The sequence below is a fragment of the Ischnura elegans genome (genome assembly GCF_921293095.1).
Source record: "Ischnura elegans chromosome 13 unlocalized genomic scaffold, ioIscEleg1.1 SUPER_13_unloc_1, whole genome shotgun sequence".
Lineage (NCBI taxonomy): Eukaryota > Metazoa > Arthropoda > Insecta > Odonata > Coenagrionidae > Ischnura > Ischnura elegans.
The window spans coordinates 2,870,774-3,014,952 of NW_025791657.1; the positions used below are offsets into that span (position 1 = coordinate 2,870,774).

Sequence of the window (144,179 nt, forward strand, 5' to 3'; positions counted from 1 at the left end):
AACTCATCCTCTGTCAACGTTGAATCTTTCAATGATAATCTAATGAGAACAGCCGATAATAATAATAGGTCATTTTTTATCTTTTCCTTGCTTTTTCCACTAAAGCCTGACATAGTTTCATTGAATAAGTTAGCAAACGAATCGTAAGTTCCTGGAGATAACGAGTATTTTACTCCGTTCGCTGAAATTTGTACAGACCGTGGTAATATGCGTTCATCAACTCCAACCTGATTAATCCTTACCCTCAGTCTATCAATATAGCGCATTACTTCATTTGAAATGTAAGTTTGTTTTCGTGCGCTGGAGGTAATATATGGTCTTGCAAATGCCGCCGCAATACTGTCGTAAGAGTCAATGGGAATTGTAAAGTATGAACCATCTTGAAGTTTCACATTTATAACATCTTTATCCCCTCGAACTAATCCCTCTTCAGTCCGGGTCCTATTATCCTTAGGAGGTAACTCATCTGCTCCAGGAGACGCTGGGGTAAAGTTATCGATAACAGCAGGTATGTCTTCGGGAGCTTTTTTTACCTCAATGGAAGGAATCGAAATTTCAGCAAGACCGACATACCACTCGTTATTTTCTAAATAGATTCGATGACTCAACTTTGTACGATAATGAGCGATTGTATTTCTTGGGAAAAAATCCCTCGAGCTATCGCTGGGTAGTGTAAGATAAAATTCGTTCATATTTTACGGACAGAAGAAGCGGAAATCCACGAGTTAAAAGACGGTGGGTATCCGTCCCACTTGATAAAATACTCCAAATTAGGACCACTACCCCTACGTCTCAATATTTTCTCGATCTTGTACTCCGTGTCGGGAGACACACTAACTTTGACTAACTCTTCTGCATAGAAACTACCCTTTATATCCTCCCCGTTCAAATCCTTCAGTTTATAGGTTGGTATTTGTTTCAATTGATCAATGTTTCTAACTTGAAATATTTCCTTAGTATAATTTGGTGTGTATCCTTTGGTGAATGGAATCCTCTCTTTACTAATCCTCACGTAATCACCTTCATTAAATTTCGCATCCGTCTTCTTTAAGCTTTTTCTCGGACTAGCAATGATAAATGCATTTTTAGCATTTACTTGAGAGGGAGCGATCCCAATGCTAGAATGCGTACTATGGTTATAAGATCTAATGAGTTTTGGAAGCACATCGATATATTTGTGAGTTGCGTATTTTGTAAAATATTTATACATTTTTGTCTTGAGAGTTCGATTAAAGCGTTCCACGAGGCTAGCCTTAATTTCTGGATTATTTGTAGTGTAAAACTTTACACCTTCATTCGAGAGAAAACTTTTAAACTTGCTATTAACGAATTCCCCTCCCTTATCGCTCTGAATTTTCAATGGTTTGCGCTCGCGAAATATGACCTTAAATGCTTCTATAATTTCCTCTGGTCTTTTTGACTTGAGAGGACTAGCCCACGAATAACGGGAAAATATATCTATTACGGTTAAAATGTAACAGAACCCATTGTTATGCTTTTTCAAACTTCTCAAATCGTTTAAATCACACTGCCAACACTCATCTATATAGTTTACTTCGTAACGATTTCTAACAAACTTTTTTCTCGCCGGCTTGTGACGCGTGTATGCCTCTTGAGATTCCAGCCACTCTCGTATTGTTTTTATCGGGATCCCAGTCACCTTATTTAATTTGCGTTCTGTGGAAAAACCAGCAGGATGTTCGGGATCATTGTACACGCTAGCTATTACGTCGTGTCCCACTCTGACCCGAACATTTTTGGTACCCTTTTTCGCTTGGTTCGCCTTGGAATTGCTCTCGGAGATGTCCATCGCTTCTTTGGAGATGTACTTTGCTCCCTTGGAGGTGTGCTTGGCTCTCTTGGAGTTGCTATCATCCGCTTCATTTTTCTCGGAGGAGAATCGCTTTCGATTTGTTCCTTTATTCGTGCCCATGTCGAATCTAACTCTGAATTTGTCCTCTTAATTTCGGCTAACCGCCTTCTCATTGCATCACTCTCCTCAACTAGTCGTGTTGGTGGTGAGTGTTTCACTATAGGAACGTGTACTGGAGATTTAAAGTCTGACACTGAGTCAAGATACTTATCGAGTATTCTTTTATACAAATGCCAACTGTCAATATCCTTGAGCCCTTTACTTGCTAACACAAGTTTCATTTCTTTATCCAATTTACTCAACCTAGCCTTCGCATGACTTCGATCAAAGACTTCGGGACTCACTACGAGCATTTTCTGCAAACTCATTTCCCCAGCAGGCTACCAATCACACCGCTTAAAATCGAACCAAGTAGTAATGGCAAAAAGCCACATTTTTGCACGAGAAGCGCACGTTTTCTTTTTACACTCTTCCTCCGTTCAGCCAACTTTCTCAGTGTGTTACGATGCTTGGACAATTTTCGTTTCAATCGCTCATCAATCTTATGATTTCCGTTTAGAGTATTCAGACAACAATCGCAAATTGTTTTAATCAACTCCTCGTCCGAGCTATTCAATATAGCAGTACGTAGTTTAGGCTTTGCAGATTTTAGGACGTGGAGCAAGTGTTTATTGTTCTTCAATCTATTCATCGCGTTGGGGCATGTAAATGACAGTTGCCCCGTCTTGGGGAAAAATTTTGGTTCTGAAGCGGAATCTTTCGTCCGTGTCCTGTACGAGATCCAAAACTAAATAACCAAATGGTTCTTGTGTAACCTGTTTATATACCCTCTCCAATTCCCCCGATTTTTCCGGATAGACCTGCCTGGCCAAATGACCAAATTGTAACTTATCTCTGGGGTTTTTGAACGCAACAATATACTTTGAATTCAATGATATATTTCTCGATTGCGGGCTCTGATAGAAAATATTCTGCGTGATTAAAAACACCGAAATGTTAAAATGATGGCTACCTCTGGTGAATAATCTGCAAACATCTTTGCTGTAGGCTCCCTCGCTCATTAAATCATCTATAACATACAAAGTGGGAACACCACCAAATTCTTCGAAAGGTGGTATTTCGGAGTAAAACTGAACTGGTATTCTTATGTCAGGCTCACTTCCTGGGGCACAGCACCAAACCACTTGCTCTATAGAAGTATCTACCATATACCCCACTTTTTCCAAAAACTGCGTGACAAATGTGGTTTTTCCACAACCTGACGGACCCGCGCAGATGCATGTAAAAGGATGTTTCCAGGCTAACGTCATGATTAACACTGGAATTATGATTACGAGGGAACAACTTTTTATCAATTTCAATCGTTACCGAATGCCTCATTATGTGTTCGTTTTCGAGGTATTTTATAATGCCCCCAAGCAAGGGTATTGATACCATCTTCGCAGATGTATCGCTTGTCATCGAACGCATTCAGTGTTACTTTATTCATTCTCATAGTGTATAGTTCATGATTTCTGCTTCGAATTACCGTCATTTTTCGGAACTCTGTCGAGTTCTCGCGGAGACAATGCACGTAGTTTTCAAATTTTAGGCATTTTTCTTTCACGGATTTAGTTATTCCCTTTGCTTTTTTTGTCTCTTTCCCTGTTTCCATCTTGAACGAATACAATTTACTACGTAAACCTACGAAATGTGTCATAATTTTACCATCACATTCGTCCTTAAATTTACCGATTACTTTCTTGTTTTTTTCGGAAAAGCAGGGGTGATTTTTTGGATAATTGGAAGTATCAAACACGTCCAGTTTTTTAGCATATCTTCGTAAATATCATCTGTTTTTATACAATACATAAGGCTATCCGTGTCTGTGTATGCAAGTGATAATCTTTCACCGTATTTTGGAAGCATTGTTCGGTAATGAAAATCGTACATTAATGTTTTACTTAGATCCAACACACTGAAACCTATATAAATTGGCTTCGTCATTTTAATGATGGCCTTCCGCATGTGAACAGCAACTAGAGACTCAGTATATATCGTTCTATCGAGAAAAGTGGATTTATTGATCAATTTCTGCATCCTTTTTTCAGAGGTCACAAGTTCAAGGTTAATTCGCTTCCTAACATTCTCCATTGTCTTTCCAAATACGGCGTTATTCATAAGTTTATAGAAATCCTTCTCAAACTCGTTTTTGGCAACTTTCCGACGGTTGGTGTTCAAATCGATATATGGCTTTAACCACTGAGATTGACTGAACTCGATGACTCGATGTACCTTTTGGAGTCTTAGACCTAGAGAAAGAGCTTGCTTTAAATTTACGTAATGTATTACATATTTTGTTTTATTTTCGAGTGTTGTTAGCAACTTGGCATGTTTACCGTTAGGTGGAACTTTATTTTCTGAGCAAAGTGGAAAATCTGAATGCTTATCGTGAAGGTTTCGCGGATATTCGAGGTCAACCTCAAGAATATATCCCGATTCGCTGAAATCTGAAATATTGTTTACGTCTAGGGTTTGAATTTCATCAGGTGACAGCCATTTGAAATTTGAACATGGGAGTGGTCTTGAGAGGGCCCAGCCATACAAATTATTTGCGTCCAAATATGTCAAGTAGTTAGTTTCTTTTTTAGTATCATGAACCTCCATGTATTTATTGTTAGCTTGACAATATCGCTTGCAGCATTGAGATATTCCTCCTCGAATACCTTTCTCTATCATCAGTAACATATCGTAGTCTGTTAAAAGCTCAAGCTCAATACGAGTATGTTTTAGCATTGCGTCAAAAGTCAATCCCGGAGCGGTATAGTACCACGCAGGATCGAGTTTGTACGCGCTAAAACACACGTCACGAAAGTTCTCAAAAACATCAGCGAGAAGAGTGACGTCACTTTTTAGATAAACATCGCTGTAATCGCCCAAAGTGTTGCAGTTGAAAGCTTCCCAAACATTACATGCATGCGCATAGTCAGTGTCGGAAATTCCGTCATCTGTTAGACGATTGTAAAATTCTTCCTTTCCCGGGAGCAATGTTTCATCGAGTTTATTCAACGAATCTGTGTAATCATAGGGATAAACCCCCTTTCTTGTAACTAGTCGTGTCTTATCACCAAATATTTCTGTAGTATTTTTAAATTCAGTTAGGTTCGAGACTAGTGACGCTAATGAGGTGGACATGAATCGACAAGTATCAATAAATCGTACAACAAAATTGTTTTCAACTGATTTTGCAAAAGAAATGTACTTTTCTTCCGTGTTTGCTATTACAAATATTTGTCTTTCATCGTAATCCAATTCACGAACAATGAAATGACCATCATACGCGGACAGGTTATGAATGAAAACGGGGAGAAATTTAGGCATCTTGTACTGAACATTGCAAAAGGAATGAGCTGGGCCTCGATACTGCCCCGTCAGGTGATCGTGATCTCTAACCCTATCGGTACCCAACTCATTTTCGCAAATATGGCACGTCGATGCGTTTTGGAAAGCGCTCTCTTTTTCCTCGGTGAGTGGTGTCATATGAATAGTATTTTTGTACAACTTGAAAACCTTCTGGGCCTCCTGTTTCATGCACTCAATAAAAGCCCGTGCTGCATTAGGTCCCCGATACAATACTGGTTCCTCACATCCGTCTGGTGTTTTTAGCATGTAACAAAAACTAAATGGTACGTGTTTCTGAGTAGCATTTGTAAATGATGTACTAGAAGAAGGTTCACATGTACTGATGTTTTTTAGAATACATTCAAAATCAGCATATATCACGTAAGGTACACGGAAAGTGCGATTAATGTTGGTAAATTTCAATAATTTATTGTCGTCGTCGGGCATTACGATTTTACTGGGTTCACCTGTGCCCCTACATAGTTCTTTGTGAGCCTTGAGTTTTGATTCGTCATGATAGTGAGTAAAGCAACGTTTACAAATGAATATAGGATTATTATTTCTTGTTAATTGAGTTTTAATCAGCCTATTTAAGTTCTTAATCCAACAATAGTGAGCAGTATTCTCGTTAGTTATGTAAAGTAAGTCTCTATGATCCTCGAGCTCATCATCTACAATTTTTAAAGGATAAACGTTATTTTTGTCATCCAATCCAAACACATTGATTGAAATGTTATTGGCGCGTTCGAATTTAGGGATTTCATTCAGTTGGGTGGGATAAGTGATGCAATCCCAGTCGTAGGCGTCATAAAATTCGTTCGTGTTGTACAAGCTAACACGTTGAGGGTCTTTAGCGATATTTTTTGCCCAAATTGAATACTTGAAGCAAAAATGGTCGTTGTTTCTAACGTTAATCACAGAAAGGGTATTTTTAATTTTTGCTGGGAGTGGGATGAAACTAGAACCTCTTAACGGCTTATATTTGTTAATACGTAATTCCATCCCAATCACACGATATAATGTCCAACCTGATCCTTTAGCCTGAAATTCGGATTTTTCCTTCAGTAATTTTGAAAAGGTTTCATCGACAACTTCTCCAATTTTATCTACTAAGAATAGGCACTGATTGTTAGTTTTAAAAGAAGCATCCATTTCCTCTCTCTCACCCTTTTGAAATTTACAAATAAGAACAAGATTAAATTTGATGGAATTGTTCTGAATCACAGAATCCAGTAATTTTGCAATTGTACGCGTCTTGATCTCATCTAAAAAGGACACCACATCAAAATCACCGTCCTCCTCCTCTGGAGTTATCCAAAACGTCTTTAGACGCGAACCAATTGCCGACTGAATTTCATTAAACCCTCTACCAACTTGCTCATTAATTTTCATCCGGTGGGCGTTAGTGTTCTCATGAGGCATAGCCTCATCAATATTGTAAAAGATTTCACAATAAGTACAAAATTTTCTACCCTTTGCTTTATCTAACGATTCTGTCATTCTATTATAAGTTTCCATGTCATCTACCGTTTCGTTATAAAATATAATGCGTTCATTGATCCCCTTGAGCGCTGATTCTAGCTCATGTGAGGTCACATAACGCCCGGCATTAAAATTGTTTAAGATGGTGGATATGAAGGATGACATGTTTGATGATTCAGTATCCTGTATGAAGAGGAGAGATAAACTTAATTAATTGGGGATATAAGTGTTCTCGCTAAAAGTTCGATATCAAATGAAATACCTGCATTAATTGGTTAAGTTATATATGAAACATGATTAAATATAATTTAAATGTACATGATAAAGAGTTTGGAAGGTATACCGGTAACAACTAGCTCGTTTAGATGGTGGAATCAAAATTAATTGAATCATGCAAATGTAAGTCAATGCATTTTTCGGCACGAGGATTAAAACATTTTTTTCAGTTATTGGATTGTATTTAGCTATCAATATAGCATGTTTCCTGTAATAAATATCAATAGTCTTACACTCTAATTAGAGGTACCTTAGTATCCTGACCCTGAATCATTCAGGGTTTCATAGAGTTTTGATAATTTATAAAGGTAATTAAAATTAATCTAATTTCCTGTTTGTATCGTATATTTATGATTTTAACTAGGGAAGATATAAAAGATTAAATATGCTTCACCAGGCAAGAGAAAATTCTAAGTCCAAATCTAATTTTTTAGGTTAATTTTTGAAGGGCTACCGGAGCGAATTTGAAAAAACAAATTATTAATTCATATATAACGTTTAAGGAGCAACAATATTTGTAAGAAACTTTGAAAGGTTAACTCCTATAATAAGGGTGCAAGATACCCCTGACCCTGACCTCATGAGGGTCTGAAAAATTTTGATTGCTTTATTTGAAGCATAGTTAAATCTTATCACCTATACCGTTTACAGTTTGCATTTATCACTTCAAATAAAAAAGATATTAAAAGATTTATGTTCCCAAATACGAGAGAAATTTTTTAAGTCCTCTCTTAACTTGAAACCGATTTTTGGACACTTTGGGGGGTAACTATGAAAAATCAATCGGTGCTTCGTGTATAGAGTTGAAAGATGAACAAGTTTTCTAATAACTTCTAAAACCCTAACATGGAAAATAAGGGTACTTGAGTACCCTGAATCGTAACCCTTAAGGGTCGCAGAAATTTTGATTGTTATATTTGAAGGGTAGTTAATTCTTATCACCTACACCGTTTACTGTTTGCATTTATCACTTCAAATAAGAAAGATATTAAAAGATTTATATTTTCCTCAAGACGAAGGAAATTTTCTAAGTCCTCTCTTAACTTAAAACCGATTTTTTGACACTTTGGGGGGTAATTACGAAAAAATCAATCCCTGCTTCGTGTATAGAGTTGAATGATGATCAAGTTTTCTAATAACTTCTAAAACCCTAACATGAAAATAAGGGTACTTGAGTACCCTGAATCGAAACCCTTAAGGGTCATAGAGAATTTGATTGCTGCATCTTATGTGCATTGAAAAACAAAGAATCTTCCTAATTTAAACTATACCCAAATTCCTTCAAATAACGGAGTTATTAAAGATTTTCTTACAAAGCTACCTGCTACTAACCTATATTCTCCTAATACCATCACTCATAAATTGGCCCACCAAATCTAAACTTCTTGCTTTGTCAAAATTTTTTCAACGGTATTGTTTCTATACTAACCCCCCCCGAATTTTTTAGGTGAAAATGACAGTACTTGGACCAGAATTTTCCCGTACCCTAAATACCCTTAATACCCTGAAAAGGGTTTTTACGAGAAAAATATTACGGATGAATGCTTGTTGTGTGAAAGTCACTCGTAAGGATTTTTGAGGCTCTCTGATCAGTATAGAGTGTTTGCATGGGTGAGGAATAAGCATGAAACCCTTTCCATTTAGTGCATACATGTTTGAAGTTCTCATATGTTTAATGAAAATTCCATGTGTTTTGTTATTAATTTATTATTTAAGTTTTAATAACCTTTGTTTTAGCATCGAAATTCTGGAGGGTAAAACGACCTGTAATTGGCTATTCGTTACGTGACGTCATCTCCCATATTATAGTTGCAAGCAGACGGGAGCATTGACGAATAACTTATATTTCACGTATTTTACGCGATATTTCTTCATTTTTCTGCAAGTAAATTTGCAAAATGGAACCTGGTTTCGTTAAGGCTTCTTCAAATAACCTCACAGACGTTGACTCCTTCGTGATCGGTGTATACCTAGGGCCTATCTTCGTTTTTGTAAGGTCTGTAACTTCATTGTCTCCCGAGTTGGGAGAAAATAGACTCGTGAAGCGTTTCATCCAACAATTAAGTCTCTAACTCGATTGCATATAGACGATGAAGTAAAGAGTGAAGTGAGTTGTGAATGTAACATCTTCGAGGAATTTATTTCTTCCATGCTGGTTCAACCAACCGTATGCATTTCGATCAAAGGTATCTGACTATTGCGAAGGGGATATGTTTCATATTTGGACTAGTTGTGCCTTAGGGATACATCGAACGCGTATTAATTTGCATTCGTTTGTTCGCTTCTAAGTTCTGTTTGATTTTATTACGTATTAACCTATTGCCAATTCATTTTGAGATTTAGTCAATGTTTACATTTCACGCATATTCGTTGCGCTTTTGTTCGTTATTGTTTTGGTCATATTTTGGTTACGGTAGGAGTGATAGTGAAATTCTAAGTTTTTTGATGTTACAATAACTGGTTTAGTAGGTAATTTGTTTCAGACTATTCATTTAGTTGTCTTCGCAATGTTAACGTGAAATAACGTAAACTGATTCTAAGTTGTTAGTGATGTGTGGGAAGTGAGATGTGAAGAATCCTTACGAATTTTAAGGGGTGCAAATTATTTTAGTGTGGTGTGCAGAGTGATTGGAAAACCGATAATTATGCTTTATTAGTGTTACATAATAGTGTTTTATATTTATTGTGAGCCAAGTTCTTCATTGAAGCAGTTGATTCGGCATATACTGATTATAAGTATTAAAAAGACAGCTCGTGAAATGTGTGCGTGGTAGTGCTATTTGTGATATGATGAGCAATAAATAAGTACAAGTAAGGGTAATTTTGCATAGTTTTTTATTCATTAACACCTCTAGTAAACTATTTTTCCCTATGTTTCCGCACTTTTATGCTGTCAATATTTGAAAATTTAAATGTAGGGAGGCAGGTTGTTGTGTTTCCTCAACTATAACATTTTAGGGGTAAACATATGTTACTAATTGCTCGCATGTAGGTATTTGCAATGCATCAAATTTGTACCATTTATACATTTACCGTAACGTTATTTTCTTTACGATTCTTTACTGCATTGTAAATTCTTTAAATTTTCCTTTTCCACTCCAACGTTGTTTATATCTGCTTTTCGAGTATAAATGCTTAAAATACTGACGTTACCAATTATGTTTTTCCATAGTCATCAAGCATACATAATGAAAGTAAGCATCCGAAGTGAAAAAATATGCAATGTATATCATCAATGAATACACGGCCGTTTGTATACAAGAATAACTGGATCTCAAACATACATATGCTTCAGTATTACGCATTAGTCTCTCCTTTCTGAATGGAATAATAAACTCTTTTGTGTGTAATAATGGCATCGACTTAAGATCCCTCCGGGCTGCCAATAACCATTTCCGTCGTAGTTCAGGCTTATCGGGAACATCCACAAAAATCTTGTTCGGTGTAGAAACACGGGTGCTCCCACGTATCGGAACAAAACAATATTCATTCCGGAATTTTGTCCCACAAGCCATTAATCTATCTTCGCTCATGGCTACGAACTTAAAGAATTATTGTACGAAATATACCACTAAATTATAGTAGGACAGATGGTTTATTCCGTCAGATTCACCTCAGTGTTCGTAAACAACAATAAACAAGGTTTCCATCAATCGCAGATGATCGGAGGAACTGCAGTCAGTTGAGTATGGGGATTGACGTCACAAGCCGTCTGGCATGGCGGCGGAGTGTTTTAAGCGCAACATTGATTTTGGAATGTTTATTTGTTAATAACAAATTCGCCCATGGTCGTACGACTGTAGGAGTTGGAATTTTGCTTAATTAAACCAAACTGATATTTTTAACAGGCCTCACCAAAAACGTGCAAATACTCTATTATCGGATTTAATGACCTTTCATTTCTATGGACTTATTATAAATATAACCAAAATAATATGGAATCAGAATGACACTCACCAATTCACTGTCTGAGTTGGTCCTCCCGATTTCTGTCGACTTCTTATATCGACGATAGCTATTAGGAAGGTCCTCGAAATTTTTGCTGACTTCTTTAGGTGAAGATCACTGTGCTGGATCCTTGAAGCAAGAGAATGAGTCCGCTCCGATTTGGTCAGGCTTATATATCCATGAAAATGAGGGGTGGGGGGTTGCGAAAGCCATGTCACGTTGCAGCCGCACGTGTTGGATGATGCAATTTCAGGCGGATATTGCGTCTCCAGGACACGAAAAAGAGGGGTGGGGTTGCGTCATATTCTTTGTGAAAGCCAGGTCACGTTGCAGCCGCACGTGTTGGGTGATGCAATGTCGGGGGGATATTGCGTCTCCAGGAAATGCGAAGGGTGGGGGAGACACGTGCGCGGGACACCAACAGGGTGATGCAATGCCGACTGGTTATTGCAATTCACGTTTTTGAAATGACGTAATGTCGCTCGAATGTTGGTGGTGGGGAGGGGAGGGGCTTGTGCAGCGAGACGCCTCACCTCGCAGTTGCTACGCGGAAGTGACCTTGGATTGCGCTGATTCTCTTTTTTTCTCCCTACTCCATTGTAAATGAGGAATCAGGTAGAGCCTTTATTCTTCCTTGTAAACTGCATCTCCTTAATTTTTTAGTTTTAAGTTGAGGCTTTCTGGTGGGTAATCCAGTCTTCCACTTAGTGCAAGTGATCCGGGATGAAGTCCACATCAGTGATTTGATTGAAGGACGTGGAAATAATTGCCAAGTCGTCAGCTTGAGGCCGAATGGTCATCCGAGTGAGTAGATCATTAATGAAGACGTTTTGACTACATTACCGTTGCTGTAGAATCGGGACAGGATTTATCGTTTTGGAGAAATGTAAATGAAAGGGTACACGTAAATGCTTTACGGGGTAGAATGTCGTTCGAGCCTGCTCAAGCAAAAATTTTTCCTTTGAAACAGAGCTGATTCTGGGCTGAAACTCCGCTGAATTTGTGGAAACTGTCTTGAAACGACCTTGTAACTGTACTGCACTGCATTGTCCTCAACAAGAAAAAGGGCACTTAACTGAAACTCTGATGCCATTCTCCCTTGCAAGTCCATTGCATTTGAACTGCTTCTCCCTTGCTGCATGTGTGCCCCACTGATACTGAACTGGGTAATAGCCTCAGGCCAGGCCGACTTTATGACACCACTGCATCTCTTGTCGCATGTCTTTACTGCCTTGCCACAGATCAGCTGCAACATTTGGGTATCCCCTCACCCTCATAAATTTGAACTGCTTCTCCCTTGCTACGTGTGTGCTACCCATCGTAAGTTTTTCCAACATACAGAACCCATCTACCGGACATATAAGCGACCCCGGTTTTCAGCGGCAATGTATTTTTTAAAGTTAGCTTTTGGCAACACGTACATCTTTTCCCGCGCGTAAAGCTGTCGGTTGCCGTTATTTCTCTCAAGTTGCTACGAGCGACAGACGAGTGGTGAGCGTGGGTTTTGGCATGAAATGATTGATGGCATAATTATTTTCCCGGTACTTTGACGGTTGTTAACGGCAAGAATTAATCGAAATAAAGGTGAAGGGGAGAACGAGGTCGGTGGTGGTGACTGCAGTCATAATTGAAGGTAAGCGTTTTAACTCCTCTGATGGCATGTTTATTCCTTCCATGTTTAGCCATGAGAACGTTGACATTGAATTTGTGTTTTAATCCGGGCAGGTTTAAGGATTTCGAGCTCATTTTTCGGGGTTCATGCCGCCAATAACGAATTCTTCTTTCAACGCCTTGGAGACTGCCATCCACTTTTCCTGCCTCATGGATACCCCGGACGAGGAGGATAATACACCCACGAATATTACAATAGTAATGTAGTCCCCTTGAATACACCGACCGGTCATCAATGCCGTGCCGTCCGTAAGTCATCCTGCGGAGGATCGGACGCGGTGATCTCGAGCGGGCTTTCGAAGAAATAAGGAATGCAGGTGGGTTTCGCTATAGTGCAATGTATATTTACTGCTTATTATTTACTGCTGATTGTTCTGAAATCTTGCGTAGTTTTCGTTTAGAATTCACACATAGCCTAAGTAACGAGTCATCGCTTCGTTTTTCATTGAACTATGTTGCAAAGCGCATGCTTCCCAAGTGATAATTTAAGTTTTGCTTTCTATAATTTGAATGCTTCACATTAATGCACCATATAACTAATAAGCCAAGCAAAGGAGAGTTTTTATGTGCAATTTTGCTAATTTGATTTTGAGTTAAGTCGTTTGTGATTCTCATCAGTCGTGTTTCTTCTCTATTGCAGGAGCATCTAACTTCCATGACTTCTTTCATTTGGAATGTTTTTGTATGCCCCTTTGACAGTTATTAATTTATTGATGTATTTTCATTTTCTAATAAATTCTGTGTTGAAAAATGTTGTGGTCATTGCAGTTACAACTATTGTTGATCGCAATCACCTGTTCACCATTAATCTTTTATCATGAATGCAAAATTGTGGGAGAAATCTGTTATGTGATCACCCACTGTTGGCTGAGTTGCGCAAGTTGTTAATTTGCAGTGTTTCATATGATTTGACAAGGGAGTTTTAATGGATTGGGTAGGGGAAATGTATTCAGCCAAACAAGGGAGTTTCAGCCTACCTATCCAATGGAGTTTCAGTCTAGCTGGCCAAGGGAGTTTCAGTCTAGCTGGTAGCCAAGGGAGTTTCAGTCTAGTTAGTGGCCAAGGGAGTTTCAGTGTAGCTAGCCAAGGGAGTTTCAGTTTAGTCGGCCAAGGGAGTTTCATTGGAGTAGCTGGAGTTCTTTATTGCACTGCTACTGCACTGCCATCCCTCTTCCAAACTCCACTGGTTTTTTTCAATTTCAATGCAGTTTCAGCATAGAAGCAAGGCAGTGAGTTTCAAGGTAGTTTCAGCCCAGTTTCAGTCAAGTTGCAAGAGAGAAATTTTTACCTGAGTAGCGGGTTACATCACCTTCCGTTCACTATGTGCAGGTGTTCTTCTCTCAAGGGGGGGGTTTGGGTAAACTTGCTGCTAGTCCCGTACACATAGGAAAATTCCGTTCTTGAACTAGGCGGATGAATTGTGGGAGGGGGGATGGGAAAACAGCATGTTCACTTCACATACACACGCACACATTCACACAAAATTACATAAGCCTTCCCTACCTCGTAAAAGCCAATTTAGACGCCCATGAGCCGCGCCCAGCGGCTTCGGTGACAAACAATAATACTACATATTGTGACGGTACGCGCCCGGTTGCCGTGCACCGTCGAACTGGGATCACGATCCGAGTTCTTAATTTTTCGTAGGTTCTGGGGCTCGCGGTGAAGAGGGGAACTCACGGCATTGAACGCAATGGCACAGCAAGAGGATGAATGACCTCGTACACAGCGAATGACTGTCATACAAAAATTTATTCAGAGAAAATAAAACGAACACTTTTGTCCTTAAACACTAATGAGGGATGAAAGGTGATGCTGACTTGGGTTAGACATCAATGATACACTTGCAAAAAAGAAAAACGAAGCAAATATACCAGATACAAAAAGAAAGAAATCTTGCATTTAATAAATGAGGGATGATATGACTATTGGGGTAAATGAACAAAAATGGACAAAAATAACACTGAATATCTCAATGATTGCTATGACACGGGCACTCGTTATCTTGCTCGAGTTGCGACAAAAACCACTGTACTTCAAAGGCAATTATGGGTAATGTTCATTGTTCTACTTTCAAATGTTACACGCTCCACGTTCCGTTCAATCAAAAATGAGTCTGACGTCAACCAGATGGGATGACGCGAACGGGAGAATAGTGATACAATTTAAAATGGTCTTTAGACCGAGAAAGAGTGACGTGAGTTTATGCCAGGAACCACATGGTTATTAGGATGACACACGTGCACACTGGGGACTTTCTTCGCTCAGGGCGCGTGGGCTGGCTGGAGCGGGGGAGGATCGGGATTATTTCCCCGTCCCGGGAGAGGGTTTAGAGTACTTAAGTGTCAAAGACGGCGGGTCCGAATCCTGGTCGCCGGGTCACGATGCGTCGATCGGGGGGAACTACATCCCGCGAATCCTTGGACGATGTCGTGATGTCCTGACGAAAAATCGAGGACACTTTTCTCGTGCCTCGCTGTACTCCACGCTTTCCTCTCCGGCACGCCTTCCCCTGGTCGCGTTGCCCGACCTCCAGAATGCCGTAGCCCTCTTCTGCCGCGGCCCCGTCTTATTGCCCCACCTCGGCACGGTCACAGCTGGCCTCCGTCCTCTCTAGCGGATCAACCACCGCTTTCTCCGGAATCGACCACCGAGTTCCCACAATACCGGGCCTTATATACCCATTAAAAAACAAAACATGCTAAATGATAGCAGACGACACAAGAAAAAAAAAGAAGGTCGCTCATCGCTTGTTGTTGCCGCGCGCCAACATGAATAGGGAAAAAGACGCGGACGCAGAATGAGCCGTGACGAGGCTTTTCGTCACAATATATTTATTTTAACGGGCACAAGTCCTTTTACAAATTAAAATACAGGAATTGCACAATTATCCGTACAAAAAATGTATATACTGTAAAAAGCGTACAAGGGATATTAGACATGCCTATTAACACATTCCGTGCTGACCGTTTTTTGAAGAAAATGCCCTGTGGCTGACTTTTTGGCAAAAATTTGTATTTTTTTATTATTATTTTAACGAAGTGATCTTATGATTTGTGATGCCTGCTACATGTTTTCGCACTTTTTTTAAAAAAATAACCCTTCATTTGATAAAAATTTGAAATTTAAATTTTCTAAGTATCCTGTCAAACTTTTGATACCGTCCCGCAACACACCTTTATGTTTCCCACATTTCTTTGCTCTTTGTCAGTACTGTAGCGAAAACCCGTTCAGACTTTATCACTTTCTGGAAAAAAATAATGGAAATAGTAATGCAGCAAACATTATTTTTATAATCTGAAAATGATACATTTAAATACGATTTTAAATGTTTTATTGCTCAAAAGAAAATATTGCGAGTATTACCAATATTTCCAGCAAAAGTGTTGCTCCCTATGGTGGAAAAATTATTATGAACGATATGATATCCTCTGGATAAGATTTTATAATGATATACATTGGTTTATAAATGAAAGGGGAAATTTGTATAAACGAAGAATTGTTGCAATGAAACATATTGTTTTACAAATAAAAAATTGACCAGCATTTTTAGAATAATTTTTCAGTCAGTAAATACTTTGCATAAAATAATATCTTTTTAAATAAATATTGAAATAGAAAATATAAAAGGTAAACATTAAAAAATAATTTTTTCCCGCTGGGTAAATAATTTTCCGCATCACAAATTCTTGTGATACTTCTGGAAACAGTCAAGACACAATCTAGGATCAGATAGGCAGGTGGGGCTATAATATGATGTATCCTGGTGGACATTATTCTTGAAGCACTGCCTACATCTCTTCTGTTTTCGTCTTTTCTGTCTATCGTGTTTTTCATATAATCGGGGAAATCCTATATAAGTCCTAATAAGCCCTTGTTTTTGGTTGAGGCAGACTAGGATGACTATCTCCTCAAAGGGATCGAAGGTACAGATATTGTCATAAGAGATTCTATAACTGGAATTAGAAAGTCGATGAGAGGAATTTTTGAAAACTTTTCTTTGAATAAAAATTACGTTTCAGCAACAGTGATTTCAGTAGGTGGATTCCCAATTTTTAGTACCATTAGATGAATTTTCTTTCAATGGGAAAGTCAGACATCATTTGATCCCAATGATCGATGCCACAATTTTAATTGCTATTTTCAACCACCGCCTGTGGCTTTCTTGGCGTGCACCCTCGCCTTTTCGTAGATTCGTTCATTTTTAGCGATGATCATCCGCACTTCCCTCTAATCCGTCCACCTTAGGATACCGATTTTATGCTCATGAAAGGCCTCCACCACCTCACTTTTCTTTAATTCGTAGCAGAGCACCAAAAGAGGAATAACTTTCTTGCCTCTCCTCAGTGTCCCCGTCAAGTTAGGTTTCCCATTTGGATGGAATCTAGAACTGGCTACACTGTTATAAAAGTTATCAATATGAAAGGATTAGCCTCAGTCAAAATGATCCTCCATCATTTGTTTACCATCTTCTCCGACTCCCCTTTTCCAGACACTTCTGAGTTGGAGAACCTGCAGCGCCAAACCCTTTGCTTCCGTCAACATATACAACTTCATTGCGTACCTGTAGCGCTTCCCCTCATATATTCACTATATCCCAGCCTAGCTCTCCATGGAATCATAGACTCTTCCAAACTTAGGTCACGTGAGCGGTTCACTACTTTTTCCACTGTTTCCTTGAATGCGTCTATATGGGGCTAATTTTGAATAATCAGTGGGCCAGAGGAGTGTAAGAGTCAGAGAACGTAGATAGGTTCTTGTTGATTTGAACGGCTTGGAGAATAGACATGAATTGATCAAGCGACTTCTCTCTCCTGAACCAATGCAAGTCATATAAAGATCAAGCTTTTCAATTATAGGAGATACGGGAGATTTGGATAATTCTAGCACGAAAAATAAGGCCAAAAAGTGGGGAAATTCTTCTATGGTTTCCTTCAGGACACGTATTGCCCATTTTATATCCTCGGATGTATATATCCTCGGGCCGGATCAGTTTCTCCGAGTTCGGCGGTATGTGACTGGGCTAGTGGAAATTGTTCTCTTAGGCATTTTTTTTGTTGGGGAGGATGCCAAATAGAATGCTTGTAAGTATTTCGGATATTATGGAAAAAATCAAGTAATGAGTCTCTAATTCAAATGCTAGTGAACATAAGGATGGGGAAGTCTGGCTATTGTGCAGGAAATGTAAATAGTAAAAATAAATTGCAATGTGGAACCAGGACTTTACTGAAGTTATTGTAAAATTTATGGAAATATATTATTTCATGCATAGCAGCAAATAAACAGGGATAACAACAAATTTTGCCATGATGAAATCATAGCAAATAAAATTCACTCTGAAACTTAAAAAGTATAAGAACGGAAGCATTTATTGTTATCGTAAGGATAAAAATACACATACCTGGAGTATGTCCGAAATTAGGCAACCAGCTAAGCAATCTACCACGATAGCGTTAATTGACGTTAAAAATGAAAATAGCAACAAGGGAAAAATATCTGTATTCCTCCTTGTAAAAACCAATTAAATAAACACAATCTAATCATTGCGTTAAAAGTCACAAAGAAAGATAAAATACCTTGTAATAAAGTAATTACCTATCCTCGTCAAATGTAAAAGCTTCTTTTTATTATTTCGCTTTGAATATTTGCAAAAGTTTTTTTTTAAGGTATAAGAACAATTATGAGAATATACAACTGTTTTTTGCATTATAAAATTAAAGTAATCAAAAAATACACTGTAAAAAGCCACCCCCAAAGACGTCCTTGCAGAGCAAAACCGGGTAAAATAGAAAAACACAGAAAAAATCGAAAAAAAAATTTTTCGGAGCTTTCCGCACGGCAAACAGGCGAAGAGTGGTGACTGACCCTCTCCCATACCCTAACAGCGGTGGCTGGCGCTCAGGGCGGAATATAACGCAAAAGGGAATCATGACGTAGCGTCTACGTCATCAGTCACTGGGTAGTGACTGCCATGACGTAGACGCTACGTCATGAGCACGGAACGTGTTAAGAAGTACGATACGAATATTAATCTTCATTTGCAACATTGATGGAAACACGAATAAAATAAATTGAAGAGTAAAACTAGATAAACACATTTAAAATTAAAACAAAATAGTTACAAATAGACAGGCAATAAATTATATAGTTATACATATACTGAAATTTGTTCTTAAGCATGAAACAGACTAAGAAGGTAGGTAATAAATATGGGTTTGTAAGGAATTTTAAAATGAAAATTTTAATTGATGAAAAATATCAACATCTGAGCATATATTATTAAAATCTCTTACTATCATGTAACCTAAGCCTAAGCTAACATTATCCTGTAAGCTAGGACTATGCTTGTAATGTAGCAGGTAACCCCCACAGAACTATAGATATGGTCCCAAAAAGTGTTATGGTGAGAGATGCAATTGCTTTCCCATGCTCATAATTACGGAAGTTCCCATACTGAAGTTAAAAAGATTGCTTTAACGAATAGAAACCAATCGTGAGAACAAGTCGAGTTACAGCTAAGGCTACTGACTTTTTGAGTAGAATTTAGACAGTTTACCATATACTTACTTCATAGGATGTCCGAAATTTAATACAGAACATTGGCGGTATGGAACAAGTTTTGAATTACGAGTAAATGGATAAGCGTGATTAGACAATTTGTCTTCTATGAACCAGCTAAAGGTTTTACTTTAAAAGAAGACACCCGATAGAAATGCATATACTAATGCTAGACAAACCCATTTTCATCTCACGAATAGCATATTATATATTAATGCAACTAAAATTAAAGGAACGGAACTTTCAACTCAGATTTAACGTATGTGAGAATATATCTTACTAACATATTGTTTGTGGGCAGTTGGAGGTTTGGCACAGGAATTAATATTTCAGTTGGTTGGATTGAACGTGCTATCTGCAGTGGCACCGACTCCATGGAGCTTGAGGGGGCCCGAGCCCCCTCAAAAATTCGTTATAGGTGTGAGGAAAAAATGTATCAGACCTGTCAATTTTCCCCGAATGGTCCAGATATCGAGATTCGAGTTATCAGGGTTCTAATTTTGATCATATGAATCTTCTAAAATGCTTATAAAACTTAAAACTAACTACTTATTAAATTTCCTACGGCAAAATTCCATGTTTGGGCCCCCCAATATTTTTTGTAAATCGGCGTCCCTGGCTATCTGTGAAGTGACTACAATCGCATCTCGAATGCAGGCCTCTGTTTCAGTAGAAGACCTCAAATTGTCATCAGCTGCCTCATCTCCCTAAATACTCTGTAGAGGGAGTTACAATTATAAACAACTCACCTCCTTCTTAATCAAAAAATAACAAATGCTGTCAGTCTTCGTGAAACATGATTTTTTAAATCTCGTCAATGCCGTTACATAAAAATATAGGGGTGCCTGCAAATCAATCGCTCAAAAGATAAATGGCTGTTAGAAACAAAACTGGATAAGAAGGGTCTTGATAGACTCGGTTCATATTATGGCTCCATTACAACATCAAAGAAGATTGGAGGCATTCGAGATGTGGGTATGGAAAAGAATGGAGAGGGTGAAATGGACGGAGAGGAAAAGGAACGACGAACTGCTGGACATGGTAGTAGTGGGGATTTGGCGAGTCTGGCGCATGACGTCACAACGTCCCCTTTCATTCCCAGTGCATTCCAGACACGTGCCGCACCCATAGCTTCTCCCACTCGAGTTGGATATGTTCGCATTAGCAGTTACCAAGGTCTAAACACGTGCGGTTGCAACGTGAATCGTATTTCCCCGTCTCGGCATCGGAAATAACCGAAAAAACACCTCTAACTTCTTTGTTATTGAACATTTTTGAAAATAAATGCTTTTAAGTGAAAGAGCAAGTAATTACCAGTAAAAAATATCTCTTACACTTTTTCGATACAAGTCATAGTTATGAAGATAAATAGTATCTTGTCTTATAAACAATTGTTGATTATTAAAAATCGCAATAACTTTGTTAATATTTATGCTATGATTTCCATTCAAATTCCTATCATCATCAAATTTAATCTTGAATACTTAAGCATTTCCAAAAATTTGTCACCACAGCGATAAATACTCATTTTCAGAACCCTCCTCAAAAACTGCACATATTGTCTATGGGATGAGGCAAGGCTATAAGTGAAAGGCGTTTCCAAGCGATCTAAGTGGGATGGGTAGGTTACGCCTAGGAGGCAAGGCTATAAGTGAAAGTCGTTTCCAAGCGATCCAAGTGGGATGGGTAGGTTACGCCTAGATTTGCCCCTTCCACGGTACCTTCTAAGCAGTATATAAGGCCGTGAAGTCTCTGTGAAAATCACCAGCGGTCTCAGAACTAGTCTGATTCCATCGGTCCAACTGAATCATCGCGTAGGTCTTCAAGAAGTGAATTCTGCATGAATTCTGTATGAGTTCTGCATGAATTCCAGAAGAATCATCAGAGACTCGGACGCCGAAGGAGTTTGCCGCTTTAAGGTAAATATGATCCGTAAAACTGAGTTTTTCGGATTTTTTTCTATTTTTTCTATTGCTTCTGGAACCGAGAAAATTCATGAGCATGTTATGCTCAATACCCCCCTTCGACTCCCGGTCAAAAAACAGGATGAAATTTTTTAAGTATCCTAGGATACTAAGGGTATGGTAGAAATCCTGGTCCTAGTACTCTCGTTTTCTCCTCTAAAATTCGGGGAGATTAGTTAAGGAATAATTCCGTTTGAAAAATTTTGATAGAGCAAATATTTTAGATTCGGTGGGCCAATATATGAATGATGGTATTAGGAGAATATAGGTTAGTAGCAGGTATCTTTGTAAGAAAATCTTTAATAACTCCCTTATTTGAACAAATAGGACCATAGTTTAAATTTGAATGTTGATGAGTAAGTGACAACTCATCTTTTTTGTGTAAAAGAAATCATCTCACTTCAAGGGCGTGGCCCCTATACTCTGGAGATACTTCCTGCGATTGTCTATAACTCCCTTATTTGAACAAATAGGACCATAGTTTAAATTTGAATGTTGATGAGTAGGTGACCACTCATCTTTTGTATGTAAAAGAAATGACCTCACTCCAAGGGCGTGGCCCCTATACTCTGGAGATAATTCCTGCGATGGTCTATAACTCCCTTATTTGAACAAATAGGACCATAGTTTAAATTTGAATGTTGATGAGTAAGTGACAACTCATCTTTTTTGTGTAAAAGAAATCACCTCACTGCAAGGGCGTGGCCCCTATACTCTGGAGATAATTCCTGCGATTGTCTATAACTCCCTTAATTGAACAAATAGGACCATAGTTTAAATTTGAATGTTGATGAGTAAGTGTTCACTCATCTTTTGTATGTAAAAGAAATCACCTCACTCCAAGGGCGTGGCCCCTATACTCTGGAGATAATTCCTGCGATGGTCTATAACTCCCTTATTTGAACAAATAGGACCATAGTTTAAATTTGAATGTTGATGAGTAAGTGACAACTCATCTTTTTTGTGTAAAAGAAATCACCTCACTCCAAGGGCGTGGCCCCTATACTCTGGAGATAATTCCTGCGATGGTCTATAACTCCCTTATTTGAACAAATAGGACCATACTTTAAATTTGAATGTTGATGAGTAAGTGACAACTCATCTTTTTTGTGTAAAAGAAATCACCTCACTCCAAGGGCGTGGCCCCTATACTCTGGAGATAATTCCTGCGTTGGTCTATAACTCCCTTAATTGAACGAATAGGACCATAGTTTAAATTTGAATGTTGATGAGTAAGTGACAACTCATCTTTTGTATGTAAAAGAAATCACCTCACTCCAAGGGCGTGGCCCCTATACTCTGGAGATAATTCCTGCGATGGTCTATAACTCCCTTAATTGAACGAATAGGACCATAGTTTAAATTTGAATGTTGATGAGTAAGTGACAACTCATCTTTTTTGTGTAAAAGAAATCATCTCACTCCAAGGGCGTGGCCCCTATACTCGGGAGATAATTCCTGCTATGGTCTATAACTCCCTTAATTGAACGAATAGGACCATAGTTTAAATTTGAATGTTGATGAGTAAGTGACAACTCATCTTTTTTGTGTAAAAGAAATCATCTCACTCCAAGGGCGTGGCCCCTATACTCGGGAGATAATTCCTGCTATGGTCTATAACTCCCTTAATTGAACGAATAGGACCATAGTTTAAATTTGAATGTTGATGAGTAAGTGACAACTCGTCTTTTGTGTGTAAAAGAAATCATCTCACTCCAAGGGCGTGGCCCCTATACTCTGGAGATAATTCCTACGACCGCCTATAACTCCCTTATTTGAACAAATAGGACCATAGTTTAAATTTGAATGTTGATGAGTAAGTGTCCACTGATCTTTTGTATGCAAAAGAAATCACCTCAGTCCAAGGATGTGACCCCTTTACTCTGGAGATAATTCCTGCGGTGGTCTATAACTCCCTTATTTGTGGATTTCTTACCCTATTTGGGGTGAAAGGAAATAGGGAACGACTTTGCTATCCACCCGAAGAGAATTGAGCTAGGTATTTGCCACACTGCTGGCGTCATTCAGTAGCAGCTTTGCGCATTCCTTACCTTATTTAGGTGTAAGGAAATGCATAACTTTGTCATCTATCCGTGAGGATTGACCTCGGTTTTTTTCCACTTAGTTGGAATACCTCTGCAGCTGACATCATACAGTCTTCTCAACCCATTTGGCAGCCATCCGCTGAAGAGTAGGAGGAGAAGATTTTCTATTAAAAATACCGATCGAAGACGGAAACTTTCATTGCAATCTCGTCATTTGATCCGAGAACTTCCTCTTGGTGACTACTCCTCAAAGACAACGTCATCTGCTCTTTACGAAGACAACGTCATCGTATCTACATCTTGGTAAGTCCAACTTTTTAGCCATATTCCAAGTTCCCGACTTAAAATAACAGCTTGAGGAAGTTATCATCGCAGAAAAAACTAACATTTGATTTAAATTGAGATTTTAAGTAGATGGTACGCGTTACGAGGTTAGAATCGAACGTTTTTATGATCCTACAATTGATCCAAGACGAAGAATGAGATAAACTTTTCTCTATTTTTTCAGATTTCTCACATTAATCATGACATCCATTACAGACATCATTTTTAACTTTAAAAACAATGCATACACAACTAAAGAGGATCTTGAACAGGCTTTAGCGTGCATTTACAGAAAAGTAGCTTTTGAAAACGATAGTATTGATGAAATGGAAACTTATCATGAAATGAAAGATGCATTAGATAAGGCACATGGTAGAAAATTTTGCTCTTACTGCGAAATCTTCTATAACATTGATGAGGCTATGCCACATGAGAATACCAATGCACACCGGATGAAAATTAACGAGCAAATAGGGAGAGGGTTCAATGAAATTGAATCGGCAATTAGATCCAGGCTTAAAACCTTTTGGATAACTCCCGAGGGGGATGCTCAGGACGTCGTAACTTTTCTCGATGGAATAAAAAATCTATTGATTGAGAAAATTAGAGAGCAAATAAGGACGAACAGAAGTATAAAGTTCAACCTTGTATTGATTTGCAAATTTCGAAAAGGAGAACACGAAGAGCTAGATACTTCATTTAAAACTAGTAACCACCGTGTCCTACTTGTTGATCAGTTAAATGAGATTGTGGACGAGAAATTTTCTAAACTTTTAAAAGAAAAGTCCGAGTTTCAAGCAAAGGGGTCAGGATGGACTTTGGGTGAAGTTGTAGGTTTAGAGCTCCGCATTAACAAATACACCCCCCTTCGAGGTTCAACGTATATAGATTTGCCACGAAAGATAAAAAATACCAAAGCAGTTATAAACGCGGAAAATGAAGACCAGTTTTGTTTCAAGTATGCGATATGGGCAAAAAATATCGATAAAGACCCCCAGAGAGTTTCAAAGTATAATACTAATATATTTCATGAAAGTTACCATTGGGAATGTGTCGATTACCCGGTCGATCTGAAGGATATCCCCAAATTCGAGCGCTCCAATAACATTTCAATTAATGTGTTTGGACTAGATGATAAAAACAATGTGTATCCTATAAAAATTGTAGATTATGAGCTTGAGGATCATCGCGACCTCCTCTACATTACCAACGAAACAACTGCTCACTATTGCTGGATAAAGAATTTTGAAAGACTCGTGCGCTCCCAAATAACAAAACACCAACACAAAATCTTTATTTGCAAACGGTGTCTAACTTATTATCATGACGAACAAAAATTGCAGGCTCACAAAGACTTATGCAGAGGAACGGGGACGCCAAGTAAAATAGTGCTACCAGACGAGGACAATAAATTATTGAAATTTACCCATATTAATCGCACTTTCCGTGTACCTTACGTGATATATGCCGATTTTGAATGTCTACTTAATAATGTAAACACATGCGAACCGTCCTCTAGTACTTCGTTCACTAACATCATACAGAAGCATGAACCATTCAGCTTTTGTTATATCATGATCACTCCAAACGGATGCGAAGAGCCAGTATTGTATCGAGGGCCTAATGCAGCACGTGTTTTTATTGAAAGTATAAAAGATGAAGCCCAGAAGGTTTTCAAGTTGTACAAAAATACTATTCCTATAACACCACTCACAGAGGAAAAAGAGAGCGCTTTCCAAAACGCATCGACGTGCCACATTTGTGGGAATGAGTTGAACGAGGATAGGGTTAGGGATCACGATCACCTGACGGGACAGTATCGAGGTCCAGCTCATTCGTTTTGCAATGTTCAGTATAAGATGCCTCAATTTCTTCCAATTTTTATTCATAACCTGTCCGCGTATGATGGTCATTTCATTGTACGTGAGCTAGACTATGATGAGAGGGAAATATTCATTATTCCAAATTCTGAAGAAAAATATATCACTTTTTCCAAGTCTATAGAGGATAATTTCAAAATTCGTTTTGTCGATACCTTTCGATTTATGCCCGCTTCTCTTGCTTCTCTAGTCTCGAACCTGACTGAATTTAAAAATACCTCAGAAATTTTTGGTGACAAGACGCGACTAGTTACACGAAAGGGGGTTTATCCCTATGATTATACTGATTCGTTGAATAAGCTCGATGAAACATTGCTCCCGGACAAGGATAAATTTTACAACAGGTTGAACGACGAGCATGTGTCAGATGAAGATTATGGTCACGCTTTGAACGTATGGTCTTCGTTTGGATGTGAAACACTCGGTGATTACAGTGATGTTTATTTGAAAAGTGACGTCACTCTTCTTGCCGATGTTTTTGAGAACTTTCGCGACGTGTGCTACGGAGCCTACAAGTTAGACCCGGCGTGGTATTACACGGCACCAGGTTTAACATTTGATGCAATGCTTAAGTACACTGAAATAGAATTAGAGCTTTTGACTGATTACGATATGATACTCATGATTGAGAACGGTATCCGTGGTGGAATTTCACAGTGTTGTAAAAGATACTGTGAATCGAACAATAAGTACATGTCAGGTTATGACCCAGGTAAAGATTCGATATTTTTAACCTATCTTGACGCGAATAATCTCTACGGATGGGCACTCTCCAGACCCCTTCCTTACGCTGAATTTCGGTGGTTAACTCGGTGGTGGAGGAAATTGACGGTTTTAGCGTGGAAAATGTTCCCGATGACAGTGAAACTGGATACATTCTCGAAGTGGATCTTGAGTACCCACATCGGCTGCACGATACGCATTCAGATTTCCCTCTTTGCCCGGAAAACAAGACACCACCTAACGGTAAACATGAAAAACTTTTGACCACCCTCGAAAATAAAAGTAAATATGTAATTCATTACATGAACCTGAAACAGGCATTAGAATTAGGCATCATACTCAAAAAAGTGCACAGAGTTATCGAGTTCAAACAGTCTTCGTGGTTAAAGACCTATATTGACCTAAATACAGATCGTCGAAAAGTTGCTAAAAATGAGTTTGAGAAGGACTTTTACAAGCTCATGAATAATGCCGTATTTGGCAAGACAATGGAGAATGTAAGGAAACGGATGAATATGCAATTAGTGACAAGCGAAAAAAGACTTCAAAAATTAATCAATAAATCGACATTTTTGGATAGGACAATTTTCAACGAGTCTTTAGTAGCCGTTCACATGCAGAAAGCCACCATCAAAATGGTTAAGCCAATATACATTGGTTTCTGCGTTCTCGATCTCAGCAAAACTCTAATGTACGACTTTCATTACCGTACCATGCTGCCCAAGTACCAAAATAAATTGTCACTCGCCTACACAGACACTGACAGCTTCATTTATGAGATTAAAACGGATGATGTATACGGAGATATGCTAGAATACCTAGATGCATTCGACACCTCGAATTATCCAAAAGAACATCCGTGTTATTCTGAGACGAATAAAAAAATTATTGGAAAGTTCAAAGACGAGTGCGATGGCCTCATTATGACGGCTTTCGTTGGATTAAGAAGCAAATTGTACTCATTCAAGATGGAATCGGGTAAAGAAAAAAAGAAGGCAAAGGGGATAACGAAATCTGTGAAGGAAAAATGCCTAAAATTTGGTGATTATATTAATTGTTTAAAAGAGAACTCGACGCAATTTCGAAAGATGAACGTAATCCGTAGCAAAATGCACGAGTTATACACTGTTAAAATAAATAAGGTGACACTAAATGCATCCGATGATAAAAGATATATTTGCGAGGATGGAATGAATACGCTTGCTTGGGGTCATTACAGAATTCCACGGAAACGTACACATGATCAGGCATTTGGTAATGATTGAAATTGGTAAAAACTAGTTTCATCGTAATCATGATTCCAGTGTTAATCATGACGTTGGCCTGGAAACATCCTTTCACATGCATCTGCGCGGGTCCGTCAGGTTGTGGAAAAACCACATTTGTCACGCAGTTTTTGGAAAAGTTGGAATATATGATAGATAGTCCAATAGAGCAAGTGGTTTGGTGCTGTGCCCCAGGAAGTGAGCCTAACATACGAATACCAGTTGAATTTTACTCCGAAATACCTCCTTTTGAAGAATTTGGTGGTGTTCCTACTTTGTACGTTATAGATGATTTAATGAGTGAGGGAGCCTACAGCAAAGATGTGTGTAGATTATTCACCAGAGGTAGCCATCATTTTAACATTTCGGTGTTTTTGATCACGCAGAATATTTTCTATCAAAGCCAGCAATCGAGAAACATATCATTGAATTCAAAGTATATTGTAGCGTTCAAAAATCCCAGAGATAAGTTACAATTTGGTCATTTAGCTAGGCAGGTCTATCCGGAAAAATCGGGGGAATTGGAGAGGGTATATAAACAGGTTACGCAAGAACCATTCGGTTATTTGGTTCTTGATCTTGGTCAGGACACGGACGAGAGATTCCGCTTTAGAACCAAAATTTTTCCCCAAGACGGGGCCACTGTCATTTACATGCCCCAACGCGATGAAAAGATTGAAGAACAATAAACACTTGCTCCACGTCCTAAAATCTGCAAAGCCTAAATTACGTACTGCCATATTGAATAGCTCGGACGAGGAGTTGATTAAAACAATTTGCGATTGTTGCCTCAATACTCTAAACGGAAATCACAAGATTGATAAGCGATTGAAACGAAAATTATCCAAGCATCGTAACACACTGAGAAAGTTGGCTGAACGAGGAACTAGTGTAAAAAGAAAACGAGCACTTCTCGTACAAAAAGGTGGCTTTTTGCCATTACTACTGGGTTCGATTTTAAGCGGTGTGATCGGTAGCCTGCTGGGAAAATGAGTTTGCAGAAAATGCTCGTAGTGAGTCCCGAAGTCTTTGATCGAAGTCATGCAAAGGCTAGGTTGAGTAAATTGGATAAGGAAATGAAACTTGTGTTAGCGAGTAAAGGGCTAAAGGCTATTGACAAGTGGCATTTGTATAAAAGAATACTCGATAAGTATCTCGACTCAGTGTCAGACTTCAAATCTCCCGTACACGTTCCGATAGTGAAACACTCACCACCAACACGACTAGATGACGGTAGCGATGCAATGAGAAGGCGGTTAGACGAAATTAGGAGGACAAATTCAGAGTTGGATTCGACATGGGCACGAATAAAGGAACAAGTCGAAAGCGATTCTCCACCGAGAAAAATGAAGCGAATAATAGCAACTCCAAGAGAGCCAAGTACACCTCCAAGGGAGCAAAGAACATCTCCAAAGGAGCGATGGACATCTCCGAGACCAATTCCAAGGCGAAGCAAGCGAAAAAGGGTACCAAAAATGTTCGGGGCAGAGTGGGACACGACGTAATAGCTAGCGTGTACAACAATCCCGCACATCCCGCTGGTTTTTCCACAGATAAAAAAATAAATAAAGCGACTGGAATCCCGATAAAAACAATTCGCGAGTGGTTGGAATCTCAAGAAGCGTACACGCGTCACAAGCCGGCGAGAAAAAAGTTTGTTAGAAACCGTTACGAAGTTAACTATATAGATGAGTGTTGGCAATGTGATTTAAATGATTTGAGAAGTTTGAAAAAATACAACAATGGGTTCTGTTACATTTTAACCGTAATAGACATATTTTCCCGTTATGCGTGGGCTAGTCCTCTCAAGTCAAAAAGACCAGAGGAAATTATAGAAGCATTTAAGGTCATATTTCGCGACCGCAAACCATTGAAAATTCAGAGCGATAAGGGAGGGGAATTTGTTAATAGCAAGTTTAAAAGTTTTCTCTCGAATCAAGGTGTAAAGTTTTACACTACAAATAATCCAGAAATTAAGGCTAGCCTCGTGGAACGCTTTAATCGAACTCTCAAGACAAAAATGTATAAATATTTTACAAAATACGCAACTTACAAATATATCGATGTGCTTCCAAAACTCATCAGTTCTTATAACCATAGTACGCACTCTAGCACTGGGATCGCTCCCTCTCATGTGAATGCTAAAAATGCATTTATCATTGCTAGTCGGAGAAAAAGCTTAAAGAAGACGGATGCAAAATTTAATATAGGTGATTATGTGAGGATTAGTAAAGAGAGGTTTCCATTCAGCAAAGGATACACACCAAATTATACCAAGGAAATATTTCAAGTTACAAACATTGATCGAATGAAACTAATACCAACCTATAAATTGAATGATTTGAACGGGGAGGATATAAAGGGTAGTTTCTATGCGGAAGAATTAGTCAAAGTTAACGTGTCTCCTGACACGGAGTACAGGATCGAGAAAATATTGAGACGTCGGGGGAGTGGTCCTAATTTGGAGTATTTTATCAAGTGGGACGGATACCCACCGTCTTTTAACTCGTGGATTTCAGCTTCTTCCGTGCGTAAAATATGAACGAATTTTATCTTACACTACCCAGCGATAGCTCGAGGGATTTTTTCCCAAGAAATACAATCGCTCATTATCGTACAAAGTTGAGTCATCGCATCGATTTAGAAAATAACGAGTGGTATGTCGGTCTAGCTGAGATTTCGATTCCTTCTATTGAGGTAAAAAAAGTTTCCGAAGACACACCTGCTGTTATCGAAAACTTTACTCCAGCGCCTCGCGTAGCAGACGAATTGCCTCCTAAGGATAATAGGACCCGGACTGAAGAGGGATTAGTTCGAGGGGATAAAGAAGTTATAAACGTGAAACTTTTAGATGATTCATACTTTACAATTCCCATTGGTACTTATGACAGTATTGCGGCGGCATTTGCAAAACCATATATTACCTCCAGTACACAAAAACAAACGTACATTTCAAATGAAGTAATGCGTTATATTGATAAACTGAGTGTAAGGATTAACCAGGTTGGAGTTGATGAACGCATATTACCACGGTCTGCGCAAATTTTTGCGAGCGGAGTAAAATACTCGTTGTCTCCGGGAACGTATGATTCGTTTGCTAACTTATTCAATAGAACTTTGTCAGGCTTAAGTGGAAAAGGCAAGGAAAAGATAAAAAATGACCTATCATTATTATCGGCTGTTCTTATTAGATTATCATTTAAAGATTCAACGTTGACAGATGATGAGTTAGCTGAAATCATCAATGATGCCAGGGTAGAGATTAACACTAAAGAAGACAAAGGAAAAAGAGGAAAAAGAAGCATTGCAACCTCCTCAAAAAATGTTTACGTTTACACAGATATAATAAAACCGCAGTTGGTGGGTGACACTTTGAGTCGATGCATCCGCATCTTAAATGTCAAAATTGGTAATTATCAAACTTTCAATCCGATTTATTACTACCCCGTCGAGAAAAACAATATCGAGAGTGTTGAAATTCTTTTTGCTGATAAACTCGGTGAAGCAATTTCTTTTCACAGTGGGGAGCAAAGCTCGATAGTTGTGCTACACTTTATAAAAAAGAATTGATTCACGTTAGTACATCATTTTACGACGAGATGGCGCCGGTGATGGATCGATATTATAGTTATTATTCAAAACAGGTGGGAGGAGAGATTGGATCCTTGTATAGAGCTTCTTATAGGGTGCAAAAGGGACGAGGTATCGGGAGTTTCCTCGCGGGATTGTGGCGATTTGCAAAACCTTTGCTATTTAGCGGGCTTAAGACTGTTGGTAAGGAGGCCGCGAGCGCTGGGGCAGCAGCTCTTGGAGACCTTGGAACAAAACCGGTTAAGGAGATACTGCGCAGTAGAATAAACGAGGCAGGTCAGAACTTGAAACGCAAGGCCGAGGAAAAGATAAAAGGCATGTCTGGGGGTGGGTTGAGGATCGCGAAACGTCCAAGGTTAAATAAAATAAAACATAGCTGCGTAAGAAAAAAGCGACAGTCGATGAGAAGTCGAAGAGGAAAGAAGGTTGTTGGAGGAGATATTTTTTCGCGATAATGGCAGAGCATATGCTGACTTCGTTGGATTTATTTCAGCCCAATCCGCCGGTGCAAACTAACATCTTGGCAAAAAGACTCGTGTCCTACAAACCCATATCTTCGCTAGATAATCGATCGGTTATAGAATTCCTGATCAAAGACTCTGGGGATGCGTATAAGGATTTGAATAGTATATATCTTAGACTTAAAGTGAAACTTTGCAAAAAAGACGGGACTGATTACAATGAATCCGCTACCAATCAACCGGGAGTAGTGAACAATATTCTTCACTCTCTGTTCGAGCAGTGTAACGTTTATTTCAATGGGACGTTGGTCACACCATCAGAGGATAATTACCATTACAGAAGCTACCTGGAAAATGTGTTAAATTATGGAACAGATGCGAGCAAAACACATTTACGAAATGTGAGGTGGGAGTTGGACACGGGAGACGATATTAACTTGACAGATACTTCAAATTCTGGTTATACAAGGCGTAAGGGTTGGTTTAAGAACAGTGCAGAGGTTGAGTTGTATGGTAAACTGCACGTAGATGTTTTTAATCAGATACAATTAATGATGGATCGAGTAGACATCGGTATAAGACTATTGCTCTCTAATCATGCTTTCCATCTTATGGGAGGGAATGATGATGGACTATTCAAAATTTTAGACGCAACTTTATACGTTCAACATTTCGATATTAACCCATCCATTTTAGTTGCACATAATAAAATCCTGGAAAACAACAATGCCAAATATCACTACAAGCGTACCGAGTTGAAAACCTTTACTGTTCCTTCTGGTGGACGAACTTTAAGCCTTGACAATGCGATCGTGGGTCGAATACCTAATGTAATTATTTTTACAATGGTGGATAATGAAGCATATGCGGGAAGTTTGAATAAGAATCCATTTGCTCTCTCTCACTATTCGCTCGAGAATTTTTCACTCTTTGTGAACGGTGTGCAAATTCCGTCCGAGGGATTACAATGCAATTTTTCAAGTAAAAAGTATTGGGCGCGAGCGTATGACACAATATTCTCAGGAAGTGGGATAAAGCATTACAATCGGGGTAATCAAATCACTTACGATATGTTTGGACACGGTTATTTTATGCTAGTCTTCGATCTAACACCCGATGATTCGGGTAATGAGGACTATATAAGTTTAGGAGATAGAGGTGTGGTGAGAATAGAGGCGAGATTTGAAAACGAATTATCGAGAACGGTTACGTGTTTACTTTTCTCAGAGTATGATGCAACAGTGGAAATTGATAAAAACAGAAACATTATCACAAACTTTTAGTCATGGATGGAATTCAAATTAACAGGTTACTAAGACCACTCAATATATTTCGCGGAGTTTACGCATCTGATAGGTTACCAAAATCACCACGAAATGGAGTTTACATAATAAATTTAGATCCATCTAAATTACCGGGTTCACACTGGGTTGCAGTCTATTTACATAATAATTATGCAGAGTATTTTGATTCCTACGGCTTACCTCCTTTTGTTTCAAATATAAGTAATTTTTTAAAGTCATTCTCAGTCACTCGCAATCACGTTCAAATTCAAAGCTTTCGTTCGGATATTTGCGGTGAATACTGCTGCCTCTATACCGCTAGTAAATCATTAGGTCAAACACTACACAAATTCCTCGCACACTTTCATCACACCATCCCTCATCTCAACGACTGTCGAGCCCTGAAGCTGTTTCATCAGACCTTCAAGCGGGTTCGGCGGGCCAAATGTCATCCCAGAGCTCAGCGGTGCTGTTCCCGAATAAATACGATGAGCAGGAAGAGGAGGTGATTATTTGAGAAGAAACAGCCGCAGAATGCAGATCGTGGTATCTGTGACTTATAGCCAAGGCGGGGTGACGGAGCTTGCAGCCGTCGACGTGGATTCAAATCGTTTATTTTGGGGCAGTTTCAAGAAACATGGGAAGCTCATCGCTGGAGGAAAGAAGCTACGTTTCCCAGACCCCTTACAACGAGATGAGACATCCTTCAACGAAGGATTCATTTCACACACCGAACTTTCAACTACCCTGGAAGCTATGACTGAGGGTGCAAGCGCTCTCTACGCATTCAGCGAAGCAGAGTGTGAGTTCCTGACCGATCTGACGGGACGCACTTTCATCTCTCTCGAAAAAGAGTTAAACTGTCCCCCTCCCGAAAAATGTTCCTTTCTTGCCTTTTCCTGCCTCAATCCTTGTCACAAATTGCGCAACAGCACTTGCGCATTGAGAGATGCACATTCTCTCGCCCAGTGGTTCCAGTATAACCGTCTCAAAACCGAAGTTGATCCTTGCCCGGATGACTGTTCCCCCACCCCTCCTCCTACATCAACCTCTAAATAAGGACGGTTACGTCACCATACGCCAGTCGTCATGCAGTCATCGGTGGATGCAGACCATCAGTCTCCTCCGGTGAAGAGAAAGAAACCTGCTGGAAATTTTATTCCTTCTATTGAACAATCGGACAATTTACTTCTTCAAACTGTGTATTATTTGAACAAAACAAAGACAAAGAGTGTGTGTATTGGTTACGATCCTGGTAGAGACTTTGAATCAGTTGTGCAATTTAATCAAGTTGGAAAAAAAAGTGTAATTGTTTCACAAAGCGAGTGGGCAAACATCTTGAACTGTGAAAAGGATGTGGATTTGTTCTTTTACAAAGGAGAAAAGCATTTTTTAACTTCCTGTTTGGCTTATGCGAATTACTTTGGGAAGACTCATTTGGTTATTAAAAAGACCTTTAATTTAAAGCAAGAAGAGTGGTTTGCATTGGTGAAACTCTTCAAGCTGATTGATTTATTTCTCCAGAGACTTTCAGCTAGTCGTGACAAAGTGAGACATTTTCTCGCCACAAAATTAGCAAAGAATATCACAGATTGTGATTTTGAAAGACTTGAATTAGAGATGGTACTCATAGCGTATGGTTCGGCTGATGAATAGCCTGTGTGAGTGAAAGGCTTTCTAACCTCTGGCGTGAATGAAAGTTCCGTAAGTTAGAGAGTCTTGATGTAAGTTCAACCCCTGGCATTGGGTGTAAAAACCTTGTAAGTTGGACATACATCACGATGGGTGCCATTGTCGAATTTCAAGGATTTACGGGTAGCAATGGACATTTTATTGTCAAAGAATTGGCAATTATCGCTGTCCAGAATAAATGCTGTAATACGTGGTTATTTAAATCACCACAGAGATTGCTCTTTACAAAAGAGTCTTCTTGGCTGAGAAACAACTATCACGGCTTGTGCGAATACTCTGGAGATGTGGATTATTCAGAACTGGAGAGTATACTTCACAATTATACTAAAAATTTTAAATATCTATTCACAAAGGGTGCTCAAAAAGCTGCCTTCTTAACAAGTCTTCTTCCCAAGGGAATTTGTGTGGCTAATCTGGAACTTTATGGGTGTCCTTCATTCACGAAATTGACCACGAATGAGGGTTGTTTAATTGAAATTCATATGGATGGTAATCTACAATGTGCCAGAAAAAATTGTTTTAAGCTAGCTGATTGGTGTATACGAAATAAAATATGTTAGATTTTCTAGTCAAATGTATCATTTTATTGTTTTACATCATCATGTTCACTTTGATCATTTACGATGCTATACAATTGAGACAATATGATTGTATCTGGGGATATTTAATCGAATGTGGTTATTTAAACGAGAGTGCTAGAGAACTGTCTGCGCTCAGTCGTGCTGTTCAATTGTTTCAAGAGGATTATAACATAAGTATGAGTGGGGAAATGAACTATGAAACCATGTATATGGTGAACAATGTAACAAACTCATCTGTGTGTGGTTGAAGAAAATAAACTTTTGTTGTTAAAATTTACCCTGGTCTTTCATTTCGAAATAAAAAACACATAGTATAGTATTTAATATATTTATTGTTAATAAATATACATATCAACTTCAATTTTGAGTATAAACTTTATCACTCTCAGACGGGTACCTTTAATGGCGTCTGTGGTACCATAATCCACTTTTGATTTTCTATGGTCTGTATAACAAACAGGTTTTGGTCCGTCAATACAATCACTTTGAGTCCTCGTTCCTCCTCCTTTTGCGTAGACTCGGGGCTGGTAGCACTCGTACACATCCAACCAGATGATTGGGTGCTGCTTGTCCGCGAGGCGTCGCTTTTCCGGATCGGTGATGTCATCCTGGTTCGTTATGTTAAATCTCTCCACTACACCATTCTCATTCTCGAAGCCGGAGAAAGTCACTTTATGTCCGATCACTTCAAATATCTTTCTCTGGTGTCGGAATACGCAGTAGTAAACTTCGTTAAAAAGTACCGAGAGCACAAAATCTGTGCCTCGTTGAGGGATGTACACGATGTAAGTATCCGGATCTGACTGCTTCTCCACCCGGAGATTGGTGTCCTCCAGGGAGGCTTCGGGATCTCTTCGCAGCTCAGCAACAGTTCTGGAGGTCATGTTAACGTTGAATGAGGTAATAATCACTCGGGAGTCATTTATATGCGGGAGTGGGAGGAGTCACGTTGCAACCGCACGTGTTAAGACCTTGGTAACTGCTAATGGGAACATATCCAACTCGAGTGGGAGAAGCTATGGGTGCGGCACGTGTCTGGAATGCACTGGGAATGAAAGGGGACGTTGTGACGTCATGCGCCAGACTCGCCAAATCCCCACTACTCATGGTGGGTGAGTGATAATGTAAGTTTTGCTTTCTATAATTTGAATGATTCACAATAATGCACCATATAACTAATAAGGCAAGGAAAGGAGATATTTTTATGTACAAGTTTGCTAATTTGATTACGAGTTTAGTGGTTTGAGACTCATCAGTCATATTTTTTCTCTATTGCAGGAGCATTTAACTTCCATAAATTCTTTCATTGGGAATTTTTTTGCATGTGCTTTTAACAGCTACTAATTTATTGATGTATTTTCATGTTCTAATAAATTGTGTCTTGAAAAATGTTGTGGTCATCAGTTATAACTATTGTTGATCGCAATCACCTGTCCACCCTTTATCTTTTATTATGCATGCAAAATTGTGGGAGAAATCTGTTATGTGATCATCCACTGTGGGCTGGGTTGCACAAGTTGTCAATTTACTGTGCTTCATACGATTTGACAAGGGAATTTTAATGGATTGGGTAGGGGAAATTTATTCAGCCAAACAAGGGAGTTTCAGCCTGACAAACAAGTGAGAGTCAGCCTAGCTATCCAATGGATTGTCAGTCTAGCTGGCCAAGGCAGTTTGTCTAGCTGGTAACCAAGGAAGTTTCAGTGTAGTTAGTAGCCAAGGGAGTTTCATTGGAGTAGCTGGAGGTCTTAATTGCACTGTTTCTGCACTGCCATCTCTCTTCCAAACTCCACTGGTTTTGGTTCAGTTTCAATGCAGTTTCAGCATAGAAGCAAGGCAGTGAGTTTCAAGGGAGAAATTTTTACTTGAGTGTTCTTAAAACAGAGATTGAGGGTAAGAATCTTCACTGCTAAATGAAAAAATCATAACATTTTTATTCTTTTGCTGTATTCTTCTTCAATAATAATTTTCATAGTAGTGTAAGAGACAGAAACAACAGAGTCACTTCCGTTCCCACCCTTTTCACGCCCCAACCCATCACCTACACTCTCTTTCATATTCCTTCCCAAGTTTCTGTCTTTGCGAAGGGTTGGATCGCTTTACCTCCGCGTATCCAGTGGCTGCTCCAACCTCCCGTGGGAAACTGCGGAGCTTGGTGAAAGAAACACGATGGCTGAGGAAGGAGGAGGAGGGGAGGTCAGCGAAGGCGGGCTGTTGAGAGGCGTTCGTCGGTAGTCGGACGCGTGACGGCGGAGTATGTAACCGAGGACAATAATAAAATCATCTCTCCGTAATCTATGAGTTTCCTTTCAAAAATCCCTGTCAATTGATCGGCGACACCCCTTAGAGCATCGGGGGTCTTACAGTAGTTTCATTTAAAAGGACATAATCACTAAATAATAATTTTACACAGTGGTGTCTCATTAACTGATGTGGAATGTGTTTATTTTGCTAATGGGATCTTTACATAGTGACGGAGCATGAAACGCCACATATTTTATTGGGTGGGGAGGGCATCAATAGTCCCGAGTACGGAATGATCGAACCATTGTTGATTAATTTGAGACACAAAAAATATATATTCCACTTGCAAACATACACACACATTTATCGAAATTAAATACCCTGATGAAGATGAGGTGAACGAAAAATGCACAATATGATATGATTCAATTATCCCCCCTCCAAAAAACAAAAAGAACAATTCGTGATTTATAGAATGTGGGCTGAGTTTACAATATGCCCTAATCAAGTCTTTAGTCTGCTTTCGTGATCACACTGAATCAGATTTTTGGCAATGAGTCAACAGTTTGTTGATGGATACGGCGCACAGGGATTGAGAGAGAGAACCAATATTCTGGCTACACAATTTGGGAAGTAACTCGGGTCTGGGCCAACAAGCACGAGGACGGGTCGCTAACTGCGACGTTCTTACGGTTTCGTGGGAGCCTGAGCAGTAGGAGCCGTCAATGATGCGACGCGTTGGACCCCAGTGTCCACGGGATCGAGGGCTGTCTTCCTCCCGACCTCTGGGCGTTGGTCCCGTCTGTCGCTCGTCTGCCATCTCGCTCTGCTTCTGGCTATCTCCGTAGAACAATCTCGTCCTCCAACAGCACTCTCTGGTCATCCCCATAAATGACGACCATCAGGCACGTCACCAATCCCGTTCTCTCCCCGTGGACCGGGCCAGCATTTCTCGCCTTTAGGCTCTCTCTCTTCGCGGATTTATACTCATGTGGAGGGGAATTATGCACAAGGGATAGTTTTTTTTAGGTAAGAGGGGTTTCAATTGTGCCTCTCCGTCGAGTGGGGCAACCATCGGTCCGTGCTGACCAACACAAAACACTGGTGAATCACATATACCTCATGCCCGGGGAATGACAATCTATCCACACACACACATAGTCATACGCACGCTCACCCACACATATGCGATCATCCCCTACTCGGGTTATTACTCAGCGAGGGAAATACCGGACATATGGTCGGTATGTCACAATATACCTAAATATGGAGTACGGAAGAAAATATGGGGTCCAGCATAAAGACTAATAGCTTCTAAGTAGAATAGACGCAGATCACTATAGGCTTACTCCATGTGGAGTGTGATAATTCTGTCAGAAGGTAAGCGGTTTTATAGAATTTGATTTGTTAACATGAAAATAGATAAGCATGGCTAGGCTTTTTGCCTAGCGTCGTGTCTTCGAGGATTCGCCAGCTTACAGGGGATCAATCACTAACTCCAGGGGACAACGCGGTTCTTTTTCAGCACCTTTTATTGCGACTGACTTCTCATTCAAAACAACTGACAAATATATTTCGCAAAACGAGAGAGCAACCTGTGCCGCCAACACATATTGGCTTAGGGATACCACACTTCCCCCCCCTCAGCAATATAAAAAATTAACACATTAAACAAATACATAATGAGGAACTTGCATGGGTCGTAGATTGCTCTAAAAACTATTTTGAATACGTAAAATGGATACATTAGCTCCCAAAAATACCTTAAAATTCTCCATTCAACATCAAAAGAAATAAAAAAAAAATTGCATTTAAAATCGAGAAAAATTTCTCTGAGCCGACCACTGCGCGAAGACACCCGAGCGTTGCCGAGGCCAGGCGTGACATCATAGGTGCCTAAACAACCGTAGGGAGTTAGGAAATACGCTGAGCGCATGGTGTAAAATTTGTTTTGAGGGAGTATTTAGCCGCTCATCGTCACTTTATTTTGTTCTGTTATTCTTGGGCAAGTTTTCCTATTGCTATTATGCCTAGATTATTACTTGGGATATTAATAATGAGGCATCGGGATGATGAAGTACAAGCGTTTCACTTCGTTTGTTTTAGTTATCAGAAAAATGGATGATAACGTTGCCACTCGTTCAAATAGTACACCTGAAATTCATCTACATCTACATAATACCCCGCAAGCCAGCTAAAAGGCGTGTGGCATGGGGTGTTAGGACACCAGCCTTTTTTAAGGACACCAAAAATTGATGCCGCGACCCTCATGGAATTTGTTAAGACAAATTATTGCTATACGTCGGCGGCAAATCGAGATGTAAAAGAAACTTATAATACTGGAGGATAACGATCGTAAGCTGTGCTGTTGACATTAGAGTAAGCTGTGCTGTTGAATTTGGCAACGCCGAATTAGCGGAGAAGGTAGTCCTATCTGTCCTATGGTACAAATTCACAGCAAAACAGTCTGCACACAATCCACGTATGATATCGCGAATCGGTTCCGCTGCCAACACACACACAAGCTACAACCCATTTCAATGATATAGGTAAATCCATAAACAATACACTAGCATATACCATAAAAAGATAGTGGGAAATAGGCAAATACTCTTATCAAAAACTGGAAGTCACTGTCACATTCTTATATTCATCACCTACAACTTACAATGACAGAACTCGTTATGATGAAAACAACTATTTATTCACTGATTTAAACCCTTAAATTAGCCCACACAAGTGACTTTTCTCTCTACTATTCGTTGAAATAATGGAATCACAAACTTCACTCAGTTTTTATTTGAATAGCGTGATCGTGAAATGTCATATCTACGGTGAACAACGGAGATTAGCACGCCACTGACAATTTTTAAACTACTGTTAGACATTTATCGATAGCGTAATAGCACTTTTTACAATGCAATCACGATGGAACACTGATAACTCTTGGCCGATATTTTTCAACCTAGTCAAACTTTGTGCATTACAACCACTGGCACTGTGATTATTAGCAGTAGCTTAACGGGATATGTCAAGTTGAAAATAACACTATTTTGGCACAAAAATGTTCCTAGATGTCTCCAATCAGCGAGCAAAAGTTGCGTTGACTGGAATTCACCCCATAATACAAGTACAGACAGTCCTAAACGACGAATTCTCCGGTACCTACGAATAAACGGATGAAGTTATTGTATATAAAAGGTAAGTGGACATTAGTAAATATCAAAATCGTTCTAATTACATACTTAAATGAATGATATGCCGTCGATAACATCAACTTGCAATTAACGTATCCCCCTTCCAATGGCCGTGGCTCAGACTCCTACAACGATGTTATTTAGGTATTATAAAATTTTTGGTTTAACTGCTCCAGTTTTATATTTTATGCCCTTACTCAGATATTAATATTATAAATGTTGCAAAATATGAGGGCTTCCAATCCTCTATCGTCGGACATTTATCTTTAAATATAAAATAATCAACACATCTAACAAACGAAGCTCTCACAACTGCTGGCAACTATTACAAACAATCAAAACAATAGCTTCGCGTGATGTTTAGGCACCTTTGACGTCATCGAGGCTTCGTCGGCAGTGGCTTTGGGGGTGAGGGAGTTTTTCCCGCGCTTTAAAATTCGTCATATCTATCATTGAATATCTCGCAAAGGAAAACTCAGATATACATGCGGTTTTCTTTGTTGTATTCAGAAAATAATTTTCTGTCCGCCTGTGAAATAAAAAAATTTAATGCAAGTTCCCCATTATCCTTCTTTGACACAATAAACAACAGAATAAAAACATTACAGGACAAAAGAAATAAGGCACACATAAAAACTTTGCATTACTTATTTAACAGGGAATCACCCATTCTGAGTTTGACAGGCAATCTTAACTGGGACCTATCACGCAGTTCACGCCTGGGTGGTGTGTCTGCAACTGGGCTAGAAACAGTAGGAACATCACTATTAACTGGTACAGAGATTTGTTCTGGCCTATTTAAGGGTGATACTACTCGCACAAAAGGTGCTATTACTTGTTTGGGTAACACAATGGGCACAGCATCTTGAGGGGGTTCTACCATGAGAGGAAATTGGAATTTGTCATCCTCCTGATGGTTAGAACCAACATTAGATGTAAGCTGAATTTGATTAGTGCTCACTTTCATGATTTTACAGGTGTCAAACACTTCAACATGCACCAGTGTAGGACCAACTATTTTAACAATTTTAGCAAGAAACACATCATGATTCTTTGATAGTTTGACTTTAACAATGTCATTGATTTTGAACTCTCTTTCCGATGGCAAATACTTTCTAGGCTTTGGTTTGATAGCATTCACTAAAGTATTTGGCTCAAATTCTAGCATGAATTCTGAAGGACGTTTCTTTGTAACAGTGGACGGTGTGGTCCGAAAAGCTAACAAATAATTTGATAGTTTGATTTGATAGACAGAGAACTACCATCAGCCTTAGCCAATTCCTTGCCTAACCCTGCTTTAACTGTCTCGACAAATCTTTCTGCCAATCGATTTCCTTGTGGGTGATAAGGTGCACTCTTAGAGACAGCAATGAAATTCCTCGTGCAAAAGTCAATGAATTCCAAAGAGTTGAATGGTGGACCGTTGTCACTCACCACTTCCACAGGCAACCCCCAGGTGGAAAAACTGAGACTTAATTTGTCTATTACAGCGGAGGCATTGGTCTTGTCTATAGTCCACACCTCGACCCATTTAGAAAAACTATTAACGCAGATTAAATATGTGACACCGTTCATAAAATAAAAATCTATATGAATCCGTCCCCACGGTTGAGTGGTAGGTACCCACGGGAAGGTTGTTGTTGAAGCTGCTTTGAAATTGCATTTGGAACATGGATCACAAGCTTCACAAACCCTGTCACTTGTGATGTTCGGCCACCACCGGATAGATCGAGCCCTAAGTTTCATCCTCAGAATACCAGAATGACCTTCATGTAAATTGCGTAAAACCTTTTTTCTCAAACAAAAGGGAACCACTACTCTGTCTCCCAGCAAAATGCAATCATTCTCAAGTGATAAAGCATACCTCACATCAAAGTAAGCTTTTATATCTAAACAAGGACAAACTGCCGGCCAACCATTTAAAACATATCTCTTTACAGCTGATAGTTGTGGAACATCGTCAGTTTCCTCAACTACTGCTTCAAGTGACACTGGCAAGTCTGGAAAATCTACCAAAACATTGCAAGTTTCATCACAAGCATATCTTTTACGGGCAACCTGGAAAGCATATCTGCGTCACCCATTTGACTGGACTTCCTATACTCCAATTCATAGTGGTAATTCCCTAGAATAACAGACCATCTTTGAAGTCTTTGAGCAGACACCTTGGGCGTTTTTACGTGGGAGAAAACATGGGTTTTAGTGGCATATTATCCGTTACAATGGAAAACTTTCTCCCCCACAAATATTTGTGAAACTTTTGCAAAGATACTATTATTCCTAATGCCTCTCCTTCTAATTGTGAATACGTCTGCTGCGATGCAGTCAACATTTTTGACATGAACTCTATTGGCCGCTCTTCCTTCCCATCTCTTTGATCCAACACGGCACCTATGCCCACAGGGGATGCATCACATACTAAAACTTGCTCCTTGGATGGATCATACACACCCAATGCATTACTATTAACCAACATTTGCTTACTCAAATTAAATGCTTCCTCACATAGGTCACCCCATTCCCACACTGCATCCTTCGCCAACAAGTCATACAATGGCTTGAACAACGTACTAGCTCTAGAAAGAAACTTGGAATAGAAGTTTAACATTCCAACATAGGAGCGAACCTCAGAGGAATTTCTAGGCGTAGCACAGTTGAGAATAGCATTCACCTTCCTAGGTGATGGTTTGTAAAAATTATGGCCCAGTACATAACCCAATATGTCAACCTCACTCTGGGACAGTTTTAACTTTTCAAACTTGACCCTTACCTTGTGCTTCCCCAACCTACTCAAGACTGCATTCAAGTTTAGCCTGCAGTCTTCGACATCTTTTCCCCCACTATAATGTTGTCAGTATACGCCCTTGTACATTTCAAATCTTGCAAAATTAGATCAATGACAGATTAAAAGCACGCACTTGCACTAGCTAGTCCATATGGCAATCTAGTGGGCTTGAGCAAACCAATGCAAGTATTGAGAACCAATGTACCCTGGGACTCCTCATCGAATCTCAGCTGCATAAACGCATCGGCACAATCCAACACACAATAACATGAACATCCTTTCATGGCATTAAAAATATCAACAGGTACAGGTAAAGGATAATGGTCAACAACAATGCAAGGATTAACAGTTCGCTTGTAATCATGAACTACCCGTATGCCACTAATGTTGGGTTTGGGCACTGGCCACACAGGCACTTCCTGCACTTTCTGTCTTAGCACGATAGTTACTCTCTCTCTCTCTCTCACTATAAGGCACAGAATACCCTTTAGCGGAGTTTTAGACCAACTAGTAAATATACTAAATCCGTCTATATCAACGTTAGAACTTCGTTTACAATTTCTGCACGCTCAGTAAAAAAACACAAAATTCATTTTGAATGTAAAAAATCGATGCGAACAACAAGTATTTGCATATATTTTGCATTAACATTTTAGCCAGTTGACCGCGAACTCGTGCTAGGAAGGGGCTATTAATCCTTCTAGGGTCTGGGACAGAGGCCGAGGAAAGGGATCGGCGCCCTCTGAGTTGGGTCGAAAAATGGTTAGGGAGGGAACAACTGCCTCCAGTTGACGCGAAAACGCTTCGTACAAGGGAGTAAAGAAAACTTTCTAGAGACTCGTATTGAGGATGAATTTCCCTGAACCAAAGTCCGGCACAAAAGCGTTAAACACAGACGGGTACTTTGCTTTAAGCTGTCCCAACTCAGCACCCACGTTATCATTCTCAGCGTTGAACACTGCCTTCACTTGAGACTCCTCAGAAATTTGTTTGAAACCCAGCAATGAACGCCATTCGGGCACAATGGCATCCAACCATTCCCTGCCTAGCAAAGGGAAAAATCATCTGAATTATAACAAATGATTAACCTCAACCTATGTTCCTGCCCTCACTCATGAACAACCACTGGCACTTCACCTGCCGCACATAACGAGTGCCCACTCAATGATGCTTTATTCACATTAGCGCCTCAAACAACAATACCTTTGTAACATACCTACGTAACATCATTAATATTTCCCTCATGGACTTTACATATTTGCATTTCAGTTTGAATACCCATAGACAATTTTGTAGCCTCAAACTCAGCATCAAGCTCGTCATCACACATATTTTCCCTACATCTGTCACTGTTACCGACACTGACTTCACGAATCCTCTTACACTCTACACAGTGGGACAAAACCTTCTTCGAGATACATAGGCGCCGACTCCATGGGGCTTGAGGGGGCCCTAGCCCCCTCAAAAATTCGTTAACGGTGTGAGGAAAAAATGTGTAAGGCTTGTAGATTTTCCCCGGAGTGTCCCGATATCGAGATTCGAGTTATAAGGGTTTTAATGTTGATAGTATGACTCTTCTAAAATGCTTAAAAAAACTGAAAACTCACTACTTATAAAATTTCCGGGGGCAAGATCCCTGGTTTGGGCCCCCCAATATTTTTTGTAAGTCGGCACCCCTGTCGAGATGTAAACTTTATCTTGTAAGTGGCTCAAATCCTCGACTTCATCACATTGCTGCAGCTCATCATCCACCACAGCTTTGGTCCTGGACACGGGACACGCCTTCCTAATGTGCTCCTGGCGCTGACACATATTACAAGTATAACTCTTGAACCGGCAGTTGAACGATTTTTGGCCCTCATCGCCACAGGCACCGCACGGACCTCTCCTCCCTCCCTCCATAGGCCTTTCCTCTAGATGGCTGCGATGGTTGAGAGCTCTTCCCTCCTGGATTTCTAGGTTGTCCATATCCACCATGACCCCCGCGCTGACTAAAGCCGCCACGATTCTGCGCGCCACCTCGGCTATAGAGCTGGGAAGCTCCACGCCCCCTCACAAAGGCAACACGCGCCCTGCTGGACGTCTTACACACTACGTCCGTAGCCCGGCTCTACTTGGTTTCCTCAAAGCTCTCGAACAATCTCGCTAGCTCCAAACACTTGGAAAGCGTAGTGATGTCGTCAGCCTTGGCCTTATCAAATTTTGCCTTTAACTCGGCACTTCTAACATTAAGCGTAAAAGTGTCCACCAACACAGTGTCCAAATAAGCATTAGGGTAATCACATTTGCTGACAAGAACACGCAGCGCATTTTCAAATTGAGTCACTGCTTCACTCGGATGCTGAATACGAATAGCCAACTTGCGCCGATAGGACCTGGAAAGGGGCTGGGACTCATAATTTGCCCGACAAATGTTGAACAGTTCATCAAAAGTCTTCTCCGCAGACTTAATGGGCAAACAGGCTTGGCGCAGTACGGTATATACTTTGGGGCCACTGAAGTGAAGCAGCGCACTAATTTTGTCCCGTTGTTCAGTCAAACTCATGAAGCTCAAATAAACATGCAATCGTTCCAACCACTCGTCGGGATTAAATTTCTCAAGATCGTCCGTCTTGAAATTGACCGTCATTATCACACACGTGTTTTTTCGCAGTTGACGCATAAAATATCAAATAATTAAGTTACTAACAATGTCCCAAATCAAACAATACACGCACGTTCGATTAATCTCGTCGCCCATTCCGTGTCTTCGAGGATTCACCGCCTTGAGGGGATAAATTGCGAACTCCCGGGAAAACGTGGTTCTGTTACCAGCGCATTAATTCCGACCGACTTCTCATACAAAACAATAGACAAACGTGCTCCGTAAAACAAAACAGCAACCTGTGCCGCCAACACATTATGGCTTAGGGATACCAAAGTTAGTTCCTCCAAAAACTCGATCTGATTTTACACGTCGAATTTTTCGTGCATATTCCGTAAAACTTTCCATGCCTTCTTAGCTGTCACGCACTCCCCGATGTAATTGACGTATCTATCACTCACCGATAAAAAAATGTGAGCAAGGACAGAATGGTTCTTCTTCCTTTGAGCACTATCGAGTCCGGCCTCGGATTCTTCCGTGGAGAAGCCAGGATCGACGTCATCACAACAACCTTTATGCATTAGAAATGACTTGCTTTTTACCGACCAAGCGAAATAATTTTCGTCCGTCAGCATAACTCCTTTCTCTAAATAACTATTTTCCTCCATTTTCACCCATAAAAAAGTTTTTATCACCGGACACCATAACCTATTGAATATTCACTCCAAATTCAAGATGTCGGTTGCGAGGAAAAAGAAATAAACCACGCCATTCTCAAATCATTTCCGGTTGCATATACAAGAAATAAAAACGAAACACTATATTCGTCATAAAAAGAAACAAAACATAATCATAAGCCGTAAAAAATAATGACACACTGCATTAGCATGAATCCAAAAGCAATTGAGATCGCATATCCAACAGAATGCATGCCAAACCAAAGGCATGGCAAACAACCAAATCTTATATTAGAATGCATGCGTTTATTTTTCTTGGTCGAGTACTTAAGACAAAAAGGATCAAATCTGCAAATGGGAGTTTTCAAAATATATTATATTTATATTTCAAAATCCTTTATCTGGTCGACTCAAGTTAAACTTAAATGACCAATTAGATGACATCCTTGCACGAAGATCAAAAGCTAACTTTTTACTGAATTGTTTGTTTACCTACTGTGAAACTTCAAATCCTCAAGGCCGGACTCTATAGTAAAAAACTGTAGCTAATTTTAGAAATTCCAGGGTTGAGATAGCATGCTTTTGCGAAGAAATAAGGTTTTGCTATAAGCGTTATGAAAATACCTGATTCTTGCAGGAAATTTGAATTGGGAGACAACAGTTTTCGTCTCATGGCGCCATGACTCCTCATTTTTGACAATAAGTAGGATTATTAACTATGCACTCGCCTTCGGCACAATCAATGAATATGACGAAAGCCTATAAGAGTGCGCAGTAATATTTTAAAACTCGTAGACCAGAGGAAAATACCTGGGCCACATTATTTTCAACTTTCATATTTGTTGAACTATTTGCTTTGACATTAATTTTAACGTCAAAAACGTACGATTTTTTTAATTAGTCAACATAGCAGTCGACTGATCTAAACGATGAAATATTAATGTGAAAATGCAATGAACAATTTCAGATTTATTTAAGTTTGTGTAATAGTATTAGTCGTGGACCACATATTCAAGAAATTCACTTGATGGAAATGGTCCTCAATATATTGAATGTAAAATCTGGCTAAAAGTAATTTTAACCCTTTCGCACCGGACGTCGGGTGAGGCCGACGGGCATTTTATATGCAGAACTCCTGACGTCGGGTATAGCTGTCGCAAAATTTTCTACACAGATGAACTGATGTCGGATATAGCTGTCGCGGGGGATGGGAACCGACCGCAGCGGTAGCTATAGTCGGTGGTATTCAGGCCCGGCCCGAGACCCAGCTTCGCGAGACCCTTGTGCCTCCCCTCAAGCAATTAAGCCCGACCCCCCAACTCATTTATGATCCTTCCCACAGCAGGTACTTGTGGTGAAGTGGTTGAAACGGCAATGTTTTTGCAAAGAATAATTTGTTATAAACTCAAATTTTTTTATTGCAATGAATTCTTCGTTTTGTTCTGCGCGTAGGCAAATTTTAAATGAATTTTTAGTGTTATTTTTAACGAACTTCTCATGTGAATGCTTTAATACCTTGTTCTTTCATCTTACGGGATGAAAAATATGTAATGGGGAGATGCTGTTGTTTTATTGTTTTATCGCACATGAATGTTACAATCCAAATAACTTCCTATATTACATACCCTTTATTTTCTGATCCATTCATTTTCCCCCGAGTAATTACTCATACGCCGGTATTCTAAGGTAATGTAACTTGTATATCCAACTTCGTACCTGCGTTGTATGCCCTATTGTTAGCTACTCATTTTGGGTGGAACATGTGCTCAGCCGCCTGACGATGTCTAGGGTAAACTAAGTGGTAAAACCAAAGCTTCCACTCTCACAATGATATCGCACGTGCCTTCATACAGTCCAGGTGTTGAGCGCTAATGACATTTTCGCCGAATTTTTCGATGACCCTCTCCGATTCTAAGAAAAGCGATCCTCAAAATACTATTGTGCTAGTTCTTTCACGGGTTTTCAGGCTTGCATTCCTTTTTCCCTACCCTTTTTCCTTTTTTGCTGAATGCATCCTCAACTTCTATGAAAATATTATCACTAAAACCCATTTCTTAGTACTTATGCCTGACCATACGAGAATGCATTCCGTCTCTAATTTCTCACCTTACCTTCTTAAAGACTTCAAACATCTAACCTTCTGAAAAATGAAAAATTCCTAACTAGGTTATTATCAACGCTAGAAACCCGTTTAAAATTCCACCATGCTTAAAAATATGTCAGTTATTATTGTGTAAGTGTAATTTCTCAGAAATCTTTATCAATAATTATTTAGAAAAATCACTGGTAAAATAATAAGTTGACCACGGACTCTCGCTAAGAAAGGGTCCGAGGGTCGGGTGACAGGCAGGGATAATGGCTGGGCGCCCCATTGAGTTGGGTCCCAAATCCGCGGGACGACTGTACCCTGGCAACTCACCCCCAAAAATAAGCTCTGTATGGAGAGTTTTAAAATGTTCTTATGCTACTCGTAGCGAGGTAAAGTTTTGCTTTCGTAGTCTCCGGCAGGAAATGAGTTAATAATATGCTAACCTAGGTGCTGACGAAAACAGTAACAACGGTTGATACCCTTTCCTTCCAAATCCAGAAAAATACACCCAATGGATGTCCACAAGCGCGATGTTTGGACATCCATTGAATTGAAATGCGCAAAAATGTACAAAACAACATATGTATTGAGCGTTTGGCTCGAAATCATAAGATGATAAGCTCCCCGGCCGACTTTTAAAAGCTGGCGCTTTTATTCCATCAATTGTTTTCCCAACGCTGAACTGTGAAGGGCAAAATTTGCTAGCGGGGCGGTAGCTCCCGCGGCGTAGGCAGGACGCCGAACTGTAAAGGCACACTTAAACCTAAAAAATTCAGGTGATACAGTTCACAAGGAAGAATAAACGGTCCACATGAATCCTAATTTACTATGACACTTATAGAATCAGGCGAGGTAACACAACTAAATTTCTAGGAAGCACTCTGGATGAAAATATGACTCAGCGCGTAAACAACCCTACACCAATCAAAAAGGCGTAAGGTGGATCACCAGCAATAACAACTACAAATTTTGAAATGGTAAAGGTCCAGCCAATACTCAAGTGCTCCCGGTAAATATGTGGACTGGAAGGGGAGAAGGTTATCAGTCCAAAGCTGTTGATAAGTCGTATATGCCATTATTTTGTTTTTTGTCTGGAAAATGTTTCAAAATTAGTGTCAACAACAGCTGAAGATCCGAGCTACCTTTGCGTTTCGTAACTTTATTTCAAATTTTCATTCACACGGCAGAGACTCACTAAAAATCGGGTCGATATAAAACCTCAACAATTATCACGCAATATCCACAGCAACCTAGTTTCTTTCATGCAGTGCAAAAGCGTACACTAACTGCCCCCTAAGCGCGTACAATTATTTACGCAGCGTTAATTTATTAGTTTATCTTAAAAAATTCACTCAAAACGAATTACAAATACTAAATAAAACTTAAGTGTTGGTGCAGAATAGGAGCATATAACTGTAGTGACTGAAATTAGATATTTGAACAGACCTCTTGAATTTTAAATTGTAAAACACATTGTAAATGCCAAAGATATTTCTTATAGCTGTTGCTAACAATCTAGCTGTTGATGAAGTTGACATAAATTTTTGAAAGTGTAACACTAAAACGTCAGATAGAAAAGTTATATGATTAATTTTTTATGAATTCGCTTCCAAAATATCTACATGATAGCAATGTTTTTGCGGGATCACAAAACCGGGGATTTTCATTTCCTGCGACAAAAATGCGTATTGACAACATTTTTACGTGAAATATTTTCCATGATAAAATCGTCTCAACTGATGTTTCTCGACACGCAATACCTAGCGTGTAATACAACCAATTTCCTAAAACAATCTATTTATCCACAGCAGAAAATGTAAACGAACTATAGTTGATTCACGCCTATCAATTGATAAGCGTGACGCCTATCAATTGATTGGGATGACGCCTATCAATTGATACAAATTTATGGCCATTTACATTAGAAAGAAACTCCCTGAGTTCATCATTTAAGTCTTAACAATGGCTGAAAATGTTTTCAAGGGGATGCATTTTAAGTTCATTTGAGCAAATACTTGCATGGTGATTGCGGTGCAGGCATTCAAACTACAACCCAATACTGATGTATTTATTGAAAGGCATGTGGGTAGAGCGAGAATTAAAACAGACCAGTCACTCAGTTTAGCACTCTCTTTATCAAGCGTACATTACCACCAACTTGATATTTGCATAGGAATTACATACAAGCACTGATTCAACTACCATCGATCGGACAAATGAAAATGAATTAATCGCACAATTAACATTAATTTTACATTGAAAAATATTCTTGACAAGTGCTTCAAAATTTTATCAAAAGTGTTGAAATGTATTGCTTACATTTAAATGCAAATAATTTTCTACTAGTCAAATTATTAGCAGTTAAATGTACGGGAATAAATTATTTATTCTTCAAAATATAGTATAGTCAATTTACTTTAAAATTTACGATATTAGGTCACAGAACTAACTAAATATTATTACATTATTTACAACATCATGGGACAATTTTGTTCATTTCATACAAGTAAAACTCGTAATATTAAGAATTATTTACCTTCATAGCTAATGAATAGCAAGACTAGCCGACCACTAGAATACCAAGATTAATAAGACCTCAAGGAAAAAATTTTGCTTTGCAACTGCTTTGGGACCCTTTTGAAACTGCTTTGGAACACCAAAATCTGCATTGGAACTGTTGGATATGCGATCTCAATTGCTTTTGGATTCATGCTAATGCAGTGTCATTTTTGTATACGGGTTATGATTATGTTTTGTTTCTTTTGTGACGAATAAAGGTTCGTTTTTGTTTCTTGGATATGCAACCGGAAACGATTGGAGAATGGCGTGGTTTATTTCTTTTTCCTCGCAACCGATATCCTAAATTTGGAGTGAATTTCTAATAGGTTATGGTGCCCAGTGATGCAAATTTTTTGGAGTGAATACCTTTTTTGAGTAAAAATGGAGGAAAATAGGTATTTAGAGAAAGGAGTTATGCTGACGGACGAAATTTTTTTCGCTTGGTCGGTAAAAAGCAAGGCATTTCTAATGCACAAAGGTTGCTGGGATGCCGTCGATCCTGGCTTCTCCACGGAAGATTCCGAGGCCGGACTCGATAGTGCTCAGAGGAAGAAGAACCATTCTGCCCTTGCTCACATTCTTTTATCGGTGAGTGATAGATACGTTGATTATATTGGGGAGTGCGTGACAGCTAAGAAGGCATGGAAAGTTTTACAGAATATGCACGAAAAATTCGACGTGTATAATCAGATCGAGTTTTTGGAGGAACTAGCTACAATTAGAAAGGGAGATGATATGACAATGAGGGAATATGTGGCGAAAGTGATAGACTTGAGTCGGAAGGTAGGGAAGGCTGGTGTGACGTTTAATGATCATACCTTGGCCATATTTTTGTTAAGGGGTCTCCCAAGGGACAGATATGAAATATTTGTGCGATCAATCACCACGAAGAATGCCGTGTTAACCATGGAAGAAGTGATATCCAAGATGGAAACAGAGGAAAAACGACTGAAAAGAGAAGATCGGTGCGATGATATTCACCCGAAGGCATTGAAAGGGCTAAGAAGTGAGCCACCAAAGGGTACGTTCTGGTCAAAGAAACATGACAGTTCGCGGACGGAATCTCAAATCTGCTTTATTTGTAAGCAATCAGGTCACATATCGAAATTTTGCCCTCGTGCGCTAGAAGCTAAAGGCAAAGGTACTGTGGTGTGTTTTGTGTGTCGAGAGATTGGGCATATTGCTAGTTATTGCCCACACGTTCAGAAGAAAGGCACCAACTGTTCGAAGACCAATCCGAAAATTAGGGAAGCGAAAGCGTCAGTAGAGGAGAAGGAAGAGGAAAGTGAAATAGAACAGGCAAAAACTAGTTTGGTCAAAGTAAAAGCCTTGATGGTGACAGATAGAGGGAATGAAAAGAAAGTGATGAAGTGGTTTGTGGATTCAGGTGCAAGTGAACACATGACCCCTCATAGGGAAATTCTCACCAATTTTGATAGTAATACAAAGGGAGTAGTTGATGTGGCCAATGGGTATGGGTTAAAAATTTGTGGAAAGGGAAGTGCTGAGTTAAAATTGAGTGATGAAAATGGAGGGTGGTGTGCGAAATTGGAGAGAGTGTTGTATGTACCTGATTTGCAGGACAATTTGATGTCGTTGAGGCAGTTTGACAAGAAAGGTTGTAAGGCTGTGATGGAAAAGGGTTGTTTGAATGTTATGCATGATGGAGATGTTTTCCTAAAAGGTATTGCAAATGGTGGTATGTATGAAGTCCAATGTTCATGGTATGGTACCAATGGTAATAGTGAAAGTGATGCAGAGGAAGAGTTGGTTGCAGCCAAATCTAGAGTAGCTGTGTGTCGTGAAACGTGGCATAAGAGGTTTGGGCATTCTAAGTCACTGCCAGATGCTGCGATTATCCCAAAAGGTAAAGATGGAAAATGTGATGTATGTGTCATTGGAAAGATGAAAAGAAGGCCAATTTGTAAAAGGGATGGTATGTCAGAGCATCCGCTCGATTTGGTTTTTTCTGATGTTTGCTATGTTAATCCAGAAAGTATTGGTGGAGGCAGGTATTTTATAACCTTTACAGATGATTTCAGTAGGTATTCTGTGGTTAATATAATTAAGAATAAATTTGAAGTATTGGGTTGTTTTCAAAGATTCAAGGATTTTGCTGAAAAACAGTTGAATTGTAAGTTGAAGGCTTTCCAATCCGATTATGGTGGTGAATATATTAGCAAAGAGTTTGAATTGTTTCTTGAAAGGGAAGGTATTAAGAGAAGGCTGACTCAACCATTTACACCTCAACAAAATGGTGTATCAGAGCGGTTAAATCAACAATTGCTTTGTTTAGCACGCTGTATGTTAATAGGGTCAGGTTTACCTATGAAATTTTGGGCTGAAGCAATCAGTACAGCCTGTTTTATTAAAAAACCGGTGTACTTCCAAAGCTATTGGTGGGAAAGTGCCTTATGAATTGTGGACTGGAAGGAAGTTGCCCATTGATGAGTTGCAAAGAATGAGAATTTTTGGCTGCAAATCATTTGTACATTGCAGAAGTAAAAATAAACTCTATCCCAGAGCTAAGTTAGGTGTGTTTTTAGGTTACTCAAGTAATACAAAAACTTATAGAGTATGGGTAATGGACGATCAATGTGTTATTGAATCGCGAGATGTTGAGTTTGAAGAAAATGTTTTTCCTATGCTGTCAAAGACATGTGAATGGTCAGAGGGCAAAGCTAGGAAACAGTCTAGTAATGATCAATTAGTCGGGAGGTATATGAATTCAGGGGAGGAGGCAGAAATTGTTGAAAACAGATTTCCACTTGAAATTGATAATAGTCTAGGAGAAATAAACAGTCAAGCTTCTGAAGAAATGTCGGAAGTAGAGTCAATCGCAGAGGTTGAGCCCCCTCAGCCTATGCTAAACCTGGGAGATGATCATTTGGTTGTGCCACGAAGGTCGGATAGAATACCAAAGGCCAATAGGCCATGTTCATATTGTCGTGCAGTTAATAGTCATACCTTTGATATTCCAGAAATTAATGATCCATTAGATTATGAAGAGGCAATGAGTTGTGAGAACAAATCTAAATGGCATGAAGCTATGTCAGAGGAGATGAAAAACTTAACGTGCAATAATGTGTGGGAACTTGTTGATCGCCCAGTAGATCAAAAGGTAATAGGAACCAAATGGGTACTAAAGGTTAAAAGAGATGCTAATGGGAAGATTGAAAGATACAAAGCCAGATTGGTTGTGCAAGGATACCATCAAGAATATGGTACTGATTATTTTGAATCCCACTGTCCAGTCGTTAGACGTAAGTTAGTGAGATTGTTAATTGCTTTAGGAGTAGAAAATGAATGGTACTCTAAACATATAGATGTGAGGTGTGCATTTCTCAACAGTGACATTAAGGAAATGGTTTATGTGGAGCAGCCAAAGGGTTTTGTGAATATTGAAAGAGCTGATTGTGTGTACAAGCTCAACAAAAGCATGTATGGGCTTCACCAGTCTGCTAGAAATTGGTACAAATTTATGGATGACAAATTAAAATCCTGTGGTATGTTAAGATCAGTAAATGATCCATGTTTATATTATCATTGTGAAAAGGATTTGTATTTGGTGGTTTATGTTGATGATCTTGGGATATGGGGCACCAAAATCAAAGTGGAATGGCTAGCCAAGAAATTGTCAAAGATGTTGGAAGTTAGAGATTTGGGAAAGGTTTGTAATTTCTTGTCTCTCAGAGTAACTTATTGTGACAGAAAGAATGTTTACCTAGATCAAGAAATTTATGCCAAGAGTGTTCTTGAACATTTTGGAATGGCAGATGCAAAGGGGCTTAAAACTCCCCTTGTGGTGAATGACCGTGATAAGTTGGACCTTCCAAATGAAAAGAAAATTCAGGTTAACCCAACAACTTACAGAAAGGGAATTGGTAGCCTTTTGTATTTGGGAAACTCCACTAGACCAGACATCATGTTTTCGGTTTGTAAACTGAGTCAGCATAACAGTAACCCAGCAAATGAGAACTGGTGTGATGTTAAGCATTTGTTTAGGTACTTGAAGTATACCGAGCGCTTGGCATTGCACTATTCCCAGAAAAATAAACCTATTGAAGTATATGTTGATGCTGATTGGGCCAACAATAGAATCGATAGAAGATCTTTCAGTGGTTATGTTGTAATCCTGGCGGGTGGTGCTGTAAGTTGGAAAACTTCTAAACAAGCTAGAGTAGCTTTGTCCACAGTTGAAGCAGAGTCAATGGCCATGATAGAGGCAACCAAGGAGGTCATTTGGCTTACTAGTTTGCTTGTAGAGATAGGACAAGATAGGTTTTTACCTAAGCCATGTAGAATTTTTGCTGACAATACTGGTGCTATTAGTCAGACAAAACGTGAAATGGTATCTGAAAGAACCAAGCATGTGCATAAGGATTGTATGTTTTTGAAAGATGCTGTGGAACAGGGAGATGTGGAATTTGTATATTGCTCATCTAAGGATAATTTAGCTGATATCCTAACCAAAGTTTTAACTGGGCCAAGGATAAAGGAAGTAATTCCCAAATTAGGATTAAGAGAATTGCATTCTGATTAATTTGTTTGTTTTATGTCAGTGAAGTGTTCCTTTTGTGAAGTGTCACCTTTTTTTTGTAAATTCATTGTGATCGAGGGAAGGTGTTGGATATGCGATCTCAATTGCTTTTGGATTCATGCTAATGCAGTGTCATTTTTGTATACGGGTATGATTATGTTTTGTTTCTTTTGTGACGAATAAAGGTTCGTTTTTGTTTCTTGGATATGCAACCGGAAACGATTGGATAATGGCGTGGTTTATTTCTTTTTCCTCGCAACCGATATCCTAAATTTGGAGTGAATTTCTAATAGGAACTGCTGTGAAACTCTTTTCCACTCATTTGTACCAAAAATTAGAAATATGAAGACGTTTGTAATCCCTTTGGAACTCTCTTGTACAGAGTGTGTTCGTGTGGAACTGCTTTCTGCACATATGGAACTCCTTTTGAACGATTCGGCAGGATTTCCAGACGTCATCATTCGTATTGTAACTGCTGTGTACGGAGAAAATTCATTTGGAACTCCTTTTGAACGACACGACAGGATTTCCGGACGTTATCATTCGTATTGTAACTGTTTTGTACTGAGAAGATTCATGTGCAATGTCTTTCCATACGTTTGCAATTCTTGTTGAATGATTCAATAGGATTTCCAGACGTCATAATTCGTATTGTAACTGCTGTATACGGAGACGATTCATGTGTTACTGCTTTCCATACGTTTGCAATTCTTTGAGAGCAAATCCATGCGATTTATATACGTCATCATTTGTTTTGGAACTGTCTTCTGCGCGCCAACACACCATGGCCAGGTTCAGTCTGATACATTTGGTCGAGAAAACGAAAATTCTTTAATATATGCAATAAAAATGCATGTGCTTTAAGAAATAATCGCAAGTCAGTTAATAGAAACGGAACTCCTAAATATTCACTCGAATGAGTTTAAAAATTATTCTATTTTCCTTGTTGCTGAATCATATTTTTGGGTCCGATTTAAAATGCGACAAGATTATGTACACTACGTACCGAGAATCTTGGTTGCGTATATAAAGGTATTCAATAACAACTTCATACCGCTCGCGTTTTTTTTGCGTTTCCAAGTATATTATTGTCGTAAAAACATCAATGTCTATGCTTTCAAAGATTACTTCGCACATATAAATATTGAATATTACGGCATTTTTGTAACCTTCTTTTTCATTGCTTTCGTTCTTTGACATTACCGGAAAAGTAGTATTTTGCATCGTAAAACATACCGATGTATTGTCTTCGCGATCCCTAGGAAATGGTTTATGTCCATATTTGGATCCGTATCTTAGGACTGAATTTTTTCGCCATGAATCCCTCCTTCGAAAATATATTTCATTGTCGAGGTAGAAAAGTTTGATTACTCGGAAAGGCCTTTTTTCGCATTTTCCATTGAATTTTCAGATATTTAACAGGACCGTTTTCAAGAAAAAAAATATCCAAAAACGAAGGCATTTCAGTAAAAATGGACACTGAATGATCCACATCAACCACGTAAAATCGGAATTAAGCTCTCGATAAGGACTTTCTTGACCACCAAAGTTACCCCTCACTCCGCAATATGAAAATATGAATTTTTTTTAAACATGTCAACTTTGAAGGTCCTTCGCTTGTGACTAATGGTTTGGAAAGCAATGGAGCTATTGCAAAATGATGGCACTGCCGCATTTCAATTCGCAATATTCATATTACCTAAATTTTCGAAAAAGACTAAAATAAACTTAAAGAAAATTCAATGCGCCATCTTGTACTGCTACAAAGCAGGTGGCACGGTGTACAAATGAGTTCCAAATGGTCGTCCAACTGGTACAAATCAGTTTCAAAACGGATGAACGAGTGGTACAAAACGAGTTCCAAATTTAAATCCAAATGAGTTCCAAAGGTTGAAAATTAGTTCCAAGGCAGTTTCCAATGGAAATCCAAAGCAGTTCAAAATGTGTTACAAATGAGTTGATGACATAGTAGGACGCTATGACTTCATGAACTGCTGTGTACCGTGTTTCAATTCCACAGCAGTTCGCAAGCGCATGGAAATCAGTGGTACAAAGCAGATGGAAGACAGTTCAAAGTGACTTACACAGCAGAAAATTTTCCCTGAGACTACCAAAATCTAACACAGTTTGCAAATGAAAAAAGGATCTATTAAGAAAGTCTTTTCACATTCATTGCACGAATGAAGTGTTTTTCCGGTATACCCGCATGAGTAACACAAGGTTTTGTTAGGTAGTATAAGGCTTTTCACATTCATTCCGTGAATACGGTTTCTCTTTCGTATGAGTCCGAATGTGACGGACGGAGTGGCTGTTATCAGAGATAGATTAATCACATTCACCGCAAGAAGAAATTTTCTCCTTCGTATGTGTCCGAAGGTGCTTGACAAGGATGTTCTTTCGAGAGAAAGCCTTATCACATTCATTGCACGAATAAGGTTTCTCCTTCGTGTGAATCCTCATGTGACACACAAGGGCGTTCTTTTGAGAGAAAGCCTTCTCACATTCACAGCAGGAATAAGGTTTCTCCTTTGTATGAGTCCGAATGTGACGGACAAGGTCGCTTTTTTCATTGAAGGACTTTTCACACTCACCGCAGAAATAAGGTTTCTCCTTTGTATGAATCCGAATGTGACGGACAAGGTGACTATTTTGACTGAAAGTCTTTTCACATTCACTGCATGAATGAGGTTTCTCCATTGTATGAGTCCGAATGTGTCTGACAAGGTGACTCCTGTCAGAGAAAGACTTATCACATTCATTGCAAGAATACGGTTTCTCCTTCGTATGAGTCCGAATGTGACCGACAAGGCTAGCCTTAAGAGAGAATGACTTATCACATTCACCGCAGGAATAAGGTTTCTCCTCCGTATGACTCCGAATGTGACGGACAAGGACACTCTTCGAAGAGAAAGACTTTTCACATTCACCGCAGAAATAAGGTTTCTCCTTCGTATGACTCCGAATGTGACTGATAAGGTGACTCTCTTGAGAGAAAGCCTTATCACATTCATTGCACGAAAAAGGTTTCTCCTTCGTATGACTCCGAATGTGACTGATAAGGTGACTCTTTTGAGAGAAAGCCTTATCACATTCATTGCACGAAAAAGGTTTCTCCTTCGTATGAATCCGAATGTGACCGATAAGGTGACTCTTTTGAGAGAAAGCCTTATCACATTCATTGCACGAAAAAGGTTTCTCCTTCGTATGAATCCGAATGTGACTGATAAGGTGACTCTTTAGAGTGAAAGACCTATCACATACATTGCATGGATAAGGTTTCTCCTTCGTATGCGTCCAAATGTGACTGCCAAGGACATTCTTTCGAGAGAAAGACTTATCACATTCATTGCACGAATAAGGTTTTTCCTTTGTATGAGTCCTAATGTGACTGACAAGGTTGCTCCTTTGAGTGAAAGACTTATCACATTCATTGCAAGAGTAAGGTTTCTCCTTCGTATGAGTCCGCATGTGACGGACAAGGTGAATCTTTTGAGAGAAAGCCTTATCACATTCATTGCACGAAAAAGGTTTCTCCTTCGTATGAATCCGAATGTGACCGATAAGGTGACTCTTTTGAGAGAAAGCCTTATCACATTCACCGCAGGAATAAGGTTTCTCCTTCGTATGAGTATGAATGTGACGGACAAGGTCACTCTTCCAAGAGAAAGACTTTTCACATTCACTACAGGAATAAGACTTCTTTGGTGTGTGTGGACTAACTATACATGATTTCTTTTCTACAATAAAGCTTCTCGTTACTTCCCTCACATTTTTATTCTGCCTTGCTCCTCCGAAGTTATCCTTAAGAAGCCCATTTCCTTTTCTTATCACACCTTGGCTTTTACACATGAGCCTTAAATTTAAACTTCTGGAGGAAATGGGCGTACAAGAACAATTAGTTTCTCCTCTAGACACAAAGGTTTTGATGGACAAATCTTTTCCGATTGACAAATTTGAATCAATATCCAAATTTTTAGAACCGAAATGATTCTTGAGGTGCTTACTGAGATCATATTTCGAATTGAATTCGTCTCTGCAGTGGAAGCAATGATAAGATTTTTTCGTTGAACTGTCACGCTTCCCAGAATTTTTGATCATGCAAGTACTTTTCCCTTTGTTTTCCCGTATGGCCGCCTCTGGGCCATTCTTCTCATTCTCAGTGCTCCTAATAATCTTTATTGTTTCTGTATTATCACAACCACCTCTCTTTCCAGCAATGGTCATTGTTGCTCTATTCCCTCTGATTTGAGACACACATCTAGATTTCGAATGTAACCGTCCATCATTAGGAATTGAACACGACGTTATTTTATCGGCAGGCAAGGTATCACATTGTTTAACGTCTTTATCCATCAACTTCTTTCCTTTCCTTGAATTGGATGCTCTAGTCTTAGGTTCAAGGACTGCAAACAAGGCTGAGGCTCTTTCAGGACCTGGGGACTCTAGAAAAGAATTTCACATTAAAAATAAATAGTCAGGGATGAATTCTATGATTCGTTGAACTATTTCATAAGAACCTTTAGACAGATACCAAGGTAGCTGCTTTAACCGATCCTTTGGTTAAATGATAATCACATGACAAGGTGTCAGTTAATTTTATATGGTGGTTTCCATACATTTCTTAACAAATTGAGTAGCACTGCCCCTCAGAGTAATTGAGCAAAATATTGCATACTTACCTCAAGTATCTAATCCAGAAAACACCTAAATGCACTTTTTCATGCACAGAAGTAATCATAAACTCAATTTAAAAATAACATGCACACACATTATGATGAATTGAAACAATAATCATTATTATTAAAACAAATACTTTCTTACATTAAAAAGCTTCAATATGCAATAAAGAAATGTAAAGGAAGTAGATGGCCAAAGGTAAATAAAGCTTACAGAAAATCATTGTCAGCTTAATAAATCACTTAGAGGAAGATGGAGGGGGTATAATATAGCATATTATGAAAACTTATCTTCAGGAGAACATACATTAAAAAAATAAACACCTGTAAAAACAACAACAGCAGTAAAATAAGATCACATTCTCTTCGGGGCACACCTCTCTATTTCTAACAAAACTTTCCTAACCACTATACCTTGCATTATTTTTAAAATTATTTCAAGTTTAAGGAAGGGATTTCAAGTTCTCATACCTAGATTAACATAAGGTATGTCCAGATGGGATGCCTCATATCCAAATATCTGCGGTTAATGCCCTTCATCAGATATATCGGATCCCAAGTTCCAGAGGGCATCGGAACTGGATCCGAAATTTTATATTATGGGTTCAGTTAATGGACGCCCCATGTGAGAAGAGTGGAAAGGGTTCTGACTCTCTCTTTGAATATGCCCTCACAGTGCCACTATTATCTCTTTCTCCCAGCCTTAGTTTGAGAGCCTGGATGGTTCAGGATGGATTGGTTTCAAAAACCATCAGAACATACCAAGTATGCAGAATGTTAAAATGACAAACTGATTGTCTTGTCTGCACAACGCATCCAAAATTTTGATAAAAGGCTTTGCATGCAAAGACGCCCTGAACCGTCAGACAGTACATTTTATAACATCAGTAGCCTACACCCACACTACTTCCCTACTCTGTCTTAGGGCCATATACAATGGTTTCATTTCAGTGGCTGACCCTACTGAAAGTTGGGAAAGATACCTGATGTCCAGGTTATCCACATGCATCCATTTTCCAATTTCCTTTCTCTTCCCTTATAATTTACCTATTTTCAGAAGCAATCATCGCATTAATAATTAAATTTGCAATACGTCCAGAGTGAATTTTCATTAAACTCAAAGTACTTAAAATGTGAAGCAATGTACAAAATATCACAAGAACATCCTAATAAAAGATAAACTTAACAGTTATAAGTTAAATTAACATCGAAATTATTCCAACTTCTCATATCCACCCTTAAAGACGGCGATGCCTTGAATTTCACTGTTCTACCTTCTAAAATTTGGATGAAGCTATAACCATGAAATATTAGCAAACGAGAATAAATAAGCATGGCCTGGTCACCCACTGTCATTACTCTGCAGAACTATAACTTCTGCACACAAGGTATTGAAATTTAGTTCAGCCTATTTATAGCCAAATCAGTTTTTTTCCGTATCTCACTTTTTCCAATAATAACTCTTAGGCCTATTAAAGGACAGTTGCAAAGAGCACAAAACAATGAATTGGTTGGGGTGTCTATCAAAGAAAAAATTAACATCACTTTTAAAACTGAAAAAACCACTAGTCATTTCAACAGTTCCATGTTCATTTTGTGTATGGACGCCACAATTGACATAGTACATAGCTGGAATATTATGCTTAGTATTCTTCACAAGTGATTTATAGGGAATTTTTTTCTATTACCCAGTGTTAAAGACAAAATTTTTAGGTAAAGTACACTGGAATTCCCATACGAAATCACATGACTGCATATATTGTTTAATGTCACTGAAGGATGACGAAAATTTTACTAGACATTTGCCAACCTGATTATATTCTCAAGCAGAACTGTAATCATAAACTAAAGAATGTAAAGATGGATGACAAATATAGATGCTACATCCTTCACAAGGGAAGTGTCCAAAAACCGGGTCTCACAATTCAATCAAATTTTATGTTAAACATAGTCCGTTGGGAGCTGTCCTTGAATCAGCCCCCATATGGGGTTATATAACCTAATAGTTAAAACTGAAATGCAGTTAAACAATTACAGGTCAAATATATTCATGTGTAAGAGCCATTCTACAAAAGTTGAGCATTAGTCCACTGGTTAAAGTGCCCAGTTGTCATGCGGAGGACCCGGGGTTGAGCCACATGTAAAAATAAAATTTTCAGTGAACTGAATGGCAATATTGACAAAAAAACAAGCTTTTTTAATATAAGAAAACATTAATGAAGTACGAAAAAAATGAAAATCAAAATTGTATTTAATTCTGAGATGCAGTTTTTGGACATCACCTAGTCAGAATTAGTTAAAAATCTTTTCTCTGAAGAGTCATTTTCAAACCACTGAAGATCACTCACCCATAGCCTCCGTCATGGACTCCATTGCCATTGTCTGATTTTGAACCAGCTCCCCATTCTCCGTAAAAGTAGGCTGAAAGTAAGCAGATTTCAGATTTACAAATGACATCTATAAATAAATTAAAAAATGAAACAAAAATCTTAAATTCCTTTTAATTTCTGGCATGAATACAAAAAAAATTAAGTGACAACACCAACACTAATCCTAAACACACTCCAATAATACAATGTCCTACATACTAAAATATAAACTCCTTTCTGGGGGAAAAAAGTGGACCAAAAAAATGAGCAAAATGCAAGGTTCAAATGTTGCGAGGCAACAGGTCTCCTTCAGAGTAAGTTCTTCCATTCTTGATTATACAAACTGTCCCAAGGGTCGTGTTTCATTTTTGACCTGTAATTTTAGTAACTTTCCATTGAGCAATATTCATGAAAATTGGCACACTTACGGGGAAAGGTCCTAAGTTTTGTTGAATGTAAGCAAAATTTTACATATTTGACCTTTTGACCTCACAATTTGGGTCCAAACAAAAAATTTGAATTGGCCTTATGGGGTTTCAATGTTAAAAAAATCAAGATAGAAAAATGTCAGAATTTCATAAACCAAGATGTCAATCCTTAGTGTTTCGGACCCGAGAAAACCAAAAATAACACTTTTATTTACGAAAATTTAAGCGTTGACCCAGTAAGGTCACCGTCAAGGTAATAAGGGTGGCAAAAAGAATAGCATGCCGTCAAAGGTGTCGATCTATGGGTTTTATAGGGTGCCTAAGTCATTGACATTGTCCAAATACCCGTATTATACACCAATTGACCTCCGAGGGTCACAATGGGGGTCAAAGGTCATAGAGTTAAACGTCGGGCCATAATGGCAACCAACGTGTCAAACCATAGGTTTTGAAGGGTGCCAAAGTCGGTTAGGCAGTTCATAGATCCGTATTGTTGGTTTTTTGACATCCGAGGGTCACTATGGGGGTCAGAGGTCATAGAGTTATACGTCGGGCCATCATGGCAACCAACGTGTCAAACCATAGGTTTTGAAGGGTGCCAAAGTCGGTTGGGCAGTTCATAGATCCGTATTGTTGGTTTTTTGACCTCCGAGGGTCACAATGGGGGTCAAAGGTCATAGAGTTGAACGTCGGGCCATCATGACAACCTACGTGCCAAACCATAGGTTTTAAAGGGTGCCAAAGTCGGTTAGGCAGTTCATAGATCCGTATTGTTGGTTTTTTGACCTCCGAGGGTCACAATGGGGGTCAAAGGTCATAGATGTATGTTTTGAAATAAAAGGAAAACTAATTTCCCCAAATAAAGGTTTTGAAGGGTGACCAAGTGAGTGGTGTAGTACACATATCCACTGCCTTTTCCAACAAGCCTCTCTTGCCCTCTTAGTTTCACGCCGTTGTTGATTATTTATTTCCCCAGAAATCCTTTTTCCCGACTCTGTCCACATTCTTCCACTACATCTCTCTTCAAAGAAGGTCCTAAGGAGGTGTAACGCCACATAGGACTTTCTTTACAACTACGCAGAAATCCCATTGGTTTTAAAGATTAACAAGCAAATAGAAAAACTCATTTATGCCGCTTTTCATTTAAGAATTAGACCTCCATTGGTAACGCTTAAGTTAAAGGTTGCGAGCTTTCCCATGAAAGTCCTAAAAATATGTTAAATAAGTAGTTAAGAAAAAATCCCAGTTTGACTGTAAAGACCGCAATTCCCCATGCCTGTCCCTCGTCCTGCAAACATTACTGGCTGCAAATTTATCAGGACCTGACTTCACATTCAAACTTGCAAATTGGTAGGGTATGTCTCTGCTTTGATGAGATTTTTGAACACCCAAAATTCTCATCAAAGCAGAGACATGCAGTTGTGGCTACGTCTTGGCCTTTCCATTAAGATGCTTTTGCGGCTGAGCACTAATGTCCGCGCAGCGTGTACTGGACAATTCCAGGTGTGCGATATAACAAAATTTAAGTATTCTAAACTTGAAGCCCTAGAAAATGTAATGCTGCAGCTTCGAGATGAAGAGCATGCCAATCAAAACCATTTCTACAGTTGGATGTTCACATTTCAGTTTAAAATCCTATTGATTTTGTCGTTTTATGATATTTCTCTATAATGGTTAAATATTTATCACATTAGAAAAATCATCTCGGGATACCGCGCGGGTTAGATTATTTAAGAGCGCCGACGTTTCGGGTACCGACTCGCTACCCATTCTCACGGCTACTGATAGAAAATTCGAAAAGACCGTTGAAGCCCAGCGTTAGGAGGAGCCGGATTGGTCGAGATCCGATTGTTGTCGCAGAAGACTGTGGACCAGCGTAGACTTAGCTCTGGCAAGCATAACTCTTTTAACCCTTTCGAGACCGCGGAGTTTTCGTCTTAGCTTGACTGCTGTACCGAGCCCCAAGAGACTCTTCTTTCTCGTGGTACGGAGCATTTTTGAAGGACATTTGTTAAGAAGGGTCTCGCTGAACCTTTTTCGACCCCTCCACGGTGGGACTCCGCATTATCTCGGACTCCGAGAGTAGTTGTGCTCCCTCCTTTCCGGGTTTACGACCATACCTGCGGAATTGGTTCGCAGTCAACTTATGTATTGCTTATATGTATTTAGCAAATGGATAATTCTTGCTTGCACGTAAATTACAAACATAGAATATAATTCCTCATTTTTATCTGAGCATTGCCAAATTTTAAACGAAGTTCTAAGGGCATTATCAAAGCATTTAACGCAGCAACAATTTCCATGTTGATGTTTATACATAACTCGAGATATAAGTTAATATTTGTCGTAGAATTTCGTTTAAAAATTGTAAACGCTGCTCAAAAGACAAACAATTCAATTCTTAGTTTATATTTCTTGAGAAATGAACAAATATTTATTTCGTAAATTGACTCTATAAACAAATGTATGACCGCTGTCCCTTACCGCTGAGAGGGGTTATAAAAGACGAAGGGTCCGGGTACCTGCTCCCGGATTCGGAGGGTTAATCCTAAACCCCGAAGCGTTGGGTCCCGAGACAAAGGCGCCTAAACCCACGACCGTCCTGAAAGGGGGAGAGCTAGAAAACGTATATATACGGGTTTCGTTTTCTTGACCGGGAAAATCTCACACGTACATATACGCCCGCGGTCTCCCGGGTCAGGAAACGTCCACACGTATATATACGTGTACGGTAGGGAAAAGGTTAAGGGCTCTATTCCAAGAGCTGCTGATCGCAAATCCGGTATCTCTGTTTACTTTCTTGTTCTCAAGTTTTATTTCAATCGCCTCTTTGGTTAAACGATCCCAGAAATGATCCGATCGCCATAAAACTCTGGTGTCATCCCACCGTATTTTGTGGTCCTCATCCAAGCTATGCTCGACTATGGCTGATTTTTCCGGTTGACCAAGTCGGAAATGCCTTTGATGTTCTTTGAGACGAGTAGATATTGTTTGCCCAGTCTCACCCACGTAGACAATACCACACTCACAGGGGATTTTATAAACTCCAGGAGTCATAAGGCCAATTGGATCTTTTACACAGACGAGGCGATCTCTTAAACTCGTCATAGGGCGATGGACGGTTTCGATATTATACCTCCTCAGAACCCTAGAAATTTTGCCCGAAATAGTGGAAATATAGGGTAAAAAGGCCCTGGCTGTCGGTTTAGGTTGGTCTTCCTTCATAACCGAGCTCTTTGCAGTTGCGGAGGATTTCCTGAAGGCCAAAGTGATCTACCGCTCTCCGTACCCATTCTGGCGGAAGGTATTCTTAAGATAATCCAATTCCGAAGGAAGACTCTCCGCGTCGGAAATTGTTCTCGCACGATGTATTAGGGTGGAAAGAAGTGCTTCACGTTGGGAAGGATGATGGTGACTATGGCCATTGAGGCACAGATCCGTATGCGTGGGTTTTCGAAAGACACTATGACCCAGTTTGCCATTATCTTTCCTATGGACGAGGACATCAAGAAATGCAATTCAAGGCGTCGTGGGTTGACCTTATTCCTCATTGCACGGGAAAACTACCATTCTATTCTCCTATTTCCTCCTCTTCACCACTCTTCACCTCACAGGCTAACCTCCACCATTTTCTTCTCTTTCCACCTCTCTTTCAACTGACAGGCAAGACACCATCAGCTATCGGGCATAGCCTTTGGCTGCATCATGAAGCTCGGGTCGACATGTCTCCTCAAACAGAAATTCGTCCGTACTTTATTAACCAGAGAGTGTAAATTTGCTGAGGTTGGGGCAACTGGAGGAAACTCAGGAAGAAGCGGGTTTTCATAGAATCCTCACCATGGGGCTGGGGGATTCTGAAGTATGTTCTCATCCTGTAGAGGAAAGGGGTGCAGATTCCGTCACCCCCCATTTGCTGCTCATGGGTGTTGTTTGGAGGGAGGGGATTGGGAGAAATGTGGACCTTTCACTGGTCGCGTACACATCACTGAAAAACCACTAAGTTGGGAAAGCAGGGAATCGTGGGGGGAGGAGGAAACACTCAACACTCCATTCAACCTTTACTGTATACACACACATTCACACACGAAATTGAAGCAGTTCTCCTTACCTTGTGAACGCTGATTTAAAGTTCCATAGAAAACAGCCAAGTGGCATCAAAAACAAGCGGCAAGTTACAATATGTCCTGCACATTTTTGAAAGTAATAATAAAGGTCTCGAAATTTGGGCTCTAATGCCCATATTTACAGTACTTGTAATTCAGGATTTCCCCCAAACATCACTTTCATCCAATATTTTAACCCGTTTAATCCCAAGCATTGCGTAATTGCAGCATTATTTAATCGTCATTATTAGAAAACACGTTTGTGCAGGATAATTTTTTCTCGGGTTTTCTGAATATCTGAAATACCATTCGTTCCCAGCTAGCACAAACCATCAAATTTCCTATTGGCAGCTGGATGGCATCCAGATGCAAAGAGTATGAGTGCATCCTTTCATATAGATGCCATCCATATGCCGGACCGCTGCCGAGGGGATGCGGAAAAGAGATACCGCCGCACTTACAGAGATGCCGAGAGGATGCACGAACAAGTGCACGAATGTGCTGCCATCTAACGGCCGAAAATTGAACTCGGTCGAAATCGCGTTTCTGCATTGCTTACTTGGTTCTCTTTATCTCAGTATAGTTTTAAACAACTCAGGATAAATCAGAGCACGTTTACTTCAAAAGTAGAACTTAAATGACTCAGCATAAAACAAGAGACAGACGAACATTGGACTACATGAGCAATACAGGCGTACACAATAGAACATGAGAACTTCAGTACAACATTGCTATCCATCGGAGTCCGAAACAAACGCAGAGTTCAAATCCAGGAGAGTAGAGGCCAATGAGTGAAGGAGAGCCGATACCGGGAGATCAGTCAAAATTGCTGCAATGGTCAATCTACGAGGCTCCAACAGGTCGAGAAAGGGAAAGATGGCTACCAGACGACAAGTCCATACCTACTGCTGTAGTCATTGGCAGTTCTGTACGTTCGTGAAAATCTTGAATACAGTGAATAATTATAATTATAATAATTCTTAATATTTTATAATAATTAATGCGAGGATTTGTAGATATTATTAAGTATTAAACCACATCACGAAAAGTATGGCACACATAGGCGCAACTAGCAAAGGATGGCAAAAGGATATTTGGTACCTAGCGCATCCTGTCACACATTGCATCCTAATTGCATCCACTTCACATATAGATGCAGTATGGGCTGTGCCGGCTGGGTTCTTATCCAGTTAATTTTGTAAAAGTTTTCACTAAAATAATTATTTTTATTTTACTTCAAAATTTGCGCATTTCGAATAATAGAAGGGATTACACTCAAATATTTTGTCTGATTTATAAAGCAATGGGTGTAAGAAAGGCTCTCACAAAATTTTACCATTGAGCGCACAATAATTTCGCCCCTGGAGCAGTTTGAAGTTTCAACTTGAATTCCGCGCCAAAAACGTATTTCTCGGGCGACGCCATGTTGATGACGTGTGAACCTCATGATATCAGCATTGCTTGCATAAGGAGTGCATTGTCGTATACGTTATTTCGAGTATAAGTGAATACTAGATAAAACGGAGAATTTTAAATGAGTGGGAGGAAACCTTATGTATATGTTTGTGTGCCGAGAGGTGAATTTACCTCTCGTTAAACGCCAGAAAAGTATTTTTTGTGGTGCCAAACGACCCAGACCGGGGAAGGCGGTGGTGTGACGCTGCACGGAGACTGCATATTCCTTCAGAAATAGGATGTTATAGAATGTGAGAGGGCCATTTTAATGTAAATCACTTCTATTGATATCGGATTTACTCACAACAAACAGAAATATGCACATTTGAATCCCGGTGACACCAGGTCTATAAATAGAAGAACAAATAGACACGGATAACTTTGCAAATCTTACAACAAAACAGAGAAACCGGAGGTAAATACTCACTGAATGAATACTAGCAAATAGTTTGAACAATCATTAATCGAAAAAGAATAATTGACAAATTATAAATTATAATGTGTGACTCCTTTTGCCAGACTTCAAACTGTACGCTAATGCTAACGCCAGGATTTTATCCACCATTATTCTCTTAGTTTTGAAAATTCGCATCGGCAATAATAAAAGCATAATATCAATTACAGCGAAATTACGATTATAAATAACCTGTTAATAATCAGGAAAAGGAGCTGAAAAAATTATGAGAGACAGTCCCGACCCCTCAATCTTCACTATCCGAGCTCAAAGCGTTGCTCACTAGGCCGCCGCCGCGGCGACCCGGGTCACGGCCGTCACATGACAAAAATCATAGAATAATTGCTTTAACCAGTAAGGGTAAAAACCGGTGCAAGTATGCAGTAAATGCTCAAGAAATAATCATTACACCTTATATAAATAGAAGCGGATAAATTTACAGTACAAAATAATTTGTCCCTTTGTGTGCATGCCTATAATCACAAGCGGAGTGCAGCAGATAACTACGAAAGGAGTATAGAATACTAAATTTCCTTGAGAAGCAGAAGTTGTGCCACAAACTTTGTCCTAAAACTTTTGAAAGTGATTGTACGTGTAACTCTGATGTAAATATAAGTTACCTTACGGATATTTTCATGTAAAAATCCCTATCTCTGAGTTACTCTTTCATTTTGATGACAATTGTTTACCATTTTTCATAGTATGAAACTGACTCGAACATTTATCAGGAACAATGGTGGTCCAAAGCGAGACCTCTGCTTAAAAAAATATTGTTCCAACGAAATTGGAATGCTAATCCTTAAAGAAACGGAGAGAACCCCGAATTTCCTCCCTTCAGAGGGCAAGAAAACAGCTATAGCTATAGCACATTTGTTCATTTATTTCACAATTTGCATCCGGAAACTAAAAACAAGTAATAAGTAAAGGATTTCGTGATAGTAAGTCCACAAATTAAAACATCCACGATAATTGCCGTGATTACTGTCTCTTTCAAAAGTGTAAACATTTCATCTTAAGAAGATTCATTTCAATGAAATGGTTCTTTTTGAGACAAAAAATATGTCCAGAGTCCCTGTTAATAATGTCAGTACACTTCTGGTATCTGCCAAAACAAAATTAACATTGTGTTTCGCCACGACGATAAACTTTTGGCCACTATTTCCACGGACGCAGTGTGTTTACGGCTTCTTCAAGCATTACTCTCGCGACATTCATGAGGTTCACACGTCACGCGGCGTCAGCCAATAGAAATACGTTTCGCGCCGTGGGCGTGGCCGAAGCTCCTAGCGGACTTTCAAAGCTACTTATCTCGGTTAAAAATCGAATTTGAGCTCTAAAATTTGGCGTGTGTGTTTTTCATTCATATCTTTTTGGTTTTAAATAATGAAAACCAATTTTTAATTTTGAGTGTTCCCTCCTATTGAAGTACTACAAATTGTAAATGATATTTTACAAATACTTATTGAGTAATCCCACTAGAGGTAATTTTTTCTATGAATTCTAAGTTTCTTAATTCATCATATTTATTTTTGTCACGAACATTCGCCATTCCTGGTATAAATATGGTTGTTGTAAAAAGTGTTGCGATTACACAACAATGGGAATTCTCCGGTAGACCAGAGGGCTGTTCTCAAAGCATAACGAAACTTATCAGTATGGTTTTTAATTGACAATGTAGTCTTTCGGAGGCAGTTCAGCCGCATTTTTGGCACTCACAGGTTGTGAGTATATAAAGTAAAGCGTGAATAGTATTTTAAATTCCAAGATGGCCATCTGTTCGAATTTAACATCAAACACTCTGGTGCTTTGTAGAGGCAAACTTTTACGTGCACACATTGAACCAATACCGGGCAATGTCATTCCCATGTCATCGAGTGGAAGTCTTTCTTAGTAGACGTTTAATTCAGCTTTAGATGCATTCAGTTTCATAATGAGAGGGTGAGAACCGTATTCCTTGAAGCAGGATTGTGATGGAAGGTGGAGTGTTCCTCTAGTTGCTCTTTGGAATTTTCTCCATGCAATCCTTAGTTACCTCTCTTTTCTTCTATACCTTAGGTGTTGTAAGGCTAATAATCTAGCTTCAGTTGGGAACATTTCAGTTAAATAGTCCTCTGAAATGCATCTTTATCTCTCATCCAGTATTATATCAATAATAGCGCAGTAGTTTTTGCCCAGCGTTTTGCAAAATAATCCATCCAGGGGTTTCATTCAGATTAAAAAAAGGAGAAAATTATACACAAAATTTCTACGCCTCAGAAGATTACTTTAGAAGAAGCGTCAAGAAGGTTACTGAAGTATATAAATTAACAAGAGAGGCGATGTATGATATTTTCTTAACTTTGGAACTACATTAGGGATTTCCTCTTCTCAGTATTTCAAACATGGATGATTGCAGGAGGCGCTGCAAGGCAAATCCAGTTTACTCATGCAGTACCTCAAGAAAGATCGTCCATAAAAACTGCACCCCCAAGTAAAAGATGCAGAGGACAAACAGGTTCATCTAAACTTGAAAAAATAGAATCTACTCTCGAAGTAGTCCCGAATTTCTGCGTGAAAAAAAGGATTAGAAACACTTATTACTCAGCATGGAGGCCACTCACCAATTTTTCACTTATTTCTCAGTGGAAAATTACTTGAATTAATTTTGGGCTACTCAAATAACTGCACTTACGAGATATATAACCGTAAATTTACTCAAAGTAAGCTAGATTTTAAAAAAATAATTGTAATCATAATGTTGTTGGGGTATCATATATTATTGGGCACTATGTAGTACTGGACAAGGCAAGAGATGTCTGTTGCAATTGTGAGGCAATATATGACGCAGATTCGGTTCGATGAATTAAATAAATATTGACAGCATTCCGATTATTCTTAACTACACAAAAATGACACATTCTTGACAGTCAGACCTTTCCTCAAAAGACTAAACCAAAATTTGATTCAGTTGGGAATTTTCCCAACAAATGGTTCCATATTTCAGGTGGCACATAGCTAAAATGTTCATTCGTGGGGAACAATTTTGAGTGGGTTATACATTGTAGTGTACCTCATCTACAGGCATTCAATTTTTGCCATATGGAGAGGTGGAACTTGAAAGTGATATTTCCAGGATTTCTAAGTGCACCAGGAGAAAGGGTTGTTCTAAATTTGCTGAATATTTTGCAAGTCTGCAAAATAACATGCCAAGAATTTTTATAATTTTGAAATCGGTTACAATCTATTAGAGGCTTTTGAGTGATAATTGATATTTTGCCAAGGGAACAGTGAGAGAAAATCCAAATGGAAAACTGCCCACTCATGTCTTTGAGAGATCTGACAAAAAAACTGACAGGGATTCCTACTATTCGTTTGACAGGTCAAAACATATTCTCTTACTGCAAATGCATGATAACTCTGTCATCACTGTTGCTTCAAATTACCGTAATAGGGAACCCAAAGTAAAGATGAAAAGGTATTCACGACGATTCCTGAAGAAAATCGAAATGTCATCAACGATTACAATCAGGGAATGGGAGGGGTAGATTTACCTGATAATTAAGTTGCATGTTATCCTATCCAGATTAAGGGCAAAAAATCTCTATTCTGAAAAGTGTTGATAGTGCAGTAGTGAATCCATGGTGATTGTATGCCAAAGTCATGGGCAAAGCAATTCCTTAGTTAGAATTTCGATCCAAGATCGTAAAATTCTACTGAGCATAATTAATGCATAAAAATGGGTGCCCAATGGCAGAACACCTTAGAAAACATGTTATACCCCAGCATGCTCGTCAAGGGAGAATAGGGCATTTCATCCTCAGGCATACTCATAATTCCCAGCCAAGATGTCGAGTGTGCAAATCAGAGATAAGTTTTGTTGTGAAAAGAGCTGTTTAATTCCATGCAGAATATTATTGAACATTATGTCAGAAAACGCGACGAAAAATAGAATATGCAACCTAAGTTTTGAAAAGTTCTTTTTTGTTTTTATTTTCCGGAGTTTTCCGTGCATTGCATAAACACAACATTATGCAAATCATACATTATGATGAATATAATTACTTTTTGAAAAATTAATCTTAATTAGGTCAATAGAAGCCAGAAAAAAAAACAAAATAACCAAAGGTAAAAGCCCTACATGCCATATGGGGTATAATGGGTTAATTGAATGTGAATTTCATGCATACCTCAGTGGCATCAGTCTCCTTGAGAGATAGTTCTTTCTTGGTCAAAACTTGCATAGAGTCAAGGTCTGTCACGATGGCTCCAGTACCTTCAGCATCCACCACTTCACCCTGGGAAGATGTTGACGCCTGTGCCTGCATATGAGTCGAAAATCAGCATCATTAATGACAGATACACACACACACTCACACACCTTATTAATCACCTCTCAAGTGTTAATATGTAATTTCTTTATGGTTATTTGAATCCATTAATATACCACAAGGAAGAGTTTTTAACATGTCCAGAATATCTGTTCTAACATTGAAGGTAAAGTTGGTGAGAAGCCAAGAAAAATGGGCCCAAATGATTGCCTTCATAAATGAGCAAAAGCCGAATATAGCCTTGATGCAGGAAACTAATTTGGACTCGTTACCTTGCCTCCGACTACCGGGTTATTAAGTACTCATAAATCCTCCACGAACCCCCAGCAGGGGGACGGCCATTGCCGTGAAGGCATCATTGGTCAATTTTATTACATCAGACACTTATTTTTCCGGGGCATGCCCAAGAAGTGGCGTTTTCTTTTAATAATGAATCGCTTTGTATAATACATTTCTATGGGCCAATCGACACAGACACCTTACTGGATGTAACAGAAGCTGTCATAAAACACCTAACTGCTCTCTCTTCTCTCTTCAGCAGTCACCAGCTAACATGACATTAAAATCATGCCAGAATGGAAATGTGGAAAAAATCTGATTTGGCTAGAAATAAGACGATACTCTATTTCAATACCTTGTGTGCAGCATTTATTGTTCTGCAGAGTAATGAACGTTGGTGACCAGACCACGCTTACTCATTCTCGTTAGCTAAGATTTCATGGTTATAGCTTCACCTAAATTGTCTCTTCCTATCAGAGTGGCTTGGGAACATGTGGGTCCCCTTGTGTAAGAGCAGATCAGACCAGTGATGATGGAGGAGGATGTGTGCACAATGATAGCACTGATGGGGCCACAGATGACCTTTTGGCCCAAGCCTCTGTTCAGGTAATCCACAGATATATAAACTAGATTGGCAGTGGCGGGGGGTGGGGTGATGCTTCAGATGCAACCAGAGAGGATTACTGGGGCTGCATTATAATTTAAGTCATTTCAAAGAACTTGGCGGTGGAATCAACCCCACCAAGCAAGTAGGTAGGACTGAGGTCTTGTTATGAAAAGACATGTGTATGGTCAAATGACCGGTCGTTCGTGTGACCATGGAAAGCAGGCCTAAGGGTGCGATTCATAGACGGCACTTTAGGCTAAAATATTCTTTAGCCGGGCTAAAGTCTGCTTTTTCCGTTTCTTAAACGCCACTTTAGAAGAAAAATGGGCAAATCGTCACTTTACCTTAAAGTGCCCAACCGAAGCTCACTTTAGGGCTTAACCTCTTCCCTACACTGGGCATGATTTCACGGCCTGAATTTTCTGATGCTAAAGAAGGAAGGCCGGATTTTCACGGCTTGAATTTTTCGAAGCAAAAGGCTATAGGCTGTGTTTTCACGGTTTCGCGGTCAAGCATGCCAAGTGGGTCCCAACCGCCATTAGGGTCCCTCAGCCCGAGAGGCCCCTTTCCTATTGTCTGTGTGGGGATTACCTCGGCCCATCCTGGCTCTCAGTGTCCCACTCAAGGATGGTGCTCATGGTCACTTATTTGTTTAAAAGTTAAAATAACTAAAAACGTTCATGTTGCATTTATTGAAAATCAATGCTAGGAATTACATTCTGTATGTTCTGCTGATTGGTTACAAATTTTAAACGGAATTCTAGCGTTCATATTAACGGAGTTGATCATCAACTAGAACAATTTTTGGAGACGCTAAGGTTAGATGTTTAATTGTTATTTTTATAACTTACTAGCAAGTTTATAGGAGCGATATTGTAATGATTTACATCTAAAAATATACATTACTCTGTTAGCTACATTCTAAGAGTACATTTGCGGTGAAATTCGATAGAATATCTCATTTTCTTTTCAAAATTTTCTTGGCGTGCATTCAAATTTAACCGTAAATGTTCTGTACGCATTCCCCTTCCTCCTCCTGTACGGATTTTCTTTCAAATGATGTTTCGGTGGAATTACATTTTTTCTTGGAATTATACAGCCAGGATTTTTTTCTTGAAGTGCCTTTCGTTTCGCTTTCGTTAGTTTTGCTTACGTTCCCGACGTGCTCAGAGTTACTTGAACGAGTGGAGCGTAGCGTGGATCTAAAATATGTTCATATCATAAATCGTAAGTACCTAGAAGTAGGCTAGGAACATTGAAATATTTCATTCCCTTTAAAGTATTTGATGGTCTATGATATAGTGCCGTTTTACTGAAAACCCTAAAAATAACCGTAGAACTTCGTTTAAAAGTTCTACAGGCATTGCAAAATGAAAGGAATACACTGGTGAACTGACATTTAATGCAACAGTAACAATTAAAAAAATTAAAATTGCACTGGTAACAATAAACTGACCACAAAAGTACGCGGTGATGGGCTGCCATCGGGGAAAAGGGTCGAGGATTGTATTTGCCCAGTTGCCGAGGAAAGGGTCTGGGACCACGCTAGGAAAGGTCATTAAGGGGAGGAAGTGACTACCTGGATAGTCCCAAGCCGAAAAAAAAACTCCGTGCGGGGCGAAAAAGAATTTCTCAAACTCTTCGTAGAGCCAAAAGCAACTTCCCGTGAAGGATATCGGCGCAAAAAGGTAAAGTGTCCTTTACGGCTGAATAAATATGGCCGCACCGGCTGTTTTTGAAGTTGAAATATGAAGATATTTGGGTTACGGAAATTAATAGGAACTAATTTTTTTGTGAGAACGCAGCAGCAGACTGGCGTTTTTCAAGAAATAACCAGTCACGTAATATATCTCTTTTTCCTGAAAATTATCGAGATTCGAGTATAGTATGGATGGAGATGACCCATTACTTGTATTTTAAGGTTGAACTCCATCGGTCGTTATACTACCAAGGACTTTTTGTTCTTGTGATAATTACAACACAGTAAGTGGTTGAAAAGGATAATTGTTAAGTTCTTAGGTCATTTATGTGTTCATATTCTATAATTTCCCTTAAAAATACTCTAATATGATAGCAGAATTCTGCTAATGTTGGCGTCAATGGTCTTCGTAAACAAAGACTTGATTTTCATGTCGTTTGGCCAACCAATGCTAGTTTATGTACGTTGCATTGCATTTGAAGCATTTCTATTCCATAATTGCTTAATGAACCCTTTCCGCATGCCTCCATATCACATTTAACATGTTCCTGTCATTTTGAAACTACAGAGTTTTTGTTTCGTTTATCGACAACGCATTTGAATATTTACAATGATGATATAGGACCTTGTCATGAAAGGCAGCAATAAAAAGTAAAACATACTTTCCTTCATAGCCATATTATCTGCAGCAAAGCAATATTTTCTCGAGGATATAGGATTGTTATGAAATTTTCTTTACACAGCATCACAGATTTCATTGAATTTTTTTACTACAAAATTCGTGAATGGATACACGGGTTAGGTATTCACATAAGTCGAGGCATCATTTGAAGTAGACAAAGAGATATTTATTGATATAAATCCATTCTCACATTCAAAATTTTTCATTGTGTGGCCATTTATTCATTGGTTTTGATGATGTAGGTATTCTTGAATGTCCATTTCTCTATAATATATAACCCCTTTGGTCAACATTAACAGAATTAAAATATTGGTAGGCATAAAAGAATTCAATACACACCCATACCTCCTTCAAAATATGGATCCACCAGAGACAATCACTGATTGTTAATCTTCAAATTAATTGGTAGAGTTTAAAGTTAACGTGAGAGAATTTCACCCACCTTCAATGAACTATTACCATCAAACATCGACTTACATGTAGTCCAAACAACCGTATGCAGTTAATCATACAAGATGATCATAAAGTGACGCAAAGGTATCAGCATTTGAACATTTACATTGCTGGAAACATCAACGGGCATTATCAATGCACGAAGCTAATTAAAAGCGAGCTTTTATTCAGCCAACTCAGTCATTAAGGCACAAAAAAGTTAGTGGGGAAAAGCTTTCAATAACGCAGTATTCATTTAAATTTGCACACAATATGAGAGAACGAGAAAATGCAGCTTAATAAAATCTTAGCAAAATACAACAGGGAAACCCAGTCGTCAGAATATGTAACAATTAGGTATGCAATTAATATCGTTTGTCAACTTTTTCTTCACTTTTTCGCAGCGTTCATTGCCAACACTCAAAATTTCAATGCCGGATCGACACCTAAAGTGAGATCCTTGAAACGACTCAGCAACGCACATTTGCTAAAGTATCACTTTACCGTAAAGAGAGACTGTAAAGTGAGAGATTTCAATGTGGTCTATGAATCGCACCCAAAGAGTTTTCTCATAATGCCACATGTTGGACAAGAGGAAAGTCTTAATAGTTCTGTTACAACTGTTAACCAAGAATTGTTCCGATATCTTTGTTTACCTAAGTTCCAATGCAGTCATATCAAATTCCACTTTTTTTATTTGAAGGTAAATAATTGTAGTGAAGAGGATAACGTAAGTGGCCAATTACATTGGTGCATGCGTGCAGTCGCTTGAGTGGCCTCTGGCAAAAGAAAATTCTCTGGGGTACTTTCAGCTATTGCAGCTGTCATAGGTGTTGTGTCACTGCTGTGGATGCTGTAGCAGGCTGTATGCATGTTACAAACATAATAATGGCTGTATGAATTCTGCAATGCAGTAGGAAGCATTCCTTTTTAAATACTCACTCACCTTTGAATTCATCGATTGATTCATATATCTTTATTACTTTATTATTTGTACTCCCACGGCTCAGAATAACATCAACTGAGGGGCAAAGCAGACAGAAATTGAGTTGAGTCAACTACTTTCCAGATTCCCACCAGGTTAATTTATACATGTTGGCCAACGTTTCAGGCTCCGCCTCGGGGTTCACCCTGAGGGATGCTGAATATTGTTTTATCAGACAAAAATAAAAAATTAATTATTACTGAGAATGAGCCCCAAGCTGGAGCTTGAATAGACTAATATGGATAAATTATTAAGGGTGCTTCACAGGTAGTAACTGTATTAAATGTGTATTACTTTAAGCACAGGAATATAAATTTTTAAGGTTATAATCTAAATATGTAATTTTAAGAAATTTTAAGGTTTACCGGTGCATGTGACTCACCAGTGTATGCAACCAGCTTCCCACTAACTGATCTTTATAAAACTTTGTATATTTGACAAAATTTCAGTTCTCCTTATCTGGGTGTAAAACTAGACAATGAAGTCTCCATGGAGCAACATATTCAGAAGTTTTGCAGAAAAATGACATCTACTTGTTTTTTTTATTCTATCAGATAAATTTTAGCTATTGATGCATTATTGTCAATTTATTTATTTAGTCCCCATTAGTGCTTTCATTGTGTGCATATCCTCCTCCATCATCACTGAACTGATCTGCTTTTACAGAAGGGGAACCACATGTTCCCATGCCACTGAGAAAAAAAAGAGAATTAACCTGGGAGTGGTTGCTGCGGGTCGCTCCGACCCCCACACAACTATTTATATCTGGGCTGAATATACAAAATAATGAACGGTCTCCACTTTCCATGTCGCTGCTTCTATAAAACCCTCCTACCATACCCTATTGAGTTTCTTCAGTTTCAGCTTGTTCATTGACCTAGGCGTACATGTGCGTGTCAGCCTGACCCACAGCGGCCATTAGCGTTGTCAAAAAATGTGCAAGTTTTTTTTATAACTGTGAGCGTAAGTTAGTGTACAGTAGAGTAATGCTGTGTGTTTTCTTGGTCAGGGCTTAATTTAAGTGTTTTTTTTATAAAACTGAATTATAAACATGGCAAGCAAACCTAAATCTGGCTCCAGTAGACAAGTTACTTTTTTCCAATCGCCACGTTCCATTGGATGAAGAAGGACTCTTGTTTACCTTAGAAGAAGGCTTTTCTTTTGACACATCGGATGACGAATCCAACTACTGGAGTGATGTTGATCCCATTGAGGAATGCGCAGATGACAATGACAGGAATACGGACACTGAGCAAAGCAGAAGTGAAGTTTCTAGTGACGATGAAACATCAGACGACGACATCCCTCTTTTGTATAGGAGTCGATATTTAGGGAAAGATGGCAAATCATCCTGGAAAATTGCAGAACCTACCCAATCCGTACAAACCAGACAGCGGAATCTTATCATTCATTTTCGGGAACAAAAGGCGAGGCAAAAAATGCTAAAAAAACCGTTGCAAGCATGGCAGTTCTTCTTGCCTGACGAAGTAATACAAAATATTGTAAACAACACTAATTTATTCATAGACTTGAATAAAAATAAATTTGGCTGGGATCATGACTGTAAAAACACTACAGTTGAAGAAACTAAAGCCCTGTTGGGTTTATTGTATTACACAGGTGTGTTGAAGGCTTCACATCTGAACGCAGAAGAGTTGTGGGAAAAAGTGCATCTATTCAAGTGTGTAATGTCTTTGAATTGATTTAGATTTTTGCTTCGAATGCTAACATTTGATAAAAGAACTCGAGTGCAGAGGATGGAAGTGGACCATTTAGCAACTTTCAGGGATGCTTTGAGTTTGTTGTAAAGAAATGTAAATCAAAGTTTTCTGTTGGTGAGTACAAAACAATTGACTAGATGTTGTGGGCCTTCCGTGGAAGGTGCGGTTTCAGGCAGCATATGCATGATAAGCCTGCAAAATATGGTGTGAAGGTGTTTTCACTGGTTGACTCACGAACACTTTATGTACTAAAAATGGAAGTATATCTTGGAAAACAACGCCCTGTACCTTATGAACACATAAGTCAAACAACATCTCCAGTAGTAGTCAGACTTGTCGAACCGATAAGTGGAAGCAACAGAAACGTCACTTATGATAACTGGTTTTCTAGTATTGCCCTATCTAATGATCTCTTGCAAAATCAAAAACTCACCACAGTTGGAACAATCAGGAAAAACAAGAAAGAGATACTGACCTCCAGAGTTTTTGAGAACTAAGAATTGAGAAGTACACTCGTCAATGTTTGGTTTTGCCAAAAACTTGACAACACTAATATCTTTTGTCCCAAATAAGAACAAGGTCGTTCTATTGACCTCCACCATGCATCACAGTAAAAGTATTGACAATGCCACAGAAGAACAAAAGAAACCAGAGATAATAACATTTTATAATGTCACAAAAGGAGGAGTTGATGTGGTTGATGAAATGAGTGGCAATTACTCTGTCGCCAGAAAGACAAAGCATTGGCCCTTCACAGCATTTTACCATATTTTAGACTTTATAGGACTAAACCCTCATCATTTGCTCCTGGAATGACAAAGAAAGAAAACTTGAACTAAGGAAATGGCTCAAGGAGTTGGCCACAGAACTATTTACACCTCATCTTAGAACTTGTCTTCAAGGATCTCTGTCAAAGGCAACCCGTATAAATATTTAGCACATTCTAAAAGAAGACACTGTCCCAAAGAAGAGAAAGCCGTGTGCATCATGCAACATCCCTGTCTGTGGCAAACACTCCAATCCCACTTGTCTCAACTGTATTGACATGAAATAAATAGTGAGTTTTTTATATTATACACATAGGGACTACCCAATCTTTTTACACCTGAAAGCTTTGATGTGCTTTTATAAAAAATAAATTTGCACATTTTATCAAGTTGTGGCTTTTGTAGGCTCACTCATGGCCAACATACCTCAACTTTACTGACTTTGGGATGCAACTAAACCAATAACTGGACATTCATAGTGACATAAAGTTGTGGAAATAAATATTTGTTCCTATTGGAAAAATATTATGAAGCATTAGTTTAAGTTTTCTTTTAATCTTTGTGATAAACCTTGGCTCATTTTTTTAAATTTTTTTAAAAATTGGGTGCATTATTTTCATGCTTCAATAACTTAAAAAATTTTCCTTATAACATTATGCCATAGGCTAATTTTTGAATTTTTTACAACCTATATTCAAAGTTAAAGAGTTAAAAATTATTGTAAGTAAGCTAGTTAACCATAAAATTACGAAAAATCTTGAACTCTAACAAAAACCTCATTTTTGTGATACTTTTTCTTAATTATTGAAAATAATATTAAAGTAATAAAATAGTTTTTTAAACACATGGTATGAGTTTATATACCTTGAAACTGAAATGTGTGAAGTTACAAAAAAACAAAAATGTAAATTAAGCTTTAAAACCATTTCTTTTAGTGCGAGTCAGAGTCACCCGCAGCGACCACATTAGGCTACATGTTAGGCACGACTACTCCAGGGTTAGCAATTCATTGGTACAGGTTTTCACCAATTGGTACCAGAAGCAAAAAGATCGCAACCAAAACATCAAATATGCATGTACAACTGGAAAATTCCCTGAAAAGCTATTCTGACCTCAGAGAAGAAGACGGGAGAAACTCATCGACTAACATAATATGGGTCATAAGGTTACTCTGCCTTTTCAATTAGCCATAGGAAAACCCTCCTAATAAGGAACAACAAATTTACCAGCAATAGTTTGAGACATCATGGCCTCGTTACATCATTTATCGGCAACCAATAATCTATTTCGACATAGGCAAATGGAGTACACAAATGTTGGTTTCATCAATTAAAGGTTATTATTATATTTTATTTCAATCAAAGTTGAATATATAACAAGCTCCATTAAAATCAGCTCACGGAAAGAAATTGATGCCTCTCAACAACCACCCTGGTTTGCCAACATCTAATACCCTTTCCAAAGGCGTTGAAGGGCAAATCCTGAGTCCCCCTTATAATTTACTCCATATAGTTCTCACCACATCCACATCTGCTATAATTAGAATATACCTTATTTAAATTCTTTTTTGGGAGCAAATCATGCTTGGTAGATTTGGCTAGAAATTGCATCATCTGATTAAGAGGCAATACAGCCAACCACAACGAACACATTAGGATTCATCATTCTACGTGAAAGGTTTTTCTCATTTGGAATAATTTTACCAGGGAATCATGATCATGATCTGTTGATCATGACATCACAATAACTCAGCATGAGAGTACCAAGTGCTAGAATAGGTAGCATGAATTTCACTTATTTTCCTCCTATATTGTTTGAACAATATGGAAGGAAAAGAATTTCAACATATCTCTTCAAAGATGCGAGGCTTGGATGTTGAGCAGCAGCAGAGAACTCTAGAGTAGAAGCATTCAAAATATGGTGCAGCCAAAGAATGATGAAGATAAAATGGATCGACCATGTGAGTAACAAAGAAGTGCTAAGAAAAATGGCAGAAAAGAGAATTCTTCTGAAAACCCTTAGCACAAGACAGAACTACTTAGTTGACCACATAATGAGCCATAATGGTATGATAAAAACAGTACTAGAAGGACTGGTGGAAGAATAGTAAAGGTTATAAAAGATGTCAAAGAGAAAAAATACGTCCTAATGAAAAGGTAAGCGGACAGCAGAGCTGCCTTAAACATATCTTAGGGTTTATGATAATGATCCGTCATTTTTGTGGAAATTGGAGAAGAGGATGGGGTTTTATTTCTCACAAAAATGTGAAACGCCATGACGGCAGAGCCCTCAATTGCTCAGTGAGCAAAGGTGAGTGATCAGAGCAGCTGTATGCGCCCATTCTCTTTAGAACAATAAACCATTTATTTTGAATGATTTCATCACCAACGACAAATATCTGTTAGTTGGAAAAAACTTTCGGGGAAATGGGCCAAAACTTTTGGGACTTTGATTCTCTTTCTTTGATGATCTTCCTTGAAAAGGAAACCAGAATTGGTCAGGAAACGGGGCCACCCAAGAATTTGCAAGGCAACATAGCCCTGAAGCATATCTTTAACTGATATGACTAACTGTGAAAGTTATAATGAAGAGTTATTACAAATCTCAAGTTTACTTATTTACATTTGACAAAGTTAGGGTAAAGGCTTTGCTTTTATAGCAATTGATACAGGAATATTCCATGGAGAAAATATTCCTGTAATCCTATTCCTATTCTATATTTGATATAAGATAGGAAGCGATATTGTTATTATGGTAAATTATATTGGAACATAACATGGACTGAATTTCTGTAGTAGAAAAAATCTACTTCATCATCATCATTAGTCAACAATCCTAAGATTGGTTTGACGCAGCTCTCCATTTCTCTCTCCTAACCGCTAATCTCTTCATAGCTACATATTTATTCTCTTTTACATCCTTTATAACCTGTCCTATATAACTCATTCGGGGCCGTCCCTTGCCCTTTTTCCCTTCCACTTGTCCTTCAACGATTGTCTTCATCAGACCATCGTGCCTCAAAATGTGGCCAACTAAGTTGTCCCTTCTTCTGCTTGATGTTTTTAGGAGGCTTCTCTTTTCTCCCACTCTCCTTAGCACTTCCTGGTTACTCACACGGTCAATCCATTTTATCTTCATCATTCTTCGTGTTGGAATATAACATGGAGGACTGAATTTCTGTAGTAGAAAATATCTACTTAACAAAGCAAATGTGAACTTACCAAGTCGTCAGTTGCCAAAGAGTCTAAAGCATTAATTGAAATTCCATCTGGATCCGGTGTGTACATCTCAGGATAATTAACTTCACTGAGAGGGTCTTCATTCTCACCTTTCACAGATACCTAGAAGATAATGCTGGGTGCCAATCAATGGGGGCAAAGTAAAAATGTGAGTAATGATAAATAATAACAATAAAACCTCCTCTTTCACCTGAGACCACTCAAGCTGGCTGAAATCATGTTTGCAGAAGATTTTAGTGACAACCTAAAATGAAATGGCTGACATGACCAGTTAAGACATTGAGAAGTATTTCACACCAATGGTGTGAAATACTTCTCAATGTGTTAGCCACAGTAGAAGTGGGGAAATTCTTCACCTTGCAACTGAGACATTTTTTCCATCCTTTAAAATCCTCATTATCTGTGAATCCATTTCGAGACAGAATTATGTCTATGTTGACATTAAGTCTATGATGACATTGTTTCCTTAAGTCAGTTATTAAACAATTTCTAAACAATAACTCAAATATTTTTTACTTTTTATGAGAGAATCAAGACGTTCCATGGAAGAAAGCATACTTTTCATCAAATATTTGAATCTAATACGGGTATTCCTCACCAAAAACTACAGATATGTTACAAAAAACGTCATGTTGAGAAAATTTAGTGACAGCATAGAAGCACAATCCATTCCAGTAGTAAAATTTCCACATTCTGGATCATTGACTGATTTTTTTGTGGGCAGTTTTACATCTATGGGCATTTATATAGTTGACATGACGCAATGAAAAATCAAAGTGATTCAACATTGCAAACATCCAAAATCTTTGTTAAGGCCGATTTACACGGGGCACAGAATTTCTCAGATTAGAATGGCATTTATTTCTAAAATGGCTAGGAATTGCACAAATGCATGAACAAAATTAAAACAGGGGCTATTTTGCCGTCTCACACCCACCAATTCTCGCATGTGTTCTAGCATTTCACTGCTATACACGATGCAATTTTGACTGCAACTAAACACACAGATTCTGTTACAGAAGAGGTAAAGCAAGCCTTACAGCCTTACGTGATTTCCATGATTGTTACTCTTTCAGCGAAGTGCGAATTTCATAGTTATATTTTTTCCTTGTGTATTTTGTTGTAATAATTATTCTCGTACGCGATGGAACCGGAAGGTAAGGGTTTTAGAGAATATCGCGAACCCCCTAGGTACGATGAGGACGGGTCAGACGCCAGTAGTGAGGTGAAAATCATTGACGTTTCTAACTGGGATGAGGAGCCGCAAGCGGAGGATAGAATAGAGCAAAGGGGTGGAGGCACCGAAATTACCAGCCTTAATGAGTTATTTAAAAAACTTGATGAAAAATTCGGAAGAGCTGAGGAAAAACTTGATGAGAGGTTTGAAAAATCTGAGGAAGCTAGGAGAGAAGATAAGAGAAAAGCTGAGGAAGCTAGGAGGGAGGATATTAATAAATTTGAAAGACTAGAGGAGAAATTTGACGAGAGATTCGGAAGAGCTGAGGAAAGACTTGATGAGAGATTTGAAAAAGCTGAGCGAACTAGAAAAGAGGATAGGAAGAAATTTGAAAGACTAGAGGGGAATCTTGACGAGAAATTCGAACGAATAATGAAGGATATGAAAGAGCGTTTCGATACTGAGAAAGATGAAAGGGGGAAACTAGAAGAGAAGTTGGAGGCAATTAATGGGAAGATTGAAGGAATTGGGGAGATAGTGGACGAACGCGTTCAGGAAGTAAAAAGGGAAGTAAGCGAGAAGGTAGAGGTTGTGAGGGAGCAAGTTGCAATAATTTCCCGAGATGTACAGGAGGAGAAGATCCACCACGGAAAAAGAATTAAAGATCTTGCCGAAGAAGTAGCGGGGATCCGTCGAATGAAGGCAGGCGGTACGGGTTCTCCGACTAATTTTCCGAGTCCCCCGGCTAATTTGCAATTCCGTGGCAAACCACATGAACACCCCATAGCATTTATGAGGGGAGTTGAAAACTATTATTCCGTTCACGCTATCCCGCCCGAGATACGTCGCGGTTTTTCTATCAGATGTTGGATGAAGGGGCAAAGGGATAGGCAGATACAATTTTTCCTTTTCCGGAGGAGATGGAAGTATTCAAACAACTATTTGTCGCGCGGTATTGGAGTAAAGATCATCGGATAAATTACAAAATTAAAGTTATGTCGGGAATGTACAGGAGGACGCCGGGAAGTAGCATGCAAGAGTACGCGACTCGGAAAATCGCAGCGATCAAACTGTGTGAGCCGCCGGAGAATGAGGAGGAAATGGTGGCATTATTGGTAAGACATTTCCCACCATATGTTCAGGATTTGCTCCGTAGTTTGGAAGTTGCCACTTACGACAAGCTCTTAATTATGCTCGGGCGATTCGACCAGTCCCAAAATCATTTAGGAAGGGCAGAAGAGACCCACCCTAACGTAAACGCGATAAGAAATCCGTCACGCAGGGGGTTTGGCTCATGGCACCACGGTGGAAACCGAGGAGGAGGGCAGACTCAAGCAGAGAGACAGGAGGGAAATGAGAGAGAAAGGGGCGAAGGGAATCGGAATGAGGATAATATGCCCCAATCTCTTATGGATTTTTCCTTTCCACCTCCGCGGGCGGAAAACTTACGGAGTTTGGGTCGAGCGACTTCCCCCACCCAAACCCGGCGAGCATAAGAGTGGAAGTCCCCATTTTATCAACACTACGGGTAGGAAGGATCCCAGCCCACGAGTTGAATCATGAGGAGAAGGAGAGGCTCCATTTATGTCCAGAAATCGAAGTGCTTTGCGGGAACCATGCAATGCTAGCCCTAGTTGACACGGGAAGTCAAATATCCGTAGTTTTTGAGGAAAAGGTCGCGGAGTTGAGATGTTTGGGAATAGAATTGCCCACCTTACCCCTCGGGAAAACCTTTATCATCGGGGCCGACCAACGCAGGTCCGCTCCGATAACGCGACAGGTATCGATGACTCTGACGATAGGCAATCAGAAATACGACTTGGTATGTTTGGTGGTCCAAAAACTGATTCGCCCCGTGATTATCGGAATAGATACGCTGAGGAGGTTGCAGGCGGTGATTGACGTAAAAAGGGGTGTAGTAGTGTTTAAGTTCCCAGGTGAATGAGTGGTGGTGCGAGAATTCAATAAAGGCGAGGATAACTTAGTGTGTGGGACGATCGCGAAAGAAGAGGCAACAATCGAGGAAGAGATAGAGGGGTGTGTAGGGCGTGAAGGTTTGGGAGGAGACGAAAGGGACAAGGTGACGAAAGTAATCAGGCAATTTAGCGCATTGTTTATGCCGTCATTAGCCCCTGTGAGAAATGTCGTGTTTAGAATTAAGTTGATTGATGAAACGCCTTTTCAGCAGAAAATTTACCCGATCCCTCAGGCATACGAAGCGGAGGTGGCCGCTGAAATTGAAAGTATGCTTCAAAAAGGTATTATAAGGAAAGCCCCTAGTCCCTTTTTAAACCCGTTGGTGGTCGTCAAAAAGAAAGACGGGAAGGTAAGGCTGTGTTTAGACGCCCGTAAATTAAACGCGAGGACGATAGCCGAAAATGATCGACCCCTCCCGGTAGACCGTATTATAAATAAGTTCGGGGGGGCTGTTTGGTTTTCAAGCACAGACTTTACGTCATCCTATTGGCAGATGCGTCTCCACGAAGACGACCAAAAGTATACAGCTTTTCTTTTCAAATCTAGAACCTATGTATTTTGTCGAGTTCCATTTGGACTCAAGAACAGTGGCGCAGCGTTAACTAGATGCGTGGAGGAGGTATTAGGAGACGATATGGCGAGCTGCGTAACCACGTACGTGGATGATGTTGTTGTTTTTTCCAGGTCATTAGATGATCATGTGGTTCATTTGAGGGAGGTCTTCAACCGTTTCGAGAAAGCAAATTTAAGGTTAAATATAACGAAATCTAGTTTCCTAAGGAAAGAAATCCATTTTTTGGGATACGTTATCGATACTAAGGGAACGAAGGCCAACCCAGACAAGGTGAAGGCGATAGTGGATTGCGAACGGCCGAAAAACGTTCGGAGCCTCCGTGCATTCCTTGGAATGTGTAACTATTACGCGCGTTGTTGTAAAAAATTATTATGATAGAATCAGTCCAATGTTATTTTTTCCCATTGTACAGCGGACCATATGTCATTCGCCGTATCGTTGCCCCAAATGCTGTCGAGTTGGAAGGAGAAGACGGCGGATTGATAGGTCCGTACAATTTCGGGAATCTAATTCCGTACATGTCCGAGATTTAATTTTTTTCCTTTGCCAGACGCGTTCCCTAGGCGATGTTATGTATTCCGCCATTGTTAACTGTGTGTTGCTCCGCCTGAGTAGGAGGGCGTTCCCCTCGCGTGTCGCGATTTTTTTTGGGCGGATTGCCTGTATATTTTTTTTTCGTAAATACGTTCCCCGTATTTCCTCCTTTTGAGAGGAGGGCATATGTAACCGGTGCATTCTGCCCGCTTACATAGTAACGCATAAGACGGGAGTGCGAGGTAAAGGAAGGCCGTTTTTTTTCTTTAGATATGTGTTCGTATGAATGTGTGAGTGAGTGTAAGAGGGTTTTTGAGTGTGTTATGAATCATTGAGTCCCCGTTTGATGTTCCCCTATTTTCCTCCCCACATTGATGTATAATGCTCTCCCCTCCCCCCCTAAAGTGTGCAAATCGAACGATTAAGACGAAGAAGAACGTGGTTTCCCCCCCGTGTCCATGGTGAAGTGACCGTCCAGCCCCCAAGTGCATCATCCCTCTCTTTCCCCTGACCCCTACCTCCCCGGTGTTTCCTCCCCTCAATGGCTATATAACGTGGTGCACCGGAGGAAAAAGGCTTCTATTTTTTTGGCGGTTCCAACCAAAAAAAACGCTCCCAAGAGTAGGCGGAGTGTGGGGAGGCAGAGAAGAAAAAGTTGGTGGAGAGATCCCGTCAGAGAGAGAGAGAGAGAGAGAGAGGGTGCCCAATGCGAGTAGGAGTTGCAAGGTAGACTCGTGGTGCCGATGAAAGGATCTCCCAACTGTCGCATGGAGGCCATCTCCCACTCGTGACCCTGCCGGAGTTGACGCAGAGCAGCCTACGCCGCGGAACCGAATCGCCACGATCAGCAGATCGAGAGCCCCGAAAATTCAACAAACTGTAAGAGAAAAAGCCACGAAATCCCATCCCCCCCTCAAGGAACAGAAGAAAATTCCCACTTCACCAAGTCAAGAAGAGAATTCATTAAAAACGTTTGTAAAATTCCCCCCCGCACAAATAGAGAAGAGGACAGTACTTTCCCCTATTACCGTGTGAATTTCTGTGCAATATCTATTTCGTTGCTTCATATTTCCATTCCCCCCCGTTTCTCGTTTTTTTTATTTGCCCCTTTTCTTGTGGTTTTTGTATGGGTTATGAATGTAAAAACGTGTAGCGTGATTTTTTTTTGGGTTAAGGTTAAGGACTGAAATTTTTCTGTTGTGCAGCATAGTGAATTATGCGTTGTATTTCATTGAATTCAAGGAGAAGAAGTTAATTGTTACTTTTGCTATTGATTTGCTTGTATTTGTAAATGATCATATTTAAACTCATTAAATTTATGTTGAGCGAACTACGCAGTCGAACGGCTTTCTTTATCCGAACGCTCCTGTCTCAGGTCTCATCACCCCTAAACTTCCCCCTCCTACCCTTTCCCAAAATCCCATTCCCTCGCCCCAGGTGCACGGAATATCCCCGCTACACCTCTGCCCTCCCCTTTTGCCCTCCAATCTCCCCTTCCCCGAATGTGCCCCGCACGGTGGGGTTACAATATATATTCATGTAACACCTGCCAGTGGGTACAGTTGGGATGTTCGTCTGGTATCCAGGTGGATTTTTTAAGAGTGGGAAATTGTCCTTTTCATTGTAAATATTGATTACGTGCATAGGAAATCTGTTCACAGCTACCTTGCTATCTGTAAAAAAATGCTAAAATTGCTTGAGAAAATTAGGTCCACGAAATATATGTAAAATCGTGGATCTAATCAATTTTTATTAATCTAAATTATGAAATTGACGCTATTTTTTAATATGCCTATTTTCTGCTTATCTTATTTTAAACACATTATATGTGGAGCACGTCAAATGACAGGCTCTGCCAGTCAGGCCAGGAGTCCTTTACCTACCCCTGTATGTAAATAATATCCACTCCTGAGATTTCCCATCGTGTGTATGACCTTCAGCAAGGACCCCTCTTACGAACTGTGTGCACCATTTGTAAATATGTAGCAGTGTTTGAATGGAAGGTATGTTGTGGAAGACTTCCCCTGTTTCTTTATTATTTTATCGACCAATTCTGACGACTTTCATAAAAATCACATCCGCATTGAATGTGTTAATAGCTAACTAGCTGATACAAGTACATAAATTACTTAAGAAAATTAGATCCACAGAATAATATATACCTAAATACATACAGGAAATACATTTATTGATCCAGCTTATAAAATTGACATTGTTTATCAAGTGTCCTACTCTAACTCTTACATCTTTTTTAATAGGGTGCTGTCCTCTTTTTTCACCTCATGGAATCGGATCTCCCTAGTCACACAAGCAAGGGTGACTGCCTATACAAGTGCATTCATTTACACTGGGCAAAACGAATTTCATCTTGAACCTAGTAAATATCTACGAATTAGATCATATAACCAGGGTTTAATTGTGGATGAGAATATAGCTTACCAACATATTAGCTCTGGATTGATAGGTGTCAGGCACAGGAATGTATATTTCAGTCGTTTGGACTGGGCAAGTGAGATGTGAGGAGCCTTGAATCTCATCTTGAATGAAGTCTTTTGTGTCAGCAGAAGACCCCAGTTCGTCATCAGCTACCTCATCCCCTGGGATACTCTGTGGAGAAAGTAACTGTGTTAAACTCGCCTCCTTCAGTGTCAACAAATGAAGCATATTTCTAATCTTGATAACACCAGATTTATAATGTGTCATTTACGCTATTACGTAAAAATTGAGAGGTGTCTGTTAATCAATAACTCAAAAGCCAAACAGCTACTGAAACTAATTTAGGCAGGAAGATACTTGGTATACTCAGTTCACATTGTGGCTGTATTACAACATCCTTGGGGCGACGAAAGAGAAAAATAAATGTTTTCAGCAGTGGTGTCTCAAATATGAATTTTTGATGTAGAACATGTTTTTGATTCATATCCATTGTTATCGACCTCTTGGTATTACGTACCCAAATATGAAATCTAGGAGAAAAGAGGTAAATCTCATATGTAGGCCACTTTCTAAGGCAGAAAAGTATGAAATCCTCAGACTGATCTTGGAAGAGAGAGCTGTAGGGAAGCGCCCACGAGGAGAAGAAAATGTCCATGGGCACAAAACGTCATAGATGGGGCAGCAGTTAGAGATATTTGGGACCAATTACAATGGTCAAGAGAGTATTGCCTGAGAAGCCAATGCAGTGGATATTGTTCGGCACGACAAAAGAGATAAATAAGAACCTAAGAAATTCTGTCAGTCAATCACATCAATAGTCAGGTGGATGAAACCCTTTTCATTTAGTAGATTTTTCAATTATTAAACCTCATCACTTGGTAAAATAATAAGTTAATAATACTACTTCAGTTCACACTTACAATTAGCAGGAGCCAGTAGGAGATTTTTTGTTCATTTTAACTTGCTTCGGTCACCCATGTGAGTAAATACATATATTAAAAGGGATTGTTTCATAGTGTACTGGGTAGATTGCCTTTTTTGAGTTGGCCAACTTCAGTGCCCCACTTAGTTAGCTATGATTGTTTTACAAACACATACTTGAATCATACAACAAAAAGTCTTTGCTTACCACCACTAAAACATCAACTGCAAGGTAACAAGCACTTTGCATGGAGTCACAGCTTGAGAAACACAGCTTATACACACCTTGACATTGCTTATGCACACTCTTATAAGTGGTATATAAAAATGCAAAAATTGCTTGAAAAATTTAGATCCAAAAACAAAAAACAAAATCACAGTTGCTAATAATTTATTTCTTCTAAATAATGAATTTGCAATTACGTTTCATGTGCCCTGCTTTCCTCAATTCATCCTTTCTTTTTAACCATTTTGCACCTTGATTTCGGGTGGAGCCAATGGGCATTTTTATTCATATAACACCTGCCAGTGGGTGGAGTTAGGATGTTTGTCTGGTATATCGGTGGATTTTTTAAGATTGGGAAATTGTCCTTTTCATTGAAAAAATTGATTACGTGTAGAGGAAATTTGTTAACAGCTACCTTGCTATCTGTAAAAAAATGCTAAAATTGCTTGAGAAAATTAAGTCCACGAATTATATGTAAAATCATGTCTAAACAATTTTCATTAGTCTAAATTATTAAAATTCCACTATTTTTCAAAATGCCTATTTTCTTCTTATATCATTTTCAACACATTCAGCGCGCGGAACGTCAATTGAAAGGCTCTGCCAGTCAGGCCAGGAGTCCTTTATCCCACTCGGTACGTAATAATATATCTATTCCCGAGTGTTAAAATCGTGTGTATGACCTTCAGCAAGGACCCCTTCTTCGAATCCTGTGCTCCATTTGGTAAAAACAGTGTTGGAACCGCAGGTATGTTGTGAAAACTCACCCTTTTTCTTTCTTATTTTATCCACCAATTCTGACCACTTTCATGAAAATCGCGTCTGCATTGAATGTGTTAATGGCTAGCTAGCTGATACAAGGACATGCATTGCTTGAGAAAATTAGATCCACAGAAAAATATATAAATTCATACAGCAAATTAATTATATTGATCCAACTTATAAAATGGACGTTATTTTTCAAGTTGCCTACTTTTCCTCTCATCTTTTTATCAATAGGGTGCTCTCCTATTTTTTCACCTCATGGCATCTCCATAGTCACACAAGCAAGGGTGACTTCACGTAGAAATTCATTCAGTTACAGTGCACAAAGCCACTTTCGTCATGCAACCTAGTAAATATCTATAAATTAAGATCACTTAACCTTTTCGCGCCGAATGCCACACCTGTGCGGCGAGGATTTTCTTCCATAAACAACGAATGCCACACTAGTGCGTCCTGAATGTTCTTACCCTAACCAATGAATGCCACGCCTGTGCGGCACAGGTCGAAAAAAGTGACCGTGACGGACACAATAGACCCAAGGACGCGGTCGCCCGTCGTGATCCGCCTTAGCGCGAGCCCAGTCCCTTCTTCGGCCGCTCAGGTCGACCCTTCCCTATCCTCTCCTTGTGGGCAACTACTGTTATTTGTAGTGTGTTTTCAAAAAAATATTTGTAGTTTACTTTTAAAAGTCAATGCTAGATATGCATTCATCTTTTTTTGCTGACCACATGGAAATTTCAAACAAAATTCTAACATAAATATCCACGGAGTTATAGACCATCTAGTAAATATACTAAATCCGTCTATATCAACGTAAGAACTTCGTTTAAAATTTCTGCACGCTCAGAAAAGAAACACAAAATTCATTTCGAACGTAAAAAATCGATGCGAACAACAAATATTTGCATATATTTTGCAGTAATATTTTAGCAGGTTGACCGCGGACTCGTCCTAGGAAGGGGCTTGTAATCCCTCTATGGTCTGGGACAGAGGTTGAGGAAAGGGATCGGCGCCCCACTGAGTTGGGTCCAAAAATGGTTAGGGAGGGAACCACTGCCTTCAATTGGCGCGAAAAAGCTTCGTACAAGGAAGTAAAGATAACTTTCAAGAGGCTCATATTGAGGAAGTATTTCCCTGAACAAAGGTTCGGTGCGAAAGGGTTAACTAGGGTTTCACTGTGGATGAGAATTTAACTTACCAACATATTAGCTCTGGATTGTTGGAATTCTGGCACAGGAATGTATATTTCAGTCCTTTGGACTGAATGAGTAAGATGTGATGTGCCTTGTATCTCATCTTGAATGAAGTCTTTAGTGTCAGCAGAAGACCCCAACTCATCATCAGCTACCTGATCTCCTTGGATACTCTGTGGAGAACATAACCATGATAAACTCATCTCCTTCAATGTCAATGTGTTTGGGGGGGTTCTTCCACCCTCTCCCCCCCCCCAAATCCAAAATGTAAAAACCTTCACTTGTCTCCTAAAAGGAAAAATTGAAAAAATCTTCAAGTTTTATATTTCATCTATAGTCTATCATGATAGCTTGAGTGCCTTCAGCATCCACCTCCTTGCCTTGGGAAGATATTGACGCCTGTGCCTGCATATGAGTCCAAAACCAGCATCATTAGATACAGGGACAGAAAATAGAAATAGATTTATTAGTTCGCCGAAAAAATAATGATTCCCATATATAGCATCGATAAAAATATATACACCGCCCCAAAACATTCGCTTGTTAATATTCACATGTACAGCTTGTGGGTCATATTTATGTGCACTAAATTGTACTATCGTTTGCAAAAGTCTTGCAACAAATCGAGCTTTCGCTCCATTGTCAATTTCTGGCCACCATTAAATTTGAATGATCGCTATCTGGGTATGAATCTTCATGGTAGCTTGGGAACGACTCACGAACGGGTCATCGTGACACGGGAGGGAGACGTAGGAAATCCTTATGATGCTCAGTTGAGCAAACGAGCGTCGGTGTTGTTGCGTCGTCGCGGCGTTTGAAATTATTTTTATACTCGTAATTGACTGGAGTAGAGAATTGAAAATATTTATGCGTTAACCCTCATATGGATTTACAAATTTAGTTACGTCGTTGGATTATCGGCGCCGCAGCGGCGCCGCGTCATGTTTTGCTATTATCTTTCAAAGTTAGCCTGAATTTACAAGTTTTCTGATTGATAATGGTAAATACATCTTTTATCTTTATTTCTCACCGTGTTTTGCTAGATTTAACCCATTATTGTGGAAGTTATAACAAAAAATCTTGAACGCTACATTCTTTTCCATTTTTTGCCGTAATGCTTTCTATTTCTGCTTCCTTTGTCTGCTATTTTCGAATGAAAGTTTTAATTTCGTGTGTAATGGTTGTTTGAAATATTTTCTGATGCAGTGCTGGAATAACCCCGCTTTTTAATGTTTATATTGTTTATATTTTTATGTATCTAAATACTAAAAATGAGTACCGAATAAAATTCGTTTATGCCCATATGACATAATTTTGCTTCACCGCGTCCACCCATATGTTTTACCTTTGCAGTGTATACAGAAGGATAAGTTTTTACACGTTAATAATGAAACAGCTGTAGGTAAAGTGAGAAGAGACGAGTGTTACTTTCGTGATTTTTACAGGATTCTGGCGATCAAGGCAAATCTTACGAATATTCTGGGAGCTCATAATCTGCAATTAAAAAAATAAAGTCCTATAGGTTTGGAAATATAACGAATATGGGATAGTTAGCGACGTGTACAACAACCCAACGCCGCTTCGGAGGTTGAGCTAGAAGAGCCGATATTTTTTTTCGACTGCGGAGACCCATTCCCTCACTGAGGACGTTTCCTTAGAGATGGACGAGTAAATGTGATGCGTGGGAGTGTACCAGATGAGGTTTTACTCTTGGATTGGTGGGAAATCCAAGAAAATAACTTCTTAGAAGTATGGGTTATAGGAGGTAGGGAAGAAGGAACAGGCGCCTATTTTCTTTTGTCCAGCTCTCCGTGAGGGACTGAAGAAAGAATGTTCTGGGGTGACAAAAATACTTTCAAGCTGGCAGGACTTCCCTCACCGTTTCTTTCCGTAGCGTTTCACACACCGAAAACATTGAGACTATCCATACCTTCCCACTAAGCTTACTTATTCGTCATTCACCACCTTCTTCCCCCTCCCACAAAAGTTGATTTAACTTCTCTCCGCCCTAATGACCCACCCGAGCTGGACCTTCTTGGAATGAAGGGAGAGCCACCGCGAGGCGTTTTGACAAGGCTTTTGTTCCCTGTCCCTCATGCAGCGATGGAAAGATAAAGAAAAAGCAGGCTATTGTATCTAATAGTCTCCTTGCATTCCCAACCTTTTTCGCGATAAGGGTTTTCTACTCTTACTTGGCCTAACGATCTGGGTATTCCCTGATCCTTGGCAGTCGACACACTACCACCCCTTCACCTCAAAACTCCTACCTGGCATTCCTTCTCCTTTCTCCTTCTCACTCACCCCTTCACTTTACTAAAATCCCAATATCTGTGCATTTCAGTACACAAAGAAACGAGAAATATATTTACAAATTTTCACTTCACGGCAAATTGTCTATTCTCCTATTCATCATGAAACGATTTTTACCATGTAAAATACTGAACTAATGGTCAGGAAAAAGAAATTATTTTCTATCACACAATTAGTTGGGTAGTTATCTTGATTTCACCCCAATGGTAAATTGTCACGTCATCGGTAATTAAATAAACGTCAGCGATTTTGCATTGACTATCGTAGACGCAAAGGTATTTTTCGAATGAGAGGTACAAGACATATAACAGTAACCGTGCAATGTGTTCTTCACGGTAGTCGGTGAAACCTCTGAATCTCCTGGCAAGTTACAGTTGCTCATTCAACGAGAAATATTCACACGGCGGTGAGGAACCATTATTCTAAGAATTCGGATAATGCATTATGTTAAAATTTTCTTAGGATTGCTGCTTGGTGTAATTCTAAACAGAGTAACACTGGGATTTACTCAAAGGGGACTATCACCACGGCAGGTACATGGACGCGGAGCGGAAGTGCCCAAGCAAAACTAAGACGGATGCCATGGAAAAAACAATCTAGCTTAGCCATGAGTTTCTATGAATAATTCTTGCAAAAAGATGAAGTTTTGTCAATGAACATTATATTGAGGCAAACATTATTATTCTTAGCGAAAATAGAAAGAAAAATTGGTATAGTAATATTTTCCTTTTGTTTAACAATTTCAATTCGTTTATAAAGTTTAGAAATGTAAATAATAATATTATAAATATATTATAGCATTTCATACGAAACATAATTGCTTTGACATTAACATTGAGAGTGCAGTCCACGATGTAGCGACGAGGAAATACTGAGCGCCGCAGCGGCGCAGTAAATCCAACGACGTAACTTTTTCCATTAGAGGCCAATAAAATGTAAACTATTGACACTATTCAAACAAAATTTTACCTGTAGACGAAGAAAGCAGAAAAAATACACTACTGAAAATTTCAAAATGATCCATTGGAAAGGAAAATTTTTACACGACTTTTAAAACCACGAGCGCCGCTAAGGCGCAGATAATCCTGTGAGGGTTAAAAAATTGGGTATCTATGAGGACTTGCTTCCAATGGTAAACCACATTAGGCCGGCTGGGGCAACGATTTTGCCATTAGGAAGACGGAAAGCAACTCGCTCGTAACACTTTTTGGGGATTCAACGTCATTCAAGAGACTTTATAAGTTGTTGAAATATTTGTTCGATATAGGAGAATTAACGAATGAAAAAATATTAACTGGCAATTTTCCGGAAAAAACACGGCTCTTTCGACTCCATCATCTTTCCTTCATTGACATTAAAAAGTTCTTTACATAGGTTGAAGGTGATAAAGATAGCTTGATAAGATTTCTTCATAATTAATTATAAATTTTTGTTAATTGGATAAATATATTTACACCAATGGAAATGTTTCCTCGGAAATAAATGGGATTTGATTGCCAAAAAAATCGCTAGGCCTCATCGTTGCTAGCAGAATGTTTCTTTATTTTTACTGTTTACATAGCTAGGAGAGACTTAAATTTTTACGATAGCACTAACATATTTAGAGAACATATCGCATTAATCTTCTATTTTGTTATAATAAATTAATTATTGTTTCAACTTTAATATTTAGGACATTATTATATTTTAAGAACAGGCAACTTAACCCTTTCGCTGCTGTTCAATCTCCGGAAACCTCCTTACATGTGGCGAAAATGTTAAAATGCGTTTCCTGGGCCCATGTAGCAGGTACTTCCAGGATGGGTGTGGTACACCCTCCGAAGGGTCGCTAATCCGCGACCCTATCCTCGACGAACTCACCCTCGCAGGACCGTCTCATCGGCCCTACCAGCGGGGGCCCTAGCCACACAGCAGTAATACGTCTCGGATACGTCTCTGAGACGTCTCGAATATCGCACGTTACGTCTCGGAGACATTCTGAGAGCTTCAGAGACATCTCTGAGACTTATCTGAGACGTCACTATGTCCAAAAAAATGGTCTATGAGATGTCTCATGAGACGTCTCAGATAAGTCTCCGAGATGTCTCAAAAGAGTTTGTACTCTGGTATGCTTAAAAATGTAGGCAAAAAATAATTAAATGCAAATTATACAGTTGTGACCTACTTATCTCGATCATTTCTAGCAACGAATTTTGTGAGGGATGACCTTTTGAAAATAAGAAACCCATATTAAATGTCGTGATTTTAACAATCAAAACTGCGCAATTGCACCAAAAAATAATATGGAAGGCATTGATGGCGTTTAAATAAGTTTTTTTTTAATTCCTGAACGGCTCACGATTACATTTCTGAGACATCTCTGAGACATTTGCGATATTCGAGACATTCGAGATCATAGTGAGACGTCTCTGAGTCGTTGCTATGTGGGTACCTCCGGAAAAGTGATCGCTCTGACTACAATGTGAAAATCATTCAATCAATCCGATCGTCACAAAATGCTTGTTTTCATCGCACTCCTGCCGATCAAGCAATCAAGTACGTCTTTGAACCGTGTTTCTGCGATGAAAAATAACGATTTTGTTAACTTTGCAACAAAACGTGGCTGCGGACCACCGGAAAACTGCCATTATATCAAAGTTAACAAAATCGGTATTTTTCATCGCAGAAACACGGTTCAAAGACATACTTGATTGCTTGATTGGCAGGAGTGCGATGAAAACAATCATTTTGTGACGATCAGATTGATTGAATGATTTTCAAATTGTAGTCAGAGCGATCACTTTTCCGGAGGTAGGGCCCCCGTTGGTAGGGGCCGATGAGACGGTCCTGCGTGGGTGAGTTCGTCGAGGAAAGGGCCCTTGATTAGTGGGTCCCTTCGAAGTGCTTCGGCGAAAGTGCTGACCGCATGGCAGGGAGGAAGAAAAAGTACGTCCACCGCAGTCTGCCTTGCGGACGTACTAGGTACGTCCACAGCAGTGAAAGGGTTAAAGAGTGACTTAATAGTACGACTTTTCCCTATCCATGTATGCCTTGGCCTCCATTGGTAAGGTTTCCAATAACAACAACGGACGGAGATTAAATTGAAAATCAATTTCAACCAATATTCGCCCTTTTTAAATTCCAGACTATCGATGCGGGAGGTAAAATATTTTGCGCAGAATTTAGCCACTCCCTCAGCTCTTAACGCTGAATCAGGTGCTCCCGGGCCGTAGTTTTGGTCAGCTGATAAGTCCTGCACCTCATCTTGCCCTACATCTTTATCGCGACTTTACCAGCCAGGGACGAGGAAGCAATTTACCTGGGGTAAAACTTGCAGGCCGTAACTGATTCTCACAAACTTCCAAAAAAGTGTAAATAGGGCCAATTTGTAGCTCTATCATATCATACATGTTGATGCCATAATTTGCTTGAAGAAAGTACGTACTAGAAGAATAGTTGATAAATACCTCAATGTAAGCCTTTCCTATATTTAAAAATCAGCGCCGGGGTGCGTGCTCGAATAAGGATTACCATTACATAGGTTATTCCTAGGATTGTACTCAGTACATCAGCTGGACTCACATTCTGTCCCTTTTCATAAAAATTCCTGTATTAGATACAGCACTGATTATAGAATATTGAGGCCTACAGTTTAAAAGTAAAATTCTTCACTTAATTTATATCTTTTTCTATCGATGGATTTTTTCTTGAAAATTTTCCAAGAAAATTACCGTCACTGCTCATTTACGAAACGGAAAAGGGTAAAATTATTCTGAAAAACTTTATTGGTACAATTAACTTGGTAGGAAACGGCGACAAGTTGATAACAATTAGACAGCATACCACATTGACGGACAACATAATCGCTGCAAAATTTACAAAATATCACTCATAATTGCCTTTTTAATCAGCTAAAATTGATCTATTTAAGAAATTACGTACATGGAGCCTTAGATTACTACGATAATTCTCATCCCAAAGGTTAATAATGATGAGCAGTTACGGACCTGTAAAGGAAACCTTATAACACTGGGAATCACATTCACCAGTGATTGTGGTTGGAGTTCCCTCAAGGGAAACGCAATGATTCGTCCTACCGCGCTAACAACGAAGGATTCCTGTAGCATGATCATTTAAATTAGAAATTGTTATTAAAAATGCTAGAATTCAACATTTGGTATTTTCTTAACATAAATTTAACCCTTTCGCGCCGGACCTTGGTTCAGGGAAATTCTTCCTCAATATGAGTCTCTTGAAAGTTTTCTTTACTCCACTGTACGAAGCTTTTTCGCATCAACTGAAGGCAGTGATTCCCTCCCTAACCATTTTTGGACCCAACTCAGAGGGCAAAAATCCCTTTCATCGGACTCTGCCCCAGACCCTAGAAGGATTAAAGCCCCTTACTAGCACGAGTTCACGGTCAACTGGCTAAAATGTTTATGCAAAATATATGAAAATATTTGCTGCTCGCTCCGATTTTTTTACCTTCAAAATGAATTTTGTGTTTTTTTTCTGAACGTGCAGAAATTTTAAACGAAGTTATAACGTTGATTTAGATGGATTTAATGTATTTACTAGTTGTTCTATAACTCCGTTGAGATTAACGTTGGAATTTTGTTTGAAATTTCCATGTGAACAGCAAAAAAAGACGAATTCATTTCTAGCATTGAATTTTAAAAGCAACAAATTTTTTTGGAAAACACACTGCAAATAACAGTAGTTGACCGCGTGGAGAGGATGGAAAAGGTTCGACCTGAGCGGCCGAAGATGGGACTGGGCTCACGCTAGGCGGATCGTGAGGGGCGACCGCGTCCGTGGGTCTATTGTGTCCGCGACGGTCACAATTTTCGACCTGTGCCGCACAGGCGCGGCATTCGTTGGTTAGGGTAAGAACATTCAGGACGCACTGGTGTGGCATTCGTTGTTTATGGAAGAAAATCCTCGCCACACAGGTGAGGCATTCGGCGCGAAAGGGTTAAAAAATAAAAAAAAAACTTCAAAACAAAATACGGCTGTGAGGAGGAAAAAAATTTGATTACTTATTATTTATTTTACTCCTCGCATTAAAAGCCTAGAATACTTCCACTGTGCTATTCAGACTTTAATTGTAAAGGATGGTAATTTTGATCATTTATCGTAATTGTAACACTAAGCTGCTGTGATATGGTTCCCAATTGAAAGATTTTTGAACAAAATAATCACTTTCTCAGTATTATAGTCTTTTATTCGTTTACGTCATTATAGCTTGAATACGGAGGCTTTCGCATACTTTACGTTTCGGCTGGTTAGTATAGGAATATTATGATGTTGCTGCTCGAGTCGCCCCTGGCTTTGGTATCATGGTATCGTCCTTATAAGCTATTATTATTTGTTATTTTGTTTCTAACTAGGTACAGGCGGTCCTCGACTTTCGTACAATTCGCACTTTCGTACATTCAAAATTGACACCTTTTACTTGACTTTCGTACGCTAAATTCGGACTTTCGGACGTTGGTCGGTATTTTTTTTAAATTCCCGCGATGTTTATTGCGCATCCCAACATTCAATTGTTTCAAATGGCAGTATATGCGAACAACACGAACGTATATAATGAAGGGAATTGTTGGTAGTTGACTCTGAACTAGGTGATTTATTTGGGAGAGAGACTGCCTGCTACATAGGCTCCTTTATCAAGAGAAGAGATTGCCTTCATTGGAGATATTTTTCAAAAGAAGTTGACTAGACATCATCGCAAATAACTTTCACTAAAACTAATAAGATCTTCTTTCTAATTGTGTTTTTTTTTCGTTTGAGTGCTGTTATTCATGTGCACCTTCAGCAACGATATTGAGCGAAATATCACCCGAATTCCATTTGTCTTTTGCAGTCTTTTGTTTTTTGTTAATAACATGCGACATATACACGATCACGAATGTCACCTGCCGAATATCAAATTTTGGTGTAAAAATTAAAAGGTATCCAGAGTGCGGGTTCAACAATTACTTTGTTATGCTTCTTGATACGTGTTTTTGTTAATAGTGGACGTAATAAGTGGAATGTCAAATTAAACGCCAGGAGGAAGTTTCACTCGATAGCCATCGGAGTTCTTGTTTTTTAAACTTTTATTAGCATTTTCAGCGTATTTTCGAATAGGATTAGACGATTTGAGGAGTTTTATTGACATATTATTAAAATTAAGTCAATTGAAATAAAATCCGCGAAAAAAATGGTTTTAGTGCGTATATTCCGCTCTTTTGGAACGTAACCCCTAATTAGTATGGAAGTCAATGGTTCGACTTTCGTACATTCGACTTTCGTACAAGTTTTCGGGAACGCATTGTGTACGAAAGTCGGGGACCGCCTGTATTTGTATTTCTAATGAAGCAAGCATATACATTCTTTTCAAACAGAAATTCTGTTAGGATTTGCTTACGTCCAACTTACTCGACATATGAAATGAGCTGCAGTTCCACCGATTTCAATCCTGCCCTAAACATAAAACATATTGCCAACAAACACATTTCCTAATACCATATAACCTACTAAATGCAAGTAGAGAAGTTAATTAATGATGCTAAGTAAGTATACTAATTATCCCCAATTCATCAGAGCATTATTTAAAAGATTGCAGCTTAATATGATAACTTAATCATCAACAATATAGCAGCTTAGAATTATTATATGCATTCACACTTATTTAGCAGCGCAACATATTATCAAACAATACCTGTTTAAATCCGAAAATCAATGAAAAGAGACTTTTAGCAGAAATTAAGCTTTCCTCGTCATAAAATTCACTAACTCTTTGTTAACTTTGTGGTATTCCATTATTTCCTGGATATAGACAGTTACTTATACCACTTATTTTATAAGAGCGCGACCCGGGTTTCAATGAGTAATCATCATCATCAGGCGCTAATTATAATTTGTTTATCTTGTTGTTACCTAGTTACTTGATGGATTTTAAAACGGATGCTCAGGGCATAACCTACTAAATTCTGTGGTACACTGGTACCGGTACGTTGACGATATTATTGTGCTTTGGAATGGAACTGATCGGCAACTGGATATGTTCTTGAGTTTTTTGAATGACATCCATCCTACAATTTCATTTACCTGTGAAAGAGACTCCAACCATTGCTTAAATTATGTGGATCTTACAATCAAACTCGATAAATGCCGGCATTCCTTCTCCATTTTTCGGAAACCCTGTTATACCGATCATGTCATCCCAGCAAGTTCAAGACACCATTACTCACACAGACTTATGGCTTTTCATTCCATGATTCATCGCCTGTTAAGCATACCACTTTCCAAAGAAGACTTTAAGAAAGAAATCATCACCATTAAACACATTGCTTCTGCCAACGGTTATTCTCAAAATTTAATAGATAAACTGATTTTAAAAAAACAGAGAAGATTGGCTATCGACCAAATGTTTTCGGCGGACGAGGATAAAAAGAAGCAGTGGTGCACAGTGACGTACCTCGATGCACTTTCTCTGAAAATGGCTCATAATTTACCCAAGGACAAATTCCGCTTGGCTTACAAACCTTATTCCACCTTAAGGAGACTGATTGTTAAATGCAAGGACCATATAGACCGATTGGATAGATGTGGAGTATATTCTTTGAAATGCAGCGATTGCAATGGTGTATACATGGGACAGACAGGAAGAAGTTTTGAAATCAGGAAAAAAGAACATTTAAGTGCTTACAAACATAATAAAGATGAAAAGAGTAATTTTGTTAAGCACTTAATATGTAACTGCCACAGAAGCGATTTTAAAATTAATATTTTAAATTTTTGCAATGACCGCCGAGAACTGGATTCAAGGGAACAGTTAGAAATTTTAAAAATTGTTGAAAATCAAGATAGTACCATTATAAATGAATACCTCTACCCATCCTTTTCACCTATTCTGGCGTCCGTTTTAAAATTCATCAAGTAACTAGGTAACAACAAGATAAACAAATTATAATTAGCGCCTGATGATGATTACTCATTGAAACCCGGGTCGCGCTCTTATAAAATAAGTGGTATAAGTAACTGTGTATATCCAGAAAATTTCCTCGTCATACCTTGAATACGTGGAAAGGAATACATCTTTACCGGTTGACGTACATTGGAGAACTCTGTTGCTATTTACGCAATGATTAAAGCCCATCAGCTTCACTAATTTCATATTTTTCGCGTTTGCTCAGACATTTATATGATGAAACATTTGGAATATCAAAGCTTCCTCGTATCTAATGTCGTAGATATTGTATTAAAAACATCAACTCGAGTCAATAGATGTAAACAAAAGTCTGCCATATTCACAGTGAGCGACTCGTGATTTAAAGCTCTTTGAAAAGAGCTAAGATCACTCAAAAAGAATCAAGCTACAAACTTTTTAAAAGCTGTCCAGGGAATTACCATCGATCTTTCCACCTGCATTAAATGCTACAATGTGTTTGGGGGAATATCATGAACATTAATTTCACTTAAAGGAAGCGATCAGATCCCAGGACTGAAAAGGATGATAATGACCCATTCACCATATATTGAACCATGAAGACTAGTGTTGGTTAACTGAATATACCTGAAAACCATACAGTTTCCGAGCACAATCTTTGTGGAGCAAAAGTGGCACCGCTCGATTTGTTGCAAGACTTTTGTAAATGATTGTAAAATAATTATAATGCATCACAGTGATCAAAAAAGGAAATAACTCATCTGATCAAAAAATGCAGGATAAGTATCAGGTAAAAAAACTAAATTAAAGTGTAAATAATTATTTTTCTAATGCTTGAATGTGTGACTGAGACTTGGGTTTACTTTGAATTTGCTTCAAAATATATTTGCTCTCATTATTATTTTTACTTTGACTTATCTTCCACACGTGCAAAAAGTGTTTTTATTCCGTGGATTTTATCTGCTAGATGTTTTAAATCATAATCAAAATTCACATTAGTCTTTCAAAATATAGATATAAGAATCAATTTTGGGCAAATCACTCAAGAGAGTACAGAAAAAACACAAAGCATGCTGTGCTGAGAGATGGATGAGATGTGTTTATTCACTTGACAGGAGTGCGTCATATCGTTAGCTCATTGCAGCAATGCCTGGACTTATTACCAACCTTGATTTCCCATGGTAGGCTTTTCAAACTCTTCTGCCTTTTGCGGGTGATAACCATAGTCCCTGCCTTTTTTACTATTACCCCCCCATTCTTACATCTACCAAGGTTACTATGATGATCCGAGGGGTTGTAATTCCATGTGTCGGTAAAGCAAAGTTTTTTATTCTGTAGTGAGCCAGGCAATAAATAGCTAAAGAGTATAAATGAGCAATTCATAGCTTGCAAACAATAACGGCAAGTTTTACTCATTCCATTGCCATTCTAACCTAACATGCAGTGGGTATCATACTTCCCTCTACATGAATGCGATTATTGTATCAATTATAAAATAATTTTCAAAATTCAAAAGAGGATACTGCAGCTCTTAGATAAAATGTCTCCTTACATAGCATGCCACCCTCTACTTCAAAAACTATGTATATTACATCACCCCTCTGTGTTAATGTATACTGCAACTGTTTGTGCAAAAAACTATATTCATAATAATGACGAATTTCTTCATATAAAAATTTTTTCTATCTTTATTAATTCTGTGTATGTACCATACGTACTCCTTGACATGTCTTAGGTTTGTCCACACGAATCGCTGGACCAATTAAAATTCCATTATTGTTATTATGATTACCTGATCAGAGACTTGGAACACAAGTTCATAATTTGTCAGCATCAGGTCATTTGTTGCCCTATTAGGGCTATAATTGTGTGCATATCCCCTTCCAACATCACTGAACTGATCTGCTTTTACAGAAGGAGACCCACATGTTCCCATGCCATTCCAAGAAAAAAGAGAATTAACACTTCCTTGATACAGGTTTGCACCAATAGGTAATAGAATCAAAAAGATCACAACCAATACAACAAATCTAGGGTGTATGCATAATGAAAAATTCCCTGAAAATCTATTCTGACCTCAGAGAGGAAAATGGGAAAAATTCATCGACTAACAAAATAGTGCCCATTAAGTTACTATGCCGTATCAATTAGCCGTAGGAAAACCCTCCTTATAAGGAACAACAAATTTACCAGCAATAATTTGAGACATCATGGTCTCGTTACATCATTTATCGACAACCAAGAATCTTTCTCTGCAGGAGCAGATGGGGTACAATTATGTTGATTTAATCCATTAATGGTAATCATTATATTTTATTTCAGTAAAAGTTGAATGTACCACATGCCGCATCAAAATCAGCTCACGGAAAGAAATTGATGCCTCTCAACAACCACTCTGGTTTGCCAACATCTAATAGCCTTTCCAAAGATGGTGAATGACAAATCCTGAGTCCCCCATACAATTTACTCCATACAGTCCTCTCCACATCTGCTACAATTAGAATATGCCTTATATAAATTCTTTTTTGGGAGCAATTCATGTTTGGTAGATTTGCCTAGAAACTGCATCACCTGATTATGTGGCAATACAGCCAGCCAGAACCAACACAATAGGATTCCTCATTCTACATGAAAGGTTTTTATCATTTGGAATGATTTCACTAGAGAATCATGATTCAAATCATTAGGGGTACCCAGCCACACTATGATCGGTGATCTGTTGATCATGACATCACAATAACTCTCCGTGAGGGTACCAAGTGGTACAATAGGTAGCATGAATTTCACTTGTTTCCTTCTATATTGCTTGAATAATATGGAAGGAAAAGAATTTCAACATATCTCTTCATGGATGCGAGGCTTGAATGTTGAGCATCAGCAGAAACGTGTAGAGTAGAAGCATTTTAATTATGATGCAGCCAAAGAATGATGAAGATAAAATGGATCAACCATGTGAGTAACGAGGAAGTGCTTAGAAAACTGGCAGAAAAGAGAATTCTTCTGAGAACCCTTAGCACAAGACAGAAACACTTAGTTGACCACATAATGAGCAATAATGGTCTGATAAAAACAGTACTAGAAGGACTGGTGGAAGAATAACAAGGTTATTAAGATGTAAAAGAGAAGAAATACGTCCCAATGGAAAGGTTAGCGGACAAAAGAGCTGTCTCAAACATATCTCACGACTTATGATGACGATCCGTCCTTCTGTTTCATGGTGATTGGAAGTGAGAATGGTGTTTCTATGCTGACAAAAATGGGAAATGCCATGACATCAGAGCCCTCAATCGCTTAGTGATCAAAGGTGAGTGATCAGAGCAGCTGTATGCCCACATTCTGTTCAGAACAATGAACCATTCATTTTGAATTATTTCTTCAAGAGCAACACATCTATGTTAGTAAAAAAAATATTTTGTGACAATGAACATAAACTTTTGGGACTTTGATTCCCTTAATCTCCCTTGAAAAAGAAACCAGAATCGGTCAGGAAACATTGGGGCCACCAAAAAATTTGCAAAGGCAACATAACCCAGCAGCTTTTCTTAAAAAAATTGGGACTATGAATCCCACAATATCCCTTAAAAAGCAGCTAGAATCGGTAAAAAACACTAGGGCCACCCAAAAATTTGCATGGCAACATAGCCCAGAAGCTTTTCTATAACTTACATGATGACTAACCATGAATTTTCTAATGAAGACTCATGACACATCTCAAGTTTACTTATTCACATACGAAAAAGGAAGGGAAAAGGTACTGCTATTATGGTAATTGATATTGGAATATAACATGGATGACTGAATATTTGTAGTAGCAAAACTGTGCTCAATAAAGCAAACATGAACTTACCAAGTCGTCAGTTGCCAATGGGTGTAAAGCAACACTTGGAATTCCAGCTGGATCCACAGTGTTCATCACAGGATAATTACCTTCACTGAGAGGGTCTTTGTTCTCGTCTTTCACAGTTACCTAGAAGATAATGCATGATATCAATCAATAGGGAAAAAAATGTAAATGCTTATAGACAACAACAAAACCGCCTGAGACCACACAAGCTGGCCAAAAACATGTTTGTAGAAGATTTTAGTGACCAACTACAATGAAATGGCTGACATGATCAGTTTCCCAAGCACACCTTGTTGTGGAATGCTTCTCAATTAGCTAGCCACAGTAGAAGTGGATAAAGTATTCACCTCCCAACCCAGAGGTTGCAGGTTCGATTCCAAACTGGGTGCCCTTCTCCTATCCAGGCCTTGGAATATTTGGGTCCTTCAACTTGATCATGGGAGAGGACTTCAAAGTCCTGAAGTCCATCAATCAATAAAGATGAAGCTATCATCATAATTTTATATGAGATATCACAAACTCACTGTTCTGAGCATAATATCTGCGCACGTACTTCAATGTCCCCAACATAAATACTTAAAAACTCTGCCTGTTTTTTACAAATGTTTCTACAATTCACTGCAATAATTTTTAAATTTCTTGACTTATCAAATACCTTTGTATCTGAGCCACTTATCATATGGCGCTTTCGTTTTTTAGGAGCTGGATTCACATTAAGTATTCCTTTATAATGGTTATTTAATGTTGAAGGCTCTCGTACTTCATAATTATCTTCGTTGGTGGCTGTATTTTTTCCTAAGGTGATCAAGGCACTCTTCCTTTTGTCGACGTGTTCGATTTCTCGAATTATTTCCAATGTATTCTTTTTATTCAAAGAATTATTGTAAATATTACCAATTGTTTGATAAGCAGATGCTCCAAGGAAATGTACAATATCAGAAAAATCGTGACCGGGGGAATTAGATCGGTAAACAGGGAATTTATTAAATTGATTTTCAGCCAGGAAATGGGAAATTTAATCTTACTTGTTCAAAGTATGAGAGAAAAGGTCCTCGTTTTGAATAATTTACTACCATTTCATAAAAATATAAACAATATACTGGTCGTTTATTTTTGTAATATACTTCGACATCATCAAATTATACAAAATATTTATAATAGTAATGACATCATCTGAAGAATGAAAAATCACTTACCAAAAAAGCCTCGATAGTAATGCTGGAAAAGGATAATTCTGGTAAAAATTTGCTGTGAAACTACCGACTCTAGTTATCAGATGACCTGATTCCTCTCTGCATTCACAACCATTTTATTCACAATGAAATTTACTGCCGAACTTCTCTGTGTTGTGAAGTTGTGCCACAAATGGACTAAATGAGACTAAATCCCTTCAAATGTTTCCCTTGTTCAAGAAAGATTTGGAAATATTTTTCAACCATTCTAACTTGAAAATGTAAAAAAAACACGGCTTAAATAACTTCCAGATGCAGGAAACATAATAAACTTTTGAAACGAAGCTTGAAAAATAAGACAAAAGGAAGGTTACGGAACCTTCGCATTTGTCACATTGTCAGGACCCTCTGGTGTCCCCCGCCACCCCCTTGGATCTTTTCGTCCCCAAATACTACAGAAACGCCCCCTAGGGGGCGGTAGCGCCCACTTTGGGATCCACTGGTGTATAGTAAATCTCTTATCATCCATTAAGAACTTCACAACATTACTATAGCATACTAGAGAAAAATACAAATGCAGAAAGGGTATTTTCTCTGATTTCATCTCAGTGGACTGCTTAGGGGAACAAATTTAACATTGCCTCAGCAAAAATTTTTAAATGGTGCTGTTACAAATACAATAAGTTTTTCAAAAAGTTCGATCCACAAACAACAAAAAACAATATCATACTACTATTTAATTTTAATTGTTCAACATTATGAATTTGAGGTTACTTTTCCATTTCCTGCTTTCTCACCATTTATACATTTTCTACCCTTCCGCACCAGACATAAGGTGGAGCCAATGGGCGTTTCCATTCGTAGAACACATTTCTCTCACAAGATTAGAGGTGATATATAGCTTAGATTGACTTGTATAAAAAAATAAGAGTGGTTAAGCTTTCTGTCTCGTATCGTACAACTGATGGGCACATAAGTTATGGTGACTTCTTGTAGAAATGCATAGTCAAACTGGGCAATAGTTATTTCGTCATGCAACCTAGTAAATATCTACTAATTAAGATCATTTAACTCAGGCTTCAATATGGATGAGAATATAACTTACCAACATATTAGCTCTGGGTTGATGGGAGTCTGGCACAGGAATGTATATTTCAGTCGTTTCGAGTGAGCAATTAAGATGTGAGTAGCCTTGTATATCGTCTTCAACACAGTCTTTTGTCTCAGCAGGAGTCCCCAACTCCTCATCAGCTGCCTCCTCTCCTTGGATACTCTGTGGAAAGAGTAACAGTGATGAACAACTCACCTCCTTCAGTGTCAAGAAATGAGACATATTCCTAATCTTGATGAAACAGGATTTTTAATGTGATATCCAAGCTACTGGATAAAAATTGAGAGGTGTCCGTTAATCAATAACTCAAGACTAATTAGCTGCTGATACAAAATTAGGCAGGTAGATCTTTGGTGTACTGATTAGAGTCACATAGTGGCCGTTTTAGGGTCATTCCATTTCAAATCAACTCAGAAAAGTACAATTTCCAACCTGACCCCTTTCGATTTTCATGAAACTTCGTGTGCTCATTACGCATGACAAGAGAATGAAAAATAACAAATTACAGAATTTTATCACAAGTATCATAAGAGTAATGGCCACTTGAAGTTCTAATAATGATCGAACAGTGAACAAGGTAATTTTGGAAAGGTCTTAAAACAAGTTTTCCAATGTTATGCAATTTTGTCATATTACAGAAATTTTCATAGTTAAAGTCAGTGACCTTGACCTTTCACCTGGAATATCTCAAACCATGCCACCTCCAAAATTTATGAAAAAATATATTTTTTCTTCATGATACTCTTTAGAAGATGGTAAATATTCAAGTTGGGATGACTATGGTATCTGGAGATATAAATTGATGAGTACAGCAACGCATTGCATTATTTCACTGCAGGAGGAACACCATTGCAGGAGGGGTTCAGATACCGAAGGAACCCAAGGCCGAAAAAAAGTAAAACCACCAAAGCAACTTATGTGTGAAAAATTTCTAACCCTAACTTTCAAACGTCGTAAATAAGATACCAAATGCTGGCAGCTCTTCGAGGTTCCAAGAACCATAGAGTGACAATGCCCTGACGGTCCATGACTTCACTGTCATTGCCACGATGAAAGAGAAAGGGAACGATGAGGCAGAATAACAGATGATAACGAACCACAGAGGAAAGCATTCGTCGTCCCCACATAGAACACACAATTACTAAGAAAGCATATAAATTCGGAGGGTGAGAGGAGGAATATCTTCCATGAGCATCCACCAGGGACTGCTCCTCAAGGAAGCATCCTGGCATCAGCTGATAAAAAGTATTCGAAAAAAATTCGAGCACACAAACATAGGCAATTAGAGGCACAGAAGGAAAGCAGGCAGATATTTCTCACAGATATACTCACTAAAAGTACATATATGGATGCCTAAGAGATAGGAATTGTTGATGAAACCTTCGGCTGCCTATGTGTGTCACGCACGCTTGAGGCAACGCATTCAGAGGATTTCGGGTACATTTGCTTTGCTTGAAAAAATCTGTAAAAATTCATGAAAATATACTTTTATGTCAAAAAACTATATATCTTAACTATATATAAACTATTCAACTCTTCATATCGATATTTCAGCTTCAGATGTGGAAAAAGCAGAGGGAGGTGATGGTGAATTTGAGGATGGATGGAACAGCTGTGAAAAAGTGGATCTAATAATAGTGAATCGTGTTGAAAGTGCTGTTGTGTCACTTATTATTGTTTTGGTATCAGCTGATTTTAATAGGCTCACTGAATTTTTTGACAGATCCTGAACTGAGCCGATACACTTAATCTTAATTGTGTGAATCACTTACTTGCCTATAGAGGAAACAATTTTTATTGAATTCCGAACGGCATATATTGCATAAATGTTGTTCACGGATATTCTATTAAACGTTTGTGTTGAATCATATTTGTTTGGAAACTTTATTGGTGCTCGGAGAAATCCTTTGTTTTCAGGCAAGTAATTCAAGTCGACTGCCCATGTTATAATTTAGTTGATTGTATGTTCTAATTGTGGAAGGTAGCAATTAGTGGGGGAAATAATTTCGACTCTTTGCATGTATTTGTAGATACTGTCCAATTGAGGAAATGAACGCCTGATCACAATATATGACATTATTATGGTAATATATGGCTTTCATTGAAAGCTATAACCATTATTTGGCGTAGTGTGTTAACACAAGCTTAAAATTTTTCAAGAATGGACCTGATAGCTTACATTGAGGATGTTTTCATCGCACGTCAAGCCTTGAAATAAAATTATGAATTGTAAATAGAATGCAAGGTGGAAAATTTGGGCTATTCATTGTAATTCTTTGCATTAATTGTTACTGTTTACGTACTGTCGATGAAGCAAGCTTGTACTCCACATATTAAGCTTGAATTTTTATTTCTACCCAATTTACTTAACTAGTTAAATATTCATTTCTTATGCTACAATTATTTAATTAAGATAAAGTAAATATCATTTTATTGTTGGCTATTATTCTATTTTTCAGTAATTGATTAGGTTACTTTAACCTCAGAAAAACAATTCAACATTGCAATTCGCACGTTTTCTGGGTTTGCAATACTGAATAGCTCGGCCTCGAAGACCATGTAGTATTATTGCAACCCTACTAATAGGGAACTTGCATATATTTCAGATATAATCAATAGCCCCAAAATTATATACAAATATATGTTTGCATACCTCGGTGAAAGTTTTTTTTATTATTTTATGACGTGGTTTGCGATATTTAATGCATCAAAGTTCACGAGAATTTTCTAATGCAAGTGAGAATCGAAAACGTCCGATGATTGGCTGGTAGAAAAGTGACGTCATAGTTCAGTACGAGGACGCACGGCGGCACGGCCATAGTACTTGAATTGAATACATGCGACGGCGTGGTTATGATTCATTTATTGAAGTGCAGACGTATCGAAGTTGTTCATTGTGACTTCAGGGCTATTATTTGATCTATTTCTCCTCCATTGAAAGCGATAGACTGCGTAGAGTAGAAGGAATATGGTTATTCATAGGCTGATCCTAGCAAGCTTCCTGTTACTGATTCCATCATGATAACAGGGTATTTTAGTGACACTGTAGACTTCGTCGGCACGGAAAGTCGATGTCGAGAAATGGAAAGGTAGCTGATGTGCATCTGAAATGTTTTATAGTTCATAACAAAGTGAGACTTGCGTATAATATTGGCGAAAGCGTATACTCATGTGAAATGTGTATTCTTTTGGCAGTCCGGTAGAGTCTTATGGTGAACTTATTTCCACCTCGATTCTGTCGATGACACTTTCAACTTAAAAATACCTTGCCTGTAGGGCGACAGGAAGCTCTGAGGAAGCCAGACTATTAATGTTTAAATTTAGTAGCGATAATATAGACGAACTTCCAACACAATCTACCATCTTGTGACTCAAAACCCCGAAGCCACTTCCCATTCTGCAGAAAGAATCGGTCAATCGCACTTCGATCAATATAATAAACACAACGTCTTCAAGTGTTAATAAGATACTCTGTAATGAAGTCCTCCCTAAATTAGCATTGAAATGTGAATGTATTCCAAACAGAGTTTTTAATACATTTTGGGAGCTTTTCTCACGATATATCTGAAACCTACTCTAAAGGCGAGCTCATCGTCATTGCAATCGGTTGTCACTTAAAAATTCCATATCGGAAATCCTAGAGGGATGACCTTCGACGATGACCATGATCTCACTATCACTGGCACCCGTGGTGAAAATATCATCCCAATCCTATTTCTATTTGGTTTTAACTGGGGAAAGAGCAACATAGAACTGCACATTCTTTGGGCAACTTTGGGGTTGACTTTCCCTCAAACACTCCATTTCCCCTGTGGTGCACATCAGTCCTATCTTTATACGATGGCCTGACAACATTTAAATGTATCCTTGGTTTATCCTGACAACCAAATAAATGGAAATTGCTGATCCACACGTCTTCCTCTGACTCCACAGTTTCCAAATCAGGGGCCGCGGAACATTCCTCTTGTGACTTAACTTTTTCTGAAAAGCAAGCCGGCGTAGAATAAAATCAAAGAATGATGCGATTTATTTTTTGTGACCACCTCTGGATTTCATTCTTTTTCCATCTACAACTTCCTTTATCTTTCGGGGTAAACTATGGGACAATATAATGTTTAAATATTTTCATTAATTTGATAAAATAGAAGTTCTAAAAATACCCAAAAGCCATTTTATTAATCCGCACTGATGAGTGTAAATTAATGTGGAAGATGAATGCTGTAGACGTAGTAGTTTTCCTTAGGTTGAGTTGCAAAGTTCATGAAGTTGACAAAACGGCTAATTTTTCGGTGCGCGGAGTCATTTATTGCACGTACTGGCCGTGTCTACATTTTTCAATTTTTTTGTAATAAAATAAATCAGAATTTAGGATAAAATTTCCTTTAAAATGATGTATAGTTCAATATTATAGCATGATGTGAAGCCAGGATATAAATTTGCAAAGTAAAGCGGCACATCAATTTGACGCCGACAGTAGAAGAAAACGCTGTCTTCTTGGCTGGTACTCGAATGCATGAGGATCAAGGTTGCTCTATATTTTCATATTTCCTCCCTTGATTTTAAAAATCATGGAATTTTCTATGTCCTTCCGTAACTGAAATTGAATAAGTGCCATAAATAATTTGAGTCAATTGTAACCATCGAGAAACACCTATCTCGATTTTTATTGTGAAGTTGAGTTTTTAATCTACGGCGGCCGAGTTATCGAAAAATCTCAGTTTCAAGTTATTCAGCCAATGAAATATGGAAATATTATTTATATTAAAGTTATCTTCGCTCACATAGCACACGGGTTTATCATTCCGTTTATTATACTCTTATTTTTCCGTAACGCTCATCCCGACAGACGGCGTACATCGAGGCTTTTCTTCTAATTTCCTCCGTGGGAATGCAGACGAAAATTTTTTTGGGGTGTTATTGCACAGAGGAACAATGCACCACTTGTAATTTTTCCTTACTTCACCTATGTTCTCCTTTAAACGCAACGTGGCTCTTCCAAACCTGCAGTTACTGGGCTTGGATCTTGGACTCCTACTGAACTATGACGTCACGGCCAAAGATTGGTGGGGGCGGTATTTTTTAGCCCGCGAAACTCGGGTGACTTTTGGGAGTATTTTCTAGTGTATAAACTGAATTTTAAGCGGAAAAAAGTACATTGCGGTACCAAGTGTTTACTGTTGTTGTTGGGAGTTGCAATATTCTCAAGGCATTCCATGGCATACAAGTAGTGCTATCTGTCCTACCCTTACTATTGTTGGCGCAGGTTGGGTAAGAAAGAAAGAACGTCCATTCTGTTTGACACTCAACAGTTGTATATCAGCATACTGTTTATGAAAAATATGCAATTTCCCTACTGTGAGTGGGATTCGCCGTTCAGAATAGGGCGATTCCACGCGTCACGGACTGACCGTCACAATGCGTTTTTGAACTTTGAAGAACGCACGTAACGCGAACGGACTGACATACAAAACGTTTTCAACTTCCAAATTGCTGCACAATGGTGTGAAGTTTCACTTTGGTTGATACACTACTTTGTCTTGAAAAATACAGGACTTACGTGACTTAAAATTCACTGTCACGGACTGAAAAAAATGAAACGAACTTTCAGCTCAGAGTAAAACCTCTAAGGTTTGCTCTGAAACAAAGAGTGATCAGAGTTTCAGTAAAATACATCTCAGAACACCAAATGCAAATTTCATAATGCTGCAAAGCCCATTACAATAACTGATTTTACAGAGGAGTAATTCCTCTAGAAAACCATCGTCACGGACTGACCAGAAATGTCACGGACTGACTTTTGTGATTCCCTTCTGGCATAACTTTATTCACTGCCAAAAAATTTTACAAAATAACTTCTTTAATTCAAAATAAACAAAACAAATTTGTGCAAAAATCCGTAAAATCATTCAAAATAATGAACGAACCACAAAATAGAAAAAAATTATTAATACAGTGGCCATAAAAATCAATTAGCGAAACAGATGTTTTTTGCGCGTAGATGACTCATTAAATTTAGTATGTGGCTAAAAACTGTGGTGAGCACAAAAAAATTTCTCTTATCAGAGACACACGCGACTCATGCTAGGGTCAGCACTTAATAACGAAAGTCTGGACTTTATAGCACAAATTTTGATCCATATCAGAGCCTCCAACCACTTTTTTTTATTTACCAGTCAGTATGACATTTACGTGGAATTGCTCAATATTGAATTGCAATGGCACTATGGCAATTTTGACAATTACGTCCTCCATTGTAATAAAAACACGAATTGCAACCGTTCTGAACACAATATTGCATCTGTGTTCCAATACACTATATTATTGCAACTTCGGGTGTAATATCGGCGAAAAGCATGATGCTATGCCATCCAGAATAGCAACCTAGGAAAAAATCAGCAAACAACATCAATAATTACATTGTGTGCTAAAAAAATATATTTCTGTCAGAGTACTCCAAACTCATTTAACAAAATTGATCAACAAAAAAACAGCATTCCATGCCAAATATCACACAATTACTACACAAAATGTTATTCAACAAAATATAAATAGTTTCAAGAAAGTTGACCACAAAATAATCATAAGAATCAAAATACATTCAATACACTTTATTGAAACAGATGTGTTTCAATATGTTTACAGACACTCGAGACTATGGCTGACAACACATAAAAAACTACTTTATAGATCTCTCACGTTCGACTGTTTTGTAGAAAATGATCAGGAATTTGTTTGTTCACTTTAATATGCTCCAGTTACCCAATCGAATTGTTATAAAGAGACTGTGGCATGGCATAGTGAGTAATTTTCTTTTTTGAGTTGATCAATGGTGATTTCGAACGCCCCATTTTCCTGGATAAGCTATGGTGCGGATCCATAAATTTTTCTGGGGGGCGTAAGGGTAGGCAGAACTCTTACTTGAGATACAAAACAAGATACAACAACTACTGTGCAAAATGTTCTATTTAATATCACATGAAAGTTATTAATATGAAATTAAATGTTTAAGGCTCCGTAATACACAAATAGATATTAACCTGATGGAAACAGCGTTAAACTTTATCAATTTTTTAAGCATCTGGGAAAGCATGTGTGACCGTGACCCTTCCTCCTAATTCCACCAATGGACACGATTATTTGGAACACACGGAATTTTTCACCAAAACTCCTTCAGTCGTCGAAACTGTAAACTCGTCTTGCGATGTACGAGGGCCATTCATGCCCCCTAATATTGTTGATTAACAAAGGGGATCCTCAATTAACTTTTGAACGTTAATCCAAGCGCCTTTTTCATTAATACTGGGTTAAATGACCAAAGGTGCTCATACAATATATTTCTCCAATTGTTTCGCCAAACAATTTATCTAAATTTATCATATTGAGTTAATCCTTACAACTTCATGCTATTAATATTCAGTCCACTAATAATTATTTTTCTATATTTCACATTGTCGTCGACACAAACCAAAGACTGTCACTTTAAAGTCCGAAATTTATAAGAAAAAACTTTATGTACTCACCCTGCAGTAGTTTCTCGGCGAAATACTTCTCAGAACTGTGTTAGATTCTAAACAAATTTTTTTGAAAACACTAAATTCCGTGAGTTTCTCCAAACAAGGTGGACACAAGGTAGTGGGCAGTCCATCTCCAACAGCAACCTGAGATAGCAACAAACGACATATATGTCAGCGAAATTATCTTGAAAAACCCAAAATGAAGTAATTCCCATTGTAAAGGAAAATCGATAAGATGTAATGTGCCTCTTACTTGTAAGCCGATTAAGTCATGTAGGGCATCCTTCACAGTTATTTCACACGATACATTCGAAGTGAATATGTTGTAAAAATAATAATTGTTCTTCCTACAAAGCCTGCAAAGGTCGCTCTCTGATTTATTTTCTGACGAATCCGTCAAAATACTGGTGGTACGACTCATCTTTTCCCTTGAATATCTAATTTGATCTTCTAATCAGTTCAATCGTCAAAGATGTCATCCATACAGCACTGACAAAGATATCAAAATCCAACACGAAAACGAAATTCACTTCGAAGACGTTCGAAAATACAAATACTTTAGAATGTACAACGAAAGGACAATCAATAAATGCCAACAATCATTAAATCACCTCAAAATTTCATGATCATTGACACGATTTTATCATCCGGGTACGCACCGATTTTATCATCCGGGTACTTGTTAATATGAGACAATGGAAGCAAAACTTGGTGTAGAATGGTAGAATCGTGGATTTCTAGTTTTCATTTCCTCCGCCAAAAGCGTAACTGTGGAACAGGCCAACCATCCGCGTTTGAAGACTTATTTGTTTTTTTTTCATAAAATATATGAAAATCTAATTTGAATATCATAAATTCTTCTTTGATTGATGGTAGGGTAATAGTTATTTGTTAATTTATGTTTAATTATTTGCCCAGAATTGAGTTTAAACCCAACTTGGCTTCCATACGGTAATATAGCTTTTACTGGTTTGTCAGAATAGGGATTCCGAAATTTTTTATGGAGTAACTGAAATTAAGGTTTTCCAAATAGTCATGCTAGGATTCATGCAATTAAGCTCAATAATATATCAGTCTACCTAGGGAATGCAAGAATTCGTCATTTTGCGATGGTAGGCCAGTTGTATGCGTTGCCCTCTAGTGGTAAGGTACGGAAACAAAGTCCAAAATCTAAACTTATCTTTGCTTGCATGTTCTATTGTAAGCTTTGGTGTCAATGGCAATGCAGATCACTTAAAATATATTCTGTCTATCCTGTTGCAATATGGTTTCTTTTTGAGGTGATATTTAAATGTGAGCTTTTTATGCCTTTATCCGTGAGCAGTCTTAAGTTTTTGCATTGGAATAGGTCTATGGAAATGATTGTAATGTAGGGATTAGGATATTTTTACGAGTGGTGTGTGGATGGTTTCTTTGCGGAGTGAACTGATTTAAAGATTGAATGAGTTATTGTAGTGAAAACATGAGTGCTACCCCTGGTAATTTCTCGGAATCTTCAGAAAGGAATTCCGAGGGTACCCCCTGCAGACTTTGCATGGAGTTAAATGATTTTTATTACAATATATTCACTTCTATGGTATCAAGCGAGATAACTGTAGAGGATGCCTTACATGATTTAGTCGACTTAGAAGTGAATGCTGGGTTACATTTTCGAGATTTTCCAAGTTCATATTTTATTCCGTTCTATGAATCCATTTTCCCAGAAAAGTCTAAAATCTCTTGCATACGCTATCATTGCATCCGTAGGTTGCTGTGGGAAATGGCCTGCCGCCAATTTATGTCCACTGTGCTTGAAGAAGCTAATGGAATTCAACGATTTCAGAAATATATGTCATAAATCGGGCGTAGAACTGAGAACGTTTTCGTCTAGAAATAACTTAAGGGTGGGTGTTTTTTTCTCATTGGAAATATTTGACGAATCACTTGTTGCCTTTGCAAGCAAAGTATTATTATGTATGACTGCATCATTCTAAAAAATCACTTCAATCAGAGATCAAAAGTTAATGGAGCATTCAATTTTTTAATCCATCGTACATATTAAAAATATAAGATATTATGAAAGGCTCGCGTAGGGGATCGACCGAGCAGTGTGACAAGTCCAATTTTCCAAATAGTGTGTTTCCGAATTTGCGAATCCTGACAAGGTGTTAGTTAACTTGCTCTCGGTCATTCAGTGGCGACGATTGAAGATGTTTCGTCTTTTGGCAAAACTTTGCGTTTACAATTCAGTCATAGCTAATAAAGTGGGTCATTCCAATTTACTGATGATCGACTGAAAAAGGATATCAGTGAAAATGAACCGTTAATGTGGAATTTTTTCGGTGTATTTCTTTTCCTCCTTTTTCGATTTAAATTTGAAGTATTGAGTATTTAAGTCATTAATATAACCGTATTTGCTCACGTTTCTGAATTGTATTTATTACCATTTCTCAAGTTGTATCGCATGAAAAGATGGGAGAAATACAAAAGTATCAAAGTATTTAAAAAAAAACAATACATCTGTAAAAAACTTTCCAATACAGCATTTCAAAAACTAGATTTAAAAATTATGGAACATATTAAGAAAATTGATTTGACATACCTGCCTGTTTAGTTTACTTGTTGGTTGCTATGTATATGTTGGTACATTAAAATTTTTATAGCTGTATCATATTTAATTCATTTTATTGCAACATAATTTACTAAAATCATCTATGTCAGTTCTTTTTATTTATTTTTTTGCTTTATTATAAAAACAGTTTATTTATATGACATTTTTATATGTAATACATATTTTGATTATATAACTTTGGTGTTATAAAAAGTAAGTGTGCTTTTTATTAATGGTACGACCAAGAACCCAGACGGCACAGAACCCTCCGTATCTAATTCGTATGTACATAGTACCCATTGACTAAGGGGATACTGTGCCGCTCCGTCGCTTTTCGTCAATGGATACATACCATTCGCGGCCTGTCGACGAAGCGCGTACGCAGCATGTGAATGTCCGCTACTAAGCACGTACGATTGGATACATAGCGCGCAGGAACACGGCACTCAGGCTAATCTCAATCGATTAGGTCGAAATTAGTTATATCGTAACTCGCACGATCGAAAAATGTATCGAACGCAACACAATCGATAACTACCGACCGTAGCGAGAACCTTGATTCAATAGGTAAATAACACCATATCATGAATTCTAATTACCATGAAAGACTCACGACCGACAAAGTTTTTGTCGGTTGTGAGTTTTTCATGGTAATTAGAATTCATGATATAGTATTATTTACCCATTGAGAACTTACAAAACTTACTCGGCCACTTAAATAACTCTGCGAAAAATGAGATTCTCACGGCTAATTCACGCACCACCAGCATCCAGCATTGTTAAGTGGCTCGTACTTACTTGGAAACCTTGAGATGTTAATGAGAGTAAATTCTTATTAATTTTGACACTAAATAAGACATCACATAGCCCACGAGCATTAAAAAGCTTACCCTAAAGCCTGACGAAATAAGATTTTTAAATAAAAATTGCCGATGAAACAGGATGGCTGACACATCTGCTATTAGTATGATCGAATTCATCAAAATGCAAGCAAAAATTAACGTATAGTTCAGTATCTCAGCTACTAAAACTTACCCATATCAGGCGCTAAAGTATTTGAAAAATTATTTGGTATGAGTAAAAGTCCCTAGGTAACTGCAGTAAATGTATCAACCTATTAAAAATATGAAAGTCCTGCCAAATCACCAGCATAAACACTTGTAAAATAAAACATGTTATCTCTTAGATCACACCTCCGATTTTATACTTACTTTGCATGAAGTCACCACCGCAAGAAATTTTAAAGAGGCAGGAAAGAAAAAACCCACAGAAATACAATACATATATTATGTATTTTCTATTGTCAACCACAATAATATTTCCAATTTTCTCTTCTATCCCACATCTAATTTAGCGAAACAATTACTCTTATTCTCTTTCGAATAGAAAATTATTTAAAAGAGGACTGGTCGATACATAAAAACTATCGTCAATACTTTCTCCGATGAACGTCCACTATCACTGCACCAACTTGCACAAATCAAATCCACATCCACAAATATGTCACTTCTGCCACAATGTCTGTCTTCTTGGCGACAGGTAACAGTGAAGCAATGGTACCTTCCTCCAATCTGGGCACCTTCCATTCAGCAAGAATTTTCTCCTCGTCTTCTCGTCCAAGGCCACAGATTACTTTCTGATATCACAATGGTGCAATGTGAAGCTCACACACCTAAAATTAATAAATAATAAAATACCATGTAACTTATTAGGTCAAATCATTTCCAATTTTTGGTATTTCTGCATGAGAAATCAAATTACTAGGCTCGTAAATATAGTAAATATTTGTATGCCTGATATTTTTATTGTTTTAAACTATAGCATAAGATAATTTGAAATGATGAAAGCCGACGTGTAATACACCATAGGGCAAGCTAAGAAGCAATATTCGATCCTATAAACTTGGCAGCTTATTCCTAGTTTCTCCTTTAACCACACGTTTACCGAATGAATTAATACAAAAAAGACAGCTAAAATGCAAGAATTTTCAAAAGAATTGCTGCTACAATATTTTGAATCACCATTTTTAGTACTGAATAGCCACTTCTGACTTAAAATTACATCCAAATAATTACAGCGAGAAAGAGTACATACCTCACAGTTTTTCGTAGGGGTGAAATGTTTTCTTCTTATCGCCCAAATGCACTTCTTCTTCAACTCAGGATCTTTTGGAGAGCTAAAAACTTGAACCATATGTCCCGGAGTTTCCATTACATCCCGACAATACACACACGAAAGGCATTTCTAACAAAAATATCTCACAAACACGTTTCTGAAGCCCAGTGAATGAAATTAAAGAATAAGGGAAACTTCCACATTACCAGACACTCTATTCTTCACTAACTTAACCACAAAAATCCCTGAAATGTAGTGAGACGTGACGTAAACGACGCGATCTCCAACGGCTTGTGAAGGCATGTGATCTTTCTAGGAGGATAGGGCACGATGGCACCAGATGGCACCACCCGCGAAAGAAAATAGTCCCAGACCGAATACAGTTTTATCGATGAGATACAATTTTATCGATGCATATGAATTTGCCAGTCCTCTTGCATCTTTTTTCGTCATTAAAGGAAATAAAGAAACAAAACCTTCTAAGTAACTTCCTAAGCGCGATTTTTGTATCTTGATTGTCCACCCTCGTATTTAGGTACGAAAACTTCCTGTGCCGTCTGGGAAGAGATCATTCCGATTGGCATGTTATTTCTAAGTCATGTTTTTTGTCATTAAATCGTATTTTTTTTAGATACTGAGATATTTATCCTTGTAACAGTCCTCACAATCGTGACAGGTGATATTATTCACAATATTGCTTTTTAAATTTGCAGGACTCATTGATAAAAGGATCATGTATAAAGGCTTTTTCACACCATGCATTTACCTGTACTTGTTATTGTCTAAAAAAATGAACCCATGTATGTACACAAGAGTGCATCGTGCAACCACACAACTTGCACTAATGCATGAAAGGAAAATAGCATCTGTTCTGATTTTGTCACTGCATTGGTACACATTCCATTCCTTTGATTGATTCGGTTCTTATATGATATATATTTTGTGGTTTACTTCTTACAAAACCCTTATTTTTTGTTCAGTTAAGTGTTTTTCTGTGAATATATCCATGGTATAGAGGAGGAAATGGTGTTTTATTCTATGGATCAAATTATTTTTATCAATTTGGTGCCAATGAAATTTTTTAGAGTACAGATTGAAATGAATTACTGATAAGGGAAGTCTTCTTTCTATTCCACTATTTTAGATTTTTTGCCTGTTTATTTGATGTTTGTCTTTGGGCAGTGCAGTATTGGTCCTGAATGAATTTGTTTAAGGAACGAGTTTTGAAAGTTCATGTAGCAATCACTGAGTATAAGAGGTTATTCATTGTGGTATCATATTGCATTAGGGGATCCCATTTTTCAATTTGAAATTAATTGTTTAAACATGTATAGTGAAAAGCCTTGGTGGGCAGTAATGTAATATAATTTTTAAACATCTTCTTTCCTTACATTTGTGTTCTGCATTATTATCTCCCACTTACCTCAAAGGATTTTAATGACTAACTACTGTGGATTTAGCATCAAGTTTGCAAAGTTTATTTTGTAGATTTTAAGAAATTAGAGAAATTAAAGAGAGTTATTTAAAGAAACCTTAATGTTGTATTCACGTGAGGAGAAATCGGTTATGATTTTTGCAATGAATTTAACACATTCATTGCATTCATTAGGACTCCTCATGAAACTAACCACTAATCTATAGTCTTCAGCCAAACCATTATGTTTAGCAGTAGTGTAATTGTTCATGAAAAGAGTGAATATTGTTTTAAAATATATTTTCTTTTCTTAGAATATTTTTATTAGGGCAGTTACCCTTGCCGAAAGTTCTGTTGTCAGGTTCTTATTATAAAATAATCTCATTACTCTTTTTTTTATATATATTTCAATACTTCATTTCTTATATTTACGATGACATTTATCTTCCCACACAGCACAAATATATCCATTGGATATCCAATGGATATCCATGTTGGTTGCCATGACATCCATTGGATATCCATAGATTTATCCAATGGATATCCAGTGGATATCCATTGAGAATGCTCTGGATTTGTAGTGGATTTTCAGTGGATATCCAGTGGATATCCAAATGTTCTCTATCTGGATAGGCCATAGACATACATTAGACATCCATTGGATATCCAGTGGATATCCATTGAGAATGCTCTGGATTTGTAGTGGATTTTCAGTGGATATATCCAGTGGATATCCAAATGTTCTCTATCTGGATAGGCCATAGACATATATTAGACATCTAGTGGATACTCATCGAGGATCCTGTGGACATTCATTTGATAACCAGTGGATATCCACGATACTTAGGTATTCAATGGATATTCATTACAAATCGTCTTGAATTCTAAGGGATATACAGAGTCTAGGGAAATTCTTGGAGATCCCCAAAAATTGGCATGCTACCTACAGGATATTGAGTGGATCCACCAAATATCCACAACTACACTGTAAAATAGAAATTATACTTGAGTTAATGCCTTAAATTTTTCTTTGTTTGGCTACATAAATTTAATGCATTCTTTTGCAATGAATAAGTAAACACACCAAGCAGTGATTGAGAACCTTGTATTAATTTAACAGACTAAGATTTTGGATATCACCAGAGGTATGGATGAAAGAGCAATAACATTCTGAAATGAAATTTATTTAACTTATGACTTTTACAATACAATGCTATTTTGTTTTAATTAGAACATGTATGAATTTCATTATTTAAACTCAATTATTATTAACATTATTATTATTATGTGCACCAGGTTCCTGGATATTCCTGAAATAAATAATAGAGCTTGTAAGTAACTAAGGTTAGTGCTCTAACAATTTAAAATTATTCCTTTACAGTAAGCTCAGAAGTATAAATCCAATGTCACGTAGCTGAAAATTGTGTTTTTGTTTCAATGAAAAGGAACTCCATAGTAGGAACAATAATGCAAAAGTCTAAATAATTTAAAGATCATCCTAGGCCACCATCATAATTAATGACAGACTAAAATAGGAATAATGATATGCTCTCTGTATAGATATTTCTGTGAGTTGTAATATTAAATAAATAAGCCAAATATTAATAATGAACATAGTAATTTCAGGACTCTACCAGAATTGTTTACCTGGCTTCATTGATGGCCCTCGCCTTTCCGTGTCGCAACCACCCAGCCAGCACAACGTAAGACACAGAGATAAGTTGAAAAGAGGGAATAGGGAAGTAGCTTACTAAGGAAGTGTCTTATATTTTTCTTATCCATGAGACCTCTGGCGAGTGAAATAGGTAATTGTGGAACGGACTGTTGGGCTGTTGGTTCACTTCTTCGAAGATGGGATCCAAGAGATTCACGAAAACAACGAGAATCACGTACACCACGAGAACAGCGACAACCCACGCCGATCACCACGTTTTTTAAATCACTTCCTCCGTAGACGCCATCTTCGGTGATACTAAGGACGCTCATCTGGATTGCTTTGATTTTTTGACCCTTGCTCTTTTGGACTTGCTCTTTCTTGCTTACTCTTTTTTGATCAGTTATCCGGATTAATTTGACCGTTGACGGTTTATTTGATAAATTGACCTTGCTCTCGTTTGGATTATTCTCATTTCGGTTCCGTTCGGTATCTTCTTGACTTAAATTCGACCCTGCGCTCTTGGACTTAACTCTCTCACGGTTTATTGCATTTTTGCTGCATCCCTGTGTGTATTTTCACCAGTGATTCAGTATTTAACTGACGTGGGTTTTTAGAGTGTTGAACTCTTATTTAAGCTCACACGTGGTAAGTTGAAGGGGAAGCACATTGGAGCAGTATTTCAAATTTTATCAAGGCTCTTCCATTTGTGTTCGTGGTAATCTTCGGAGAAATTTGCAGCGTGCGGTTTTACGGAGGGTAATCGGAGATATCAAGGAGAGGACTCTTCTGGCCACATATCTTCGCACCGCTCGTGTCTCAAGCTCCCGCGAAAGTCTGAGGTAAGTGTCGAATATTTTACAGATTATGTATTTGTATACCTATATAATATGACGCGTAATTTCAGTTTTTGATGGTATGGTGGGAGTGTGTTTGAAAATCACGTGGAATGCTGGGAATAATTATTCTATTTGGTAAACTTTTATCTAATTGTTACTTGAGGTTGGTAAGGCAAATATTTCCTTTCACCATGGCTGAAAGCATCAACGTACACCAAATGCTTGCATTCAAATTGAAACAGTGAAACCATCTCCACTTCTGGAATGATTAATCATCCGTCTTTTCTCTTCGGCCTTCGATTTTGATTTCGCTCTGTGATAGTGAATTAAATATGTGTGTAGCGAGAAGCGTCTTTCCGAGATTTATTTCGAGTGTCCATAGATTTATGTCCTGAAAGCAATCCATAACTTCCTTCACTAACTCTCTTGCTACCTGCCTCATAAATATTCAGTTAACAGTATAATTATTGTGTCGGGTTGTTCAGAATGTGAAATGAGTTAGAAATAAGTAATAATGAGTACCAATTGTAAGATTTGTGAAGATCCAAACGAAATAGGTCATTCGATTAAGATTTACTGTCACCGACATTCACAGTTGCAGCGTAATTTTGCTTGAACGGGATGTTTCGTAACTCGCTGAATATGCCTTTCCATATAACCACACATGTCCTTGAACCATGTCCTATAAGTCCTTAACCATGAACATGTCCTTTAAGTTACCTACGTGCTTCACCAATAATTGCAATACACACATTGTAGAAATAAATCTCAGAAAGTAGCTTTCTGTTGGCTATGGATTAGCGTATTTTTTCCCACAGTCACCGTAGTGAACAATTTGCAGTCTTTTGTTCAGGGTTGATTGATTTAAATCACTTTATTTTTATTTTAAAAAATCAGGTGATTTTAACCATAATGTGATCTATATTTTTGATTTTTAAAGAGTCAAGAAAAGGAAGCTGTGAGTATAATTTTGATTTTTATTTCTTAATTAATACAATGAATCGACAGTTATGAGCACAATGCTGGCTCTTAAATAGAAATGATACCGTAGGAATACATGTAACATGAAATTTTAAAAAAATGGCTTTGGTTAGAATACTAGTGTATCCATTGAAAAAAAATTGTTTTCTGATTTAACTCCTAAGCGTAGGCACCATACAAAGATGCAGAATTTTTTAAAACTTCATATGCTCTAGAATCGCATAATATAGCACATATGATACTTCCAATGGCAATTTTATATTATGGCGACGTAATTTTTAATTTGATACCATTCACATTTCCATAGTTCCCTCCCCTGATCGACTAAATGTTGTATTAAGTTTAGAGTATGTAGCCTCATATTGTTTCTGCAAACGATCATTCTCCAATATGCTGCCCAAATAGTTAGTTTTGCAAATAACTGAAATTTTTTGAATGGAGAATCATAAATTTCATTTATTTCAATAAAATTCGATTCAAATCAATAAAATCTGATTTTAAAAAATCATCAAAAATGATTTTGTTGAAATAAAATCAGATTTTTATCAACCCTGCTTTTGTTATTATTTGGGTAAATGTGGCACGTAGGTAGTAGTCTGGTAGAATGACAGTATATTTTTTTGTATCGGCAGGTTCGCCTTAAGCGGTTGATTCAGCAGTTGCCTCTTTCCTCTGATATCTTGACTACACTACTTCACTGCTGTTGCGTCAACGATGCCGAATCGTAGGTACAAGCCGTACAGTGAATGTTCGGGAAGGCATAAAAGACACCTCTCTTCCGCAATTCAGCATAGTGACAATGACGTAGACAGTGACAGTGAAGTCCTTGATGAATTTGAACCTGCTGAGAGTTTAGGGGGAAGTAATTGTAACCCCACTGACATTGAGGACGATTCTGGTGACCTTAGCCCTGGGGAGGAAGCTGCAAACGGAGGCAGTGATTTCTCCACGTCAGATTCGGAGTTAGACGATAATTTCGATCTGGGAGAATTCCGAAAAGGTCTTTCAGAATGGGCAAGTGAAGGAGTTTCAATGAGGAAATGCAATGAGTTATTAACGTTGCTGAAACGACATCACTGTTTCACGTACCTGCCCTCAGACTCCAGAACTTTGCTGAAAACGCCGCGTAGCTCTATTGTCAAGCACATTGGTGGTGGTACTTACAGCCATATAGGAGTGCAAAAGAACTTATTGCGCATAATCAGAGAATCTCCCGATGTTCGTGGCATTCAAGTCTTAAGACTCCAGTGTAATGTCGATGGCCTTCCTCTTGCAAAGAGCTCCAGCAGTCAGGTGTGGGTTATTTTGATGTGCTTGGAAGACTTTCCGGTAATCCCACCTTTTCCTGTGGGCATTTTCCATGGCAATGGTAAACCCACTTCGTGCTCTGAGTTTCTGCATGACTATGTCCAGGAGATGAGGGAACTTAAAACAAGTGGCATCAATTGTGACGGTGACGATTTTCGTGTTGATGTCACATGCTATGTTTGTGATGCCCCTGCTCGTGCATTTGTTGCCCAAATCAAATCACACACGGGATACTCTGGTTGTGGCAAGTGCACTTCACAGGGGGAATATGTGGAAAATAGAGTGGTGTTCGATGAACTTAGTTCCCCTCTAAGGTCTGACGCTACCTTCCGCCTAAGGTTAGATGAAGACCATCACATTGGGCATTCCCCACTGTTAGACATTCCAGAGGTAAAGATGGTTTCACAATTCCCGTTCGAATATATGCATTTGGTGTGCCTAGGGGTTATGCGCAAGATGCTTCTAGCTTGGGTAAAAGGGAGTCTCCTTGTTAGACTACCAGCTGCAAAAGTGGCATCTTTGAATGAGAGGGTAGCTGTCATCACTCAAGGTGTACCTGCAGATTTCTCACGGAAACCAAGATCTTTGGTTCATTTGCAGCGGTGGAAAGCTACCGAATTTCGTACCTTTCTCCTGTATACTGGGCCCTTGCTAATGAAAGATATTGTAAACATCAATGTTTACAAACATTTTTTGGCTCTCCATTATGCCCTAAGACTGTTGGCCAGGAATGATTGCCTTGTTAATTTAGATTATTCAAAATCCCTCCTTCAATACTTTGTGAAGAAGTTTGGTGTATTGTACGGCCGGCAACATCTATCATATAATGTGCATGGACTACTCCATCTGGCAGATGATGTAAGATTACATGGGCCTGTCGATAAATTTAGTGCTTTTAAATTTGAGAATGCACTAGGCAAAATAAAGAGACTGGTGCGGAAGCCAAACCTTCCTCTTCCTCAGATTGTGCGACGCATTGAAGAGGCATCTTTGTTTAATCATCGTATAAGGGAGTCAAAGACAAGGCCTCATGCAGGCTGGCGGATCCCAAGAGTTCTCCCTTTTGGTTTGCAGCCTCCTTGTTACAGCAAATATGAGTTAAACTCATTACTATTTTCAGACCAACAACCAGATAACTGTGTGGTTACTGATAGCGGTGAAATTGTTATTATCACTTTAATTGCCACACAAGGAACTGAAGTGCAAATTGTAGGAAAAGCTTTCAGTGATGTTACTAGCTTTTATGAAGTACCTTCTTCATCCAAGAATGTGGGAATATATGTAGCTCGGGGATGGACAGCATCACGTTTGTGGCCAGTGAAGAGTATTAAAAGGAAGGCAATGTGTATCCCCTTACTTGATGAATCTGATGGCCAATCTTTTTATATTAGTGAGCTCCTCCATCATTGATGTATAATGATCATCAGTGTTGAGTGCAGTTTTCCGGCAACTACAGGTGTTCATCTTTAGTGAGCGAAGACGGTTCATAAATTCTGCTTCCACCCCACATAGTACTTTCCATTGTTCTGCAGAATACTGATGGGGTGGACATGGTTTCCATTTTCTATAATCTTCCTTGGATGTTAGCTGCTCACCTTCACCAATACCTTTGCCAAATTCCCGGAAAACTGCACTCACGGACATTGCTGGAGAAACCTTCGCAGGATGATCGTCAGCATTGCCCTTTGCATTTTTGGTAACTGAAACTGTATGTTGTCTTGCCTGTGTTTTTTTTATTTTCTATATTTCTTTACATACAATATTTTCTTTCAGGATGCCATTTGTGGTGGCTGAGTTTTTACCTCACCGGGATTTCAAGGACGTCACTGTCCAGACAATTCCAGCCTGCTGGATAGTTGGTGAGAATGTAACAAGGTACCCACCCCCTGGGTACTCCTGGGCTGCAATGAGCAGACTGATCCATAAAGAGGTTGCTCCCAAGGACAACTGGGAAATGCTGGGGGTGAAGTTTGTTTCCCCCACCTTTGGTATGTATCTGTGTGTAGTGCTTACTTTTCATTATGAGCATGGTTTTCGTCATGTGCATAGATTTCCACTTGAACCATAAATCTTTTAATTAAAAACTTTCCACAGATTCTTATTTGGAAGCAGTGAGTGTAGAGCGCAAGGCTGCTGAGTGTAGCGACACTGACCTTGAGGTGGTATTGGAGAGCATGGCTGGTGAGGAGAGGAAGCGGAAAAGGAAAACTAAAAATATCCGTTACCCAAGCGAGCCCATCACTGATACGAGTGTAGACGAAGATAATGGTTGGCTTAGTGATCCTCCTCATTCGCCAGGTACATATGTCTTTAAGAGATAGTTGATAGGTCTTTGTTAGACCTGTTGCACTTTATTGAAATGTTGCATTCACCTCTTTCGCCAGAACGATCAGTGGGTGTGCATATGTCCACTTCGTACGGGCCTGGTGTCCCTGGGAGAAGCCAGTTGCCTAGGCCTCATCCTAAGGCTGCGGTTGGAGCCATAGCAAGATCTGTCACAGCATCTTCATCCGAGCCTGGTGTTCAAACAATGGGTGCAAGAAGGGAGCCAAAAAACCCACTTGGGATGCAATACAGCTCAGCTATGACAAGTAAGTTGCCTTGTTGTTTATGATTCTGCTTTTGTTTGTAAGGATGAGGTATCTTTATGGGATGTTTATTCTTATATCTCATCAAACTTCTTTTCTTATACATTAGCCACCCATAGGAATACTGTGGCCAATCCTTCACAAACTCACCCGGTGGGATTTATCCCAAAGAAAAAGGCAACACCAAAGGGTAATGTGGTGGAGCAACAAGCCAGGGTAGTGCGGGCAGTCGTGGAGTCTCCCAGTGAGTTCCCTGTTTTGTTAAGGACTCTGTTTTTTTTTCATCCAGGTGTTATATAAGAATAGTGTCTACGAAGTATTTCTTATTCATTGATCTTCTCTTCTTTTCTTGTGCATTAGCAATCAATAGGAACGTTGCAGCCAAGGCTAAAGTTGCAGTGGGCCAGCCACCGGCTGCAGCTGTTGTGCAGCAGGTTAATGAGGGCATTGGTGAGTTGCCCAACCTAGGCTGCCGCACAGAAATGGATCCTTTAGTAAAGGGTAAGGACTTAGTGAAGTGAAACGAAGCCTATGTCAGTCAAGTCCGCGTCATGTATTTCTAAAATGTATGACACAAAATTTATTTTATATTTCAGATATGTTTAAAGACATCAACATGCAACTGGCTGATATTAAAAAACAATTAACATCCATATCAAAGACCATCACCAAAGATGGCTTAGCTGTGAGTGAGAAAATAGATGCCCTGTCGTTGAGACTGCAGAGTTTACCTCTGGCTAGTACTGATGATGGCACAACTGCTGGTGGCAGTTATGATATCGGTAACAATGAATTGGAAGAGTGGCACTCTCTTCCATGCCAAACAGTGGATGAGCTCAGGATGGTGGAGGTGGAGTTGGGAAGAAGTGTAGACTACAGGAAGTTCCTGGTAGGTTTACCAAATGCTTTTTGGACATCGCCTTTTCTATCTTGCCACATGCTGTTAGCATTGGGGGCTGCCGGTCATATGGTACACTAATATGTATGATCTTATGTCTTACAGTTTCGATACTTGAGGGATCGCTCCACAAACATGTTAATGAGGAATGTCACTAATCAGACATTATCTGGGGCACTGAAGAAAACAGTGAACGATATGTGCTCCTTACTCATGACGAAGGAGATGAGCATGCTATTTTGTATGAAGGGGAGGGCTACAAATAAAATAGCATTCGAGAGGGAATTCGTGAATACCCTCAATGTGGTATTTGGTAAGTTTCCATTAGTTATTATTATTATACATAGCTGAAAGTAGGCAATTGACTGGTGGCAGCATTAGATGTACATGAATAACAAATGTGTACATACCAAGTTTCTATATAATGCAAAGTTAAGAAACAATAGATATTTATGGTTAAAATAATACACTAATTCTAATCTCATACTTCTAATGCTTTAACTTTAATTTTCCCAATAAACCAATTTCAAACAATCCACTAAATACATTAATTCTAATATAATACAACTAAAAAATGAATATTGACCCAATTTCACTCTCCCTTTTAAACCAATATGTAATTACTCAATAAGTGATGCACACTTCTTACTAAAAACAGGTCGAACCCTGGTCATGTAGGCCATTTTTTTGTTTCTTTTTGCTCCCTTTTATATTCTGCATGACCCAATGCAGGGTTATAAATGATCTCCCTACCACCTTATCAATATGCACTCCCCAATCAAGATTTGATGTGAAATTAACAATGTTGTAACTTCAGCAGTTTCTTTTCTTGTGTTGCATGTTACCATTGACTGACATGGAATTGTTATTTCACAGATGTAGTGAGAAGTAAGGGTGCTGTTGGCCAGAGCATGGACCTGGCATCAGTATCGAGGAGCATGGGGGAGTGGTTCCGTGTGTCGCGGCAGAGAGTCTACGGCAAAAGCCGTATTCCTGTTGCTGAAGCTGCTATTGAGGCCTATTGTGAAAGTGAGGAGTACGAAGAGAGTGACATCCAGTATTTTTCTGAATAAAAAAATTTTAAACAAAGTTTTTTCACCCTTTCTTTTGTATATTGCACCTTTCCAGTGTAAAAATGTCCCATAGGTTCTGTTTCAGTGGCTCCCCAGGGTTTCCTGTTATAGTCATTGGGATGAGTTGAGGTAAACCAGAGTATTCCAGAGTCGTTTCGCCTGTGTATTCTGTATCGCTTGCCAGTAGGGGAAGTGGTTAGGGTTGGTCCTTCCTCCTTCAGAGATCTAGGCATGCGGTTAATTGTGCATTCAAATCTGCCGCCGAAACCAGGACGCTATAAGATATTAGTATTCCTTTTCGCTAACAGATGGCGCCACCAATACATCACCGTCAGTTTGCGTGTTAGTATGGAATTTTCCCACATGTGGCGCTACTGTACGAAAGGAAGTGTCTTACTTTTCCTGAGGATATTTGACGGCATTCCTTACCCAAACGTCCACGGAATCTTACCCTTGACTTACATAAGTTCCTTAGCTCACTATAAGCTCCTTATCGGCTTTTTCCGTAAGAAAACCATAAGATACGGATAACTCACTTACTTTTTGCTAGCTGGGCAGTTTTTCACAGAATCAATTATTACTTTGTCCGTAATTTTTTCATTAGGGAAATTACCTCTAACACCGCCTATAGCAAAGAGATAAAAGTAAATAATCATAACATCCAAAAAAAGGGGCAAGTACATGATAGTTAATCTTTCAAAAAGACAAGGTCCACTATGTGCACTTAGCACAAATTATAATAATAGTCTTGTGATTTCAAGTGAAGTATTTACCTTGTGCCTTTTTTCCTTGTGCTTTCAGAACATCATCTATCATATAATTTCAACGTTTTATTCATCCATTTCATTTCACATGTTTGCCTTTCAAATCTACTATTTTCTCGAGGTTATTGATATTCGATAACTTTCACGTCGGTTTGTTGAGACAAAGACAAAAGTTATGCTGGCCCTATTGCCAGCGTCCTCAAGTCGAATATTTACTGCTACTACTTGGAAGATTTACAACGGTAATTTTTTATCTTCGACCTGAAGAAGCTGGCGGTAAGCTCTGCGAAATTATTGTCTTCGCCACAACAAACCGACCTGGTAGAAACAGAAAACAAAGAATTTCATCACACACCGAGGTAATCGATCCATTAACACATTTTCACAATAAGATGCCCGTATTTAAGATTTAACGTACCTATTCCCGTCTCTTACATTTGTTTTGTTGTTTTTTTGCTCTTAAATTAGGGCATCGAAAACGTTATTAGAATATAAAAAATTTCGTAGCATAAAAAGCGTGGTTAGGGCCGAAGAAACGTAATTGAAACTGCATGAAAACGTTCTGATGCCACATGAAAAGGCATTTAAAGGCCTACGTCTTTAAACACGTGTTTATGGTCGAGAAAAAAATGTTCTCGGGCGGACTTAATTACTTACTGTTTCAGTACTTTTTTTTAGCTGTTTTTGAAACGCTTTCATGAGATTTTTGTGCTCTCTGGTATGTTAACGAATATGGTCAGCTATTAATAGTACGCGTACACTTACCTTTAAAAACTTCCGTCGAAATCTGGCGGAGGAGTCCAGCAAATGCGTCACACAGAATGAACTAGTGACAGCAGTTTAAAATTCACTCGCGAAAAACGAAGTGATGAATATAGTTTTGTCGCACTAGCCTCAATAACTGACACTCGCAAAGACACTAGTTTCGAAAAACGTGGTCACTCGGATGTCAAGTCAAAAGTAAAACCAGTAAAACTGCGAAAAAACGTTTCCCAGCTTTCCCCCTTTCATGACGGTCGCGGGTGTACGACGTCTTTGTTTCGGGACCCAATACTGCGGGGTTTAGGCTTTACCCTCGGAGTCCGGGAGCAACTACCCTGACCCTTCGCCTTTATTACCCCTCTTAGGGGTAAAAGGGACCGCGGTCATGCAATTGTTTATCCAGTCAGTTTTCTAAATAAATATTTGTTCTTTTCTCAATAAATATAAACTAAGAATTGAATTCTTTGTCTTTTGAGCAGCGTTTACAATTTTTAAACGAAATTTTACGATAAATATTAACTTATATTTCGAGTTCTTTATAAACATCAACATGGAAATTGATGCTGCATTAAATGCGTTAATATTGACCTTAGAACTTCGTTTAAAATTTGACAAGGCTCAGAAGAAAACGAGGAATTCAATTCAAAGTCTGCAATTTACGTGCAAGAAACAATTGTCCATGTGCCAAACACATATAAGCAACCCATGAGTTGACCTCGAACCGATGACACTGGTAGGGTCGTAAATCCGGAGAGGAGGCTGATGGGATGGGATAGTGTATTCATAATATACAAATTATTTGGTTTTAGAAATACCGGTTTAGACGAATGGCAAGGGTCAATTTTATCCTCATTTGAAAAAGGCCAGATTGGCGCCCATGAGATTCCACTCCACGTGACGTCACAGGTACCTAGTTTCTACAGAAGAGGATAGGAGTTTTACATCGCCTGTAATTACTGATGCATGCATGAGGCACAGAGCTCAGGGAAACACATCTTAATAATCACCTATTAAAACTGGCTAACGTCGGAAAGTTTTATTCGTTTGATAAGGCATTAATAATCCTTATTTAAGCCAAGCGCTACTAGCTATCATGGTACTCAGCTACCTGCTAGCATCCTGCATCATATCAGCGCTCAGATCCTCGCCCCAAGGTCACCTCACTTGCGGCAGCGGGAAGCAGAACGACGTCACGTGTAGTTTTTCCCGGCATTCATACTTAGCCGTCGCGTTTTCGCGCGCTTGAAAATTTTCACTTTTCATTTAATCGCGAAAAATAGATATCTTCATATAAAAATCTAAAAGCGTGAAGTACGTACTCAAGGAGTAATAATCTTTCGCTTTAGGCAATAAAAAAATAATAGGAAACCACCCTATTCAACATTAAATGTGAGGATATATGTCATGGGGTGAAAGGGGGTAGTCTGTTAAAATCCTATTTCATTTTCCAAGGGATATGTTTGGCAAAGTACTACAATAAAAATTGTAGGTAAGTCCATTAACAATATCTGGTGTACGGCTTGGTATTTCTTGGAGATAAATATATAGGAATGAATGAGGTAAGTGAAAAATAGGGATGGTCGGATCGGATACCTCGGATCCAAATATCGGTGGATATTGCCCCTCATCGGATCCAAAGTCGTGGAAGACATCGGATCTGGTTCCGAAATGTCAAGTAATAGCGCGTCAGTGAATGCAACGCATAAGGGTGGAAAGAGCTCCGATTCTCTCTTCGACTGCGCCATCGCATGCGATTCTTCTCCTACGCCACTGGTCAGTGAATCCGAAGAATTTTCGTATTTTCATTTTCAAACCCAAGCGTAACAGTTTAGGTCCTGAGCAAGTAAAGATATTTAAAAACAACTTGAAAGCCTATAAAAATGATTTTTAATTTATAAAAATATTAAAATGTGCATGAAAATCTAAAAAGCATTCCTTCGATTATCGTACCCAGAATAAACTTGAATGATTACTTCGTTTAATAGCAGGAATTGCAGGAAAATGCATTTGGATCCGAAAATATCCGATCCGAAAGATCTGGCTCCGAAAATCAAGGATCCGTTCCGGATCCGAAAAAAAATCCCTCCCATCCGTCCATCCCTAGTGAAAAAGAAAGGATTTAGCACGTTTCCTACGTAGTATATACAAGATGTTGTTTGAGTTTTCTTTGGAAGTTGAGAAAGGCAAATTGATGCAACCTATTCAGCTCGTGTGGGTAAAAAAATGTAAGAATGACTGATTTGGTCATAAGATGGTATGACATTAATTATTAATGAATTGATATGGCTAATGAGCATTTAGAGTTCGGAGATTTACTTATTATTATCTTTTTGTGACTAAAGTGACCTCTCATCCTTTAGATAGAAAAAGATTCGGAAGGCACTTTAAGCAAGAGAAGCCTTCTGTTCTCTGCGTGTTCTAATGCGTTGCCTTCAACGGAAAAAATCGTGATTTTTATAGCCTAAGTGCTGTTCGTAGCCAAACACAGGTAATGCACTTTTAAGCCGGTATCGTCTGTCGCTTCTTTAGCCATCCTTCATCTTCCTCGGCTCCTGAAGGATAGATTTCAGTTCGAGATACGTCTGAAGGTCTCCTTCAGCGCACTTTGCTTGTGAAGGACACCTCGTCAGCGTAGGTTGGTCTGGCCCACCCTTCACAACCATTTCATCACTTTAAAGATTTTTAAACATGCCTTACATAAAAAATAGATTGGTAGAGAAGATTTTGTTATTATTTGTGATGGCAATAACTTTTAATTTTATTTACGTTTATTTTTCTGTTTATTTATGCTTTAAATTGCAATGTTATCCGTTACATTAAAGCTGTTAGGAGATGTTTGTGTATTTCGACACATAAAAACCTTAATCAGAGGTGGTGAATTCTTCTCGGGTTTCCATCCGGGTGAGCTCCATCTCCATCGCTGCCGACGTTTCGATAGAATCCTTTTCTATCGTCATCAGGGCCGATCAGGGCGTTCATCGGCCCTGATGACGATAGAAAAGGATTCTATCGAAACGTTGGCAGCGATGGAGATGGAGCTCACCCGGATGGAAACCCGAGAAGAATTCACCGCCATCATACGCCGGGAAAAAGTGAAATCTTACTTAATCAGAGGTATTCCTCAGGTATAATCGTTCGCAATCATGTTGAATGGCATGTGATAAAAGTCGTCATACTAGACCCAATCCATGCTAAGTATATCACCCAGCACGCTAAAAACCATCTCTACATCGATGTCTCATGTAGTTTTTATCGGACTGCTGTGGCCATTTCGGTAACAATTACCAAACCAGTTTGGTTGATGTCATGCATGCGAACCTCGTCGGAGGAAATGAAAATCATAATATTTTCCATCGAATTTACGTGATTTTTTAAGTGCCACATTAGTAATATATTGCCTGAGAAAACTGATTTGAACTAATATAAACATGTTCACCGAGCACGGTAGGTAATGTTTTCATTTCGTGATCGTGTGTGCTGAAATTTTGTCTTGCGAAGGGATGGTATGTTCTAAAATCATTGATTTGAGGGGTAATTTGGCATTTATATGATTGATTTTTGGTTTATTAATGCATTTAAGCGTGCATGATAAACTCTCATGATATTCTCGTTATAATTAGTTAGCGGAAGCTAGCATGTTTGCATCATCACTCATGTAAAAGTGCTTAATAGTTTGATATGATACAGAATAATGAATTTTTATGCAAACGAATATTTTAATGCATCTTATGTGTTATGATGTTGGTTTACATAATTGGATTTTCTTTTTTCTCTTGTCGTGACCTTTTCTAATTAATGATTGAATAATTCCTGGAGTATAGGTCATGCGATGCAAAAAGTTTTTCTTGCCAACGTTTCGGCTTATTTTAAAACCTTCATCAGGGCCATGAATGAAAAAAATGAGACGACAATAATATACAATATTGATACATATATGAAGGTTACAAAACAGTTTTTTACAATAATACATTTAAAAAATGAGGAAGGAATACACTAGAATTTTGACATAAAAAGTATAAAAATCCATTTTAATGTCAAAATCCTTCTCATTTTTAAAATTATATTATTGTAAAAACAACTTTTTTGTAACCTTTATTTATGTATCAGTATTGTTTATTATTGTTCATGACCATCGTAAGTTGGGCAGCATTATGCACCGTTTACACAACGATCGGCGCAACGTTGATCCGTACGCGTGTAACCTCAAAACGTCGCGTCGTTTAAACGCGCAGAGTTACCATCGTAGGCCTTAGTAACACTGCCGAACTTACCTACACAACCATCGTCGAGGGACCTCTATGGAGCTTACGATGGTTAGCGCTAGTGCGCCAAGAAAAAAGGATTAAGGAAATGAAGATCGATGCATAGTCTTTCCATTTTTATCCAGCCTTCCCGCCTTTTGAAGATAGAGGAAAAAGAAATGGAGGGAGATAAAGGGAAAATTTTTTCTGACGGGGAGGTGGAGGTTCTACTCGCTCTCTTCTCGGATAACGATATTCAAAGACGGTAAGTTTATTGTACAATATTTGTGGGTATTTAGTGATTTTATTTTAATCGCTACTTAAGACAAATTGTGTTGAGCACATGGTGTCAATTTCTGAAATACTAATTTGAAGTAGTGTGCTTGCATGTAGAATGCTGCGATGGTTGTTTGGAAAATGATTTACCACTTGTACAAAGTGGATAGAATTGCTCCATTCATGTTAGCGTCTTAGGACATCAAACCGTAAAATGCTGAGTGCCTCATTGATATTCTGAATTGATTGATTCCCTACCATTTTTCCGAATCGTTTTTTCTGACGACCTTTTTCCCGAATTTTTTTTTCCAAATCCATTTTTCCCGTATAACCTTTTTCCCGAAAGCTTTTTTCCCGAAACCCTTTTCACCGAAACTTTTTTTACCGAACACCTTATTTCCCGATTGTATAAAAAACAAGCTATTTATCGTAAAATTCAACAAGTGGGACTCCAAGTCCCTTACGATGACCCAACAGATAGAACCCTCAAAACGACAGTTAATATGATGGCAGCTTTAACGTTTGTTCCAGTTGAAGACGTTGAAACAACTTTCGAGCTAAAAAAAGCAGGTTATGCAACACCAAATAATGCATCTGAAGGTTGGAATAACCGCTTTAGGTTACTTGTCGGGAAAAACCACCCGGAAGCCAAAAAAGAAATTGTACGACATGCACGAGAGGCTGAAATCGGTTGTAGAAGAATATGAAGATTACAAGAACGATAGGAATTTTCTTGAATTTCTTAGAGCTATCGCGCGTAATATAATTTTCTAAAAAAATGATATATATGAAAAATATGAACTCATTTTTATACAATCGGGAAATAAGGTGTTCGGTAAAAAATGTTTCGGAGAAAAGGGTTTCGGGAAAAAAGCTTTCGGGAAAAAGGAGTTTCGGAAAAAACGATTCAGGAAAACGGTCGGGTACCGAATTGATTACGTGTTCATAACGCAGGGATTCATTCGTAAAAGGTTACTGTTTGATCTACCCTTCGTTAAGTGTCTTGGTGAAAAGCAAAGCGTAGCAATGTGTTTATCTTTCGTGTTCTAAGTAAACGACGAAGAGAGGTGGAGGTGCTACTCGCTCTTTTCTCGAATAATATTGTTCAAAGAAGGTAAGTTTATTGTACAATATTTGTGGGTATTTAGTGATTTTATTTTTTTTAAATTAAGTAATTTCAATCGCTACTTACTACAAATTGTGTTGAGCACATGGTGTCATTTTTTTGAAAGACTAAGTTGAGGTATGGTGCTTGCATGTAGAATGCTATGATGGTTGTTTGGAAAATCTTTCCCCATATGTACAAAGTGGATAGAGTTGCTCAATTCGTGTTAAAATCTTAGGTCATCAAACCGTAGAATGCTGAGTGCCTCATTGATATTCTGAATTGATTACGTGTTCATAACGTAGGGATTCATGCGTAAAAGGTTACCATGTGATCTACCCTTCGTAATGTGTCTTGGTGAATAGCAAAGCGTAGCAATGTGTTTATCTTTCGTGTTCTAATTAAACGCTGAAGTGTATGTTCTTACGCTCTCCAGGGGATGTGCCTACGTGAATTATGTGTATCCTGAAAGAAATTACGGTCCTACACTCAACTATCATGGGTTTCATCTTTTTCCTTGTTCCTCTTCCTATATTTTCGGTGTCATTGTTATGACTTCCTAGTTGCTGCATAGGCTTTGAAGTTTCTTTCCTTCCTAACTAGTATTGGAACAGAAATTTTCATTCTTATGAAATGATTTAAATTAAGTTTTTCTCGTCTCGGAAAACTTCTAATCAGAATATCCTATTGAGACCAAAATATTCGTTGCAAAGTAGTTGATCACTTCTTTTACTTTAAATAGGTTGCAGAGCAATCAGAGGAGCCACGCGGGAGTGTGGGTGGAGCTGGCGGAGCGGCTGTCAACCCTAGGATACCCAAGGTCTGCCAGCCAGATTAAAGATAAGGTTAATAACCTGAGGCGGAGGTACCTAGGGTTGAAGCGGGGGATGAGGTCAGGGGACTATCCGCCGGAGTGGGTGCATTGGGATGCACTCCATAAGCTTTATGCCACTGCTCTGGCGGGGACTCCTGAGGCAAGGATGGACTCCCTAATATCATCGTAAGTACTAACTCATAGCATGTAACATGTGCTTCAATCACGTAATCACCTCAATGTTGCTTAGAGATATCACTCCAGTGGTAGCTTTTCATTCCTTTTAAACAATAGCCTCAATGGGATGGGAAATATGTAATGTGAATAAGTTTCTTGTTGTGAGCTAAGGCATAATTGAAAGATGCAAATCATCTGACTAATATAAGTGAATGCTTGTTTGAATGAGTGTAACCCGGCATTGCAAAGAATCACCATAACTTGGTAACCCATTTGCTGTTTAGTCTCTTAAGGACCATAGGGAATGATGCCCTCAATCCGTTCCCTGTGTTTTTTCCATTTGATATCATAGAAGTTCTAAATAACTGGCACGATTCGTATTCCATTGTTTAACAAGTAATGCTTCCTTCATATTGTGTTTCAGACAAGTGATCACGGGTGATGAGGGGGGTCCCTCCACCTCATCTGGCCCTCCCACCTCAGCCGCTCCAGCCACGCCATCAGTAACGCGGAGGAAGAGGAGGAGTGAATCGGACGTAATTACGTACCTAAGAACTTCCAATGAAGACTACATGGGCATGCTGAGGAGGCAGGAGGAAAGGAAGGAGAGGGCCCTGGATTACCTAAGGATGCTCGTGGAGTCGGTGGTGAGGGGACCTCCCTCCAACTACCCTCTCCCATTGTGCCACCCTAATATCAACATCTCCCCTCCTTATCCGAGACCCCAATTTCCATACCTTCTCCTAGCCCCCCATTCCCATACCAACCCCCAGCCCTCCCATGCCCATACCAACCCCCAGCCGCTCTATTCCCATACCAACCCCCAGCCCCTCCATTCTCATACCCACCCCTAGCCCCACAGTATCTGTAACAGCCGCCAGCCCCAACATCTCTCCAACAACCACCAGCCTCACCATCTCTCCAACAACCGCCAGTCTATCTACAGTTGCATCTTTATCATCTATTTGTGGCATTAGGAAAATTGTTGTGTTACGTCCAAAAAATCTTAAATAAAATTTGAAAAACAGAATTTTATTGTGTCTCAGTTGCTTTTCAACCCATTCCTCCCCAGCAGTGCTACTTTTCCTTCTCATAATTCGATGAGAATATGTCATTCATATCTTTTGCTTGTGTAGCTCAGCGGTTTGTGAGGCATTATGATATTTTTATTGAAGGTGTTTCATTAGGTTTGTTTCTGCTATAACAATTTCCTAAGGTAAGAGTGATCTAGTTACCACAGTTGACAGGCCTCCTAAAAGCGAGTGAGTATGTAAGGGTTAGGAAATGGTTGAAGGATGGTCCATTCTCACAGCGTGGTTTGCGAGTGAGGGGAAATGCCCATGAGGGATCACATTATTGCAGTACTATGTGATAACTTTATGTGCACTGGTCACTATTGGTTATGAGCTAGGTACTATCCAGTGAGGAAAGTTTGTGCAGAATTAAGTTTGAGTTACTTCAAAGTATGTGCAGAGTTGAATTAATTCTTAATGAATGTGCATAGAACGTGCTTAGAACATGCAAAGATCGTTTCCCGCTGCACTAACTTTGAACATGTGCACGGTGAACGTTCTCAGCACATTCTTTGAACTAAATTAGGGAACTAATTCAAAGATTGTTCATTTTGTTCATTATTTCACTGATGTCCGCGGGTTGTACGATCTCAGATGCCAACGGATTCTACAGAACACCTCCCAATTCACATGGAGTTCGAAGATTATTTCATATTTTCCCTCCAAATGTCCACACAAGGTGCGAGCGATGGTAACTTGATTACTCAAGCCTTTATATAAATAAAAATTCACGGTAATTCTGAATTTTAAAAATTTGGCACGCAAAGCAATAAGCTAGGTTTTATAATAGGTCAACAAACCTTTCTTCTTATTATAGGAGCCAAAATGTATATGTTGCGATTTAACGGCTCTGCAGAGCTTACGGGTGAAAGTAACAAGAGTTCGGGGAAGGGGAAGGAGGGGAGGAGAATGAAGACGGGAGAATCTCAAGTTTGTAAAGAAATAATAACGTTCGCGGAAACATACCCAAGGAGTTGTTTTAGCGGCTTCAACTGACACCACCTACTCTGAATTGCAACTCCGTCACTCTTTCGTGAACTCGTGGTGAATGCAGTTGTGAGCTGAGAAAGGACCCCAGGAACTGGAGTGGAAGAGGCAGCTATCAATTGCGACCACTAACGCCGATTTATTCTAGGTGAGTACGTAGTATTTACCATATTACTAAATTTGTTTCATTAGTTAATATTATTATTATTAGAATTTTTGGTTCCCAGATTAGATGTATGAATTTTGCGAGACTCCACACATAAGCTCACTTGTTGCATATTCGGTTTGTGGTGATCGGAGGATACTCTGCGTGGCGGGAAAGGAGGCGTGACGCTACTTTTCCCGCCCTAGGGTGCGTGGGTCCAAGGGGCATTTCCGAGAATTTGGACCATGCACTGGGGTACACTACCCTTTCCGCTGCGACCCCTTCCCCCTCACGCGCACCCCCGGAAAGTGGACATATAGGGCAGAAATTCTGTCCCGCGTGGACAGTTTTTCTTGACAGTACAGTGAGTGCGTTTGCTGGTGCCTGGGTTGGACGAGTTCGTCGTTCGAGGACTTCTGCGAATCTCCATCCGGGGACTCTTCGGGACCTTGACGCGGGAGCTGCGGTAGTTCTCGAACAACAACTCGAGTGGGAATGGAACCGGGTACGACCAAGTCCACGACCATCAGCACCGCCTCTCCCTACTCGCCGCCACGTAAGTTCTATACCCAAGCATTCCACCTCCGTGCGCGCCAGCCTCAAATCCCCCCCGTGAAAGTGTACGAACGGAATAAAAGCGAACAATAAAAGCTGAGTTAGTTACTCCCAATGAGCATTTGATTCGCTCTCCCTTCGGGACCTTATCCAGGCAGAAGACCTACTAGTAGGTAGCAGTGTCGTCCCGTCGCGACATTTTGGTGTCAGGAGAAAAATTAATTTATCCAAAATTCATTTTACTTTTCGGGGGCTTACTTTGCAGTGAATAATCT

The 144,179-nt window shown here is 38.8% G+C and overlaps 3 protein-coding genes across 4 annotated transcripts; 2 read left to right on the forward strand and 1 right to left on the reverse strand.

The window, feature by feature from the left end:
• Positions 1-62,689: 62,689 nt before the first annotated feature.
• LOC124172488 lies at positions 62,690-118,202 on the reverse strand. The gene is made up of 9 exons (XM_046551926.1): positions 117,799-118,202; positions 117,552-117,689; positions 110,026-110,193; positions 107,752-107,871; positions 93,685-93,852; positions 90,578-90,745; positions 83,859-83,978; positions 73,325-73,456; positions 62,690-62,770 (listed from the first exon to the last, which is right to left on the reverse strand). The coding sequence occupies exons 1-9, from the start codon at positions 117,964-117,966 to the stop codon at positions 62,690-62,692; spliced, it is 1,263 nt and encodes a 420-aa protein (XP_046407882.1). The 5' UTR covers positions 117,967-118,202.
• Positions 118,203-127,754: 9,552 nt separating this feature from the next.
• LOC124172445 lies at positions 127,755-130,804 on the forward strand. 2 transcript variants are annotated; one of them, XR_006868171.1, is made up of 3 exons: positions 127,755-130,142; positions 130,220-130,434; positions 130,541-130,738. XR_006868171.1 is itself a non-coding variant. In XM_046551888.1 (3 exons), the coding sequence occupies exons 1-3, from the start codon at positions 129,997-129,999 to the stop codon at positions 130,765-130,767; spliced, it is 588 nt and encodes a 195-aa protein (XP_046407844.1). In that variant the 5' UTR covers positions 129,897-129,996; the 3' UTR covers positions 130,768-130,804. The 2 variants fall into 2 exon arrangements, 1 of the variants encoding a protein (XP_046407844.1); XM_046551888.1 differs by having other exon boundaries at positions 129,897-130,142; positions 130,541-130,804.
• Positions 130,805-131,572: 768 nt separating this feature from the next.
• On the forward strand, positions 131,573-133,170 carry LOC124172446. Its single transcript, XM_046551889.1, has 3 exons — positions 131,573-131,923; positions 132,038-132,245; positions 132,809-133,170. The coding sequence occupies exons 1-3, from the start codon at positions 131,603-131,605 to the stop codon at positions 133,003-133,005; spliced, it is 726 nt and encodes a 241-aa protein (XP_046407845.1). The 5' UTR covers positions 131,573-131,602; the 3' UTR covers positions 133,006-133,170.
• The last annotated feature ends 11,009 nt before the right edge of the window (positions 133,171-144,179 follow it).

Excerpts from the sequence above, each read along its gene's own strand:
- LOC124172445 (XM_046551888.1), top strand. The coding sequence starts at position 129,997 with ATGGTTTCCATTTTCTATAATCTTCCTTGGATGTTAGCTGCTCACCTT. Across the intron at positions 130,143-130,219 it reads CATTGCCCTTTGCATTTTTG|GATGCCATTTGTGGTGGCTG; the intron begins GTAACTGAAACT and ends ATTTTCTTTCAG. Across the intron at positions 130,435-130,540 it reads GTTTGTTTCCCCCACCTTTG|ATTCTTATTTGGAAGCAGTG; the intron begins GTATGTATCTGT and ends AACTTTCCACAG.
- LOC124172446 (XM_046551889.1), top strand. The coding sequence starts at position 131,603 with ATGACACAAAATTTATTTTATATTTCAGATATGTTTAAAGACATCAAC. Across the intron at positions 131,924-132,037 it reads TAGACTACAGGAAGTTCCTG|TTTCGATACTTGAGGGATCG; the intron begins GTAGGTTTACCA and ends TATGTCTTACAG. Across the intron at positions 132,246-132,808 it reads TACCCTCAATGTGGTATTTG|ATGTAGTGAGAAGTAAGGGT; the intron begins GTAAGTTTCCAT and ends GTTATTTCACAG.
- LOC124172488 (XM_046551926.1), bottom strand. The coding sequence starts at position 117,966 with ATGAGTCGTACCACCAGTATTTTGACGGATTCGTCAGAAAATAAATCA. Across the intron at positions 117,690-117,798 it reads ATGACTTAATCGGCTTACAA|GTTGCTGTTGGAGATGGACT; the intron begins GTAAGAGGCACA and ends TTGCTATCTCAG. Across the intron at positions 73,457-83,858 it reads CTTTGGCAACTGACGACTTG|GCACAGGCGTCAACATCTTC; the intron begins GTAAGTTCACAT and ends ACTCATATGCAG.